The following is a 144,179-nucleotide window of genomic DNA, read 5'->3' as shown; positions in this document are numbered from 1 at the left end:
GCAAAATTGGGGGATTAAGGAGGGATTTGCCTTTCTACTTTTAGGTATTATTTGAATCTTTGTAATTAATGTATTAATCTTTTTATTGTGCTTCATTTTATTGTGATTTGCAGATATTGGGTTTTTAAATCAAACTTATTAGAGTGACATTGGTTAGTAAAATTGTATAGGTTTCAAATGTACAATTCTATAATATATCATCTATCTATTGCATTGTGTGTTCGCCACCCAAAGTCAATTCCTCTTCTATCACCAAATATTTAACTCCCTTACCCTCTTTTATATTAATTTTATGAAGAAAAAAATACATATGTTTATTGGTCTTTTGGGGGCATCTTTGAGGAGACCCCACTCTTTTATAAAGTGAAGCAGCATTTTTTTATGGATGCTTAGGTGTCTAAGGAGAAAATATAAATTCAGGCAGACTCTTGGTTGGATGAGAGAGACTTGAGTATTGGGGTTCAGCAATCCTCAGAGATAAAATTGAAGAGAATGAACACTAAGAGTTAAAGTATTTGAATGAAGCAACAAGGTTGCCAATGCTCATAAATATGTGGCTATTCACTTTATTATGTACAGCTACCGTGACTAATGCTCTTGACCCACAGGAGAACTAAAGAAGAGATAGATGTGATCTAATCTTTTAAAGATTGTCTAATTAATTAGAGAGTGAAGACCTGAACAATAGAGTAATCCCAAAGCAACCTAAAACCAAGTGAATGACAATGTAATATACACAGTTAACATTATTTCTAAAGGAATTCAAGACAGGAAAATATTCTGTGCGGGTCTGTTAGCTTAGCTAATCATGGTCATTATGCTTCTAAGAAAGGATCATTTGAAATCAACAATTCTCATTCAAACAATAAAGATAAATAAATCATACTTAATGTTTCCCAGAAAATTATAATTTTAATAATATTTATAGATAAAATACTATGGGAGAACGGAGGAATCAGTAATTAATTTCTCTGAAGACGTCGAAGAAGTGTCATAACATATGGAAAAGACCTCAAAAGATGAGAATTATTTTTTTATGAGGAGAATGGATAGATAAATATTCCAGACAAAAGCAGAAGAAATAGCACAAATATAGGAAGAGTATAGAATTGTGGGGCAGGTAGTTGATGAGTCTGGAAAGATTAAACTGTGCAGGTCTTAGAATGACATATTAAGACACTTAGACTTGATTCTGTAGACAAAGGTCATTAAAGGCCACAAAGCATGACAAGATCTGAAATTGTTACGTAAAAAAATTACAGTTTAGAAATTAAAACAACAGTTCTGCACTGCGCAGGCGCAGTCTTAGGGCAGAGGATGCGCGCGCAGCACTTTCGGCCATAGTGGAAGTTTCCTCTGGGCAATTAAAGTCGCTGTTAAGAAGGAATTTCCAGCGCAGTGAATCTGAGGGTCAGACTGTGGCCCCATAGAGTGTGATGACCTTCTGTCTAGACTATGGCAAAAGTATAATATCAAAGCAGTGTTCAAATTCTGCCATTACTGCGGAAAGCCTTTGCCTATAGAGGGGCATGAGAAGCCCGAGACCTTTGTCAGAGAGCTGTGTCACCCTTCCGAGACTCAGGGGGAGAGCTGAACGCCAGTTCAGAAATCTCTTCGAAGAAACAAACTCCGTCATCTCTCCCCCAACATCCCTTTTCTTAGACAGTGACAATGCTGTGTCTGAAGATACCTTGAGTTCCTGTGAGAGATACAAAGGGTCCTGGAGCCGACCCCCAACCCCCAAAAGCAGCCCGCAGAGGACCAGGCGAAGCCCTCAGACACGGAAGCGGAGCTGGGTGAACACTTTGCTTGAAGCCTTGCCCACAGGGACTATACTGATGGACAAGAGTGGGCAACACTGAGAGCTGGGATTCCTCCAGACCAGGAGAACCAGGACATTCTATATGAAGGTACATTATCCACAGGTGGGCAGGTGATGGGCTGGGCTGGGCCATCAGGAAGCCACTGCAAGGGGAGGGGCACCCCTTTCTGAGAATGGGAAGGAAAGCCACGTCCCAGATTCAGACCTGCTTCAAGGCAACTTTCTCTTCCACTGGGGACTCTAAACCTACCTACCTATGGGGGTTGGGCAGGAAGAGTAAATGATTGCAGTCATGTAATTGGGAATGGTGGGGACTGTGGCCAACTGGGGATCATGTGCCTTGTGTAAAAGGGCACTCTTTCAGTTCCACCTACTATTGTCATGTGGGAGTGCAGGCCCAGTGTGCCGGAATGATAAGGATGATGATTGTTGTAGCCACCCTGCAGAGATAGGATGGACAATCCCCTCCATCCCAACCCAAAATTTGGTTTGGATATAGGGACTGATGATGTCACACACACACACACACCAAGAAGAAATGAAATATTTATTGTCTGTGTAATTGAGGTCTCTGGTGAGAGCAGGTTTGAAATGCCTTGAGATAACCAGGCAAGGAGCCTGGCCTGGGTTTTTGCTGTGGTGTAGGGGTGGGGCTGGTGTGAGGGTTTCTGCACATGGGCCAGGACCTCATGTAGTTTGAATTTCTCACTTGCACCAAAGGAGGGAACACCCAGGCTTTCTTATCAGCTTGCCCATATGTGGGCAGGAGGAGAAGACGGAGGGCCGGGCTCAAAAATCCGTCAGAGTCAAACGTCAAAAACTGGAGTCAGACACTTCATTACAATAGAGAAAATAATAACTGTGCTGGGATTATTAGTATTAATCATATCTAAGATTTATTGAGTGCTTATTCGAGGCTTGGCCCTGTTCTAAGTGCTTTATGTGTGTATTTTTGCAATTTTTAAATTGAGATAAAATTCATATAACATAAAATTCATTATTTCAAGGTGTATAATTCAGTTGGGTTTTAGTATATTCACAATGTGCAGCCATCACTACTAATTCCAGAACATTTATATCACCCCAAAGGAAACACCATCATACCTATTAGCAGTCACTTCTTATTCCTACTTCTCCCCAGCCCCAGGCAACAACTAATCTACTTTCTGCCTGTATGGATTTGCCTGTTCTGGACATTTCATATAAACAGAATCATACAATAAAAACAAAAAAACTTCAACAGTTCAGATGGAAAGCCATAGAATAAGTTCATAACTTCTAAAACAGATGCTGTTGACATTTCAGACATGCCTATTTAATCATACCACCTATGATTATGACCAAAAGACATAATTTATGCATTCTTTGGTACCTTAAATCTTTTCCTATATAATGCTGAAAAATTATAGTTTTGTTCACAGTCATAGCTTTTTGCTAAATGTTGTACAAAAAAAGAAAATCCCCAAAGCACTAACAAAAATGAAACAAAAAGCGTAAGAATAAGAAATTCACAATTTTACTTAAAAGTTTTTGTTGGTTTCCCATTATTATTACTACTAATACTAACAATTGCTATTTACCTTTTTTGAGTGCCTGCTATCAGCCATATATATATATATATATATACATATATATATTATATATATATATATAATAAAGTAGTTTTTTATATGTTTGGATATATATATATATATATATATATAGCCATATAAAAAACTTTTATATATATATAATATGAATTAAAAAATGGTTTTTTATTCAGGAAAAAAACACTTAACAGGAGATTTATCCTCTTAACAAAATTTTAAGTATGCAGTATATTATTGTTGACTATAGGTGCAATGCTGTACGGCAGATCTCTAGAGCTTGTTTATCCTGCTTGACTAAAACTTATACCTGTTGATTAATAATTCCCCACTTCCCTTTTCCCCCAGCTCCTGCCAACTGCTATTCTGCTCTTTGATTCTATGATTTTTGACTATTTTATATACCTCATATAAGTAGAATCATGTAGTATTTGTCTTTCTGTGACTGGTTTATTACACTTAGTATCATGTCCTCAAAGTTCATTCATGTTGTATACTGTAGAATTTCCTTCTTTTTTGAAAGACTGAATAGTATTCTATTGTATGTATGTACCACAGTTTCTTTATTTATCTGTCTGATGGACATTTAGATGGTTTCCACATCTTGGCTATTGTGAATAGTACTGCAGTGAACATGAGAGTGCTAATATCTCTTTGAGATCCTGATTTCAATTCTTTTGGGGAAATACCTGGAAGTGGGATTGTTGGATCCTATGGTAGTTCTAATTTTTTAAGGAACTTCTATACTGTTTTCTATGGTGGGTACACTATTTTGCATTCCCACCAACCCTACAAGGGTTCCAGTTTCTCCACATCTTCACTAATACTGGTTATTTTTGTTTGTTTGTTTGTGTTTTTTGGATAATGGCCATCCTGAGAGGTGTGAGGTGATATCTCATCATGGTTTTGATTTACATTTCCCTGGTGATTAATGATGAACATTTTTTCAGGTACCTATTGGGTAATTGTGTATCTTCTTTGAAGAAATATCTATGCAAGCCCTTAGTCCATTTTTTAATTGAGTTATTAGTTTGTTTGTTTTTGTAGAAGTTCTTTATATATTTTGAATATTGACTTCTTATCAGAGAGATGGTTTGCAAATATTTTTCCCATCCTGTAGGTTGCTTTTTCACTCTGTTGATTGTTTGCTTTACTGTGTAGAAAGAAGCTTTTTAGTTTGATGTAGTCCCACTTTTGTTGTTGTTGTTGTTGTCTGTACTTTTGGTGTCCAATCATTGCCAAAGACCAATGTTGCGAAGTTTTTCCACTATGTTTTCTTCTAGGAGGTTTTCAGTTTTGGATCTTATGTTTGTCTTTAATCTACTTTGAGTTTAGTTTTTGTGTATGGTATGATAGGAATCTGATTTCATTCTTTTGCATGTGGATATCCCAACACCATTTGTTGAAGAATCTGCTCTTTCCCCATTGTGTATTCTTGACACCCTTGTCAAATATCAGTTGACCATATAGCATGGATTTGTTTGTGGGCTCTCTGTTCTGTTCCATTGGTGTGTATGTCTGTCTTTATGCTAGTAGTAGTACTGTATTTTATCATATGTTTTGAAATCAGGAAGTGTGATACCTTCAGTTTTTTTGGTCTTTCTCATGATTGATTTGGCTATTTGTGGTCTCTTTGGTTCCATATGAATTGTAGAATTGGTTTTTCAGTTTCTCTAAAAAATGCCATTGGGACTTTGAGAAGAATTGCTTTGAATCTATAGATGGTTATGCATATTATGGACATTTTAACAATATTAAGTTCATATTTTATTCTAAATGCTTTACCTATAATATTTAAACCATTTTTTAATTCTAATTTTTACTGTTTAAATAAACTGTTTTAGGGTTGATTAAGATTTATAGAAAAGTTGTAAAGATAGTACAGAAAGTTCCATATACCCTCTACTCGATTTCCCCTATTATTATTAACATTTTACATTAGTATTGTACGTTTGTCATAATTAGTGAATCTGTGTTATACATTATTATTAACCACAGTCTATACTTTATTTGAATTTCCTTAGTTTTTACCTAATTTCTTTATTCTGTTCTAGGACCCATCCAGGATACCATACCACCTTTAGTCATCACGTTTTCTTAGGCTCCTCTTGTTTGTGACAGTTTATAGTAGTATTCTTATTATATCATCACAGTAATTTCATGTGGTAGGACTATTATCTTTTTTTTTTCTTTTATTTTATAAATGAGCAAACTGAGGCTCTGGTTACACAGAAATGGAAGTCAACTCTGCAAATCTGGGCCAGAGCCCCCGCTCACAACCACTGCACTGAACTGCTGCTAATATATTGGATACTCAATAAAAGGTAAATGAATGCATAACTGCATATCTGGACCATGATATAAGGCAGCATGTGGTAAGTGCTTTAGAGCCCCCAAAGGTAAATGTTATTTCTGGCTTGTAGGCGTTTAGTAAAATTTGTGTAAATTTTCAACAGTGAGGTGAAGTTTGAGCTAGGCTCTGAGAATTGGGAGGAATAATTGTATAATACTTTTCAAAATGTTAGAATTGTCCTGATTCATTTTTATAACGTCTCCAAGGACAGATGAATGGTTTTTGTCCTGGAGTGAATGGCTTGAGGACAAAAAGTTTTGGGCCATGGTTTAATAAACTTTCGCTATCTAAGCAGAGTCATGTCATAGAATTTTATTTCCAAGAGGACAAAACATTTTTAAAATGTGTTTTTTTAAAAATATTTTTTAACTTATGAACATTTAGTCTCACAATTAGCTTGATCACATTTCTAAACTCTTTCCCAACCAATTGAAGATGAGGATGAGGTCAGTTTTGTTTGATTAATGCATCGTTCATTCTTTTACACCATTCTGTTACATAGAAAGTCATGGATAAGTATTTGTTGAATGAGTGAATGAATGAACCTAATTCAATCGAAAGAGATGTTTAAGATTTCTAGGTAATACTTTTGGAGGTGGAAGCAACACAGGGTTCCCCTTCTCAAAGAAAAACTGTTAGAGAATCCTAGCATCGTTTAAGACTTGTGCATGGTCAGACTCCCTGGGGTCTGTGAACAGAGTAGTTCTAGAGAGTCTTTGCCCTTTACTCTTCCTATAATACCTGCTTCCCCTAACTCTCTGAATTTTAAAAAATCATCCCTAGAATGTTCTAGGAATATGTTCTATTAATGTATACAAGTTTTCTAAAAAATAAGGGGCAGGTCTTAGAATATCAAGTTTATTTGAAATGAACTCTACTGAGAATTGTTTTAGAATGACAGCTAGCAGTTTTACTTTGTGTTAATTAACTATGTTCACATGGGGCAACAATTACGTGATTCATGATTGGTTTTATAAAGTAGTGACTGTCTAAAAAAACTGCATTTTGCCTCAGAGGAGAATGTGATACATATGTTATATATTTGATCTTTAGTGGTTTTGGGAAAATAACAGAATTTCCAAAATTGGAACATGGTACTTATATCAATGACAGGTCAGACTGAAAATCCATTCTTTGGAATTATGACCCGGCTTCCTGCTGCCATCCCTTTCCCCCAACTAATGTGATATGTTTAAAAAAGGAAACTAGCCAATTGAAAATGTCCTGGCAGATTAAATCTAACCTTGCAGGAACCTGGAAAACTGCCCTCTAGTGGAGCTTATTGAAATTTAGGCCTGAAGGATTCCAGTAGAGCTCTGTCTTAGGATCAAGGGTTGGATGAAATTCCATATTGGTTCTCAAATTTCTCTAAAGCAGTGATGAGAATGACAATTTAAAGTGTAAGGAGTAGAGGTCAAATGTCACCTGTAGAAGATACATTTATCATTTTATTCTTTTTGCTTATAAGCTCATGTTAGTAAGGCCTATGTTTTCAAGTAGTTATAAATGTGTAAAAAAGATGTTATAAGCCAAAATAAAATTAATGAAAGAAAAAGATGTAGGCAGAATAATTAAACCTATGAAGAATAGAGGCATGGTCATTTACTATGTGGTAACTGTTTTTGGTGTTGGCTTTTAACGATGATTTTGAGAAAAATGGCAACATCTTTAAATTTAAAATTAAAAAATTGTGTTTTCTCTATAACTATGTTCCTGTGTGGATAGCTTGGACATATTCAGATGATTCTGTGGGCTTATCCTGACAAGGCAGAAATATGTATTGGCAAAATGAGAGGAAAGCTTCAAGGTGAATGTGTAGGTGAGCAGTTATCTTTTACAGGGTTTGATTTGAGCACTGTTGACAGGATGGATGATACTAATGAGGGAGCACCAGAAATGATGATCTGCATTTTAAATATTCATTCTCTAGCCAACATTCCACCATTGGAGATGTGTATCTTCAGCTCTGCATACTCTAATCAACAGTTCTTTGTTAAAATCTAATACATTATCAATGAATCTTTTAAGTACTAACAAACACCCTAATGCAATCTTTCTCCATTGGCGGGCCATCTGCATGCATCACAATCACCTGGAGGGCCTGTTAAAATCGCTGATTCTGACCAGTTTGTACAGAATCTCTGGGTTGGGAGATGGTTGAGCCAGGGTGATTCTTACACCCAGTGAAATTGTAGAATCACAAATAAGTTGAGTGTCCTCTGAGAACAAAACTCTGTAGAATACAGAGTAGGCACCTGAGGAAGAGGAAAGCCAATGCCAGGATGAAGGAGAGAGCAGAGAAGGGGTGAATGGGAGATACCAAAGCTGAGCTTTGGCCTCTTCATGATTCTGCCCAGGGTCAGTCCCTAGAAGAATTAGTGTTGCTCTGTCAGTGGCTCTATGACTAATCTCCCTGATCAGGAAAATGGGAGACATGAAAACCTTCTTTTGGAGATGGCAGTACTAGCCCACAAGAATGCATGAAAAACAAAGAATTCTCAGAGATAAACTCCCTTAATTTAACCAAACCCCTAGGGGCAGTAGGCTTTTCATTTGTGCTGGCCCCAGTGACATGTGGTGCATATCCAGATATGTCCTGGGTCTTGTGATCACAGTCTTTCTTTTGAAAACAGTTGCTGACAATCTGTCACTCCTTTGTGTTAGAGCTCAGCCCGTTTGAAAATGCAGGGTATCAGCTGCTGTTGCTGTAGGTCCATTTCTGTTTTCCAGCAGGTGGGTGTGTCTATTTCTTTCCTTTCATCTCCATCCAGGCTTTCTTCTTTCAAGCACTTTCCGGTTTGTCAAGCCAAGTATGCCTGTCATGTTGGAACCCAGCCCTGGGACACTCACCAACTTCTCTTTGTGTTAGTATCTCCCTTGACTATGTTTCCATTCTTCCTTATCTTCCTAAAGCCTACCAGTCCATTCATATGGTCATCTATGTGTCCTAGTCTCTTTTTTGTGGATGCTCAAAAACTACTAGTTAACCTTGTAGTCTCACGTCTTCGGTGCTTTTGCTTTATCTAGACCTGCCTTGTGCTTTCCTTCTGGATCACCTTGTCTGTCCCTTCTCTCTTCTTTCCAGTATTTTCTGTATCAAGTCATACTAAGTGCTTCAATAGCTACCCTGAACTGAAATATTAGAGCTCAGTAGAAAGACAGTGGGTTTCAGACTCAGGCTAGGGTTGGAATCCTCTCTTTGCTACTTATTGGTAGCTCTGAAAACAATAATTCTGTCATAGAGTTGTGAAAATTTAATTAGATAATATAGAAATATGCCAAGCACAGCACCTAGAACAACAGATGTTCAATACATGGTAGCAAGTATTATTCATATTTTTGTATGAAAACTTTCCATACTGCTGTAGCCCACAGTGCCTTTTCTTCCACCGTATTTGTGTAGATTTTCTTGGGTTTGGGATTCCAAAAGAAGTGGGAGACTAGGATATACAGCCTTTACCCATGTGACCCAAGAGTAAATAGACTTGTGAGCAGGAGGAAGTGCTGTGATCTACAGACGTGCTACCCCATAGGCACAGGTTTCTCTCAGGACCAGGCTGCTGGTGGTCTTTGCCTGAGTGTTCTAGTGGTTCCCTCTTTAAGCACAAGCCATCCCCAGAGGAATCAGCTTTTTGGAAGGCACATGGTTTCCTCATATTCAGTTAAAGCCTTGGAGTTGCAATCGGACCAGCTCAGAACATCTTAGGTAAGCCAAACGCTGTGGGACCTGGAACCTCCACCGTGTTATGGGTGTTTTTGCTGTGTCCTGGCTCTGGTGCCAACACAATTTTCCAGTCTCCTGACAATCTGTTCCCATTGCTACTTGCTTCTGCTATTCTGCACAAGAATTTTCTAGATTGAGGAGCCCATAGAGAATGATGCCTTTGGCTTGTTAATCTCTGAGACCCCAGGGATGAGTTTTGCTGGTCTCCTCTTCCTTCCCCTTTGAACTTACATAGTACAACATGAACATAAACATCTTAAATCTGGGACTCTCTGATTGATTTCAGCCTCTGATTGGTTTCAGCCATAGTCTCTCACATATGTTCAGATATGTGAACCTAGGGGTTCTCAAATTGGTGCCATACCGGGGAGCCTTTCTATGAAATTCTGCTATGTCCTCCTCTGTCTACATTCTATTAAAAGTTACTGTTGAGAACCCCTTTAAGAATGTTGGGAAAGAGCCAGATTGATTTGAACTCTTTGATGGAATGAAAAAAATATTTCCTATTTTCCAGCTTTATTGAGATATGATTGACATATGACATTGTGTAAATTTAAGGTGTACAACATGATTATTTCATATATGTATATGTTGTGAAATGATTGCCACAATAAGGTTAGTTAACACCCCCGTTTCCTCACATTGTTACTTTTTTGTGTGTATGTGGTGAGAACATTTAAGATTTCCTCTCTTAGCAACTTTCAGGTATATGATACAGTAGCATTCTTAACTTATGCTGTATGTTAGAGCTCTAGAACTTACTCATCTTATAACTGGTAGTTTGTACCTTTTGACCAAACTCTCTCTTTCTCCCACCCAGCCCCGGCCCTTGGAAATCACCATTCTACTGTCTGTTTCTGTGAGTTCAGCTTTTTTAGATTCTGCATATAAGAGAGATCATATGGTATTTGTCCTTTTCTATCTGACTTATTTCACTTAGTATAGTGCCCTCAAGGTTCATCCATGTTGTTGCAAATGGCAGGATTTCCTTCTTTTTTGTGGCTTAATATTCTTTATCCATTTATCTTTTGATGGACACTTAGGTTGTTTCCATGTCTTGGCTATTGTGAATAATGCTGTAGCAAACATGGGAGTGCAGATATCTCTTCAAAATCCTTATTTCATTTCCTTTGGATATGTACCTAGAAGCAGGATTGCTGGATCATATAGTAATTCTATTTTTAATTTTTTGAGGAACCTCTATACTGTTATCCATAGTGGCTGCACCAATTTGCAGTCCCACACAAACACATTGCACAAGGGTGCCTTTTCCTTCACATCTTGCCAACACTTGATATCTCTTATCTTTTTGATGATAACCATTCTCCACAGGTGTGAGGTGATATCTTCTTATGGTTTTGATTTGCATTTGCCTGATTATTAGCGATGTTGAGCATCTTTTCATGTATTTTTTAGCCATTGTATGTCTTCTTTGGAAAAATAGCTGCCCATTTTTACAGGACTTATTATTTTTTTTGGTTATTGAGTTGTATGAGTTTCTTACATATTTTGGGTATTAACTCTATATTAGATGGTTTGCAAATATTTTCTCCAATTCCATAGTCTGCCTTTTCATTTTGTTGATTGTTTCTTTTCCTGTGCAGAAGCTTTTCCATTTGATGTAGTTTCACTTGTTGAAATAAACCTATACATACATAGTCAACTAATATTTGACAGTGGAGCCAACAATGCTCAGTGGCGTGAGGATAGTCTCTTTAATACACAATGTTGAGAAAGCTGGATAGTCATATGCAGAAGAATAAAATTGGATGCCTATTTTATACCACTCACAACAATTAACTCAAAATGGGTTAAAGACTTAAACATAAGACCCAAAACCATAAAATTCCTAAAGAAAACAAAGCTCTTTGACATTAGTCTTTGCAATGATACTTTGGATGTGATACCAAAAGCACAAGCAAAAAGAGCAAAAATAAGAAAAATATTTCTAAAACTCTTTAGTTATCTGCGAGAGTAGACAATATGGGCCTTGTCTGTCTACTCTTACTCCTCCCCCAAATATTCCAGTTAAGCAGATAAAAATATCTAAAGCCAATTAACCAACCAACCAACCAACCAACCAACAAATAAACAAACAAATCCAACCTCCCCCCAAAATTCCTAAAACTATCCTAAAGCCAAAAAGATACCCCCTTCTCTTCTACTCTCCCAGACTCTATTCACGCATTCTTGGACTAGCTTTTCCTTAACTTTCCCTTTACATAATTTTGCCCATCACCAGCAGCTCTGTCCTTGTGGTCCTGGCCACCTCTCAAACTCCGCCTTTCCTCAGGACCCTCAAAAACTTATTGTTTGTGCTTCATTTGATGCAGATTAATACTGTGTGTTTTTTTTTATTTTATTAGTAAGTTTGCACCTTCATGCTTCATGAAGGTGCAGCAGCTTGTTCCCCCTGTAGAAGGTAGCACGATTCTTTCCTAAGAAGCAGCTGCTCAATAAAAATACCTTGACTTCTTATTGATTTTTTTGCCTTAGTTATACTTCACAATTTTCCTACTTGCCAAGTCCTGTTTCTAGCCAACATGGGATTATGTCTGGCACCTGGGAACAAAGATGGCCTGGAGAACTCAAACCTAGAGATAATCCTATAAACTTCATTTAGAACAAAGGTTTAATTATCCCCCCTATCAACTGAGCCTTTTATCTGAGCTGAGTTGCAGTAAGCAACAAATTGGTGAGTTCCATGCTCTCTGCTTGCTTTGGCTACCGTGACTATCAGAAGGGACACAAGTCAGCGTGAGAGGAAAGCCCAGGATCTGCACAGCATAGGTGGGTTGTGTTTGGTTATGTTGGCCAAAGAGCAACGTGTGTTAAGTGAATCATTGAACAAGTGTTTGACCTTTCTCTGTGGGGAAACAAGCATCTGACAGTTTGTTTCACGATAGACTAGAGCTAGTCTGGGAATGACACTTACTTTCTAATGCCTGATTTTCCCTACTTATAAACCAGAAGGCTAACTGGTGCTGTCTTTGGAGTTGGAGATGGCCAAGTGCCAGTGGGGGGGGAATAGAAATAAGAAAGGGGGTGGGGACTTCCCAGTGTGGCCTTTTATTGCTGCCAAATGGGTGGACTCTTTCTCCTGGCCTCACTACCTCTCACTGCTTTGAGGGTCAACAGCCAGAGGAAGCTGGTGACCAGCAGTAAACCTGATGGCATGCCGAAAAGGTATCATTTCTACCTCCTGGAAACTTTTTGAATCCATCCATCTCTTTCCATCTTCACCACCATCTGCCTAGCTGTGGCTTTTTATTCAAAATATTTAATAACTAGCATGGCACAAGGCACTGACCTATCGGGATGGAACTGGTTATAAACAATCAGACTTGTCATACTGCTCAGACCTGCTCTTTGGAATCTAAGGTCCAATTGCCTCTGGTCTGGACCGTGTAAGGGCCTTCCTTCTAAGTGGATCCTTTAGTGCCCCGTAATCCACTGCACAATAGCCAAAGTGGTGTTTTTCAAGAGCAAATCTTGTTTGGTCCCCTTCCACCTCACTTAAAACCCTTCCAGGGCCCTCCTTAGCTCTTAAGATAAAGAGAACTTCCTTAACATAGCCTTTGAAGCCTTACATAATTTGTCCCCTATCTCCTTTTGATATAACTGATAGTCTATTTCCCACACTGAGCTGTAGGTTCCACAAGAGGAGGGACTATATTTGTTTTCCCCCCACAATTATTTCTCCAGTGACTACCTAGTATAGTGCCTGACAGAGAGTAGGAGCTCATTAGATACCCTTTGAATGAATAAATAAGTCATGAAACAACCCCAACTTTTCCAACATGTATATTCATATCTAGCCCTGGATTTTTATTATATATACATGTGAATGTGTTTTTAATCAACAGTTTCATAGAAGATACTTATTCATATTTCTTATATTGTTGAAGAGTCACAGTATTCTTTTGTGGTGGATGTTAGACATGTGGGAGCTATTCTAGGGTGTCCTCTTTGCCCTTCCCCTCCCCCACCACCCATGTCTAAATAGTTCTGTGGCACTAGAGTTCTATTTCCCAAATGATTCTCCCAATCGATTCCTCCTTTCCAGCTGCTGACTATGCTCTGGTTCAGTTCTCATCATTTTTTGAAGTTACTTCTAACCTGGTCTCCCTGCCTCTTTTTTACTTTCCCTCAGTCCATCTTCTGTTGAGCTGTTAGGGGAAATTTTCTAAAACCCAAACTTAGTCATATCATTCTCTTGCCATAAAATTCTTTAGGGTATCCCACAGGGGATCAAGTCTTAGTATAACATATTTTGGGACCTATCTACTCTTTGAGACCTTATTCATTAAATAAATAGTTACTGAACACCTATCACATGTATATACGAGGGGTTCTTTTGGAAATATGGTGAATGAGGTAGTATGTCTTTGCCCTTATTGAAAATACTGTCTAATATTGGATTCATCGTTTGGAACAAACATACAGAACTACTATTTGTGGGTACCAGAACCTGCCATACCCTCATATTTCTTTGCTATGACTGGGGTGCCCCTTCTACTCCTTACCTCTATCCACATTGACCTGATAAGCTTCTATATTTTTCAGAACTTAATTTAAGAACCATTTTTCTTGGAACACTTTGTCTGATCACGTCCTGTCCCCTAAGAAAGATTTACTGTTCTTTCATTGTCAATCCTCTATCAGAGTATTGGTTACACTCTTTATATTTCTTTGTCTTTCTTCACACTAGTCTATAAACTCCACATCAAATGATATTTTGTCTTAGCCATTATCATCTCTCCAGAGAATAGAAGGGTACATGTTAAGTGGTAAGCAGGCATTCAGTAATGTTTGTTGACTGAGAAAATGTTTTCTTGGAATGTCAGAGCCAAGAAGATATGGTATGTATTTAATTGGTCCTGTGCCCAACAGATTTTAAGATCTTAAGAAACCATAATTTGTTATAGTAATTTATTGATATATTTTAAAATTCAGTATATTTTAAAATGTAGGGATCCACTTAATTCAATATCCTTTGTTTAAGTGGAATCCAATTGTAAACTGACTCCTTATAAAGCTTCTGATCAACCATGACAATTAAATTGTATACTTTGAATGATACACAGACATTTATGACGAATCTCAGGAGTAAAAATTTCATTTGACCCTTTTCTGCTTTGATTTATCATGGACTTTGGCATAGTCTGGTAAGGTAAACATTGATATGATTCCCTCCTGGAATTTTCCAGACTTTCTTCCGATTGAATGATGGGGATAGATATTTTAGCAATTTATTCTCAAGCTAGGTCTCTCAGCCATCTCTTTTTCCCCAGGACACCTATTTTCATTTCCATCTCTTGGTTATCCTTAAGCATAAAGTTAACATTAACTACTTCTTCTTGTGAGAGCAGACCCTGGTTAGAGTTCTGTAGGGTTAGAGCTCTGTATATATACATTTTATATATATGTAATTTTTTCTTTTTTTAAGGTGGGCGCAACTCATAGTGGCCCATGCGGGGATTGAACTGGCAACCTTGGTGCTACCAGCACCACACTGTAACCAGCTGAGCTAACCGGCCACCCCACAAGTATTTATTAAGTACCTGCTCTGTGCCCAACTCTCCAGTAAGGTGCAATTATTTCTTTCTTAGTCGCCACTGTGTTTTCAATGCCTAATAAATGCTTGATGAATATTTTTTGAATGAATACATTTTTGGAAAATGCGCAGCCTGTTCCTGGAGGGATTGGGAAGAAGAGCAGGGAGAGAACTATCGATTATGCCCCTACTATTGCCAGGTCCTATGTTCCCACTTTTCGCACCTAATAAGTTTTGCAATAGCCCTTTGAGGTAGATGTGCTTATTTTATTTTCCATGCATCCTGTGTTTTCCCTGTTGCAGAGCTAAGGCATAAAATAGGAATCACATACTCAGTATCATTGTGTTCCTATCTCTGACTTAAGCTGCCTTTATTGTCAGACCTTAGCTCTTCCAAAGCCCCCTCAGTCATTATGGAAAATCTGGTGGGGTCCCCTATGGACTCAGGAAAATAGCCTTTGCATTTACCATTTCCCTTCCATTTCCACATTGTGTCTACCATGTTTTCACTTCTTGGGCCTGCTGCTGTGGATGTTTCTGCCTGCTTGCGTATGTCTCCTGGGGTTGGGCTGCACCATTCTCTGTGGCACTGGGGCTGCTGTACTGTAACATCATGACCTATTTTGTCCACAGATGCAGGTGTCACGGGTCTGTGACCAGGTTATCTTTATGAGAGAACAGAGCATGTGGAGGGAAGGGCTGATGGGGGCAAGGGGCTCATGTGATGTCTTGCGTGTGGGGTGGATGTCAGAGCATGGAAATTGCTGCAATGCTGCTGGGGGAGGGAAAGCAGCTGGAGCTTCAGGTTAGAGAGTCCACTGTCTGGTTCAATCCACCTGATAAAATCTGCTGTTAAGATAAACATTCCAACCCCATAGGAAGAGAGAGATAGAAGACGTTTGGGATCCGATGGGAAATAACCCTTGGTGAATAAGTGGTATGTCCTTCTTTGTAGAGACCAAGCAGGCTTTAACTAGGGGGAAGGCATGAGAAGAACAAAAAAGAAAATTAACCCGGGCCAGCCCGGTGGCTCAGGTGGTTGGAGCACCCAGGCTCCTAACACTGAGGTCACCAGTTCGATTCCCATGTGGGCCAGTGACCTGCACCCTCTACAGCTAAGATTGTGAACAACAGTAGGCTCATAATACCAGCATGGGCCAGGGAGCTGTTTCCTACACAACTAGACTGAGAAACAATGCCTTGAACCGGGGTTGGGGGAGGGGGGAGACGGATGAAGGGTGAAAAAAATTAACCTGGTAAATACTGTGTTAGCTTTTTCCTCTTTCTCCACCTTCAAAGGAGGAAGCTTCCTTTTTGCTTCTACAGTCCTCAGGGACTGGGATTTTGTTCTGGTTAGCGTCTGGGGTATACTGTTGGAAGGAGCGCCAACAGTCTATATTGATATCCAAGAGACAGGGCAGGGAGCTATTGAGGAAGAATAATAGATTGAGAGGTAAGGGGATACAGAGAAAAACAAAGCTGTAGTATGTATCGATTAGAATTTGACAGATAGAGAATATAAATGAGAGGGAGAGAGGAGTGATTACTGAGTAGCTGTTATAAAGACTTCAGAGACAATGATGGAAAATGAGGATCTTTGGCATATTTGCTATCCCTGAAAAACCTCAGTAAAAATTTAAGATATTTTAAAGTGTATCTTTGGGTTTTGGTCTTATGTTTCTGTTGGATACAGCACTGATCTAAGGCTGGCCATGAGAATGTTTCAGCTTTGTGTTAGCATCTTTGAGAGCCAAGATGAAGCCATGAAACCATTGGCAAACAGAGTGATGGGTTTTGAGCTGCAGACAATACGCGTTTCCAGAGAGAGACAAATCAGGAATCAATATGGGCTGTGGTTGTTGGTGAAGGTTTCAAAGAGCTTAATGAAGCATAGCTGGGAATCAGATCTCAAAAACTACATAGGATTTGAATAGATGGAGAGAAGGAAGGACATTTTAGCCAGTGGAAATATATCTAAGTAAAGGCTTAAGGTAGGAATGAACATTCTATCTTAGAGGGGTTAGGCAGGAGTTCAGTCTAAGGGGAAGAGAAAGAAGAGTGATGAGTAACAACTGGGAATTAGAATATATCGGTAACTGGGGTCAGGTGATGGAGGGCTTTAGAGGCTACACCAAGGATGCTGTATGTGATCTACAAAGGACAACAGATATGTTCTCTAGAGTGATGAAAACTAGGGTTTTAAAAAGAATCATCTGGAGGAAGTGATTGAAATGGAGGGAGCCTGGAGACTTTTTGTTGTAAATCCATGTGTGAGATTTTAGGATTTGGGCTTAGTGGAGAGGAAATGTTGAAAGGATGAACCTTAGGACTTATAACTGATTGGATATTCAGGACAGATGTGATATCAGATTCTAATTATTCTGGTCTAGATGAGATATTTTGGAGAATTGTGGTTTCATTCATTCATTTATCTATTTATCTTTTCACATATTCTGGAAATATTTATTAAGTATCTACTGTGTTCTCCATACTGGGATACAATGAACAAAACCATTGGCAACTCCTTGACCTTATGGAACTTACATTCACTAGAAGGAGAAACAGAGAAGTAAAAATACAAACAAGTAAAGCATGTAGCATATTAGCTGGTGATAAGTTTTTTGAAGAAACAAACAAGAAGGGGAATTATGAGTTGGGGTAGGTAAAGAAGTTACAATGATAAGTAATTGAAATGGGGCTTTGGAAAAGGAACTAGTTGTCAGGAAAAGATGGATTTGGACACATTAGTGGCTTTATTTTCTGAAAAATGTAGGCCAAGAATTCTCGTGGGATGTCAGGATTGGGAGTGTAGATTTGGGAGCTACCAGCATATAGCTGTAGTAATTGAAGCCTTTAACCTTGGAGGAACTCTTACAAAAGCAGGAAGATGAAAGCCTGAGGTGTCAAACCTAGAGGATGCTCATTTTTTAGGAGAATTCCTTGGTAAGAGGAAGAAGACCCAGGAGGGAGGAGCAGTATTCACATGTCACCAGGGTTAGAAAGAGAGGCAGGAAAGGAAGGGGACTTGCTTCTTAAGGATGTTTTTACTGTTCTTATGTAGATGATAAGTGACAGGTATAAGCTCATCAATATACACACAATCTTAATCATCCTAATATCTTAAGACAGTTTCTGTAGCTATCTGGAAGATTGCTGATGGAAAGGGCATTGAACTACTGTGTTGCCCAGAAATGGATAATCAAAGTAAGATTCATTTTTCTCTTAACACCAAAATGAACCATGAGAATGACAGTGCCCCAGTTAATGAACACCTTACGAGTGCTAAAGACTGTAGAAGTGTTTATTTCAAATTTAACCCATCCACTCACCCTCTGTAAAGCTGTTACAATATGTCTCTTTATTCCATAGCCCCTGATCTTGAAGTTTTATAATCTAGCATGAACAACACCAATGTGGCAGGGCATGAAGACTCTTTAGACAGGGAAAAAACAAAAGCAAATATAAAACATGAAATAAAAAGTAAATGAATAGGTGACTAATGCTGTGGTCTGAAGGGAATGGCTTACCAATTAGTCAATGATTTCCCATTATTTTACAAGGCAAAGTTACTAATCTTTTCCTATAAAGTCAAGGCTACTAATGTACCTGTGATTTGTTTCCTCTGCCTTAGAATATTTGCTTTTTAATTTAAAAGGTTACTGTGATAGAAAAATGAAGCAAAGTGTGCTCTAGGATGCTGAGGGATTGAATTATGAGTTTTAGTCTGTGAATTGTAAAAGATCCTCTGCTGACACTCCTGTGTGAACTTGCAGGCTTGTATTATACACAATAGTGACGCAACATCAGCACAGTTCTGGAGACTTTAAATGATTGTGACCTACATCTCACGTTATAGAAACTTAAATATTAATGATCTCTTGTAAAATCAGTATGTATTCAACTGTATGGAAATTTAATAAGAAAAAACAAATAATATTTAATATAGGTCAAAAGCCCCTCAGGCATTCATTTAAAAAATTAATTTACTACTTCTTTGTCATATTCATTAACTTGCATGGAAATTAAAATAATCTCAAGTGATGGCAGTGATTGCAACAAAGTTTATTTTAATAATATCTCATGAAATACTTAGAGGCTGAAAATATTTGTTTCTATCCTTGTATTATACAGACCATCTTTTGGTAATGGAAAGAAACTAGTGAGCATCTTTAGTTTTGATGCTCATGAATTATGACTCACCCCCAGTTTGGGAACCCAGAATGGCTGACTAGTATTATCCCTGACTTGTAAACTCAGGTTTTGCTATTGGAAGCAAATGCTTCCATTCCCACCTTTTCCTCTACTCTTTTCTCTCTAAAGTTCAGGACTGAAAGGGAGTAAATATTTTTATTTTTGCTTTTTCTATAGATAGTAAGCATACTATTACCATTCTTGAACTACTAATGACAGATATTTGAAGACAATATGATGTCATTTAATTTAGTTGCCTATTTTTTGTCAGACTAGATATTTCTGTTACTGAAGTTGATTCAGTTTTGTATTTCTTTGTTGTGAGAAAGGAATGCTTACTTTCTTAAACTATTTAAAAATATTAAAAAATTAACATATATCAACCCAACACCAGTCTCACTATAACATTTAAAGTAGCTTAAATATTGTTTTAGTTATGAAGTTCTATGCCCCTGTAATTGATAAATAGAGCAAAGGAAAGTCTAGGAAACAGTAGTTAAATTGATTTTCATAATCCTTCTTCCATAGGATCATCTGGAATGTATTATACACTTCTACCCTCTACCTTACCATAAAAATCTAAGGGGAAATAAATATTTTTACAGAAGTGAATCATTCTTATTTGAAGTTGGTGAAAGTGAGGGCACACTCATTTCTTTCTTTGTTTAAGTAATTCCAAATACTTTACTGCATGGTTTAGTCCGGTCAAATAAAAAGAGGAATTGGGACCCATATTCAAGAAAAGTATGTGTAGTGTACAATATCTGTGTTGCTATGTGCTTTGAAAGACTCAGAAAAAACTTTACATGTATTTCAACATGTCACATACGTTTACATGTTATTAACATCTTAAAACACTGGACACAAAATGAAATGTATAAAAGCCAATCTTATATCATGAGGAACAGAAAAGAGAAGAAGCAGACATTATAAACTTTCTTACATACTTTATACCCAAATTCTTTAAAAAATAAACTAGAATGTGGCTTGAAGCCATAAGTGTAAAATAGATTATAAATTAATTTGGAAGCAGGTGTTTCCATGGTTGTGGGAAAAACAATGCCAACTGAACATTTCCATAGCATTAAAAGAGCAGACTATGGTTATTCTTACAGCAGGCCAAAAAAGAGAAATAAGATCATAATGCTGGAACATATTTTTCACTTTCTGAAACAAAACCTGGAGCCATAAATGCTGCAGCTGGAAGAGTTTTGGAGGAGTTTTGATCTTGGTGGGCGAATTCAGCATTAACGTCTTTACTCAGACGCACAGCTTGTGGTAAAATCCATATCCACAAGGTATTTTCTATTCCCAACTGTGAAGTTTCTGTTCTTTTTTTTTTTTTCTTAAAAAGAAATAAACAAAGACCAAAAATTATTGTATTTGTTAAACTTCAATTTGTCATTTCTTGGAGCAAGTAAAGTTGCAAAACAAATTCTCAAGCTAGCCATACATCTAGTTACGGTATTATTATACTTTATACTCACTGGCACAGGATCCACTCCATTAGTGAGCTGCACTGAAGAGTGACAATTGTCTTTGCGTCCATGGGCAGTATTTTCCTCTGATAAGAGCTGTGTTTCCACTTGATCACGGATTCCATCTGCTAGTTTTCCAACACCTAATTCTAGCAATTCCCACCCCCCACCCTAGAAAAAGATCTCACACAGGATTCAGTTGTCATTTTATCACCTGGCCTTGGCTAAATGACATCTTTCTCACTCTACTCTCCATAGAACTTGGACATGTTATGGGATACATATATACAAATTAAAAAGAAGAAGCTACCTGGTTCTCCTGATAGTCACTTGCTTGATTATTAATGGTTGTCTCACATAGTACATTTGATTTCATAATTAAACTGTGCATACACATTTAATATAAAATATATATTTGATATATGCATATAACTACCACAGATGTAGTGAAATTAATACAACGGTTGCTTTTCTCATGTTTTAGTGGTAACTTTAATCTCTGCTTGTATTTTCAATAACTTAAAACTACTAGGCAAAAATAAATAAATGAATCACGTATCAAACAATTATTTCCCACCATCCTCCTTAAATTGAGTAATCATCTACTGAATTGCCTGGTTGTTTAGATTTGGTTGAATCATGGCATTGTTATTTCCACAAGAGAAGAACAGTTGAACATTAGTAACGTCATATGGCTCAACCTAATGGATTCAAGATCAATCACCAATCATGTATTTCCCTTAACTAAAAAAATTTGGACGAGGAATCTTTCCCCCATGCACTTCCATTTGAGGGACTCAGCTTTCTCCCACTAATTTACCATATGCCCTTGTTTCTTCTTCAAGGACCCAATTTCTCTGCCTTCATATTCTTTCATCTTTCTTCTATTGTTTCTGGAGAGAGAGAGAGAGAGAGAGAGAGAGAGAGAGAGAGAGAGAGGAGCAGAGAGAGAGAAAAGATGGAGAACAATGGGATGTGATCCTTCCCCATGAAACTGTCCCCAAATCCTCCTACAAGTTCTAAACTAAAAAAGTGTTTGGGTTTAAGTAGATTTTTTGCAGAAACCAATGAACAGACTAGGCTTCCTGACTGGATAGAGGTGTGGGAGCCCAAGGCAGCCAGTTCTGAGCACTCACGAGAAGCAGGAGGCCTCTCAGCCTTGCACAATCCTATAGGACGTTTTTTTGTTTTTTTTTTTTTTTTTTTTTTTTTTTTTAAGGAGGGCGCAACTCACAGTGGCCCATGGGGGGATCAAACCGGCAACCTTGGTGTTATCAGCACCACGCTCTAACCAACTGAGCTAACCAGCCACCCTAGAATGTGGTTTTGCCCAAGTTTAAACAGATCTCCAAGTTCTCTATTCAACATCTGTGTTTCATTTTGGGGCCCTGTCCAGTATCGTTTGAATTAAGACTCAGAGCTGAACGGCTGTATATTGACTTCCAAAAGATGGGGTATATTGTGTGGGGGGATTAGGGGTTTGTTGGATTGCCTAAAAATCTTGATGATTTTGGAAATTCCATTTAAATTTAGAGCAAAGTTGTGGAAACCATTCAGATATAGGCTTTTGGGGGAAAATGCACTGCTTAATATTGGCTGTTTCAGAAAGAAGCCAAGTATGTGCTGAATCATAAACAAGATGGGTGGTAAATTCTGTCAATGTAAGATATATGAGAACATATATAGGACTTCCTGTATGTGGTATGGTTTTGTTAATGGAGAGAAGAGACAATTTGTGGCAAATTCCTACCAGCAGGAAAAATCATTGCTTTTCGAGAAACTAAGGTCAGGAAATGGGCAAGAAGCCAGAGAGGTGAACTACCCAGCATCATGATCAAAACTGCTCGTATGTAAACACCTAACCCTTTCTTGTATGTGGATGAAGCCGTAGAGGGAGGAGCTGCAGAGGGCAGGGTGCCCATTAAACAATGTCTCTTCCAGGGTGGTCTCTGCTTCTGAGGGTGCAGAAAATATGGCACAAGGTTTCGACTGCAAGTTTTACTCCCTTCCGGGATCTCCCTTAAGCCTCGTGCTGTTGACTGTAGTGCTACATTCACAGACTTCTCTCTAGGTTCTTTGGAGACCTCTGCCGCCAGAGAAGGCCTTGTCTGGTTGGGAAGAGTGGGAGTGATCCCTAAATAAATGAAGAGGCGAAGCCAGAAGAGGATTCCAGCAGGATCTTCAGAGACTGGATTTCTCTAAGTCCATAGGAGAAGGATGGGGGAACTTGGAGCCATGGAGTGAAGAAGGTGTGTGATGTGCAGGGGAAGTGAGTGCCAACTAATCAACCTGCTTTATCTTCTTACCTTTTCTTTCAGGGGAGAAATTGGTAAAAGCTATAAAAGACTGCCAGTATTCTCCTTCTCACCTTCACTGAGGGATAATTTTCATAAGATGGAGAAAATTGTACTCACTAGAATTAGATGGGCACATGTCCTGTTTAGGAAAGTGCTTGGGGTATAGAATGAGATTCTAAGGCTATGGATGGAACTCTTTTGAGCTAGACAAACAAAGAGCTTTCTTACTTCTCGGTGGGAAGGAAAGGAGAGACTGGTACTGGTGGCCCCACCTGACTGATGGAAGGTCATGTGCTCTATGATGCAGTCTCTCTTCAGGACCGTGTAAATTTGTAATCAAGGGAATACATTCAACAAGGGCTTAGTGGGTTTTTGGCGGAAGCCGAGGATGAAGCTCTGTGTGTAATTATGGGAGCACATGCATGGCAGAGCATGAAGTCAGACAGAAGGATGAAAAACTTGGACCTCACCTGGAGTGTTCTGCACTCTCCCAGTTCGTATAATTGGCAGCTAAGTTTCACCATGTCTGTGATGGGTGTGTGTGTGTGTGTGTGGTCACCTAGCTGAGTAAAAGGAGTCATGTCTTCCTGGGAACTTTCCAGCCCCAGGACTCTGTATTCCCATGGCAGCACTTTACACACTGTATTGTAATTACAATCCTTCAGACTACTTTTCTCCCCCGACACAGACATTTCTAATCCACTGAGCTGTCACTGTTCTTTCATTCAAAGGTTCCCTTGTCTCTCTGTTTCCATAAGAAGGAAAATTCTTTCAAATAACTCGAACCTTGTCCCCATCAGATGGATCTAATAAGAACAAAAGAAAAAGGGAGGGGAGAAACCCCCTTGTGAATCGCACATGATACTGCCATACTCCTTTCTGCCTTCACATCTCTGTTTATCTTAGCCTCCTGCCTAAACGCTTTCCTTCCACCCAAATCTGACCCATCGTTTCAGGCCTCGCTAAAGGCACAGCTCCTCCTGAAGTTTTCTCGGATCCTTCCAGGTCTTGCTGCCCTCCTTTCTAGCACTGATCCTGTCTCACTAACTCCACCGCCTCTTCCTTGAGGATGAGGCATGTTTCACACTTCTGAAACCTCTGCAGTGCCTAGCACAACGCCGACTGTGTAGTAAGCATTCCATTGAAACAATTGTAAGGCTAGCTATGTGCAAATGTGGTCTACCGATTGAAAATGCAAGCCCCTAGAGGGTGGGCCTGGAGCTTGCAAGTGTTTTTTTACAGGGCTTCACACATTTTAGTTTGTTTGACTATATTGAACAATGAGGACCACGAGAGTACTAGAAATCTCATTGAAAGTCTCCATAGGATGCACGCCTGCTCTGATAATTTATGATAGATGGGAAACAGCAATGAGCTGTTCTGTAGGTGTACTCCCAGTGGCCAGGCATGACAGGAGAACAATTCTTACAGTTGTTATCTACTGAGAGTTTAACTGCTTTTCCTTTGTGCAAATATTTCTGTAAGCCTTCTGAAAGGACCCAACATCTTGGGTCTTTGAATTCATCCCAAATTGAATAATGAATTTTTATTACTAGAAAAGACACAAGAGCACAGTATAACTAGAAAATCAGCAACCATTGGTCCATAGTAAGACTGGAAAAATGGAATTAAGCCAGAGTCTCTTTACTCACTCAGAGAGCTCATACCTTCCTTAAAGCCTTGTGTTATTAATAATAATAATAAAATACTTTGTCAGCTACTTGGATCCAGACAGCATTCCAAGACCAACAGAAATGGTTTCAGGGAGCCAAGTCTTCAGGGTTTGCATAATTGCTAAACACTGTACTTCTCAACTTTCATAAGACAAACCCATCTTCAAAATTTATTTATGAGATGAATAATTGAGCCTGAAAATTTGATTCTGACATTTCCTGTCCCTATTGTGGACCTCTGAAGAGTTGTCTTAATCACGTTTTCAGTAGTGTCCAAGAATGACATTCTTTTGCCTCCTTTTAAGCAGAAACCACAGAAATTTTTTAGTGTAAGTGATCGCCTCGATTTTGGTAACCATTTCCTTTGGGGCATGTAATTGTGCCTCTTTCACTTGTGGAGTAGGTCCTACAGAAATGGAGGAATCACATCCTTCCCCCACACCATCAGTGCTATGGAAGATTTGACTTCATGAAGAGCCTTTATGTATCACAGACAAAGGATATTCTTTTTCATCCCTGTAAAAGTTATCTTGCCCAGGGAGTCACATAGAGAAGGGTTGGGTGAGGCAGGAATGAACTGACTCATTGATATATCTCTCATGAACTCTCTGGATTGCTTTGGAGGGATGAAATTGAGCAGTTGAATGATTGTCTAAATTCCGAGGCAGGGAACTGGCTTAAGAACAACAAACACAATTTGGGCCTGCATGAAATAGAGGGCTTTCTAGGGGATCAGAAAAAACCTGTTTTGCACAGGTGTTACTCTAATTGTGATCCAGAGCTATGGAGAATTTCACAGTGGGCTGCAGTTCCTGTACTGAGACCACAGCTGTTATAATTCAAGCCCCTCCCCTCCCTGTGTGGTGGTCTTGTATTGTTGCATAGGTCCATAATAGGGTGCACATAGAAAAATAAAACAGGGCATCAAGGCTCATGCCTGGTTCCAGTGAGTGGGGGTAGCTTTGCTTCCATAGTTTGATTTTGGTCTGTTTAATAGGCCTTTGGGGAGGCACTGAAAACTTCTTCAACTTGTTTTAGTGGTTACCAAGTGAAGATTGTACATGCTTTTATTTTAAATTAAAGTAGAAGGCAAAAACAGTAAAGGAAAAAACTGGTGTTTCAAAGACCGACACCCAGGTCAATAGGATATGTTTCTGTTAATGGGATTTTTTGGTATTATCATTCTTAAAGGGTGGTTTGGTTCTGAATGTTAATATGTCTTTTGAATACCAAATTTTATCTACTATATTTGGCTCTTGGGGTAGGAATAGAAAGCATCCATTCCTTTCCATTAATGAATTCACTTGATTATACGTGGGTAATTTAGTGGTCTGCTTTTAGACTGGTGGGTGGGGTTTCCCTGGCGGTTGTTGCCCTGTACAGTGTTGGCACAATATTATGAAACACAAGGCCCAGTGGAGTGGACCAGTTTTTAAGATTGCATGGTTGGTTTGCTGTACTTTCTGGGGTGAGGAAATAAGATACTTATCTCTGTAAATTTAAACTTTTAAAAAATATCAACAACAAATAACTTTTCCTTGGTTATTCAGAACTCCTTATTGCACTATCGGTGTCAGTTCTTTTTAATTTTGAAAATCTTGTCACCCTATCCTAGCTGACGTATCTCCAGTCTTACACTCTGTCTTAGGTATTCTTACCTCCTCAGCTTTCTACAGAGCTTTTCTTTTCTCACTCAGTTCCATATAACTTGCTTTATAGTCACTTTCACACATAGCTATATTTTAGTGCTTTTCCCTTCCTTTTCCCATAACACCTTATATATTTTATTGGTAAAGGGGCTGCAAAGTTTTCAAAGGTTAGGAACTGTTGTATGCTTATCTTTATTTCTTTATTAATTTGAACGTATTTATTAGCTCAAAGATTATTCCCCACCTCTTCTTTCACAGCCTTTGTTTCTTTTCTTACTATGCCCTCTTGCCATCCCACTGAGAGATATACTTTGTTAATAACTTCAGTGTGGTGGTCCCCAACCTGAGCTACATATTGGGATCACATGAAATGCTTAAGAAAATACTGATAACTGGGTCTCATCCCCAGGAATTCTAATTTAATTGGTCTGCAGTGTGGCCTGGACTTGGGTTTTATACAAAGCTCCCTAGGTGATTCTAATATCCAGCCAAGGTTGAGGGCTACTGCTCAAGTCCCCTATCAATTCCAATCACGAGTTCACTTGACTTTGCACTTCCTGCAAATGCATAGCACTTCAATCTTTGAAATGATGTTTACTTAAAAAGATGATGATGATCGTAATATAATAATAACTAACAGTTATTGAGCACTTCTTATATGCCAGGCATATTTAACAAAAATAATTAGAGGTAAATAGTACAACTCCCAATTTACAGATGAAGAAATTTAGACACAGAGAGGTTAAGTAAATTGTGCAAAGACACATAGCTAGTGAATGACAGCTGAGATTGATACCCAGGCAGGCTAACTCCAGAGGCAACACTCCCAATGACAACATTATGCTGTTGTCTATCACACCTTCTTTTTGGGACAGTGACTCCTGATTAATGTGGATTTCCAATTACCAGAAAAAAATTGCTAGCTGGTCACATAGCATCTTTCCTGTTGCCTCTATCTATACAGCTCTGCACTGAATGTATGAAGAAGAAATTTCTTCTAAAGAGAGAACAGACAGGTCAAAATATACAAGAAAATATGCCACAGCCGTGGAAACATCTAATCCAGTGTTTTAAACCACGGCACTATTGACCAGTAGCAAACACCTCCTCCAGTTTTGACAATCAAAAATGTTTCCAGATGTTGCCTGATGTCCCCTTGTTGAGAATCACCGCTGTAATCAAACAGCTTTCAAGCTAGTAATAGTAATGAAACTTAAAGTAATAAGATGTTTTGATTGATAGTGACAACTTTTTTCAAAACAAAGATATCATTATTTATTCAAATGAGTGTTTCTATCTAAGTTATCAACTTGGAAGACCACATTCTTATGCTAACAACACTGCTGTTGTCCAAAAATACTTTAACAATTGTCTTCAGATGATTTTTAAATGTTCCCAGCATAATAAATCATCCTTTAATGGTGAGTTTAATATTTAGAAAGCTCTAAAAGATATTTAGAGTCAAGTCTGGTGAGCAAGGTGTGCTGATAAAGATGAACTGTAGTTTTTGTAACTAACAATACGGTCCTTCTTGTGTGGCTCGTAAACTGTCTTTGACAGCCATTAAATAAGAAGAGTTCAAACTAATGTTCTGATTAGTGATACTCTTTATAGAAGTTTTCCCAGAATTTCTCCTCTGAAATACAACACTGTCTAACAATACTGTATAATGCTTAATTTTTGTTTGAAAAATAAATTTCATTTTCTAAACATCGCATATCATGCAGGTACTAAAAATTTTCATTGGTGAACAAGCTCCAGTACCAGAGAAAAGTGGGAACGCTTCCAAAAGGGAGTTAGTTTTGAAAGAAGGAAAAGCCAAGGATTGTATGAGAAAAGTTGGGGAAGCCATCCAGGTAGGGGCAGTCATTTGTGCAAAGCTTGTGAGTGGGAGGGAGTTAGTCATGAGTTAGGGATAGTGAGCAGGTGCACTTACCGAGATTGGAGAGTCTGAGTGTAGGACTGTAAGTCTCAATCCTGGCCACATATCAGCATCACCTGAGAAGTTTAAAAAAATGATAGCGGCTTGAATCCCACCCTGGACCTGTTAAGTAAGACTCTGGGGGTGGTGCCTTGAGCCTCTGTGTTTTGTTTTGAAAATCTTCACACGACGTCTTAATGCATGGACATGTTTGAGAATCAGAAAGACATAAACTTGGTTGAGTAAAAGGAGCCTGCAATCCATATATTCCATGACTCACCGAGCAACAGTGGGCCAGGTCAGGCTGCTGAGCAGGTGAGTAATAACCTCATGCAGTTCTGTAGATACCAAGATAATGATACTGATTTAATATCAGAGCATCCAAAAGATGTTAAATAACTTGTCCAAGTTCACCTAGCCAGTAAATGCAAAGCTAAGGCATCATTTCAAGTCTTTTTATTTCAGTTTGGTGTTTGTGCATGGGGCTGACCAGAGAAAGAATTAGGAAATTTGTTGGAGAGGAGGAGTAGGGGAGAGGTTAGAATAATATGGAAGGTATCAGTGCGTTGAAAGGGATTTAGGAAGCCAGGAGGGAAGAAAACTGAAAATTGAACACCCACCGTATGCCAGGCTATCTGATTTAATCTTCCCAATACCACAACAGGGCAGTCATGGTCCATGCAAGGGTACTGAGGCTCAGAGTGGTCAATAACTTGCCCAATGTCACACAGATAAAAAGTGAAATTTGGACCCACATCTAGCTCTGTCGGCTCTAGAGCTCATGCTCTTTTTACTACCCCATTTGGTCCCTTATCCTAGAGCAGTAGATCTTCACCAAGGACAATTCTGGCCCCCAGGGACATTTTGCAATGTCTGGAGACATTTGGGGTGTCACAATTGCTGGGTAGGTGGGGGCTGCTACTGGTATATGGTGGGTAGAGGCCAGATATGCTGCTCGGCAATGCACAAAACAGCCACAAAAAATTATCCAGCTCAAAAATGGCAATTGTGTTGAAGATGAGAAACCTTGACTCTGAAGCATGGTTGTAGCTCAAGAAGTTGGAAATGAAGGACAACTTTATGGGTAAGATGATGAAGTGGCTTCCAGCATTCACGTACAAGCACCCCTCATTTTATTGTTCTTTGCTTGATTGTGCTTCACAGGTGTTGCATATTTTACAAATTGGAGGCAAGACCCTCCACCAGCAAAAGAATTACGACTCGCTTTATTGCGATACTTGCTTTATTGTGGTGATCTGGAACCAAACCTGCAATATCTCTGAGGTGTGCCTGTATTAGTTAGGTGTTCACTTAAATTTAGATTTGTCTCATCTCCTTCTGCCTGAGAACTACTTGAGGCTGAGGTGTTGCTCACTACAATGTAATCTAGCAACTGAGTTTCTCATGCCTTAACCAACTACTTCTCTACACAAGCCCTCCTTCAAGACCCCGGATGGATTTACCACTTAGAGTAGCCTTTGTGCCAGTTTCTAACCACCTGTTAAGATGAGGAGGCTTTTTACCTCCCATTTTTTTCTTTCCTTTTTTTTTCTCTCTTGGTTTATTATTGTTATTTTTCTTTTTCTTTTCTTTTCTTTTTTTTTTTTTTTTTACGGCCCATTGAGTTCTTGGCACATCTGTTAGACATTTGCTCCAAGTTTCTCTTTTTGGGGTTTTTGTTTGAGGGAGGTGGATCCTTGTTTACTAGGACCCAAGTGGAAACGTCCAAGCCCAGAGGCCACAATAAGGCAGCCATTTTTTGTCACTTTCCACCTGGGCTGAATCTGAGCCAGAAGATAAGAAGGAAAACATATCCCATTATCAGGCCCGTAAGCCATCTACTCCCCTGATTTCTCCCACGGATATTCTTGTTCCAATGCCAGTAAGCCCACATATTCTGTTTGTGGTGGCTTGGAGCCAAAATCCAGGTGTGATATTCCAAAGCATTCTTGTAGAGGAGTTTTCAGCTGGTATTTTGTTTACCTGCATTTTTGGCCAGTCTCAATCCTTTGGGAGCCAAAAGGTTACAGAACTGTAACATCTCTGGCTCTTGCCATACCTGTCTATAAAATATGCATGAATACAGACTTTACACAATGTGTCTGTGGCCTTTGGTGACCCCTGTCTTGTCTTTATCTTTCTTCAGGAAATTCCAAGAGACTGTGGAAATACTCCCATCTAGCTACTGCTCATTGGAAATCTGGTACCCTCACAAAGTGCTCTGAGGTCCTTGGCAGGAAAAAAGGCACCCTGTAAAATCAAGGTATGTTGTTCTTGGGATTACTTCCTATTTTTTAGTAGAAGACTCTTCTCGAATGTTCATCTTAAGGCAGCCCTGGAGGAAAATCATAATAAATATACCAGTCATAAATGAGTTCTACCACTCTATCCATTCTAAGAAAAGACCTGAAAATAATCTAGACTTGGATTTTGGTGTTTTTGGCTTTGAGAATCACAGTCATTCCCCAAAACCTCCTCTTTGGCTTCTTTGGGGCCTTTGTGTTGTTGCTCTCCTCTTGGGGCTTGGATATGTGTGTTCTGGCTGGCTGTGTGACTTCCTGCTGTGCTCACCTCTGCTACTCTTCTCGGCCTAATCTCTGATGTCCGTCTGCCTTAGCCTCTGGTTTGCAGGGCAGTGGGTCAGGTAGAGGGCCACGGGTTAGTAGACAGAGACTTATGGCAGAGGGCCTGCAGGCAGGTTTTCTCCCTTTTGCTTTCATTGTGGACACATGGATGCTCTCAGTCTTATTTCTGTCATCTGCAAAATGGCGAGCATTCTCTCTGGCTTCTTCACCCTACTTCTGAATTAAGAGGACTTTGTCTTGCTCACCATTTCTAGGACAATGCCTGGTGCTTAGTAGTCACACAGTAAATATAGTTGACCCTCGAACAACGCAGGTTTGAACTGTGTGACTCCACTTGTATGCAGCCTTTTTAAAATAAATACTGTAAATGTATTTTTCTCTCTCAATAACATTTTCTCTAGCTTATGTTATTGTAAGAATACAGTATATAATATATATAACATACAAAATAGGTATTAATTGACTGTTTATGTTATTGATAGGGCTTCCAGTCAACAGTTGGCTACTGGCAGTTAAGTTTCTGGGGAGTCAAAAGTTATATAGATTTTCGACAGCTGGGGAGGTGTCAGTGCCCCTAACCCTGCATTGTTCAAAGGTTAACTGTATATGTTGAATTAATAAATACCCAACGAAGTCTCTAATTCTAAATGAATTTAAGGTACTGCTTTTTTAGTTGCACTTTAAACTAGTCTATTTTTAGTATACATAAGATGAAATAAAAAATTTTGACAATATTTCTGCCCTGACTTGTTCCTGGCCCTGGACCATGCAGCTATCGGAAAAGCACAAGGAATAAGATTATCATAGATTTTTCCATGTCAACAGTGAGGGGCCTTTCAGAGCACACAATGTTTTCTCCTTGGCAGAATTTTAGTGAAAAAATGCCTATTCCTATTTCTTATGTACTTTTTAAGGGAAAATCATTGTATAGAATCTTCATCTAGATTTCTTGCATCTCAGTTTTTAAGATTTGTATGAAGAAGAGAATGAGATTAGGACGTAAGCTCTTCCGAAGTCCACTGTGTTGTGCACTTCCTAGAGACTTTGAAGCAGGGAGAACCCCAGCCCTGGCTTACAGCTCAGGGAGAGTAAAAGCATCTATGTAGTCTATGCCTGTCTCCTGATTCCTAGGCATGCTGTGCACTTGTTTGTGTACACACATGTACATGCATACACATACACTGTCAAGACAGTGGCAGCTCATTGGATCGTTAGTCCTGTTGCTGGAAAAGTCAAATTTAAGTGTTTGCTTGTGTCTTTTGTTAAGATTTTCTGTTGCACAACTGTTGAATCTTAGATAACTAGAACTTTCATATGTTTTTGTTTAAATATTCAGTGGTAATTTTCCTTTTTTGAATAGCCCCATGATTAAAAATGGAAATGTTAGGATTTCTTCTGCCATTGGCAATCTGTCTGATCCTTTAGTTAAAAACCCCAGGACCATTTGAGACTTGGAATTTTTAGATTTGAGTTTGCAGATTTTACACTTTAGATTTTTAGAAAGGCAATCAGGTACATTTACTATGTTATATAATACCCTCATTTGGGTCTGGTCTTGCATCCACAGTCAATCAAGGTTTTGCAATGAAAGGCTTGATATTTATACTAAGGGGGATAAATGAAGACTATAAATAGCCTCATGGAAATTCAGGTCAGATTTTGCCACCAAATAAGTTCAAATCAATTCAGGTCTGGCCACCAAAAGAGTTTAGGGAAAAAACATTTTGGCTTTTAGAAACTTTTGGATAGCATTTGAATTACAGAAAAAAGATTGTAGACTGGTATTTAAAAAAACACAATTATTAATTAGCTTTCTTGTTGTGAATTCCGTTAAGAGAGAAACCTTGTTTTCTCCAGAGCTTTGCTTATGGAGGTCTGTGTAGCTTTCCTTGAGGTCCGTTTTCTTCCACGGAAAGCCTACAATGTTTCTGCTTATAGTCCTTTGAAAATCAGCTCAATGTATTTCGTGGTGCAGGCTGTTAAAATGGCTTGGATTCCACTAGAGGGCAGTTGGGCCTTATCTCAGTGGACTTTATGGTTACCAGGTCTGGTCCTGTCATAATTAGGTAGTTTTTGCCATTGACCACTACTCATTTCTGTTTTTATTCGGCACCTGTGTGTCCCTCTCGACATCACCCACACATGTGTATGTCAGTGATTCCCATGCTTACATTTCCAGCCTGTAGTATTCTTCTGAGCTCGTCCTTAGCATCTCTAGTTGGCTGTTTTAAAGACCATTCAATCTGGACATGTTGAAGATTGACCTCAGGAGCTTCCCTGCCTGTCCTTCACTCCCAGTTCTCTTCTTCCTATGCTCCTTGGCCCAGGCAAAGTCGCCAATATCTGTTTGCTTATGCAAACCTTAGAACCTAGGCGTCAGCCGCCACACTCCCCTTTTCCTACAGAATTCCTCATCAAATCCTGTTTCATTAATGTTTGCCAAATATCTCTAATGGTCTGTCTACTTTTCTCTGTCTCTACTCTTAGCTACCACATTCTTTAACTTGGCTACTAGCCACCTAACTGGTCTCCTTTCTCCAGGCCTCTACTTCTCCTGCTGCCAACTCGAGACTTTGCAATCAATCTCAGTTTCTGTCTACACACTTGTAAGTCCCGATTCACTATGAAATACTGTTTTGTAAACATGTGAAAGGCCAGTGCACCGAGGATGAAGGTAGCAAGACCCCATGTCCTAAGAGGGTGGTAGGAGATCATATGTACAAGTAGTCCTTATTTTGTATGGTTCCTTAGACGTAAGAAGTTCCTATGAGTTAGTTAAATAACACCAGTCCCCCAACAGCAGTCTGCCAAAAACACGGTTCAAAGTTTGGATCTCCATGTAGTCATTTCCTTAGGGAAGTCTTCCCCTCAGAGATCAGAACATCCGATAGACACTCGTAGCTCTACGTATCTTTTTTCAGTAGCGCTTACCATATTTGTTATTCTTTCTTTTTCCCTCCCTGCCTCCCTTCCTTTCCTTTCATAAATTAGCCTTATTGTTGCTGCCTTGCTCATTAGATTAAAGGTCAATGAGGTTATTATATCCCCAGCTTGTTACAGTGACTGTGAATTCTCAATTAATAATGGCTGAGTGAATGAACAGATAAATGAACAAAAACAGTTCCCGCCCCCATTTTTTTCGTAGCTACCAGAATCTCCCAAGGTGTTAGTTGAAAATAGGTTTTACACCTCAGCCATAGGGGAGGAGGAGAGAGATACTTGCATTTTAATAAGGAACTAAGAAAGACTGAAAGAAGGGAATTTTAGCAGAGTTTTACTTGCAGTAGAGCCTCAGTGTAATATTTATTGAATAAATGACAAATACCTGGTTCTAGAATTGATATGAAGGAGATATTTAAGGAGGCTGAGTCTTTTCAGTATCTTAAAAGCAATTATTTGAACAATTCAGGAAGACATATAAAAGAAAGTACAACAGCAGCAACAACAACAAATAACAAAAATCCCCACTCATAATCCATCACTCTTACTCCTTTCCTGTTTTCTTTTATTACTCAACAAATACATGAGTACATTCTTGTTTTAGATTCAAACTATACAGATGTTTAAAAAAATAAAGAATAAAAAATGAAAAACTCTTTCTACCCTTATTTCCATTCCCATCCCCAAGGAAACCACCATCAAATCATATGTGCATTTTTTCTGGAATCCTTTTATGCAGTCCATGGCTATATATGTACAATCACTCACATTAAAAAAAAAAAAAAGCAAAAACATGGAGGAGAGTGAAAAACCGCTGAGAAGGCATGAGGCTGGAAGCCACCACATGAGAGAAAGAAGTCAGTGCAAACATCTTGCTAGGATAGTTAAGGAAAAGAGGAATCACATATTTAGCTCAAAATTGTTTGATTTGTTCTAGTGCCCACATCCTCTGTGTCCAATCCCAGGCACTCTTCAATAAAGTCTACGAAGTCTGACAATTAAGTTCACGAATTCATCCTAGACAAAGTGCTACATACCTCATTGCTGAATATCACTACGGTCACCTTCCAAGTACTCCCCTTGGGAAGCTATGCACCGGGATGCCAGCACCTGCTCTATCCTTCAAAGCAATTTTGGAACTCTTTTTCTGGAATGGCCATCAGAGCTGTCATCAAAATGTCTTCCTTTCAATATTTTCTTTATCTTTGGGTAAAGAAAGAAGCCATTGGGGACAAGATCAGGTGATTAGGGAGGGTGTTCCAATACAGTTAATTGTTTCCTGGCTAAAAACTTCCTTGCAGACAGTGCCGTGAGAGCTGGTACATTGTCGTGATGCAAGAGCCATGAAATGTGGGTGAAAAGTTCAGGTCGTCTATCTTTCTCACGCAGCCTTTTCAGCACATCCAAATAATAAACTTGGTTAACTGTTTGTCCACTTGGTACAAATTCATAATGAATAATCCCTCTGATATCAAAAAAGGTTAGCAACATCATTGCAACAAGTTTGCGAACTTAATTGTCAGACTTCACATACAAAAAACAAGCAAGAATCCCAACAAATCAAACAAACAAACAAACAAACAAACAAAAAAAGCAAACTGAAATGGGATTATATCTTTCTTATTGTTCTTTAACTATGCTCTTCTCCTTAATGACACTCAGAAGTCTTTTAACATGAATAAGAAATTTACCTTTGACAAGAAATTGGATGTCACAGGGCTTCATAATGTGGATGGATTATCATTTATTTACTATTCCACTGTTATGGACATTAATGGACATATAATGGTTTCTCCATTTTTTTTCAGTTACAAACCATGCTTTATTGAACCTCCTAATTTTGCACATATTGAGTTTTTCTCCTGTGTGGATTCCTCAAAGTAGAATTCCTAGATCAAAGAATTTGCACATTTTACATTTTGATATGTTGTCAAATTGAATCAATTTATACTGTTTGAATGTGCTTGTTTTCACTTGTCAAGACCTAATATTTAAATGATTTAAATTAAAGTCTGATGGATGAAAAATATTTCATTATTGTTTTAGTTTGCAGTTCCCTGATATATCGTGTTGATGAGCATATTTTTACATGTTTAGTGGCTATATATGTTTTTTGGTCCTATCTTTTGCCCATTTTTTAAAACCTTTTTAATTTAGAAGAGCTCTTCATAGTCATTTGTTTAGTCTAGTCAACAAGCATTTCTCTACCACTTGCATTGTGTAGGCATGCTAGGTATTGGGATTTCAGAGAATACAATACACAATATACAATGAGTACCTTTCTAAATGCAGTAAGATATTACAATTGTCATGTTAAACTGCTAACTTAAGAATATTAGGTTGTGTGGTTGTTGCTTATCAGTCATCTCAGAGGGAGAAAAATTGAAAATGGCATAACATTTTATCTGTGTAGCAGCAAATTTACAACATTTTGAAAGTTGTTTATTATTTTTTAGCTTGCTGTTCTATCCTTAAATGTGACTTTTACATATTTAAGTCAGTAATGATTGCTTATGCTACTATTAGGTTGGTACAAAAGTAATTGTGGTTTAAAAGGTTAAAAATAATTGCAAAAACCGCAATTACTTTTGCACCAACCTAATAGTTCTGAAGGCTTTAGAACTAAGAATAAAGAGTCTTTGAGGTAATTTAGTGTTTCACTATAGAATGTTTTCATTTTTAATTGTATCTTTAATTGCAATGATGATCTCACTCAACTAGATCATTTGTCCTTTGACAGCTCCCATGACCTTCCACTGTAAACATTTAGGCTGAATACACACACAGACACAGCTGAGCCCAGTGGTATTATGAGAAAGGACTAGACAGGATGCTGGTGACTAGGATGTTCCTTAGATGAAGAGGACTCTGCAGCTGGGGAGGCCCACATTGATTAGATCTCTATTTGACAAAATAAAGCTGACTTACTACATCAGTGTTGCAGTTTATTAAGCATTGTAGAGACCTGAGTTAGGATAGTAAGTGCCTTACTTATGTCCAGGGAGAGGGTAAATGTTTGTGTATCTTTACGGAAAACTATAAAACTCACCTTATTTGTACAAAAGTTATGGACAGTTGATTCTCTTCTTCAAGTGGGAAGCAAGAGAGGTGGTTCAGACTTACTAAGTGAGCTCCCCATGGATTTAGGCTGGCAGAAAAATAGGTAGTTGTAGTTCTTTTTAAGCACAATCCCAGTTAAACAGACTTGGAAGGAGATATGGAATGAGCAGCATTATTGGTCTGGTCAGTGCAAGCTCTATAATTGCTAAGTAAGATCCCCCAAGGGGGGTGGGGGAGAGTGTCAGAAAATTATAAACCATGGAATATGATAGTACATGCAATAGCTTGTCAATTGTGAGACATAACTCACAGTGATATTTTTTTCTGTAGAAATATAAATTCCAACTACAGGCATCAAATTTCAGTTATAGGATGGGTTTATTAGCATCAATCTGGTTGGAAAGGAACTTACCTTGAAGCTCTGTTTGCCGGGCAAACACCTTGTTTTTGTTTTGTTTGTATGTGAGTTGGTCAGAAAGGCATCAATGTAGATTATGGGTCACTACAACACCACATATACCCTCAAGGAGATCCCATGGCACCATCACTGAACTTCACAAATGTTTTGTCAAGATAGACACTGAAAACAGATAAACTCTGACCGCCATCTTGTGGAAGGATCTACCATTATCAAGACAGATTGAGTGTGAGGTGGTGGTAGTGGAGGAGGGGCTGAGAGGGACATAACAGCCCTAGGCTTATATTTTTTCTCACCTGAGGATTCTGGTAGGGACTGTGGGAGAGATAAATCCTTCAGATACAAAATTTGTCACCTGACAGGAGAGCTATATTACCTGAGCCTGCAGAGAAAGTCTTCTCTTAATTTGATTTCGGTTTCTATAGCATGGAGGATCTGAAGTAGCTTTGAGGAGCATTTGTCATTCCTTATCTCCCTGTTTCCAGATCCCCTAGCTTGGGAAGGTATTTTTCTCACATTCTTCAGAGTTCAAAGAGCTTACTGAACAACAGACACTCAATATTTATTCTTTAATATTATTTCATTATATACCACACCAGAGCACATTTGTTTTTACAACATTTAATTAGATTTCCCGGAAATGGAAAAGCCATTTGCTTTTTCATGGATTTACTATCAGTCCGAAACCCAAGAACCTTTCCAATATTTTAATACAAACCAGTCATACTGATTTAAATTAAAAGAATGTGTTCAAAGTAGGAATAACACTGATAAAAGAGGCTTTTGATATGTCCTGGATAGCACCCAGCCTGACAGGATGACATTTTGGTGAAAGTGAATAAGACATGGTATCAAAGGGAGATTTTTCTTTCTTGAAATATTTAAAGCACAGTTTGCTTTTTACTTGGCAGAACAACAACAACAACAACAAAAGAAACCACGTGGCCATTTTTCACTTTGCAAAGCATTCTTTACAGATGCCTGTCTGGTTGTTCTTGGATGGCTTCAGGGCACTGACACCGCATTCATCTTTTGAAAGTTCTCCACCAGGTCCAAGTGGCTGTTGTTGATCCCAGCAATGAGTGAGGCACATTATGCCTTCCATCGGTTCAGCATTTTGTCTGTAATGTAGCGAGCTCAGGAACATATCTGGATGAAGTCTTTCACTGTATATAGAACTTTGCAGGACTATAGCATTCTCTGTTTCTAATGTAAATTTGGTAGCAATACCCAGTGCAATGCCTTAGACATAGTAGGAATTGAATGTTCCAAGACAGAAGGTTGTAGCTATTACCCGCAAATCCTAGAAAAGTATGGAAAGTCTTGCATAGATGGCTGCAACAGCCCCTTCAACAAAAATACGGCCCCCAATTCTGCTGTACTGCCATTTGGGGCTGGATAATTCTTTGTTGTGGGGGCTGTTGTGGGAGGTTTAGCAGGGTCCCTAGCCTCTACCCAGAGGACACGAGGAGCATTACCCCGCCCCCAAACAAAAATGTGCTCTGGGGGTCAAAAGTAACTCCCAGTTGCAAATTACTGCCTTAAACTGAGTGAGATAGTGTGGAACAGATCTGACTTCAGGTATTCGAGTCAGCAGTAGTAAATAATGAAATATGCTTTGAGCACCTTGGAAATACTCTTTTAATCAATAATACCTCCTCTGCCCACAGCATCCTCTAGGAAAGCTGACCATAAACATCTTAGCTGGGATAGTTACAGAAAGTTGAGAGCAAATGACTGAGCAATCAGCCAGGGAAATGGTTCATTTTTGATTTAAAGGAAAGGACAGTCACTCAGGAGTCATGCAGTCATGTGTAAAAAGCAGGTATTCAAGAGGTAATGTGATGTAATGGGGGAGGGGAAATGGAAATGAAATCAGGAGGCTTGCACTCTAATCCTGGCTCAGCTACTGACCAGCTAGCTGTGTCTCTCTCATAGGGGAAGTCTGTTCACTTGGCTGATCGATCGCAAGTGACCCATAAAGTTCTTTCTACTCCTCAAGTGTGAAGAAATTATGGATTTAGCTAATGAGTAGCTTATTATTACCTATTTTTACAGAGCAGGAGCAGGGCTTTGAAGGAATGCAATGCTGAAATCAGGAAGGTGGAGATTACGAGTATGGGGAGATAAGTAATGGGATTTGGGGGATGACAAAGTATCAGATGAGGATAATGGACTTTGTGCTTAAAGAAAATCAGAACGTACAAGGAAGACGCAAAACCCTTACAGTTTTGCTGGTGTGTGTGTGTGTGTGTGTGTGTGTGTGTGTGTGTGTGTGTGTAAAAGTTGGTGTGTGTGGGGGTGCTCAGTGGGCCACAGCTTCCCCATGGATCCTTAGGGAATAGGGTTTACTCAGGAGAACAGTTTTCTTGCCATATATGAAGACCACCATCATAGGTTACTACAGCAATGGGTGCTCTTGGTTATGTATGGAAGCTCTCACTGGAGCATTCAACTGTATTACCTGATTTTGCAGATATATACACATCAAAATAGTCCATAAATATTATGTTTTGTGGAAACCAGTGTCATGATTCATTGACTAAAAAATGTAAGATGGCCTGAGGAATTCTGATATTCAATAACATAGAAACTAGGGTAGGAAAAATCTGGCTGGAATTTGAATGTTTGAAGAGTTTTTCAGCCATTTTGGGTTTGATAAAAGAGCAAACTCATTTTATGAAGCAGTCTTACCCTTCCTTTCTAAACATGATGTGTATTTGAAAGGAAATTCAATCCATATGGTTTTGATTAATTTTACTTAAATCATCAAAATATTATTTCTTAAGAGTTGTTTGATGTCTAAGAAGTATTTAAGCCCTTTGAATAATTTAAAAAATATATATTTTTTCTCTTTAAAACAGGAAATCACTTTTTAAAGAGTTTAAATGGGTTTGGACACAAATGAGATTCAGACTTGAAATCCTGACCCGGTAAGATTAGGGAAAGTTTGAAACTTGCCAAAATAGACTCTCCCGTTCCTCCTTAAGTCACTACCTTCTGATATTATATTGTCAGCAGAAATACTTGGACATTGTCCAAGGAAGTAAAATATTTTGTTATAGTTTTCTCTTAGTCATAGGGTTCGTAACCTCAGTAAACTTGGACTCCCATCTCTCTCCTTTGCATTGGCCTTTGTGTTAGGTAAGTCACTAAGTTCTCTTTTTCAGTTGCCTTGTCCTCTTGATTTTCATTGTCTTCTTACCTTTCAGGCTTTTATCACCTTAACTAGATCACAGCATTTACCATCTAGCTGGTGCCTCCCTCTGTCTGGTCTCACCTGGCACCAATCAAATGTATGTTACTGCCTTTTAATCCTCACCCAAATCCTCACTAAATCTTCCCTAAAATTATCACTCTTCTACTAAAGAACCTTTAGTGGTTTCTAAAGCCCATGAATCCTTTAGTTTGCGTTCAGTGGTCTCTGCATTCACTGGCTCCATTGTACCCTGTCAAACATATCAGCCATTGCTGACCAGAGTGGCTTGGTTGCTTTGTGAGACCAACATGCAGATGTGGGTCTGAGATGCCCTTCTTCCTTTTCCTCCTATCTGTTAATGAGAGCCAACCCAAGTCTCACCTCTTTTCTGCTGACTCTTGCCTGTGCTATCACTCTCTCTTACACCACTCTCTCTTACGTCACTTGTCTCTATAAGTTAGTGTCTAATCTTATGTTGCTGCATAGAATTCTGCACTTCATAGAGGTCTATGTCTTGCCTACTTATCTGGACTAGAGACTTAGTTCCATAGCAGTGGTTTTCCAATGTACCCTGGACCCTAGCATCAGCATCATTTGAGAACTTGTTAGAACTACAAATTCTTAGGCCCCACCCCAGAGCTGCTGAAACAGAAATTCCAGGTGTGGGGGCCAGCACTCTGTATTTTAACGAGCCTTCCAGGCAATTCAGATGCACGTTCAAATTTGAGAACCATGTTGTGAAAGAAAAGACAAGTCTTATACTTCTTTGTGTCCTCTACCATGCCAGGACAAAGCTGAAATGTAGAAGATATTAAATTTCTAGATAACTTGAATTTTAAGTTAAGTTCTCAATGACATGCAAAGAAGAGAATGGAAACACTTTAAAAAAGTTTGTTATGAAATTTTAAGAAATTAAAAAGCTACTATTTCTTTCTGATTGCCATGGAGGATTAAATAGTTTGCAAGTTTATGAATAATCTTCTTAAGGAGAATTTCGTTTATTTTCTACTCCCTTTCTAAGTATTTTAGTGTTGTTCACAACTGAGTAATTAGATGATAAAATTCAACACAGTATGTTTCAATATTTTTAAAACTCTATATTTGTAGTTTATAGATGATTTTTTTCTTTGGAGGTTGTATGCTTGGTGGCCATATGTGAGCATGGAGAATCCTTTTTTTTTTTTTTTTTTTTTGGGTCTATTTCTCATTAAAATCCTTTATTATAGCTTATAACTCTCAGGTAAAGATGAATGTTGCTACAAAATTAAAAAATAGTGGTATACAGAAAAATCATTGCATATGTCTGTACACCAATAAGGGAAAAATAAATTTAATTGATTGTTTTTCAAGAAATATAAATGTTACATTCTTCTCTTCTCTACCTTTCTCAGTCAAATTGTATACATCACCATGGTTTATAGGCTTTGGCGCTAAGGTAGACCTTAACCCAGTCAAATTTTTTCTGTAATCCCCAAGAATGTTATACAGACCGTGATGAACCCTATAAAGTCCCTGGGTCTGGCAGGCCCGCCTATTGGGCAAGCCCACAGTTGCACTGAGCCAATCTGACAACATCTGTATACGTGAGCCCAAGCAGATGACAGAAGAGCCGAGGGGCTACCTGGATTTCTATTGGCAGCAACCTGTGAGTCTGGAGTTTGATTAGAGGCAAGAACAAGTTAGTCAGTATAGCATTGGAGAAAAAGTTTGTGCTTTAGAGACAGACGAATCTGAGTGTGAAGCCCCGCTTTCTATCTTTTACTAGTCATTGGCCTCCTATTTGCATTTCCTTTTGGAATGAGATCCTAATATCTGTCCTTCAGGATTGTTGAAAGAGGTATAGCTAATGTATGCGAAGTGCATGGACCAAACTGGATGCTCCGTAAATGCAGTTATTATTGTTAATCTCTGATAATTACTGTTTGTAATTCTTTTATTTTTAATTTCAAAGATATTACTTGAATGAAGTCATCTTTGTCTGGCTTTTTTAATTTCAGAGAGCTGGGCTTCTAATTGTTCTCTTCTAATAGTGACTGTGTTGCATTGATTTAAAGTGTATTGAACAATGTTTCTTTTGCTTTTCCTCTGCTCTTTTTTGGAAGCTGTACCTCTTAAATTTCTAGAAAGCAGGTAGGTAACTATATAGTACTGCGGTTATTCAGAAACTAAGTCTGTCTGGACCTTCCTACTTTTATTGAGTTAGTATTTATTGGGTACTTACTGTTGGCCAGACTTTGAGGGTACACAAGTGTGCACAGGGGTCAGAGTGTGGTCTCTTTGATTCCAGTCAATAGTCAGAAAGCTGAAGTAAAAACTTGTGACTACAAGTATTCTACTGTTCATATTGTCCCCTCCAAACTTGGACTTAAGAGTTGTGGGAGTAGGTAGGTGCCTACATGGTGAGATTTTCCAGGACTTAATGCAAGGACATTTTCCTCATTCGTTTGTAGTATACCTGATGTTCCCTACACTAGAGTTAGTGCTTAGTCAAGGCCTTCACTCTTATTCTCTGGTAAGGGAGAATGTGAGCTAGAAGTAATACTTTTCCCTGCAGCATTCTCTGAACACAATAACAAAAATTAACTTATCAGATCAGCAAAGCTACACTTAGTAAGGAATAGGAAACTAGAGGATAAATGCACTAAAGATTTGCTTTGGTTGGGAGGCCATCTGGAGAGGACGCCATGACAAGTGTAGGCAGGCCAGGGTGGAAGGCGTTGGACATTTAGGGTCTATGGTAACCTCTAAGATGGCCCCCAGTGATTCTCGCTTCTTGTTAGTAACACTCTTGTGTTGTCTCTACCATGTTGAACAAGGGTTACTCTTGTAACCAATAGGACATTGTGGAAATGACTCCCAAAGCTAGGTCACGAAACACATCAAGGCTTCTGCCTTACTCTTAAATCAACCATTCTGGGAAAGCCAGCTGCCATGTTGTGAGAACACTCAAGCAGCTCTATAGAGTTTCTTGTGGTGAGGAACTGAGGCCCTCTGCCAACAGTCAGCACTAATTCGCCAGCTATCGGAATGAATCATGTTGGAAGTGGATTCTGCAGCCCTAGTGAAGTCTGCAGAAGACTGTAAACCTCAGCTGACGTCTTGACTCTAATGTCAGGAGAGACCTGGAGACAGAACAACCCAGCTAAAACACATTTAAATTCCTGGCCCACAGAAACTTTGTGAGATAATAAATACTTACCATTCTAAGCCATTATTTTGGGGTAATTTGTTTAACAGCAATAGGTAACTAATACAGGACCCAGCATATGGAGCTAGATTCCTGGAAGAAAAGAGCAGATACTGAAAGGGAAGATCACCGAAGTCAAAGATTGACCCTTTCTTATACTTTGCAAAGGGTATATAGAGATGGGGCTGGGAATGGCAGTGGGAGAGAGGGAGAAAATGAATTTAGTACCCAATTCCCAGAGGACATGGAAGAAAGTAAAAAAGGCAAAGGGATGGATGCTAGTTTGGGAAGGACTCCTGAATATGAAAACTTGGAAATGAATCTACCAACACTATGTGAAGTTTTTGTTTGTTTGTTTTAAATTGGGGAATATTGGGGAACAGTGTGTTTCTCCAGGGCCCATCAGCTCCAAGTGGTTGTTCTTCAATCTAGTTGTAGAGGGCGCAGCTCAGCTCCAAGTCCAGTTGCCATTTTCAGTCTTTAGTTGCAAGGGGTGCAGCCCACCATCCCATTTGGGAATCGAACCGGCAACCCTGTTGTTGAGAGCTCGTGCTCTAACCAACTGAGCCATCAGGCCGCCCACTATGTGAAGTTTTGAAAATTGATTTTTCCTTGAGCAACCCTTGGATTTCATCAAACAATAGGATCATAGAAATATAGGTAAAAGAAGTCTCTGGAGATTCTTGAGACCTTTTATTGTCCCCACATATAAGGCTCTAGTTAATGCTACCAAAGACTATCTATTTCACCTTTTAAAAGTCAACATGCCAATGAAACTTGCAGTTTCCAAGTCTTGGCAAAAGGTTTCATTATTTGCTTAAACAAAAGGGGTTCTTTCTAAAATTATCTCTAACTACTCAGCTGTGAATCACTTTTGTACTTCCAGGAAGGACTTAAGTGACATATAAGCAAATTTGGTAAGAAGGCTTTGCATTAGAGATTAAAATTTTTCTTTTTCTTTCTTTTTTTTTTTTTTTTTTTTTTTTAACAAATTGCCTTCTCCACATAGTTTTATAACTGTCAGCATTTTATCTATTTTTATGTGGGGAAAAGGATGAGTTTCTTTGGAAAGGGGCAAGGCAGGAAATCAGTAATGATTCATACCACTTTTTCACATGCTTCTCTGACGAGGTTTAATCACAAATCTGGGTCCACTTGTATAACAAAAACATTAAAAGAGGGTGTTTTAAACTGCGTCTTTTTATTAATCATGTGTTTGGTCTTGTAAATAATACACGCAAGTACATCCCTGTTACGTCAGTTGGAAAACAGTGATTAACTAACTAAGTGTTTATCTAGGAGGCAAAAGTATCTTGCAATTTTCTATGTAATTCTTAAATAAGTATGTGTTTTCTCTTGTAGTTGATTTGATTTAGGCAAATATTTTATATTTTAGAATTCCTTTAATTGATTTTTAATTTTAATGATACTTTCTATCTTTCTTTACATTTAATGGCAATTTTTAGGACTTTAGAGGTAGTTTTCTATGCCACAATGCCTTTTGAAAGAAGGCACATTTATTTGAAAGATATATACTTTATTATTTCTAAGTCCCTTTGATATCACTGAAAATGGTTTTACTTTAGCTTTTCCTTCAGCCTAATTCCGTTTCTCCTTTGTTTCTACTGGGATGAGGTAATCCTGGGCTTGTAGAGTCTTTTGTGATGGAAATAACTATGACCACACAGACACAGTGTATGTAATATTTACTAGGAGTAAGGGAAAGAGAAATATCAATAGTGCTGCTCACCAAGCATTTGAAAATACTTAAGTCCTTCATTTCCAGAGAGAAAAAATGCTACTTAACATGTTCATTATTGATTTGGGTAGCTGAAACATAGTTTGTGCACATAAATTGTGAACCAAAATTGAATGGGAGGAGAGGAATGAAATTTAAAAATGAATTATGACAAATGAGTGAAATGGTCTGAGGTTAAGGCCAGATGTATTAACAATGCACTAATACAAGACATTCATAGGTGGAATAAGGAAGTTATATGTAGTTGAACAAGCTCAACAGATGAGTAGGGGAGTGTGTGAATACAGTACCTGGCTCAGTAATTGTAGCCTAGATTCTAGATCAGCGGTCAGGTACCTTTTTCTGTAAAGAATCAGATAGTAAATATTTTAAGCTTGAGCCCGTACGATCTCCCTCACAGCTGCTGAACTCTGCAGTTGTAGTAGAAAGCTGCCATAGACAACATGTAAATGAGTGGATGAGACTGTGTTTCAATAAAACTATTTAAAAAGACAGGCTGCAGACCAGATTTTGGGCTGCAGTTTGCCAGTTCTTATTCTACAGTTTATAATTTTTCTTATTTACTTGTTTGTAGACAATGCCTTCCATAATGTTTGAAGCAGCTTACAAGAATCTGTACAACACTCAGTGCTTAAAGTGCCTGTGGCAGAGTCAAGGCTCACAGGGACCTGCAGTGATTTTGTGGGTAGGAATGGAGTAGGCTCCAACTTGTACTACATAGAGTACATCTGTTTCTAGCAACAGGAAATCACTTAGATGCCCTTCATGTTGGTGTTGGTGAGAAACTTCAGGTCCAATAACCAGCATGTCTTTCAGTAATCATTCAGGAGAAATTATACTCACTTCTCATTTAACTTTATGCAAAAAAAAATACCAAAAAACAAAAAACAAAACACCCTCTTTTCAATGGACGCTCTTAGATGCCTTGAGATAGGAGGTGGGGCCCTTGACATGGAGAGAGGTGATAGGAAGGGAAATCTGCATCTATACTGAGATGTGACTAAACAGGGCTACCAGGCCCTCCCCCCGCCCAGGTGGAATGAGAAAAAAACACACTATGTAGGTATATGTCCCTTGATCCTATAATTTCGCTTGTAAGAATCTATCCTGGGGACGGCCGATGGCTCAGTTGGTTAGAGTGCAAGCTCTCAACAATAAGGTTGCCAGTTCAATTTCCACATGGGATGGTGAGCTGTGCTCCCTGCAACTAAAGATTGAAAATGGCAACTGAAGGACAATGACTTGGAGCTGATGGGCCCTGGAGAAACACACTGTTCCCCAGTATTCCCCAATAAAATAAAATTTAAAAAAGTAATAGTTTTTTTTTTTTTAAAGAATCTATCCTAAAATTTTTTTTGGAGAAGCTACTAAACATTTATGTATAGCATTTGAATATAGCTTCATTTATTAAGGCAAAAATTGGGAAGAAGTTAAATTATTCAACAGCAGGAGAATAAGCAAATACTTTATACTACATATGAGATGAAATAATGTATTGTCTTTTAAAATTGTTTTTGAAGACAACTTTATGACACACAAATGCTCAATATATAGTTGACACTTGAACAATGTGAGGATTAGGGGTGCTGATCCCTGTGCAGTAGAAAATCTGTGTATACCTACAGTTGGCCCTCTGTATCTGCTGATTCCTAAGCGCAAATGGAAAATATAGTTGACGCTTGAACAACATGTGTTTGAACTGCACAGGTGTATAAGTAGACCTGTACAGTTAAACCCATGTTGTTCAAGGGTCGACTGTAATTTTTTTTAAAAGATTTTATTGGGGAAGGGGAACAGGACTTTATTGGGGAACAGTGTGTACCTCCAGGATTTTTTCCAAGTCAAGTTGTCCTTTCAATTGTAGTTGTGGAGGGCGCAGCTCAGCTCCAGGTCCAGTTGCCATTGTTATTTGAAGGGGGCGCAGCCCACCATCCCTTGCGGGAGTTGAACTGCCAACCTTGTGGTTGAGAGCCCAGAACACGGAGCTCCAACCACCTGAGCCACCGGGCCGGCCCTCAACTGTAATTGTAAGTGATTATAGCAGAATATAATATGATCCTAATTTTGTTGAAAAAGATATAGCAAAAAGTGTAGAAGAAAATATACAATGGAGACTACTCCCTATCTACCAGTTTTTAAAGTCTTTTTCCTGGTATGCAGCCACACTACATTGCCAGCCTTCCTTGCAGTTGTGTGTGATCATGTGACTAAGGTCTCTCCAGTGGAGTATGAACATAAGTGATGTATTCTACTTCCAGGCTTGACTCATAAAAATCTCCCACACATTTTCCCTGCCCTTTTTTTTTTTTTTTTTACTACCTTCAGTTGACTGGAATGTCAACACTTGGGGCAACCTTGGGAGTCGCATGTTGAAAATGGCAGAGCGGCCATCAGCTTAGATTCATTAGTGATCATAAAGAGGTGAGTTCCCCTGCTGACCTGAGGACTTATCTGGACTTGTCACTTTAGGGAAGAAATACATGTCTATGGTGTTCAGCTACCATGGTGGTGCCTGACAGGAAAACAGATGTACATAAGTCCAGTGAAACGCCTGCTGGGGACTTCCAGAAACTTTTAGTTGGGGGCAGAGATGGTGTATTTTATAGGAACCCAAAGACTTCCATGAATATATAGGAGTATAGGAATATATAGTAAAATTTTAGTTATTGTTCAAGTTACCTCATTTGTATCTACATGTTGGTGTGGTCTGAGGAAACTTGGGCTACATGTATTTTTAAAATTTTACACTTAATCATATGTTGAATATCTAATTGGGAGAGTGGTGAAAAATACAAAGGTATACATGATAAAATGAGAAAATATACATAAATTTAAAAATATGGACCAGGGAAGGCATAAATTAGTATAGAAGGCAAAGACCCAATGAAGAAATGATACACATGAGCCACTGTGTCCCACAGAGTTTCTGAAAATTGGGTGTTAATTAACTCTGATTTTCCTATAACCAAAGTGATTAGTTAAATGATGAATATACGAGTTTCTTGTAGGCACAAATGTTACCTTTGGCAATTAGTTATGAAAGAAATTTCTCTGTGGATCTTCATATAGGAAACAATGTCCTCAGAAATATTCCTAAGAAGACAACAGAATGGGATTTCTAGAGCTGCCTCTAGATGAACTAAAAGGACACTGAGTCAAAACAAACCTTAGGGAAAGAAAATCAAAAGAGATAGGAAGAGGTGCAGCCGGACAGGAGGACATGGGAGATGATGGCCCCACTCGATGCAGAAATTAAACCTGTGTCTAGAGAAATGGTTGGAATATCTGCTCTTTAAGTAGTCCTGCATTAATATCCTTGCTCTTCCCGAGGCTTTTTTACAAGTTGGGCAACAGGTGATTTTTTTTTTTTTGGAGTTTTCCTAGAAACTGCTGCAAACGTCCATCTTTTTCCATTTGCCCACATGTCTGTCTTTAATAACTACTAAAAAATATTAGCTCTCCTTCTCTGTTGCCTTCTCAGTCTTGCAGGAATACCTCTTACTGACAGAACTTAACCCAGGACCATAGTTCAAAGGGATTCTGGGAAGTGAATTTCTGGGTTTCTCCCTTGTGATAGTAAGAATATAGGGGGAAGCTATGATGTTGAATGGATAACAGACCCTCTGGCACACTGTATAATGTTATGTGGCAGATCTCCAATACGATAAGTCAATAGACAAACAAACCAAATTGCCAACAATAGGTAATTATATTATTTTTTAAAAAATCACCTTAAAACAAAATTATACATAGAAATATTTGTATGTAAATGCAAAGGAAAAAAGATAAATACCAATCTGAGAATAGAAGTATGTAAGGGGGTAGGAGTGGGATTTTTGCAGGACCAAGAGAGGTTTGTACATTATCTACTTTATCTGAAATTTTAAAAAATATGTATTCTATAATTAGAAAGGAAAAATAAGTTATCCTGACATATCTAGTACCTTAACGTAATAAAGTAATTTCTATAATATGGTATTCTGTGACAGCGCTGAAGGCAGTGGATGGCAGAAAGCTTGAGTTCTAGTGTAATTTCTGCATTAGCACTATGTGGTAGGACTTTGGATAAGTGATTTTACGTTCCTAAGCCTGTTTCCCAGATGCCAAACAAAAGGACTGGGCTAGATGATTCCTAAGATTCCTCTCAGTATGATAGCCTATAATTCTAGGATTTGTTGTAAATAAATATTGGAAGCATAGCACAATTATAAGTATGAGGAAAAGACATTGAAATACTGGTGTCTGGGAAGCAATGGAACTGCCTGAGGCTACTGAGGATTCAGAAAATGGAATCTGGTGTTTCATTGCCTGGCAGTTGAAAGCAACTTTTGCATACGCTAAAGTTTACTGGTGTGTAGCTATCTTCCTACTATGAGATACTGGAAGTTACACACAGAAATTTGTCCTTATGTCTATGAACAGGGCTTATATTTAGCTGGTTTGCAACAAAATTGCTCTAAGGGTTATTATTTTTTTTTTTTTAATTAAATTTTATTGGGGTGACAATTGTTAGTAAAGTTACACAGATTTCAGATATACAATTCTGTAATACATCCTCTATAAATCACATTGTGTGTACACCACCACCCAGAGTCAGTTCTCCTTTCTAAGTGTTATTTTTGGAGGGCATCCTTGCTAATTGTTTGTGTCTATTCTGTATGGATTTTAAAATATTAATCCTAGCCATACATCATACTCATACATGTGAAGGGATGTAGTCCTTTCTTATTTCCGTTAGGAAGAACCTGGATGTGAAGTCTTGAGGTTTCACCACTCAGGGATCAAATTTTGCAAACACTCATATCACAGCTGAGGATCTACTCTCTTAGGGACTGAAAGACTGAAAGTGAAGGCGAATATCCTTCGAGTAAAAGTGGAACTGAACATCTTATTTATACAATCCAAGGAGAATAAATACATAAAGACCAAATAGCGGATCAGAAAAAAGTCTATTAGTAAAAGAGCATTTAGCAAAGTTAGATGTAATAACCTAAGTTTTCTGTTATTTGTTGTAACAATAATATACTTTCATATGGTTTCTTGGGTAGTATTATTAACTTTTGACGTTTGTTAGACATCATTTGTATCCTCAATACTGCATGCTATATAACAGTGTTTTAGAGCTACTGTTCTAAAAATTTCCAAGATAAACACTTAGAAAGATTGATAACACAGGCATAGAGGCCAAAAAGAATTTTGTATGTTCATGAATGGGAATAGTCAATATTGTTAAGATATTAGTTCTCCCAAAATTGATTTATAATGTCAAGTCCAGTTAAAATATCATCAGGCTTTCTTTTTTTTCCAGGACAAACTGATTATAAACTTTATATAAAAATGCAAAGGATCTAGAAAAATGAAAACAATTTTGAAAAAGAACAAAATTCAAAGACTTAACACTACTCAATTTCAAGACTTATGATAAAACTATAGTAACCGAGACAATGTAGTCCTGGTGTGAAGACTGACAAATAAATCAATAGAACCGAGTGGAAAATCCACAGTTAGACCCATGCATATATGGCCAATAGATTTTTAGAAGAGCTATGAAAGCAATCCAATGGGGAGAGAATGATCTTTTCAACAAATGGTGCTGGAGCAGTGGGATAGCTGTGTACAGAGAAATGAACCTCTATTTTGGTCTTACATCGTGTACAAGTATTAACTCAAAATGGATTGTAGACCTAGATATAAGAGCTAAAACTATAAAATTGCTAAATGAAAACGTGTGAGAAAATCTTAGAAACATTTCAGATGGTGAGCTTCCTGAGACAAGGGACCCATTTCATTATTCATGTATCTCTCTTCCGTTAGCACCTGGCACAGTGCCTGGCCATAGAAAGGATCCAATGGATGCTGGAACTCAAACCTAGATTTGTTCTCTTGTATTGCAGATACGTAGTGTGTTGCCTCAGGGTGGGGCTTCACTCTTTTCATGCTATACTGGTGGAGAAGGGGGAGCCCCATAGGCCTCAGCTCCCAGTGCGTAGTTCTCCTGATGCCCTTCCCCTTGGGGTTTGGCCATAGCACTTCTGAACTGAAATAATGGGGCTCCAATCTTGGCCCATAGTTTGCCATCTCCTCAGCTCTTAGTTGATCCTACTTTAGATCGGATCCAGTGATACGCTGCTGCCTGGCCACCCAGGCTGAGAGCCTGAGAAAACACAGCAAGCCAGAGTGCTGAGGTTTATCAGTGAGAGGGTGGCTCTAAAGGAGTTGTTCCAAAGGAGTATAGTGAAGGGCACTTAAATCAACATAAACAAGTCAAATATTTGTTTTTAAAGTATTCACAGGAAGGATGTGATGCTATTTTTATCAGAAGGGCAGACTTTCTTCGTTTCCTGGTGTCTGAATTAGAGGTCTGCAATTTATTTTGCTCATAATTTAGGAAGAAATACTATTTTGTCTTTCCTCCTTTTTAGTCTCACCATTGTGCTACCTATTTTCTAAGCGCTAGCATCTTGATTTAAAACTTTAGCTGATCTAGTCCATGGCAGAGTCAGTGCTGGATCTTAGTCCTCGTGGGGAACTAGTGTCATTTAGCAACAAAAGTCCTACTCCATTTGGAATATACTCATGCTAGAAGAAATGGTTGGAGATTAAAGAGGGTTGCCTTGGTCAGAAAAGCCGAAAGACCACATTTTGTACATCTATGAACTTCAGAGCCTTGCCCTCTTAGTAGAATTCTAAACTTCAGATCTTTTTTTCTTTGATATATTTTTATTCCTTTCCCTTGTGGTTGATACAGTGTTTCGTTTTATGGCAGCAGATGCGTTACTTCCAGGGATACCTTTCTTCCTTCATGGAGCACCAAGAGTACTGTTAGACAAGAAACCTTTATTTCGGGTCAAGATTTCTCTAGAACTAGAGGACTTCATCCAGAAGAGGGCATGCTCCAGGATGTAGAGTTATTCTGAACACCATCCTACCGTACCTTGGCACTTGTCTAATCCTACACCATACGCCCTAATGGTTATATATGACAAACATTTAAGCAAGAGCTATGGTAGTTATTAGGTTGTTATAGTTGAGGGATCCTTGGTAGCCAAGTAATTTATTTCCATTTCCAAAATGACTGCATCTATCTTCTTGGACATTGTATAAAAACTTATATTATTTTGGGGGTTAAATGAGCAAGATATTTTGAAACAAACTGGAGGTGTCTCTGTATGTTCATGGATACCACATATAAGTGAGCCCGTGTAGTTCAAAACTGTGCTATTCAAGGGTCAACTATATTTTCAATCTGTGGTTGGGGATCCATGAATACAGAGGGCCGACCATAGTTGTATGTGGACTTTTGACTCTGTGGGGGTCAGCGTCCCTAAACCCCAGGCTGTTAAAGGGTCAACTGTATATAGCTATATACATCCCACTTCTTTCCAGAGACTTTGTAAAAGTCCAACCATTTTTGCCTCCCCTCACTACCTGCTACACTAGATGATTTGAGAATAGCTGGCCCATGACTAGGGGATGGTCACTGAGGCAACAGCTGAAGAAACTTCTGGTTTACACTGTGGGAGTTTATGGTTTTCTACAAATTTTAGAGTAGTTACAAGAATAGCTAGCTTTTTATTTCAGGTATAGTGTCATTTTTTTGGTAACATCTCATTTTACAAAGAGTTTTAAACTGCTTTTCATCAAACCACATCCTAACAGTGGGTTGACATTTATTTCCCTTTATCGTCTGTGTGACATATGTAAAGTAGGCATATGAACAAAAAGTCATGCACGAGAAGGGTCTGAAATGTCCAAAAGTTGATGGGTATTTCTTCTATAGATTTTAAAGAACTAAGATTTTATACTGGTACCATGTTCTCTGCAATTGCTACAACATTGAGGCTTTCGTGTACGCTATCGTTCACAAATCATTGCTTAGAAAGCAGTGTGTGTTTGATAGACTCTAGTATGAGGTAGGGGCAATTCCACCTGAAGTTTTGATAGCTTCTGCGTGCACGACTTGTCTTCCATATTGGAGTTTTTACTTTGTCATAGTCTGCTTGGGCTGCTATAACAAAATACCATAGACCGAGCAACTTAAACAACAGACATTTATTTCTCACAGTTTTGAAGGCTGGGAGTCCAGATCAAGGCTGGCAGATTTGGTGCCTGGTGAGAGAACTTCTCCCTGGCTTTCAGAAGGCTGGCTTTTTGCTGTACCCTCACGTGAGAGGGAGGGAGGGAGGGAGAGAGAGAGAGAACTCGCTCTGGTCTCTTCCTCTTCTAAGGGCACTAATCCCATCATGATGGCTCCAACCTCATTCTCATGTCTTCATCTAAACCTAATTACTGTCCAAAGGCCCCATCTCCAAATACCACCACATTGGCTTTAGGACTTCAAAATATGAATTTTGGGGTGATGCAAACATTCAATTTATAGCACATCTCTTGCCCTTAATCGCATGTGGGGTCTTCCTATGACTTCACTGGACATAAGCATAAGAACCTGAATAAGATTTCAGTTGTACTCTTTATTATTGGTCCCCAGAAGTAGAGGGTCTTGTGGATTTGAATTCTTAGGAATTTGCTCTCAAGGGAAAGTTACATAATTGTGATTAAAATCTAGCATCTAGAGAGAGCTATGTTAAGCATTCCTCAGATTTATCGGGGATACTCTGAGTAGCACATGGGCAGGAGGAGTTTTTAAAAACTGTGTCAGGCTGGAAGGATTTTACCATTTACTTTTTGATATAAACAGATTTTATCCAGCACTTACCAACAACTTGACCTACATTTCACATGGTACAACAAAAAATTTCAGTGAAAAATAGAAACCAAGAGTGCTGAATTTAAAGCTAGAAATATTTAAGAGGGGGGTGTTTGTGGGAGGCACTTCTTTCTGTTTACCATCTTAACATGGATGCAGTACCAATGAAGGTCCTAGGATTTTATTTCAGCTCACATTTAAAATGTTCTGAATAAACGCCTGTGGTTTACTTTCACAATGTTTATAGAGCACAATTAAACAGTGTTCAATGTCTAGGGTTAACCTCAAAATATTATGTGTTTTACTGAAAGTAGAATGTAGTCTCCTGAGCAGGGCCGGACAGTAGGTGCATTTATTCTATGCTTGTTTATTCGAAGCTAGTTCCATTAACTCTATCGAAACTCTGTTCTTAGTTCAGTGATAACTACTTGCAGTGAATGCTATTTGTTGTCCTCTCGTCTTTCTGTTTTGGGTAGAAGACAGATATTGTCAGATACTTTGAAAGTCTTTCAGGAAAATAAGGAGCAAGCTTTCTTTTCCTTCCGATGATACAGCACACAGGGATGTAGGCTATGTTCCTCGGCCTGGTGTAGACCGTGATGACTTTTGGGCCTCTGGTCTGTTGCTCAGGGAACAACAGAGCTATGGAAATAAAAGGGCTAAGGGCGGCGGGGAGTTTCTCCAACCTTTCCTCAGAGTAGGAAGCAATTGTCTGTTGCCTGGTACTAGCTTTAAGACTGGAGGAGACCCTGCTTTCTCACAGAGATGTGAGCCTTTCTTCATAGGATTCAAATTCTATCATAATATTATCTGGTCAAAATCATAGAAAACCTTCTTTTATTCAAGCCATTTCTTGTTGATTAGGGACAGTTTCTCATTTTCCTTTACTTATTTATTTTTTTAGCCTTGACCTTCCTTTGAAATATATAGGGACTCTGTTTTGACTTTAGAACTAGAAAGTGGAGGAAGTGGAGACAGAGTAACAGAAGAACAAATTCCTAAATAACAGAGAAGAAACTTCCTTTTATAAAGCTGAATTTAAAACACTCTCCTGAACTTTTGGCTAGGGCATTTTTGGGCTGTCTAAATACATTTAACAGTCCACTTGCTATGAACAAAGTCACCAGTTTCATTTATGGATAAATCCATTTCCTCCCCTTATCATCAGGCCATGAGAGCTGTTGTAGCTTAGTTACTTAAAATCAATGCACAAAAACTATTTCTCATAAAATCTATTAGAAAAAATTGAAGAACCCATGGCTGACTAAACATCTCATTAGACTATAAGAATTTAGTTACATGTAATTGTACATGTAAATTTATATTTATAGTGTTAAATAAATATTGACCAACTCAAGTGCAAAGTCAATCCATCTTATAGAAATTGAAATCTTTTTTGGAGATGTTTTCAGATATATCTCAGAATTCTCTGCTTGGTAATTTTTACTTAAGTGCACGTGTGATGGTTAATTTTGTGTGTCAGTTTGACCGGGCTAAGGGATGCCCAGATAGCTGGTAAAACATTTCTGGTGTGTATGTGAGGGTGTTTTTGGAAGAGATTAGCATTTCAGTTGGTAGACTGAGTAAGAAGATCGCTTTCACCAATGTGGGCAGTTATCATCCAATCTATTGAGGGCCTCAATAGAACAAAAGACAGAGGAAGGGTGAATACTTCTGCTTATGCTGGGGTAGCCATGTTCTCCTGCCCTTAGACATTGGCTCTTCCGGTTACCAGGCCTTTGGACACAATCTGAATTACACCACTGGCTTTCCTGGTTCTTCAGCTTACAGATGACATATCGTGGACTTCTCAGCTTCCCTTATTGTGTGAGCCAATTCTTATGACTGCTCAATCCCTATCTATCTATCTATCTATCTATCTATCTATCTATCTATCTATCTATCTATCTATCTATCATGTATTGTTCTTATAGGTTTATTGAGTCTGTGTCTCAGGAGAACCCTAATACTGCATATAAGATATAAACAAAATTACTGAATCTTACCCTCATCTTAGTGATGAGCACTGGTTTATTCTTATTCCTCTTTTCCTGTAGGAACTGTGGGAACAGTGAAGTAAGACACACTCTGATTGTGATTTTAGAAATTCTTTATATGTTTATTAGAAATATATCTAATGAACCCAAAAGTTCAATACTAGGGCACTGGTAAAATAAATTAAGACTATTAATATAATATTACACTGTATAATGAACATTAAAAATGGTGTTGCAAATAAATACTGATACAGATATATATTCATAATATATTGTTAAACTTAAAACTCAAAAGCATATATAACTCATAAAGAGGTAAATGTACATGCATAAGAAAGCTCTAGGACAGCATTATTCTTCAGAAATACAATACAAGCCAGAAATGCAAGCCACATGTGTTGTTTAAAATTTTCTAGTAGCCACATACAAGTAGAAAGAAATAAGTGAAATTAATTTGAATAATGTATAAAGTCAATGTAACCAAGATGTTATTAAATGTTAACATAACTAACAAAATTATTAGTAAGATATTTTATATATTTTTATACTCGTTTTGAAATCCACTGAGTATTTTACCGTTAGAGTACATTTCCATTCAGACCAGATATATTTCACTTGCTCAGTAGCTCCGTGTGGCTAGTGGCTACCATATTGAATAATCTGAGCTAGAAGGATACGCATCAAAATATTAATGGAGGCTATCTATAGATGATAGAATTATGCATTCATCTTTTTGCTTACTTAAATTTTCTAGTTTTTTACAGTAAACATCTATTACTTTTATAGTAACTTAAAAAAAATCTATGTTAAAGTGTTTCATAAGGGGATTTTATATTCTGTGGTGAAACTTCCATTTGCTCATATGTCTAAGTCCTCTAGTGGAGGAAGATGTAGTCTGTGTTTTCAAGATAGCTGAAGTTTGTGAATGGAGACTCATATCAGTACTACAGGCAGTCAGGAGACTCTGTGTGTGTGTGTGTGTGTGTGTGTGAGAAGAGAGATGGTTTAGGAAGAACTTTCTGTGGACACTGGCACTCTCCTGAGTTGTGGAGGCATGGCTGCCTTGAGGCATGAGCACCATAGCCTTTCAGTGATCATAAATCCGAAGTGATATTCCTCAGTCTCGGGTAATTCCATTTTTCCTCACCAGAGTATTCTCACGTTTGTTAGCCCAGGATGACCTACTGGACGAAACACAAAATCTGGGCTAGATAGTTTTTGGGTTGAGTTGTAGAGGTTAAGCGTGAACATTTCAGAGCAGTTGGGGCCAGATTCCCATCAAAAGCAACCCCTTGGGAATTTGGAGTACTCATGTATTAGCCAAGTTGGGGTCTAGTTCAATATTCTTCTGAAATGACACACTGGAATTATTCTGTCAGAGGGAGCTATGGAATTTATTGCATCATGTGATCAGAAAGCCCTGAACTGTAAAAAATGGAACTGTTAGAATGCCAAATGGAATCATATGGCGATCAGTGACACTTTACATGCTATTGTCTTAGTGGCCATATAACAAACATTGTATTCATTGTACTTGGGGTAACTTGACTTGTCAGTGATGGTCTAAAATGCTGGACTACATTGTTTCTAATTTCTTTGGCTTTTACTATAGTAAAGTTAATCATGATACACTCATTTGGTGTTAATGCCAATGTCATAAATACTTTTTCAGATTTTTGTTTTACCCACAATTCATTGTTAATTTTTCAGGAGATTACCCGATGTCCCTAGGAGAGAGTTAAGGTAAACATGAACTGGTTCCCCAAGGTTATGATTACAGCAGTTTGAGTAATTTGACAAAGCCTCATGTGCCTTTAAGTATAAAGTACATCTGCACCAGACCACTGGAATTCCTTGGCGTTGTTTTTCCCGAGTAGAAGGCTTGAGTAGTGGGGTACTTAAGCCACTTAGTATTTCTCTTTTTGTTTTAAAAATAGAACATTCTTACAAAACAAGCCTCATCTCTGGTTTCTAAACCATAAAATTCTTAAGTGGGGGCTTTCAGGAAACCACTGTATTTCTGAATGAAATGTTGCAAAGTCCCATTGTCATTTTCAACTATTGCACTCTCTGCAGAACACCCTAATGGTCTGTTAGTAAAACTATTTCACTGAACATAGATACTGATACAAAATTAAGGAAAAAGGATATCATCCCTCTTTTTTATTTGAGCTACAGGAATTAATCGACATTGTTCAGGCCTTTTTTTTTTTTGACTTGATGGCACAGTATATATGACACACGATTGCTCTGTTTCCTGTTTTAGAAAGCAGACTATGTGAGGAAGAACACACTTGATAACATTATATGTAATGGAAACATTAGTCTCCCTTCACTACACGTATAGTCACAGAAAGTTTATAACCTGTCAAGCCTAGGACTTGGAAAGATAATCTAGTGAGCCTTGTTTACTAAAGATTTTGGAAATACTCCCTGTCAATTAGGGTAGGCCAATTGCTTTAACAAATAAACCCCAAAGTATATAATGGCTCAAATATAATATAAATGCATTTCTTGTCCATATACCAGTGCTGGATAGGGAAACAGGTAGGTAGTATCCCTTTTCCACACAATCATTCAAGAATCCAAATTAATGGCAGTCTTGCCAGCTTCAACATGTAGATACCACAGGGTTCCCCCTCTAGGGGAAAAGAGCAGAGAGCAAAATGCATAGAAGAATTTTATGGACCATAAATTTTATGGACGTGGCATGTAACATTTCCACTCACTTTTCATAGGCTAGGACTCATTTATATGGTCTCACTTAACTTCAAGGGAGACTGGGAAATGTAGTCCCTGGCTGGGCAATCACTTTTGAAACAATCTCTACACTACGGATGGGGAACCATGAATTTTAGGTGGACAGTTAGCTACCTCTGTCACAAGCTCTGTCCTTTTCCTTTTGAGAAAATTTAGTCAGATAAAAAATTAAAACTAGTGTTTAAAATGGAAAAACAAGAGAACAGATCATTGTCCCTAGAAATAGTCTTAATGATGATACCCTCACCACTGTCTCCACTGTCTCCATGAAACTTGTATAGAGATTAAAGAACAAAGGAAATGGAGGAAAGAAGGAGAGAAACACAGAGAAGAAGGAGAATAGAGGAAAAGAGAGAAGCGGAAAAGATAGAGAGGAGGACAGTGAAAAACATATGACGAGATGATGAGGAAAATAAAATTGTACCACATTGGATATGCTTGGGTATTAATAAGAATTAACAGCATTTTATGTCTCTTTCATTTTCCCTCTTAAGCCATAAGATGACTCCATACTTGTTACAAATTTGTGTGGCTGTAGCGAGGCTCTGGGTCTCCTTCACTACAGACATGTTCTAATACTGGTTTAGTCATTTTTGTACCATTACCGAATGAAAAGATAATGCATATGCAAAGGCCTTATAAAATACAAAGAATTATCCAATTGTAATTATGAGGGGTTTTAGCATTGGACCTAGAACATGTTTTTAAAAGATTGGATTGCTGGTTTAAATCAGAAAATTGCAATTTACTGATGGAAATTCCATTTACCAAATAATATATATTGATATATAAAACACATATAGGTGAGGGCATAAATCCTCATTGTGTAGCTTGATGGGTTATCACACAATGAATCTCAAAAAACGTAACATTACCAGCATCCAGACAATCCTCTTGTGCCTTTCCGACTCATTATCCTTTCCGTCTTCCCCAGAGATAATTTAATCTTTATATAAATGGAATTATACACTATGGATTTTTTCCCCTGTTAGATTAATTTATATTGTTGTGCGTGGCAGTAATTTGTTCATTTTTATTACTATATAGGGTTCTATTGTATGAACGTACAACAACGTATCTACTTTACTCTTTAAGGGCATTTTTATTGTTTCCAGTTTTGAGCTATTAGGAATAACACTGCTATGAAAATTCTTATACACATTCTTTTGTCTGCATATGTACAAATTTATGTTCAGTATTTAGAATAAATTTCTTAGAATGAAATTTCTATGTCATTGAGTAGGCATATATTCTTTTGGTAGATACAGCTAAACAGTTTCTCAAGGTGGTTTAACAATTCGCCTTCCCAGTGCAGTGTATTAGAGTTGCAGTTCCTCCACCTCCTAGTCTGCACTTATTATTGTTAGTCTTGTTACTTTTAGTCACTCTGATGGATATCTTGAACTTGAACGCCCTTTTATATGTTTATTAATCACTTGGGTATGCTCTCTTGTGACGTGCCTATTTATGTCTTTGTCAAATAAAAAAATTGTTTTTTTTTTTCTTATTACTTTGTAGGAACATGTCATCTATTCTGGATATGAATTCTGTGTCAGATGTCTATATTGTGCATATCTTCTCCCATTCTATGGCTTGCCTTTTCATTCTCTTAATGATGTCTTTAAATATACCAAAGTTACTAATTTCACCGTCATTTTCTTTAGGGAAAATGCTTTTCTTTTCTTTTTTTTTTTTTTGCGTAATGTTTAAGAAATCTTAAACTACTCTAAGAGTATACAGTATACTTTTTTTCTAGGACTTTTATTTCACCGCCTTTAATATGCATATATGCAATCCAATGGGAAGTGATGTTTTAATCTTGTATGAAGAAGGTTCACGAGTAATATATTTTTAGTCAACTGGACTAAATTGACCTAGCATTATATATCGAAAAGACCCTTCTTTCACCACTTGTAGTAATGCAGTGATGTCTTGCCCAGATTCCCATTTACTAAGCCAGAGCACCCATACATACCCTCAGATGCTATGAGTGTTTAACTGCTAACAGTTCAGGGCTACATGCATTCTCCAGAGAATTGGTCCTCTTCTAGTGGGAACCATCTCCTCTCGGCAGTTACATCCCCCACCCAGGAATATTCCACAGCCAGTGAATGACTAATGTGAGGGTACAAAAGTCTGGCTTTCTTGCCTCAAGAACAGTCTACCTATGTGGTTTATGCTTCTGAGCCACCTCTTGTGGATTAAACCATAGCTTGCTATCACTCAAGACTGTATCCTTGCTTGGCTCTTTCTCCTTTCCTGTTCTGCTCTAACCCCCCTATATAGAACTTTTTCCTGAATGAAGCATGTCTCAGGCTCTGCTGCTATGGGACTCAATACTGTCATTTCCAGAAGTGCTCCTAGGAAGCAGACTCTAAGAATGGGATCCCAATTTGAATCACTTTCTGGCAGTATATCAAAGTACCTCATCAGCAGTTCTGAATAATTTGTTATGATGTGCAGTCGAAATACAATTTCTGAGACTTGCATCTGTAGTAAATTGGGATGGATATAGTGAAAGAAGTTGCACTGGTTTGTATAATGTCTCAGATATTTGGAAGGTGGCAGAGAAAGAATAATTATAAGGACCATGAAATTGGGTGGCTACTGTTGATTGCAATTGAAAAGAGAAAAGCATAGGCTCAGGATAATCAATCACCAATTTAAAGCTAAGTGTGAGAGTTAGGGGGCTTCTTAGATAGCCTTCAATGTGACCTCACTTCCTGCTAGTGGAGTGAGATAGGTGGTCAGGCACAGAACCTAATTTTTAAGGGTGGCAGAACTTTGACCAAGTCTCCTATGCTAAAGATAAGTTCCTGATAGAGAAGGACTGAAACCCTAAGACCTGATACAAGGTTATCTTGGATAGATGAACTTGAGCATCCAGATTCCCTTGTGCTCTTTGGATTTCCAGAAGCGGCACCAACTCCCCATTTTAGGAAAACAGAATCTCTCTTTCTTGAAGACTCTGAGGCAGGTAGTAATATTATGTTGGTTCTGCTCAGAGTCTTCCCTCAGTTTGCCTCCTGACTGCTAGACCAGTATTAGGATTACATTTCATCATGAACCAGCTGAGCATGTGCTGGGCAAACTAATGGAGGGAGGAGAGATTATATGAGTATGTTAAAATGATGTCAGGACCTAATTTTCAAGTTGTGATGGGAATTAGAAGATTATTCCGGGCTGGCCCGGTGGCTCAGGTGGTTTGAACGCCATGCTCCTAATACTAGGTCGCTGGTTCAATTCCCACATGGGCCAGTGAGCTGTGTCCTCTACAGCTAAGATTGTGGACAACAGCTCTCCCTGGAGCTGGGCTGCCGTGAGCAGCTGGAGGTTGGTGTGGGTTGCCGTGGTTTGCTGAGTGCTACTGCGGGCTGCTGTGTGCTGCCATGGGCTATTGTGAGTGGCCCGTGGCCAGTGTGAATGGCCGGCACCTATTGTGAGCAGCCGGCACCCATCGTGAGTGGCTGACAGCTGCCGTGACCTGCTGTGAGCGGCCGACCAATGACTGGCGACCGACTGCCTCTGCCTGGGGGAGTGCAAGGCTCATAATACCAGCATGGGCCAGGGAGCTGTGTCCTACACAACTAGACTGAGGAACAATGGCTTGAACCAGAGGGGGGAGGTGGAAGAAAGGGGGGAAAAAAAGATTATTCCTGGGAGTAGTTCCTGAGGATATTGGATCAAGGGTGGAGAAGTAATATGTAAACTGTATGAAGGGCAATTTTTCAGCATGAGGCTATTGTTCCGTGATGCAGAATTTAACATATAAACTCTAGCATGTTAGACATTAAAGTATCATAGACAACTGGGAGAGAAATATATTTAATAATAAACTGCTGGACTGCTCTTGGAACCTTATGGAAAATTATGGGTCTCATTAAAACTGCCATGGCAGACAGTGGAGGATGGGATCAAAAAGTTCAGAGATTCTATATCCACAAATTTGATAACTTAGATGAAACTGACCAATTTCTTAAAAGTAACAATCTACCAAAACTCACCCAAAGAAAAATAGCTAATCTGAATAAGCCTATATATGTTAAAGAAATTGAATCAACAATTAATAACCTTACAAAAGAGAAAGTGTCTAATACTCAGCTGATTTCACTGGTGAATTCTGTCAAATATTTGAGGAAGAAATGATACCAATTCTCTACAATGTCTTCCAGAAAATAGGAGCGGAGAGAACATTTCCTAACTCATGCTATGAGTCCAGCATTATCTAATACCAAAACCAGGTATTCATTATAAGAAAACAGAACTATAGACCAATATCTGAATGGGGATTCAAATACTTTCAACAAGCTACTAACAAATTGAGTCAAAGAATTGTAGACTACAACAAAGTGGGATTTGTTCCAGGTATGCAAGGATGGTTCAACATTTGAAAATCAATTAATGTAATTCACTTCAACAAGCTAAAGTAGAAAAATTACATGGTCATATCAATAGATGCAGAAAATTCATTTGACAAATATCCAATACTCATTCATGATAAAAACTCTCAGAAAACTCAAAATGGAGGGAAAATTCTTCAACTTGATACAGAACATCTACAAAGTATTAACTTACAGTTAATACTTAATGATGAAAAACTGGATACTTTTCTTCTAAGATTGGGAACAAGGCAAGAATGTCACCCCTCACTATTATTTAATAGGACTGAAAGTCCTAGCTAATGCAGTAAGATAGTAAAACAAACAAACAAACAAATAAATTGTTTACAGATTTGGAGGGAAGAAACAAAATTATCTTTTTTCACAGATGATATGGTTGCCTATACACAAAATCCCAAAGGATTGATAATAAATACTCTTGGAATTAGTAGATAAGTAAAGCAAGGTCTTAGGATACAAGATTAATATACAAGAATTAATTGCTTTTCTATATGTCAGTAATGAGCAATTTGAATTTGAGATTAAAAACATCATTTATATTATAATAAAAATTTAATGTTTAGCTATAAATCTAACAAGATATGTACAAGATCTAGTGGAGGAAAAATACAAAACTCTGCTGAAACAAATCAAACAGGATCTAAGTAAATGTAGAACTATTCCATGTTCATGGATAGGAAGACTCAGTATTGTAAAGAAGTCATTTCTTCCAAACCTATTCTGTAGATTTAATGCATCCCACTCAAGATCCCAACAAGTTATCTTACGCATTACATCTGGGATCTTCCAATCTTCTAAATAAGTTTTTTTTTTTAACTTGCAGAATGTGACAAACCAATCTAATTGTTTTACAAATGTGTAAAACAATCTCTGAAGGGGTTGGGTGTAAACAGTGCTGACCTGAGTAACTTTGGAAATGAGTACGTGTAGTCTGCAAAAGGAATTGTAGGAAGGCATTTTACTCTAGTTGATAAATTGTTTCTCATGGGTATAAGTTTACAATTCTGAAACTATTATGTATGTATACTGGAATTGGACAATTAAGTAAATAGGTGGCAGATGGTGGGAGCAAGGTGTGTCACTCTGGAAGGCTATAGGTAAGCAAAGGGTGGAGGCAAGAATAATTCTTGGGGAAATGGCCTAGAGTTGGAGACATTAGTGTGAAGTCACATTTAGCTTAATATAGCTACAGATGGTTACATCTAGATATATTTATAGATATGTGTATATTCACACAAGTTAGTATATATATATGTATATTTTCTTGCTTTGTCAGTTGTGAGGTCCTAGAAGCAATGACATCTCAGTAGTAATGAGCACATGTGTCACCCAGATGTTGGTTTCTAATATCATTGTCCAGTAAAAGGAACCAGGATGCCTTGTAGAAATGGCTGGCTCTAGCGCAGAGGCAATAAATATGGGAGATAAGGCTGAAGTATCTTGTAGTGCTAGAAAGTAAGGAAGTTCTCAAGGACACCCCCAAAACTCCACAATGATAAGGGTATGTGATAAACGTGTCAAAGGGACGTAAGAACAAACTGAAAGAGTAGCTAAAACTGGAATAATTTGGGCAGCAAAATAAAGTTGCAATGGATTATAACACAAAGTATAAAATGAATATCAATGGGTCTATATTGTCACAAACAAATAATTGAATAAATAAATAAATGGAAGAGACAAATCGCCCGGGCAGAAAAATCCCAAGTAATTTATGTAGATACTTCCCTCGAGGAGATGGAGGGTAACTTCTCACTCTTTAGGTGTGGGCTGCATATAATGACTTTCTTCCAAAAGTGTGATAGGCAAAGGGGGAAAAGAGTACCTAGTGAAGAATCCTGACAAACACTACCTCAGGCAAGTGATCAGGATTAACATCTATAGTGAAAGTCACGTTGATAATATGTACCCTGAATATGATGTGATGAGAAAGGCACTTTGCCTCAGTGGTTTTCGTCCCCAAACCCATAACATGAGACAGAAACATCAGGCAAAACTCCATTGACAAACATTCAATAAAATACCTTACACGTGCCCTTCAAAACTATCAAGGTAACCAAAGCCAAAGTCTTAGAAACCGTCTATAGACCTTAGCTAATGATAATATATCAATATAGTTCAATAATTATTACAACTGTAGCATACAGTTATAAAATGTTAATAGGGAAAACTGGGTATGGGGTAATTGAGAACTAGCTGTCCAGCTTCACATTATTTTTCTGTAAATCTAGAACTGTTCTAAAAATAAAAAGTTTTTAAAAATAAAACACCCTGAAATCTCCTTGGTTAGAATTTCTTTAGTGACATTTTAACATTGAATAAATTAAATCCCTAGTCTTCAGAAGGTGACAAGGTTAATGGGCTAACCACTCTAATAAAAAGGCAGAGATTACCAGGATGAATTTAAAAACAACCTCGCACACTTTAAATATAAATACTAGATAAGTTGGGAAAGTTAGTGGACAGAAAAAGATACGCCATGCAAACAGTGAAAAGAAGGCTTGATTGACTATATTAATATCAAATAAAATAAACTTAGAAACAAGGACTATAACCAACCTAACTAGTATAATTAGCTAGGACTTCCAGTACTATGCTGAATAGGAGTGCAGAAAGAGGACACCCTGCCTTGTTCCTGATCTTAAGAAGAAAGCATCCAGTTTCTCACAAATAAGTATGTTAGCTTTAGTTTTTTTGTAGATGTTCTTAATCAAGTTGAGGAAGTTCCTCCTGTATTTCTAGTTTTTTGAGGGTTTTTATTATGGACTTTTTGTCAAATGCTTTTTCTGTCACAATTGATGATTGTTTGATTTTTCAACTTTAACCTGTTGATGTGGAGGTACATTGATTTTGTTTGTTTGTTTGTTTTTGAGTATTTAATCAGTCTTGCATATTTAAAATAAATCCCTATTGGTTGTGTCATGTAATTCTTGTTATACATTGTTACATTTGACTTGATAATATTTTGTTGAGGATTTTTATATCAATGTTCATGAGAGATATTGGTCTGTAGCTTTCCTTGTAATGTCTTTATCTAGTTTTGGTATTAGGGTAAATATTGGCGTTATAGAATGAGTCAAGAAGTGTTCCCTCTGCTTCTACTTTTTGAAAGTAATTGAGAAGAATTGGTATCACTTCTTCCTTAAATGTTTGGTAGAATTCACCAATAAAACAATTTTAGCCTGGGGTGTTTTCTTTTTTTGGAAGTTTATTAATTACTTCAATTTAGTAGATACAGGGATATTCAAGTTATCTATTTCTCCTTGTGTAAATATTGGTAGTTTGTATCTTTCAAGGAATTGGTCAATTTCATCAAATTTATGGGCATAGAATTGTTTGTAGTATTCCTTTCTTACCCTCTTAATATCCATGGGATTAGTAATGATGACCCCTACTTCATTTCTGATATTGGTTATTTTTGTGTTTTCTCTGTGTTCTTTGTTAGCCTGGCTATAGGTTTGTCAATTTTATTCATCTTCTTAAAGAACCAGCCTTTGGTTTTATTTTATTGTTTTCAATTTCATTGACTTATTCTCTTTTATTACGTCTTTTCTTTTGTTTGATTTAGCTTAAATTATTCTTTCCTGCCTGAAATCTATGTAATTTTACTAACAATTGTCACCCCAATAAATTGAAAAAAAAATATTCTTTCCCTAGTTTCTTAAGGGGATGCTTAAGTTTTAGATTTTTTTTCTTTTTATAGGATTTAATGCTATAGATTTTTTTCTAAGCACTGCTATTGTTAATCCCCCAAATTTTGAAAAGTTGTGTTTTTTATTTCCATTCGGTTCAATATTTTTAATTTCTCTTGAGATTTCTTCTTTAAGCCATGTGTTATTTAGAAGTATGTTGTCCAGTTTCCAAATATTTTGGTATTTTCCAGCTATCTTTCTGTTACTGATTTCTACTTTGTAAATTATAGTCTGAGAACATACTTTGTATGATTTTTATTCTTTTTAACATGTTAAGGTATATTTAATAGCTCAGAATGTGGTGTATCTTGGTGAACGTTGCATGTGAGCTTGAAAAAAATGTATTTTGCTGTTGTTGGATGGAGTGTTCAGTTTTAATGTCAATTAGATCCAGCTGATTGATGGTGCTGTTGAGTTCAACTATGTCCTTACTGATTTTCTGCCTGCTGGATCTATCAGTTACTGACAGAAGGTATTAAAGTCTCCAACTATAACAGTGGATTTGTTGATTTTCTCCTTGCTGCCCTATCAGTTTTTGCTGCACGTATTTTGACACACTGTTGTTAGGTTATACATGTGTAGGATTGTTATGTCTTCTTGGAGAATTGACCACTTTTTATTATGTAATGCCCATCTTTATTCCTGATAATCTTCCTTGTTCTGAAATCAGCTTTGTCTGAAGTAAATACAGCTATGCCAGCTTGCTTTGTTAGTATGGTATGTCTTTCTTCATCCCTTTACTCTTCACCTGTCTGAGTCTTTATATTTGTATTGGATTTTGTGTGACAGCATATAGCTAGTTAGGTCTTGGTTTTTAAAATGAATCTACTTTGACAATTGTAGTATTTTAATTGGTGTATGATACCTTTCACAAAGTGACTGTTGATAAATGTGAATTAATATCTACTGTTTGAGCTGTTTTCTATTGGTTGAATTTGTTCTTTGTTTTCCCCCACCCCCTGATTTTGATTGATAATTTTATATGATTTTCTTTTATTTCTTTTAGTAAATCAGTTATACTTCTTTTTTTAAAAAAATTAGTTGTTGCCCTAGAGTTTATTTTATATATATGTGTATGTATATTTATGGTTTCTATGCCCTTATTTATACTTGCTACGACTTGGTGAAGTTCTCACTAAGTTTCTTGAGCATTTTTATGACCACTGTTTTGAATTCTGTCTCTAGTAGGTTGCTTGCTTCCATTTGGTTTAGTTATTTTTCTGGATTTTTCTCCCATTCTTTCATTTGGGATGCATTTCTTTGTTTCTTCATTTGAGCTGCCTCTCGGTTCTTATTTCTATGTATGAGGTACATCTGCTATGTCTCCCAGTCTTTGCCTGGTGGCCTTATGTAGTAGATGTCCTGTGTGGCTCAGTTGTACAGTCTCCCTGAGCTGGGTGCTCTAGGAGTGTCCCTGTGTGGGTTGTGTGTGCCTTCCTGTTTTAGTTGAGCCTTGATTGCTATTGGCATGTCACAGGGTGGGATAGATCCCCAGGCTTTTGGGGTTTGGCCATGTCCACAGCTTATGCACTGCTGTGTGGGGAGCTTACCACGTGGAGTGGAATTTGCCCCAGCGGGCCTGGTGCCTGTTGAAACCATTCTTTGTGTGTGTTGCTTGTGAGGGTAATTGGATGGTGCTCTGCTATGGTATGAAGCCAACCTCCAAGTATGTTGGTTCTGGGTCCTCTGGGGAGGGGCTCTGATGCAGGCCCAGGTCACCCACTGCCTGTGACCAGCCCGGGACTACCTGGTAGGAGCTATAAAGCTGTTGTTTGCTGCCTGTGCTAACCTTGGAGGCTCGTGGGAGAGGCCTTACTGTGAACCAAGGTAGGCTGCCACCAGTATCAGGCCTGGGGTAACTCCACAAAAAGCCAGGAAACCTGGAAGCCTGCTGGCTTCCTTCAGGTTTAGCTGCAGATAAATTCTTGTGTGGTATGCATGTTGGGTGAGGCAGGGTCTTACTAGAGTGGGAAGAGTTGTGGTTACCAGTTTAATGTAGATTCTGGCTTGTGCCAATGCCGAGCCTGGAGAGACTCAGCAAAGGTCTTAGAGCACACCGAGGCCAGTTGCTACCCATCTGGGGCCTGCTGGACTCTGATACAGTTTTCCAAGAAAGAGAGCAATGTGGGTGGGGCTGGCTGCTCAGGAGGAAGTGCCTCTGGCAGTGTGAGTGTTGGGTGGGGTGGGGTCCCAGCTGAGTCAGCAGGGCAGAGCAACGGAGCTCACCAGGTCAATCAAACTCAGATTTGACCTTGGGGGGTGGGCTCAACACAGGCAAGATGGCACCCATCTGCTGGCTGCACGGAAGTAGGACCCCTCACAGGGAAAATGTTGACTGTCCTATAGTTCTCCCTCCAAAGCCACACACCTCAGTCTGCCCCCCTGTATGTCTCTGAGGCCCCCCTGAGTCACTGTCCTTCCGCCAGAGCTCAAGGTGAGTGCCTGGGAGGGAGTGAGTCTGTGCATGGGCTGTTTAAGAGCATCTCTAGGTTTCCTGCAGCCTTCTGTCCTACCCGAATGGTTGGAATTCCCACTGTTTTTCATAGCCAGATGTTGTGGGGGCTCTTCCTGGCACTAGTACTGCGGGCTGGGGCGCCTAGTGTGAGGGGTTGGGATCCTTTCCTCCTTTGGGGGAACCTCTATGGACGAGATATTCCTCCTGATTATCAACTGCCACATGGGGGTTTGGGGCCTGTTTCTTGTCTCTGCCCCCCTACTATTCTTCCCGTAGCTTCTTATTTATATTTTTAGTTATAGGACTCCTCTTTGGCTAGACTTCAGATTGTTCTCTATGTTGATTGTTTTATAATTTAGTTTTAATTTTAATGTGTTCTCAGAAGGATGCAGGCACAGTGTTTAACTACTTTGCCATCTTGGATCTCTCATCTTAATTGATTTTTAAGTGTTGAGCCAGCCTTGAATATTTGGGATAAATCTCACTTGTTTGTGGTGTATAGTTCTTCAATTTCACTAACACTTTTCTCTACTACCTTTATTCTATTGTTAAGCCAATCCTGTGTATTTTTATTTTAGATATTGTATTTTTTCGGTTCTAGAATTTCTATTTTGTTTCTTTTTATAGTGTCTATTTATCTTCTGAAATTTTGTATCCTTTCATTAATTTGGAGTATATTTTTCTTTACCTTATTGAGCGTTGTTCAAACAGTGGCTTTATATTACTTGTTTGATATTTCCAATATTAGTTTCAGCTCAGGGTTGTCTCCTATTTATTGTCTTCTTACTTGAGAATAGGTCAAATTTCTCTAGTTCTTCATATATCAAGTGAGTTTTGGACTATATCCCGGAAACCGTGAATGTTATGTTGTGTGTACCTCTGAATTCTGTTATATTTCTCCAAAGATTATTCATATTTCCATGTTAATAGGCAATTTACTTGGTTAGATACAAACTTTTTCTTTCCTGTGGTATGTGGTAGGTTAAATTTGAGTTTCATTTTTTTTTTAGCTTCAGCTGCAATTTGCTTTGAGTCTGCCATGTGCATGCATGATTCAGAGGTCAGTCAAAGACTTGGGCAGAGTTTATACACAGAATTTGGGGTACCTCTTCTCTCAGTCTCTTCTTTCCAGGGTTTCCCCTTCACTTTCCAGTGGCTTTGGTTGCTTTCGCTCTGTCCTCTGGTTCTTTAGGCAAGAAAGATAGAGGGTTTTCTAACAAAGTTTTAGCCACCCTGTAACATGTCATGACAGTAGCTGCTATCAAAAGAAAACCTTTTCAAAAATCAAAATTGTGAAGACTCACCCTGCACTGTTCTTCTCTTTTAAATTCCAACACCACTCTAGTATCTACCCAATCTTAACTGTGTAGAGCCTTGAGGTAGTTGTTTTTTGTAATTTCCAGAATTTATATTTGTTAGGAATGTATCCTTCCTTACTGGAAACAGAACATGCTCAGCCTTTGGCTTTTACTGCAAGAGCCTCTAGTCTGTACCACAGCCCAGTGACTTCCAAAGAAAACAATACTTAATTTTTGAAATCCTAGTACCTCACCAATAAAAAGAAATCTTAAATGAATTGAGACAGGTAAAATGTTAGGCAGCAAGTAAATATTGATTTTATTTTCCCCATATCTCCTTCTGTTTTTTCATAGAGAGTTTAAATTTCTAATCCTGGATTGTCCATGTTCAAAACCCAGACTGAAACCATAATTTCTGGCAGCATTTCTCTAGAGTAGAGACTGTAACTTTTTACATTTTACTCCATGTTGGTGAGAACTAAACACCATCAGATAGTGGGCATAAGACAAGAGGAAGTTATCTTAATCTTAGTAAAGCGAGTAACTTAAAATTGAACAGGAAACATCTCTTTTCTTATAAATCCTTGGCTGTTCTTAACACTCTCTCAGTATCAGGCAATTTTGATAGGTCATCCCTTCAACCAGGACTCCTACGTGTTGCAGTGCGCATTTTCCTTCAGTTTTTCTCCAGCTAGTTCACTGACCTTTCAAAAGTTTTATTCGTATTACATGCAGAAGAGTTAATTATAATCTTGTCTCATGCCCAGTTAATACTCTGAAAGCTCATCCCCCCCCCAATAAAATGGCCATCAAATATTGGTTTAATCGAGCATAGCTCTCGCCCAGTGAGGAATACTGTGAACAACTCTTTTTTTTTTTTAAATTAAAGTTTATTGGGGTGACAATGGTTAGTTAAGTTATATAGGTTTCAAGTGTACAATTCTGCAGTACATCATCTGTATCTCACATTGTGTGTTCACCACCCAGAGTGTGACCAACTCTTAAGCAAGGAATTTTGTTGCCGTTATTGTTGTTTTTAAAATTTCCATCACATTTACTGTACTAGGGAATGAAAATCATGTATATAGCCTCACAAGATCTTATTTGCAATTCTGAAATCCAAAAAGCTCTGAAAACTGGAAGTTTTTTTTGAAAGTTTGGTACAGATTCATTTGGCTGCAGACCTAACTGCAACTAATGTGAGGCTTTTTATAGTCTTTCATTGTCAATTTAGTATAAGCATTCATACATGTCACTGCAGAAATATTGATGTGCTTGATTATGGGGTGCTGCTCCAGATTCCAGGGTTGGTGTTTCATAATATATGTCATTATACAATGTATTATCACTCTAAAATTTGAAAAGTTCTGAATTCTAAAAAACATCTTGTCCTAAAAGTTTTGGATGAGAGATTGCCTTCTATTATGAAAAATATGCTTTAGAACATATTAATGTTTTATACTTTATATTGGAAAATTATATTCCATAAAAGAAGTTATTTACAGATTTATTTATTGAGTTAACTAAAAAACTCACAACAAATTAAATTCAACACAATGAAATTAAACTAACATTAATTCATATTTAAATGACAAGAAAAGCAGCAATTGAAAAACCATAGCCTACTCTTCAACAACATATGCTGGTTGCCCAAACTGCATGGATTCTAACTTTCTTTACATCTTTAAGCACAACACGAACCTTTCAACATTTCCAACAATTGAATTATAGCCAGACTTGATAGAAGGTCCTCAGAAAGCCATAAGCATGAGCTAATGTTAACTATGAGTATAAGATGTTAGTAGCCTTTTTCACCTTTTTCAGGGGAAGGTAAGAAAAAAGGAAAAAAATGTTAGTAGCCTTTAATTAGCCATTTTGCTAGTTATAAAGTAATACCCCCAGTCATAAGATATGTAGAAATGGCAGTCAAAAGAATTTATCGTCGCATTCTTGAAACAGGATTTTCATTTTTTTGGTTAATTCTTCATGCACTAGGATTATCTGATAGCCAGGAACCATACTATAAAAGTCATTGATCTGGAATCATGGTTATCATGTTGAAGGGGTGGTAGTATTTGATGGTGAAATTGAGGAAGGATGGTAAGAATAAATTTTTCCAACATAATGCAGTCATTATAGGTATCAAAGTAGGTGTGAACAATGAGATGTCCACTTTGTGAACATTTATGGAATTAACATTAACAAACAACTCTCTGTAATTATGCTTTGATTTGGTTCACAAGACCCACAAAATCACTCCATTTTCCCACTATCTTGTCACAATTGTAGATGGAGACGGTTCCAGAAGGTGAATTACATTGTAGCAACAAGGACAGGTCAGAAATCTTGAGTTGCAGGTCAGAAATCTTGAGTTGTTTTGGGTGAATGGACCCATGGTTAGAACTTTGTAACTTTCTATTGTAAAATAAGCCTAATCGGTTTTTTAAGCAATATTTAAAATTTTTTTCAATTATAGTTGACATAATATTATGTTAGTTTCAGGTGTATAACACAGTGATTAGACATTTATGTAAGTTACGATGTGATCACTCCAATAAATCTAGTACCCATCTGACACCACACATAGTTATTATAATATTATCAACTATATTCCCTATGCTGTAATTTACATCCTCATGACTATTTTGTAACTACTAATTTGTATCTCTTAATCCCTTCCCCTGCTTCACTCATCCTCACAACCCCTCCGATCTGGCAACCATCAAAATGTTCTCTGTAACTGTGAGTTTGTTTCTGTTTAGTTTGGTCATTTATTTCGTTTTTTAGATTCCACGTATAAATGAAATCATATGGTATTTGTCTTTGTCTGACTTATTTCACTTAGCATTATACCCTCTAGGTCCATCCATTTTGTTGCAGATGGCAAAATTTCATTATTTTTTATGAGTAATATTTCATTGTATATATGTACTACTGCTTTATCCATTCATCTATTTTTTTTAAAAACTTTTATTTATTTTAAGTGTGTTTTTCCAGGACCTATCAGCTCCAAGTCAAGTTGTTTCAATCTAGTTGTGGAGGGCACAGCTCACAGTGATCCATGTGGGGATTGAACCGGCAACATTGTTGTTAAGAGCACTGTGCTCTAACCAACTGAGCTAACTGGCTGCCCCCCATTCATCTATTGATGGACACACCTAGGTTGCTTCCATAGTTTGGCTATTGTAAATAATTCTGCAATGAACATATGGATGCATATATCTTTTTGAATTAGTGTTTTGGGTTTCTTGAGATAAATACCCAGAAGTGGAATTACCGGGTCCTTCTTTGTCTCTTGTTATAGCCTTTGTTTTAAGGTCTATTTTGCCTAGTATAAGTATTGCTAGCCCAGCTTTTTTGTTTGTTTGTTTCGTTTTCATGAAATATGTTTTTCCATCCTTTTAACTTTGTGTCTGTCTTTCAATCTGAAATTAGTCTCTTGTAGGAAGCATATATAAAGGTCTTGTTTTCTTATCCATTCAGCCACCATATGTCTTTTGATTGGAGCATTTAATCCATTTACATTTAAAGTAATTGTTGATAGATTTGTAGTTATTGTCATTTCATTATTCATATTTTTTATCGTTTTTTTTCTTGTTAAAGCAGTCCCTTTGACAATTTTTGTTATACTGGTTTTGGTGATGAACTCCTTTAGTTTTTCCTTGTCTGGGAAGCTCTTTATCTGTCTTTTGATTCTAAATGATAGCTTTGTTGGGTAGAATAATCTTGGTTGTAGGTCCTAGCGTTTCCTCACTTTGAATATTTTGTGCCAATCCCTTCTGGCCTGCAGTTTCTGTTGAGAAATCAACTGATATTTTTATGGGAGCTCCCTTGTAGGTAACGACTGCTTTTCTCTTGCTGCTTTTAGGGTTCTCTATTTGCATTGAGAAAAACTTTGGCATTTTAATTATGCTGTGTTTTGGTGTGGGCCTCTTTGGGATCATCTTATTCTGGACTCTGCACTTCCTGGGCTTTTATGTCTGTTTTCTTCATCAGGTTAAGGAAGTTTTCCATCATTATTTCTTCAAATAGGTTTCCAATTCCTTGCTCTTTCTGTTCTCCTTCTGGTAGCCCTATGATGTGAATGTTGTTACACTTAATGTTGTCCCAGAGTCCCCTTAAATTCTCCACATTTTTGGGGGTTCTCTGTTATTTTTCTGTTCCGATTGGGTGTTTTCTGTTACTTTATCTTGCAAATCTCTGATTTAATCCTCTCCTTCATCTATTCTATTGTTGATTCCCTCTAATGTGTTCTTAATTCAGTTATTGTAGTCTTCATTTCTTACTAGTTTTTATGTTTTCTATCTCCATTTTTATGTTTCCTTTCTCTTTGTTGATGTTCTCACTGAAATCATTAACCATCCTCATAACCAGTGTTCTGAACTCTGAATCTGGTAGATTGCTTGTCTCCATTTTGTTTAGTTCTTTTCTGGAGCTTTGTTCTGATCTCGCATTTGGGACGTTTCTTTGTCTCCCCATTTTGTCTGCCTCCCTGTGTTTGTTTCTATGTACTAGGTAGAACTGCTATGTCTCCTCATCTTTGTAGAGTGGCCTTATGGAGTAGGTGTCCTGTGGGGCCCAGTGGCACAGTCTCCCTGGACATCTGAGTAGGGTACTCAAGGTGTGTCTCTTGTATGGATTGTGTGTGCCGTCCTGTTGTAGTTGAGCCTTGATTGCTGTTGGCACATCACTGGGGGGTGGGGGTGGGATTTGATCCTCAGGCTGATTGGTTTTGAAGATTGGCCATGACTACAGTGGAGGAGCTGTTGTATAGGGGCTGAGACTGTAAAGCAGGATTCACTTTAGCATGGTGGGGTGCCTGCCAACACTGCCCTTTAGGTGTGTCATTTGTGGAGGTGGTTGGGTGGTGCTTAGATGTGGTCTGAAGCTGGTCACGAGGTGTGTTGGTTCTGGGGCCTTTTGGGAGAGGCTCTGGTGCAGGCCAGGATCAGCTACTGCTGGTGCCTGTCTGGGAATACTTGGTATGAGCTATAAAGTTAACTGTATATGGTTGCCACTTGTGCTGGGATTGGAGGTGCCTTGGAGAGGCTAAGCTGTGAACTGAGGCTGGCTGCTGCTAGTGCTGGGTTGGGCTGCTTAGGAAGATGTATGGGGCAAGATGAGGCCACATGCTGCTTGTTTGGGGTTTGTGAACCTTTGAGAGATTTTAGGAAAGTCCATAGCATGTGCCAAGATAGCCTGTTTGTATAGAAATGGCACTGCAAGTTCCTTGAGTTGGCCCACAGGTGGGTGGAGTGGGGTCTCAGGGGATCACCAGGGCAGGGCTAATAGTGTTAGCTAGACTGATGGAGACTCAGATATGGCGCTTTCCTATGTGTACAGGCTGGGTGGTAGGAAGGCTCAACAAAGGAACTGCCTGAACTTCTGTCTGAGTGAAAGCTGCCCATCCAGTTCTTGCCCTGAAGCCAGACAGTTGATTTCCTCCCTGTTTAGTGCCTTTTGAGCTCCTTCCCCAGTGCTGGAGCTCAGAGTGAGTGAGTCTGTCAGCGAATAAGTTTGTGTGTGGGCTCTTTAAGAGGAATGCCTGGGACTCCAGCCACCCTCCATCTCACTCAGCCAAAATCTCCACTGGTTTTCACAGCCAGAAATTGTGGGGACTTCTTTTTCCAGCACTGTAACCCTGACCTGGAGAGACTGGTATGGGGCTGGGACCCCATGCTCCTCAGGAGGGGGGAACCTCCACAGCCGAGATATCCCTCCTGGTTTTTTTCACCTCCACACGTGGGTGTAGGACCAGCTTGTTCTGTGTTTCCGCCCTTCCCACCAGTCTGGAGGTGGCATCTTCTGTATATTTTCAGTGATAGGACTTATGTTCAACTAGACTTCAGGCTATTCTCAATGATGGTTGTTCTGTAGTTTAGGTGTACTTTTGAGGTGGTCATGGGAGGAAGCAAGTAAAGCATTTACCTACTCTGCCATCTTGACTGGAAGTCCTGCCTGATGGGTTTTTTTATTTTGAGGATTAGGGAGAAGAGAATTTTAATCCAAATAAAATTTTCAGTGAAGTTGTACAATTACCATTTAAATCTCTGAGATTAAAATTGTATTGATCCATCTTTGGGGCCCTGACTTAAATCACCATTGCTTTTGGTTAGATGTATATATTTTTATTGTTTTTCTTGGTTTTCTTTTTCATTGTGTTGGTTTAAAGAACCATGCAAGGCTTGATCTTTCATTATTTTCCTGGTTACTCTGTAGAGTTTCTTTCCTTAGATATTTATAAGGCTGGCTTCTTTTTATTTAGGCCCTACTTTAAATATCACCATCACTCTCCTTCTCCTGATTCTGCCCTTGTTTTATTTTCATTATAGCACTTCTTTTTAATACAACTATGTAAAATGTTTATTTCTAGTCTCTCTTCATACCCTTCCCCATGTAGGCTCTAGGAGGGCAGTGAACTTGTGTTACTTTCTACTGAACTGCTAGTCCAAGAACAGTGCCTAACACAGAACAGGTACTTAATAAATATTTGTTGAATAAATGAATTAATGTTTGAATGAACAGATCAGAGTCAAAGTGCAGGAAAATTACAAGTATTTGCAATGGGAGAAAATACGAGATCCACTGTCAATTAACTATACCTTGGATATTTCAAATGCTCAGTATACACTTGTAACGTGGAATGTTCACATTTTAGCTTAAAGGCTTTAAAACTGGGAATCAATAATGAAAATATTGCCCTTCAACAGTCTCAAAAATTGCCGTGATTCTTTAAAATGCTTACCTCTAATAGAACACAACTAAAACTGGCAGTCAGCGCATTAGCATGGCAGAGACATGAAGATCAGTGATTACCAAGGCTGGCAAAGTCTTTATGAATTTCCACTTTCTTCTGATTCCTCACCACGGAAGTCTGGATAAAGTTGAACTGTGTTCTTGCTGAGTCCAGCCAAGGCTAGGCTGATATTCTGTGGGTTAGAACAAGTCAAGTGAAAATCAAGAAGTGAATATTTTTTAGTTTAAAGGGTAAATTTGAGCTTCACAGAATAAAAATGGTAGTATATTTGATAAATAATGGAGTTGAGTAGGAAATAAAACCATGTCAGGAACAGAGTAAAGTGGTTCCAGAAAATTGTTATAAGAGTCCGTGACTTGTTTCTTTTGCTCACTAAACTATATGATGCATGGGGAGATTGAGCTGGTATGAAGGAACAGATTTGAATAAGGCATATAGATAGATACATATTGGAAAAAACACAAAACTTGTCCTCTAGCCATTAAAATATACAATCTGAGGAAATGATATAACTTCTTTCAATATCAGTTTCCATATCCATTATATGCAAATATATGCTTTAAACTGTGTGTGTGTGTGCGCATGTGTGTACATGCTTGTGCGTGTGTGTGTATGTGTGAAAATTAAGCAAAATTAAGACAACAAGCTACATTATCTGGTGTCTAGAGGATTTGTTAAGTTTGTTGAAATCTCTTCTTGTGAATGCTAGATCAATATTTCAGGTCTATTCACCGTTTGAAAAGCCATAAATTTGGAATATAGCCGAGAGTATTGAGATAGCAATCTTCTTAGGGATTATCATTATTCAAACATGCATTGAGCACCAGTTTGCCAAAAGTGCCATTCTAAGTGCTCATGACTGGAAGATAAAAGAAATACAATCTAATAGAGAAATCAAGATGTATATAATGCTGTCATTAAAAATATGTCTTCCAGCTATAACATTGTAAATAAGTACAATTTAAAGTAGAAAGTGACCAGTACAAAAAGAGAAGATAAGGTGCCATAGGCATTAGAAGACAAAGAGAGAACTTTCATTTGAGCCTAGCTATGAGACACAGGGAAGGCAAAATGGAGAATAGAATGTAAATGACATTTACTTTATAAATCCATGTGGAACAGGAATATTCTAAACGACACTTCTTCACATATATTTTTTTCTGATGTTTCACTTTGACATTTCAAAATTTCAAGTTTCATGTAGTCTTATAATGAATATTTTTTTTTCTTTTTTTAAAAATAATTTTTGCCATTTTTGCCATCTATACTATACCTATTAAACCTATGAAGATTAATCAGGAGATCTAGGTGAGCCCAGAAGAGTCCTAACAGTAGACTAAATTGTGAGTGGCTTCAGTGCTTCTGATAGAAATTGTGATACTGTCACACTTGAGAACTAGTTTCTCAGCAACATAAACAGTTGGCTTCGGGAACATCTTGTTCTGAAGCAAATGCTCAAAGTATCTTGATTTAAGTGAATTTATTTAGAAAGTGAGTGGGGTTGAATCTTATGCAAGTGTTTGATTAAGTTTGACATTTTTTTGTGAGAGGGAGACTTAGTAAAAGGTAAGGCTGCAATTGACAGAGAAGTTCAGAGGAGGGATTTAGGGGGAAAAAAAACGAACATGGAAACCATCTGAAAGTAAAAGTTAGTGAAGTCATGGAAACTGTTAACCTTTGGAAGACAATTCCAAATTCTGTTCAGGAAAAAGTCATGTACAACTCAACTACCTCTCTGGGATTTGAATCCCCTATTACTTAGTTCCTTTCAGCTCCCCACAATTATTGTTTACTATCCAAAAATCTTCTTGGACTGAAAAATTACCAAAGTCCTAAATCTGACTTCCTATAATTAAAACATGTACCATCATTTACATGGAAAAGTTATATTGTACAAAAATTGAATTACTTGCCAGAAGGGAGGCATATCTGAATTGCTGAGAAGTTCAAACTTTAGATGTGAAGAAAGGCATCATTATTTTCAAAGACACAGAATACTTTGAATTACCTGCAACAAAGCTTTGTCAAGGCAAGAGAAGGCCTGCTGTGTTTTGTTGAATCGATAAGATGGCATTTGAAATAACACATTAATTGTTTATATACAAATGGATGCTGTCACATAGTGCATGAAAACAGTTTGTTCTCTTAAGTAGGTCAAGCATTCCCCCCTGAAACCTTGTTTACATCAGAGAGATTTAACTAACATAAGTTGCTTTCTTTACAAATACTGCAAAGGAAGTCCAAGTCAGAGATCACAAATTCCAAATTAATGGAGTTCAAATTAATGAGAGGGTGTTGCCTTTTACTTATGTATTAAAGTTTATAATATTTTATTGTTCTCAATCAGTTAGTAATCTGAATTTATCCTCTGGTTGACAACAATTTAACTGAATATCTGGAATGATTTATTGAAAAAACTTCAGATGATGTAATATGGATGCAAGATTCTGTATCACCCTCCCCCCCATCCACATTCTCCCATATTTTAAAGACATGAACACTCAGCTGTGAGATGAAATGGGCAGAGGTGCCATATTCAAGTCACCACTGTATTCTCTTTGACATACTTGCCTCCATATGCTTGAGCTTACACAAACGGCCAAAAATGGGAGCAAGAAGCCAACATTGAAGTTCCTTTATAAATATTCTTTTATCCTCACTTCACCTCTGTGAAAGACCTTAAAAATTACCTTAAGTAATGCCAGCCATGCTCTTTGCAATCTCTTTCCCCAAGGATACTTGTCACAAAACAGGTCTGTAGTGCATGCTGTCTTCCTTGGAAATTTTCCCTTGAGTTTTTTTCTTTTCTTTTCTCATCCCTGCCTAAATCCTGATGGGATGAATCCTCATTGCCAGGCTTAGCAGAAGCCAAACTGTAATCTCCCTTCTAGTACAACACATACAATAACATATTGTAACTTTGAGCCAGAACTTGAACCTTCTTGATTTATTAAAAAAAAGAAAAAGAAAAGAAAATTGTTGACTTAAAGGGGAACTAGAACTTTATTTTCAGACCAGAGAATAAAATGAAATCAATCCCTTCAGTTTTTCTTTTCTTTGCTTCTTTTTTGTGTGCTTCATTATTAAAAAAACCACTTTATGTGTGAAACAAAACCCATGTACAAATGACTGAAATAAATGGACCAAGATTTATCCTCTTTCTTCCCCTTTTCACCCAAGGAATTGTTTCTGAGAGATCTGAAGACTAAAACACGATTCCCTAAAATAACCAGCTAGCAATTCTGCAAAGAGGAAACCAAAATAAATACATCTTCTTAGAAGTCAGTTATGATTTCCCTTCTGACTTTTTTTTCCCTTTTGCTTACATGTCCTTAACCCCTATCATTCTCTGTCCCCATTCTACCTCCTTTGGGGAAGAGCCAAGGATCTAGGAAAAAAGACTTGCCTGGTAAGGCATCTGGTCTCCCCCTTCCTTGGCAGCTGATGTTGCTACTTGAGATATTTCTCATGCAGATAACTTCAGGAGACTGGTGAATTAATGTCTTAAGATGACATTGATCCATAAGAGATCCCTAAATAATTGCTGCTAATAGACTCAGTTTTCTGGTAGATTAAATATAGTCTTAGAAATAAATTACACCTGAATTTGAAGAGAACAATTCAAAGTTGACCTGATTTCCTTTGGTTTCTTTTCAAAGGAATGAACTGTTTACTTCCAAGAAAGTTTATATTTTTCTTACATTAATGCACATATAGGTTATACTTGCTGTTTAGCTATGAGGAATGTCCCGTTTGCCGTGATGTTCATGGCCAATGGACAAATTAAGCCCTTTGTTTAATTATCCTCTAACTGTAAATTTAGAAGGACTAATGTCTCCATAATAGAATGATCTTACTTTCTAATTTCACGTCACAAGGGATTTAGTCTAGCAAGACCTTTGAGGCTTGTAATCTTAGTAAGTTTTTCTGTTACTCTGCTGATCTATATCTTTCTTCCTTTTGAGACCAGTGATGTCTGATCACTGGTTCATAAGATCAGGTTCTAATTCTTGCATCTAACTCCACTTCAGACTTGTCGTTATTTCTCTACATAAACTGGGTAACACAGTGTACATTATTGAAGGTGGAAAAATTGAGAAGAAATTTGCTTCTGGTCAAGCCCATGATACTTCTCTCTCAGAGGACTTTTACAGGTAGGTTTATTTATGAGTTCAGATTTTAGATAATAAGCCTTAATAAGAGATCAAGAAGTTCAACTTTTCTTTTTGGTCTTTGGATTGAAATTTCAGAAATAAACACTTTATTCTTTCTCCTGAATATTTCCAGTTTTTCCCCTGTAACCTGTTGTTTGAAGTCTTAGTCACTGTGGAGGAGGGCATTTTAAAATAAATCTTTTATTTTAGAATAGTTTTAGATTTACGGAAGAGTTGCAAAAATATTACCGAGTTCCTTATACCTGGCACCCACCTGCCCCTATTGTTAACATTACTATGGTATAATAATCACAACTAATGAATCAATATTGGGACACTATTATTAACTAAAGTTCATACTTGGCAGTTTTGAGGAATATTGGTCAGGAATATTGGAATATTTTGTACAACGTCCCTCAGTTTGGATTTGTCTGATGTTTTCTTCTTGACTAGCTGGAGTTATGAGTTTTGGGGAGGAAAACCAGAGAGATAAAGTACTGTTTTCAACACATCATATCATGGATACATTCTATTAAAATCAGTTATCACTGATGATGTGAACCTGGCTGAGGTAGTGCTTGTCAAGTTTCTCTACTTTAAAATTACTCTTTATTCCTCCTTATAAAACCGCACTGTTTTGGAAACCACTATGTACATCCTACACTTAAGGGCTAGGGAATTAGGCTCCACCTCCTGGAGAGTAGAATATCTACATAAATTGTTTGAAATTCTTCTATATGAGAGATTTGTCTATTTGTTACTTATTTAATATCATTATGGACTCATGGATATTTGTTTTATGCTTTCAGTTTTAATCCAATACTACTTTAGTTTTTTTGCCCAAATTGTTCCAGTTTTGGCTAAGAGGTACTGTTTAACCAGTTGGCTCCTATGTCCCTTTGACATGCCACCATCATTGTGGGTTTTTGTTTTCTGAGCACTTCCTTACTTTCTGATATTGCAAGATGCTCTAGGCTTATCTTGTATATTCCCTGCTCCAACCCTAGAATCATCCTTTTCACCAAAGAGCTCTGGTTCTTTTTATGGAGAATGGTATTAGAAACTATGATTTTCATGCTGAGTGGTGGAGTGCACTTTTGACATTTTATTTCAGAAGCTGACCCAGAAGGACTTGGGCAAGGTGGGATTGAGCCACCCCAGTTAATGTAATCTTTATTACTGAATAATTTGATTTTAATGTCTATTTTGAATTTTTTGGAAAAAATTAAAAACTCAGTATCTAGGGAGGAAAGCTCCTGCATCCAAAAATTCACAGCAGGTATATGCCACATATCCTTTCTGAATGATGGCAATGGATTTTTTTTTTTTTTTTAAACTTTAGTGTTTTTTTTAAAAAGATTTTATTGGGGAAGGGGCACAGGACTTTATTGGGGAACAGTGTGTACTTCCAGGACTTTTTTCCAAGTCAAGTTGTTGTCCTTTCGTCTTAGTTGTGGAGGGCACAGATCAGCTCCAGGTCCAGTTGCCGTTGCTAGTTGCAGGGAGCGCAGCCCAGCATCCCTTGCGGGAGTCGAGGAATCGAACTGGCAACCATATGGTTGAGAGGATGCGCTCCAACCAACTGAGCATCCGGGAGGCAGCTTAGCTCAAGGTGCCCTGTTCAATCTTAGTTGCAGGGGGCGGAGCCCAACCTCCCTTGCGGGACTCTAGGAGTTGAACCAGCAACCTTGTGGTTGAGAGCCCACTGGCCCATGTGGGAATCGAACCGGCAGCCTTCAGAGTTAGGAGCATGGAGCTCCAACCGCCTGAGCCACCGGGCCGGCCCCAATGGGTACTTTTTTGATTGATGCAACATATGTACCTTGATAAAATCTCTTTCATCAGTTAACAGCTATAGTAAATTAATAATTTATCACTAATGAATTATGTTTTCTGTGATGAGGAGCTGGTGTAATTGTTTGCACATATGTAAATAGGAGCTTTAAAAATATTTTAATAGATGCTTCAGGTTCAAAATTAAGCATGGAAAGTAATGAAATAGACTTCTGTCTATCCCAACCTGGCTTATGAAATAAGACTTTTCAGATACTGTTCCCTCTTTCCTTGACAAAGGTAACTATGATCTTGAATTTTTATGCATAGTTTTTTATATTTTACTTACTTTGCATGCATCCTTAAACATTATGTATTATTGTTTTGTATACTTTTAACTTTATGTAAATGGTTACATACCATATACAGTTTCACCCTTTTTTTCTACTTAACTATGTATTTTTGATATTTTCCCATGTTGTGTTAGTTTATTAATTTTCATTGCTGTAATTCAATCGTAGGAAAATAGTATTTTTTTTCCCAATAATTCTCTTGTTGGTGGTGGTCATTAAGATTGTTTCTAATTTTTTTATTTATTAATACAAACACTGGTGTAACGAAGACAAGTACGTTCTTTTGATGGGTTGAAGGTTTTTCATTTGTAGACGTAGCTCTGCTGCCCACACCCCAGCTCTGTTGTAGATACAGCTCTGACTTATCCACCGAAGGTTGTTCTGTTACCCAGGACAACCTTGGGGAAAAAATTCTTATTTTGAATTAGCATACCAAAATATTTCCTCATTGTTGATATCATAAACATATGTACAGTGTTGATAATGCATTGCTGATTTCATCTCTACATTATTCTGATGTAAGTAGTCTTATTTAATGAGATCCTCAGTATTGATAATTTTTGTTTGTCATTGATTCAAATATGGAGATAAAATTGTGGTCAAGTCACAATCCTGACATTCAACTGCTTATCTTATTGTATGGTTTTTCAAGCTGCCAATCGAAAGCCACTAGTTTGTCGTAAAATCATATTTGTAGGACACACACACACATACACACACACACAGTATATACAGAGGGTGCCAAAAAATATATACACATTTTAAGAAAGGAAAACTGTATTAAAATTATAATACTCGATATATACCAAACAACAAAAGATGAATACAAGTCATGTTTGACTTGTGCAATTAATTACAAATGGTGCTCAAAGTGGTTACCATCAGCATGCAGACACTTCTGATTACGGTGAACTACTGCTTGAGCAACGTTGACCAAAGTGTCCACTTGTATACATTTTTTTGGCACCCCCGGTATATGTACATGCCCGCACATGTATTTACAGTTTTTCCTCATTAATTGTGGATTGCATATCTGTGAATTCACTTACTCCCTAAAACTTATTTGTATCTTCAAAACCAATACTAATGCTGCTTTTGCAGACATGCAGAGAGCACCAAAAGATTTGAATTTGCCAATGCCATCTGAGAATGAACTTGGCAATAGTCTACCTTTATACTCTACCTTTTCATTTCAGCTCTCCTACTGTAAACAAGTGCCCTTTTGCAGTTATTTACTGCCATGTTTGTTTGTTTGTTTTTCATTTTTGTTGGTAATTTCGATGTTTCAAATGGTCCCCAAGTGTAATTCTGAAGTGCTGTCTAGTGTTCCTGAGTGCAAGAAGGCTGTGGTGTGTCCTATGGAGAAAATACGTGTTAGATGAGCTTTGTTCAGGCATGAGTCCTAGTCTGTCTGCCATGAGTTTAATGTTAATGAATCAACAATATATGTTCAATTAGATGTCTTTTAACACAAACATACATAAAATAAGGTTATACATTGATCAGTTGATGAAAATATTGTGAGTAGAGCCAAAAAGGAATGTAACTTTGTATTTCCCCCGGAAGCAATGCTTAATGTTCACTGATTCAGTGTTCCTGGGGACTTTACAGGACACTTTGTGGAATCGACTATGTATATAATAGAAAATATCAGAATGTATTTTCCATTGTGAGGAAAGGTCCTATCATGTTAGATTTTATTTCAGGTATATATGTATGTATGTGAATACGTATGTCTATGTGTTCTGAGTAATTATATAAAATGTGTTTCTTACTCTTGATCATGGTAGAAATGTTTCAAAGCCAGTGATCTGTGATCGTTTTGGATGATAGTATTTAAGTATTCCAGGACTAACGATTGTGTATATCCCTGAAACTAATCTAGAGGTCAACTAGGTTGACCTGTATAAATCAGTCAACAAAAAATATATATTGCAAGGTTCTAAATAATTTTCTGTAAATAATTGCTGCCTTTTCAAGAGATTGAACAAAATGATTAAATCTCTCAACAGTCCGCAATGCAGCTAAATTTCCTTAGGACCTTCAGTAACTCAGGCTAGTACATGTTAAAGCTGCTAAATTTCTAAGGTGTCAGGGTCACCTCAGGATTTCACTGCATGTCTGTTCTGCTCCAAGTCAAAGGGACATATAATTCTCCTGGGAGGGGGAGCTTGGAAGATTCTTTCCACTTGATTTCTTGTGCATGAGTACAACCCTGGGGAAAACACAATCAGGGAAAAGAGAATGGGAAGATTATACGAGCTCCTTAGAGAACAGTCTACTTGATGTTGATAATTGGCAGTGCACTGGTGAGGTTGTTAGTGAGTGTTTGGAGCATATCAAATGTTATTCATTTCAACACTTGGAGTCAATAAAACTTAAATTATGCCAACATTCTTTGGATCTCATCATTGAACCTCGTGTTTCCTTATTATCTCCTCTTTAATATCCAATACGAATATCCATTAAGAGAGGTTTTGTTGTACACCACTGCAATAGAAAGAAAGTCTAATGTCTTTAGATTGCTTTAATAAAGACTGAAAAATAATCTCTAAAACTGGCATTGTAGATGTAATGGAAACAAATATGACTTGAAATTTGTATTTGATCAGTTGCATCCTCTTGCATCATCTAGACTTGCTTTATTTATAATGTGTTTCAGCCCATCAGAAAAGCAAAGCCAAAATATTAACAATGCAAGCTTTTGAAGGCCTGTTTCATTGCATTATATTGTATCATCTTTGGCTTCATCTTTAAAGTTCAGTTTTTGTGTTTCTTCTTAGGTAGAAAATTCTTTCCCTGAAGGGATGTCATTCACACTGTCAGAGAGTAGGTGCTAAGGGATGCGATAGACCGTTTCTAAGTTATATTAAACAGTTTTATTGCCTTTCTGCTGGAATTCCTGCACCTCCCCTGGTGTTGATTGGCTCTTGATGGGCTTTGGCTCTTAACTGGTCTCCACTAAGATGGAACAGTCCCTTTTCGTGCTATTTTAACATTAGATTATAGTCTATAAAGTCCTTGCAGTCTAATAAAAACTAATTGAGCTTCTCTTAAAACCAATTTTCTCACTGGAAGGTTCCAAGTGATTTCTATAGACTTACAATGGGGTTCCCCCAAGTTCTTTTGGGAGGTAAAACTTTGTAAGTCAGTGGTCCTTGTTAAAGGTTGTATTTTTCAAGCAGGTGCCTACCATTCTAAAGAATTGTGGTTAGAGTAAAGAATAATTTTGAAATTCTCATTCTTAACAATTCCTGCCGGCTGCCTTGCTTACCAGATGGTATAAATGTGTTGCTGTGTCACTGTTGTACATTGACTCAGCTAGACTCTGACCTTGGATTTACCTCAAAGCACTCAAGCCAAAGGAAATAGTTAAGTAGGAGCTAGAGTAAACAAAATAGTCCCACAGGCCTTATATGTTTACTATAATCACCTGCTCCAATGGAGGCACTGTTAATGGAAGTAGGAATTCTTTCTGCATTAATAAAAAAGGACATTTCTGATGATATCTAATAGCAAAAGTAATTTTGACTAGGAACGGTGGTTGCCTCAGGCAGAAAACTGGGTAAAGTGGCTAGGGTAAAGGGGAGGGAGGAGGAAGAAGGGAGACTTGAAAACCCTATTGGACTTTGTCTAATGTACATGTATTATCTATTCAAAAATAGAAAATATGAAAAAAGGTAAATATAAATAAAGACAAAAAGAAGGGAAAGGACATGAGTAATTCTGCCCAATTACTTTGAGTAAAAAGCAAGCATAAGCATACTGGTTTTTAGGAGAACAGTTTTGTTGTTATTGTGGTTTGGCTTCTGACATGTTTGCAGCTTTTCGGCACCTAAGGTAAACCTTAAAGGTAATCCTTGGATGAACTTTTTTGCAGATACAATTTCAAGCAAGACCTTACTTTTCTTCACATGCAATATCAAGGCATGTGACATTTTGTATTTCAGGTTTCATTTGAGCACTTACAGAATCAGAGTCAGAAGGGATGCTAAAGACCATCATTTACAATTACTATATATCTTTTCTCCTTTCTTTTTTTTACAAGAGAAAGGTGATGCTGAGGGGTTACACTAAAAAGCATTCAAGGTTACACAGGCTGCCAGAGCTGGGTGTGATGCCAAGTCTGTTTCTTCAAGACAGTCACATCTGGTGACTTAAATAGTGGATAGTATGCATGACTTAGCTGGTGAATGCAGGCATACTTAACAGCAGAATTTGGTGTCAGTGTCAGGACAGCCTGAAGACTATTGATAAAGTATTTTAAGTTAAAAAAATGTAATAATAAAGAAAATTACACCAAGGGAGGGACAACATAAAATACAGTTGTATTTCATTTTCCCACTGGAGTGAAAATTTGTATGGGCAATGACAGATTTTGTACAGCAATGAACATCTTTACAATCTTGCACCCAGTGTGAGAATTACTAGTTAGTAGGCTAGAGGGCCTGCTCTCCCAAGACCTCCAAGGAGCAGGCTACTAGGGAAATCCTGTATTAGAATGGGATTTGAGGTATAAACATCCAAACGTTCTTATGAGAATAGGTCAAGCAATATGTGAGAGAAGGGAACTGTTACTCTGAAGTAGATGCCAGTTCTTAAGAAACAGGAGTCCTAACAGCAAGGGGCGTATACGACTCGAAGGGGGACTCTCGCCATTGGAGTTGTACTGGGTTTTGCTGAAGGATGGGGCTGTGATCTGGAACAGAAGTGAGGTGTCTGGTCTGTTTTTACCTGTAATTTGCAAGAGTCTCTGCAGTCATCTTCCTGATCCTGTGCTTTGTCACTGCAACCCATCTGCATGTGGCTGCCAGAATACACTTCAGAAAATGCACTGCTTTGGTCAGTCTTTAAGTCCTTTAATCGCTCTCAGTGCCTGTGAATGAGGCTTGCAAAGGCCTTCACAAGTCGGTCCCTGTCAACATCCCATCCCCATTGCCCATTTGCCAGTGAGGCTGTGAGTCCTAGCCTCTCTGAACTGCTTGCAATGCCTTGACTGTACTGTGGTCTGTCATGTCTCTGAAACCTGGTACCTGCAATTGGAAGAGGCCGCTCCTGCTTTTTTCTTTTAATCCATTTTTTGCTTGGGTTTGATATTTCAGTTCAAGTGCCGTTTCATTTATTATTTATTCATCAAGCATTATTGCCACTGAGGATCTAAAATTGAGTAAATCATGGTCTGTGCTCTGGAGGAACTTTCAGTCTGTGGGAGATAGATATGAAAAAGTTAAATGAGCTATTACAGACCTATGCACAGATTACAGTAAGCTATAAAAAGGGACAGAAATATTTTTTGATCCCTCCAGGCTGTCAAAGGTCTCCATTCAGTGCTCATAAAGTTGCTAAACCACTAAACTTGTCATACACACATGTCATTTGAATCCTAATCATTGGCTCATTTTCTCCTCGAGTAGGAACTACTTCCATAATTTCTAAATCTCCAGCCCCTTCTGCATTGTTGGCCTGTGGTAGGTAGCCCAAGACTGTTTTCTTTCTAAGTAAATAAATGTAGGAGTAATTTCACCCAGGAAGTGTTGGAACCCTGGGTAATCCAGCCCATGGTAGGGAGCTGGACCAAAAGGTCAGGCCCAGAATCTGTGGCATAGCAGGCCAAGCCCACCCATGAAGGACCAAATAATGAAGGACAAAAATTCAAGAGTCTTCCAGAGAAAGCCATTCTGCAGAAAAGAGAATGGAGCAGATGCCAGAAACAAGAAACCCTCAGGGCAGGAAAGAAGGGGAGGAAGAGAGGTGCCGGTTTAGTCTATCGAGAGTAGGAGAGCCAGTCCCAGCTAACCCAGCTGAACTTTATTTCTGGGAGAGCTCTGTGTTCTCAACAAGATGTCCTGTTTCCCTTCCTTCACACCTTCCTCACTCTTTTATTTATTTTAATTTTTAGTGAGCTTACTTAGGTTTTTGTTTCATGCAACCCTAAGACATGCTATTAATGCACTGAGATTTTTAGAAAAGCACAGGGAAAAATAATCAGCACATTAATTCATGAACTGGTGAGGACACTTTTCCCTATTGACTATATTTCAATCAGCTGTCATATGTTTATATTTTAAAAATATTTGTGGATAGATCAAACAATTGTGAAGAATTTGTTAGTCTTGTTATCTGAAAATAAAAATGACCTGGACTACTATAGTCAAGATAAGGAATGAAATGAATCAATTATTTGTATTATTTGACTAGTTGGCATTATTTGTTGATTTGTTTTGGTTTAAATGACCCAAAAGAGTGTTCCAGAGTATCTCCCAGAAAACCTAAGTGCTGAATCCACATGGGTAGGAACATCCAATTTTCTGTAATTATCTAGCCATAGTAGTAAATGTCAATATGACCCAAGAACAGTTGGGGAAAATTTGAGTGCAAATTGTAAGAAGAAAGCATCCTGTTATAATAACAAGGACAGATATATAAGAATATTAATAAAAACCAGAAATTGCTGATATTCCTGAAGAAAAGGAGCAAGTTTTGACTATTATCTTGGAATTCAGGTTTAATATTGACAAACATAGATTCATCTATCATGCAAAACTTTTCTAATTATTCAAAGCTAAAAGAAATATGTGGTGATGTTCCAAAGACTTCTAAATTTTTATAAGTATATATGAGAAATAAATCTGTTTTTCCTAGTTTTATGGAAACATAGACATACATTCTATGCTTAATTGCAGCAACTTCATATCTTATGTTCTAGTCCATCTCATTCTCAACTGTGTTCTTTTGTCTTTATGTTAATGGTTTATTATAGATGTGTCATTTATTTTAATCCATCCACAAATTATTTTAAGAAGGAATCAGAGGCTTGAATACTGAGTAGAGGAAATTTCTACTCAGTATTGACAAACCTGTGTGGCTGTATTGACAAACCTCTCACAATTTGTATTTGATAGGGTCAGAATTGAACTTCCTATCACACAAAGCAGACAGAGATGCCCTTCTATGTCAGGACACGAAGCTGTTCCCAGGGGGCAGTAGACTTTTGTTGTTCCTTCTGGGTCCAAGACCTGACTTGGAATTTTCAAGCAGTGCACAATCTCAAATTTTGGGCAACAGAAAAGACTGTGACTGGCTTTATTTATTATATGAGGATATTAATGATTATAGACCTCTATTGAAAATATATACTTTCATGATTAGTAACTAATGTCTCAAGAAGTAGTTTATATATTCCTGCTTACAGAGGAGGAAAGCCAGGCCAAGAAAAACCTTAGAGCTTTTAAAATCGTATTCTTTGGATTTCAATTAGCTTATTAATTATTTACTCATTGCTTCCAAATTGATGTGCTTAAAGTCACTAACACTGGTTGAAATTCACTTGGTAAATTGGTATGTTGTTGGGTGGAATCTAAAGAAGAAAAGTGGCAGTGATTTGTGAGATCTGGGAAGAGAGTGTACCATTGGCCAGTACTTCGTTCTTCCTTGGTCTTCCACGTTCCTTTGGTGGCAGATGATTTCAGTGAGGTCTGCATTCGCAAACATTCATTGCTTTTTGGCTTGAAGATTCTCCTTTTCACAAAGCTTACTGAATTTTTTTTGTTTTTTTTTTGCCCTCTTTTAGAAAGGGATGTGTACTATTTTTTTCCCCCTCAGAAGAAACTAATAATACATTTAATTGTGTGAGCCTTCAACTGAGAATTACATCATTTAAAATTGAGGGATACCACATATCTACGTTGAGTGTTTTCTGTGATCCAAGTCATGTTCTTTCCATGTTGATTTTCATATGAGTGCTCAAGTTAAGGAAGGGAAGAAGGTTAAAAATGTCCTAGCAGTTTTGAAAAAATGACTCAAACTATTAAAAAAAGATAGACATTTTCAGCAAGTGGCTATTTGATACTATAGTTATTATTAATTGTTTTAATTGGTATAATAATTTTTGAAGCTATTTTAAAAGCATAATTATTATATAGATATATATGATAACATATTTGTGAATGAAATAACATAATGTCTGAGGTTTGCTTTGACATTTGACGGAAGGGAGAAATAGATGGGAATATGGATCCACTAAGATTAACAATGAGTTGATAATTGTTGAAGCTGTGTCCTGTGTTTATGGAAGTTTGTTATTAATTCTGTCTACATTTTTTTTAACATTTAAAACTTTCTATAATAAAAAGCTAAAAAAAATTAAGTCGGAGTTTTGTAATGCTTTATAGATAATGCATGGATCTTCTCCTTGCTGTCAAGTTAGGCCTTGGACCTAGTAACTGTAGGGTTGAACAGAGAGAGGAACAAGATCAGGCTCAAAGGTGGTTATTGGAGGATGTATACTTTTTTTGTGTAACTATGTGTTTGGTCATATACTCATATCTATATAGGTCAGTGATTAAGTGAAAAATTTGAAATACTTATCAAGGCTTATTAATGTAGACACTGTTTTTAGATTAATACACTGAATTACTCATGCTTCTTATCTCTTTTATTAGTTCTGTGCAACTAATGTCATAGCACTTGAGATGTGGAAGTATCTTAGTTGTCATATTTATTAGCTATTTCATTAACACATTTGCAGGTAAACATTCTTACTTTTGCTTAATCACTAAAAAAAGTTTTAAGAAAGATTGAATAACTTTTCTAACATTCATTGAATTAGTAGCACAGGCAAAAAATAAGAACTTGTTAGTGATTATTTTTAGCTCTCAGTTTACCAATCTTGATGTTATCCGAACATTCCCGTGAGATTTAGTCACAATTTTTGTTTTTTTACTATAACAAAATCAAATACTTTAAAACTTAGGCATCATGGAACAAGTTCAGATAATGAAGTGCCAACTGGATTTTGGCTCCATTCTTTGCATATTTGTCATCAGCAGTCAAAAGTAATAGGAAAGAAATTAGGCAGATAAAAGCAATTTGGTTTCACAGGAACGGAATTGACGCTGCACAGTCAGTGCTGTGGAATTCTGAGTTCTGCAACTACAACTGCCACTACCATCCTCTGTAATCAGTTTCAGCAGATCCATGGGGTTGAGTTAACATCCCGCAATCCTCTAGTACAGTGAGACCAAACATTTTTGCCTTAGGTCTACAATGTTTAGTCATAGCTCATGTTTATTCTTTTTACGTTCTGAAACTATTATACATGGCCTGTCATTGAATTACTTTCAATTAGTGTTTCCTTGTTGAGTTTTGCCAGGAAGCATGCCCAATCTTTTGACCAACTAATATGGTATTAGGAGGCATTTTGGAGAGTGCTGTACTTCTTTTTTATCACAATGTTTTCAAAGTCAAAGTTTTAACCAGATTCTCTTTGTCTGCCTCTCTAATCTCACTGAGTTTAGTAAAAGGTGATTCTGTTTTATGGTAATCTTTCTGTTCAACATAACCACCACGTATACCATTTTTTTAGAATTTAGTTGGAGCAACTTTCTTCCCCCAATTTCTTAGACATGATTAAGCAGAGAGCATTTTGTAGCTATTTGTGTGGACTTGAAGGGCACTCACAATTTCTGTTAAGGAAGAGTTACTTCTTAGCCTAATAGATGTGAAACATGTATACTACACTTGAGATCTCCATAGGCTAGAATGAGGAGCCCCAAAATGATGGCCCAGTCAACAGTTGTTATCTTTCTAGGTGTGGGTTATCTTTCTAGGTGTATTTATTTTATTCTGTTTCTGCCTAATTCATCCTTTCAGCATCAAATTGATAAAAGATTCCATAGGGATAGTCTTTTTTGATATGTGGGTAGATTTGGGGCCAGGGAACAAACAAAATCCGCAGATTATTTTTGTTTAGACCACTTTCTCCACTATGTTTACACCACTTTCTGTAAGCTATGCAATTGCTCTGGAAGCCAGTCAGTTTGCTGGTGACAGCATTGCCAAAGTCATGGACAAATAGCATTTCTGTGCCTTTTCCTGAATCCAGATGACTGGTTTCGAAATTGGGGAGTTTCTTCCATCTTTAGTGAATGAGCTTAAGGAAAAAGGAAAAGTATTATAATAATGACACACCACAGTCACATGTTCTTCTCTAGCCACTGAAGAGCACATTGTAATAACGGAGGTATTAATTTTTGTTTGTCACACCATGAAACAGATACAATAATGATCAGGATTCTAAATGGCATATTCTACTCTGGTAAGTAAATTAGTCTGCAAGCATCAATGCTTAAAGAAGCACAAAAGGGAAAAAAGCAAGAACAGAAAATTTCAAAATGTGCCTAAGATCACGTAGACAATTACTTCCGAGTGCAGTCGTTCTCCATTTGCCCTTTAACAGACTGAGTTGCTCTTTCAGGTGTTCATTGGAATAGCTAAATAGCAGGTCCTCTGCAGCATGGATCCAAGTGACAGTGACCAATATCCTTCACTGCTGATGTTACTATTAAAAGTCAGCTCCAACCACAAAAATATACCCCAGTAGGGTATCGGCAGTAAGAGAAATCCAAGAACTGCCATCTTCTGTTCCAAAGCTGTTCTTGTAGAATAAGTTGGGTCTTTTTGACTTGAAAGGATCAATGCAATTCCTAACTTCCTATTGAACAATTCATTTGCTGAATGATAAAGTTGGTTCAGAAAAACCTGGTTGCTGTCTATATAGCTTTCACCCAAATGAGGAAAAAACGAGAATAACCTTTGATCTAGGTGCCCAAACACATTAAGTTATTCATGGGAGTTCTCAGCAGTCACTATGGGAGATTAAAAACAAAAACCAAAGGCCACTGTTTGCATAGTTTTGACCAAGCATTGAAAAGTATGATGTGAAATGCTTATTAACTACCTTACTGACACATATTAACATTCTTATTAATATTAACCATCTTGGTTCAATAAACTTGTGCCACAAAGAAATATGGCATCTGTGGAGCATTTAAGCTCAGTAATTGGGTCGCAAAAATACTAAACAGAGACCAAAACTCCCTGGAAATGTTTACTTTTATTTAAAAACAGAATTCTCAAGTGCCTCTCTGCTTTCTGATTTCATCCAGGACAAGAATGAAAATACTGAAATGTGGCAGGATTTCTAAGAGAATGAAAGCCAAGAAACACTGAAAACACAGTCTTGAGATTTCCGGTTTAATTTCCAGGACAAAGAGATTCATTGTCGCTTTATATCATCTCTGCTACATAGATACCTGGGTCAACAAAAGCTGTCGACCTCTGTGGGGTCACACAGTACCCCACTTTGGCTCTGATTTTGCATTGCTCTTCACAGTAGTGTGCTGGGATGAGGCCACCTCTCTTTACCACATTGGCTCCTAATCATTCCCAAAGGAAGAACTGGAAAATATTTGAGATTTTTCTTCTATACTTTCACATTAGTTTGTTCTCAGAGCACTTCTCATTTGTGTTTTGAGCAATATTTTGGGTAAAGAAGTATGGAAGAAACCTTTAACTACTTTTCCCCTCAAAGAGCAGTATCATATTTTTGTTAGTATAGCGCTTTGTTTTGTTTTGCTTTGCTTTGACCATGGCTTCTGTAAAAATTTGTCAGCCTTTTTCTTTGAATTTAAGGACCCAGTTCAAGGGAATAAAAACAAACACCAAAGCATAACTTTTTCATATTATGAATTTAGTTACTTTTCATGATCAATCTTTTTATGGTATCATTCAACTCATCATTGTATACCTATTATATGTAACACCAAAGAATGGATCAGTTTTGTGAATTGATGACAAAATCCAGTCATACTCTGGGTTTCACTTAGCACTATTTTTTATAAATGCTATTTCTTTTTCTTATAATCTTATTTTGTTCTTGTGCTCAAATGTGGGAATAAGTTAAGAAAGGCAAGCATTTGTTAGCAGCCAATGCTCTCATATCACCTTGGCATACGCAATCTCATGAAATAAGACAAAGAAGGAAGTACAAAGGGAAACAGAGGTTATTAAATTTGGTTAAGGGATGGCACTTGGTTCTCTGCTGTCCTGATTTGTTTTGGGCCAGAATGCTTTGAGCAGGTGACCCTGCCTTCCTTCCTTCTCTGACTCTGGAATTTGTGTCTGGCTATGTTCTGGCATATCACTATACTTGTGATACTGTAGTATATCTTTCATATCCATTTCTTTTTCACATTCTCATAGCCACCACCCTATCCCAGCTTTTAGCATCTTATACTTTAGAAATCAGCCACAGCCTCCTAGCTGGAAATGTAGCTAAATAATGGCAAACTCAGGTGACTGTCCATGAGAACAGTAGGATTAAGCTGGGAACAAGCTGACCTGAGAGGGTGGGCTCAGTACTTAAAACTCCTTTGGGGGTCAGTTTACTGTCCATTGGACTTCCACCTTTGACCACCACTGCTGACTTGCTCTGTATTCTTGTTTTTACTACCTGCATCACTGTCTCTTACCAGATTTCCTCCAGTGACGCAGCCACTAAACTGAAAGCTCCTGGTTTTATTCCTGTTTGGCATGTAGGAATGACTTGTTTTTCATGTTCCATTCTGACCTCTATCCTTGGTTTTGGTTCTCCATTTATACTTTCTAGTCTCCTTCTGCCCTGCATCTACTTCAAACAACCAGCACTTTACAACATGGTACTTCAGTTTTCCATGATTAACTATGACAAGTATGGAAGAGTATGGCTCAACTTGATACCCAGGTTTCAGCTACCAAGGAAATTGTTCTAGTGATTTGTCTTCTATGTACAATGTGTGTTCTCTTTTCAGAGATACTCACCAATTATGTTTTTATACATGCAAATTGGTCTCCATTGGAAGGGAAGGTGAATGGGATTATTTTTATCTGGTGAATTATCATAATGGAATGGTGGGGAGGGTGTTTCTAGATAGATAGGAAGAATCTGCCAGATTGCATGGTACTTTTTCAGTGCACTGGCCTTTTACGTTCTGGTACAATCCATTTTAAAGAGATAAAGGCAGCTCATACCACACCAATGCTATATTGTCATCCACTCCATGACCTTGCCTCCTTTATTTTTGTGTTTTCTGACTGATCGCTGAAGGAAGCGTTTTATACAATTTGTCGCATCTTGAACTTTGGCTTTTTCACTAGCCTCTTTTCTTCTCTGTGCTTTCTTGGTGTTATGATCTGCTCTTAGTTTCATACTAATCTTTATTTTTTTCTTCTGGTTATCTTTTGATACAGCCATGGACATGTGTCCTTTAGACACAAATCACCAAAATCGCCTTGCTTTTAATTTTGCCCTATTCCAGCGTGGCCCTTGATCTTTTACTTATCTCCCAGTTTTGACCCATCTGCTCTTCTTGGATGTATTTGCTAATCTTGCTTTCTGGAGCTCTGGCAACCTTCACGGTTGAATCTCATTCCTTTGGCTCTTTTCAACCTTAGGCATATGAGATGGGATTTTCTTTTGCCCTGTCCCTAGCTCTTGAGATTACAAAATTTGATATGGTTTACACTTCTGGCTCAGAGGACCTCGATCCTTGAGTAAGAGTCTGCTGACATGAAATGCTGATTACTGTTCATTTCCCTCTTCAAATGTATTCTTCACCCTTCTCTGCCCAGTACTGTTTCCCCAGAGTTCTTTTTCTTTTTTTAAAGATTTTATTGGGGAAGGGCAACAGGACTTTATTGGGGAACAGTGTGTACTTCCAGGCCTTTTTTCCAAGGAAAGTTGTCCTTTCAATCTTAGTTGTGGAGGGTGCCATTCAGCTTCAAGTTGTTGTCCTTTCAGTCTTAGTTGTGGAGGGTACAGCTCAGCTCCAGGTCCAGTTGCCGTTTCTAGTTGCAGGGGGCACAGCCCACCATCCCTCGCGGGAGTTGAACCGGCAACCTAGTGATTAAGAGGATGCACTCCAACCAATTGAGCCATCTGGGAGCTCAGTGGCAGCTCAACTCAAGGTGTCATGTTCAATCTTAGTTGCAGGGGACGGAGCCCACCATCCCTTGCGGGACTCGAGGAGTTGAACCAGCAACCTTGTGGTTGAGAGCCCACTGGCCCATGTGGGAATCGAACCAGCAGCCTTCGGAGTTAGGAGCATGGAGCTCTAACCGCCTAAGCCACCAGGCTGGCCCCCAGAGTTCTTCTTTTTCTTTTATTAAATTAAAGTTTATTGACAATTGGTGACAATTGTTCGTAAAGTTACATAGATTTCAGGTGTACAATTCTGTAATACATTATCTATATCTTACATTGTGTGTTCACCACCCAGAGTCAATTCTCTTTCCATCACCATATATTAGACCCCATTTACCCTCGTCTAGAGCCCCCCCTCCCCTTATCCTCTGGTAACCCCTAAACTATTGTCTATGTCTATGAGTTTTTGTTCCTTCATTTGTTTGTCTTGTTCTTTTGTTGTTTTCAGTTTTATATACCACATATCAGTGAAATCATATGGTTCTCTGCTTTTTCTGTCTGATTTATTTCTCTTAGTGTTATAATTGCCTGAGTTCTTTATAGACGGTATCACCCAAGCTCTCTCACCTCTGGCTTCCATCTGAGTTCAGCAATCTGGAGATTAGCAGGCAGAAGATAAAGGAAGGTGGAGTTTTTGTCTCCTGGCTGCTCTTTACCTGGCTTAAGCTTTGGCTATCTTCCTTTACCAATACTCACAGCTATTTCAGTTAGGTGGCCCTGCTCTTATGGCTGTGGCTCTCACTAGGTAACATGACCCTCTTTTTCTTCTCATCAAGTGTAGAGGAGCTAAAAGCTTTCCACGTAGTTAGTCCTTGCATGTTCACCATCCCTCACTGATAGCCTCAATCTGGACCACACTTTTGTAAATAGTTGCATCATTAAACTTTCTTCAATTAATCCTTTGATTGTACCATCTTTTTCTTGCAGAATCACTGACCAATATATAAGTGTTGAGACGTAATAGGTCTTTATGAATGTGGCCGCCCTTTGGGGGATAGTGATGTGAAGGTCATGGTATATGTCTCAGAGTTATAACGTATTAGGCAGATGGAAAAACAAGTATTTTGAGGAGAGGATTGCTTGAGGAATATAGAGTTCAGATTTTCTCTCTGAGGGGAAGAAATATTATGATGGGTACACTTGGATAGCTTTCTACTCTTCTGCTAAGTTAGTACTTTGTAGACTAAGCACTGTAATAGGTAATAGAATGGACATAGGGAAGGTTAGAGTAGAAGTTGAAGCGTGTGTGCCTGACTCAACCAGTCTACCCAGAAGAGACTTGGACTGCTTTCCTCCTTTGGTGGTAATGAATGTCTACCATACTGGAGTCAATTTATGAATTAAGTGTAAAAGTGCATAACTTTGGGGATTGGCTCTCCTTTTCTTCCTAAGGCAGAAAAAGAGAAGTAAGCAAAGCTTCATTAGTACCTCAGATGGGGATCGGTCAGAGCATTTTAGCTGAATAGCACGTGGAGGGTATAACAGTCATTTTTGGTGGTGCTCTAGACTTTAGTGACTGTTTTATAAGCTGAGCAGGAGGAGGTGCCTGTGGGCATGCATCTAGTGAAGAGTAAGCACAAAGGATGCTGGGACTTTCTGCAAGAGCTGTGAGGCTATAGGAACCACAGAAAAAGTGGGACCAATAAGAAGCCAAATCACCCTGATGTGTACTCACTTTCTAGGGAGGCCTTCCATAGTGGCAGTTGTGCCACAAAGCTCTTTTCAATCCAATTGTGGGTTACTAAATTATCACCTTAATCCACTGGGCTACAACCCTAACATCTCTGTATTTTTAAAGCTCATCAGATTGTAGGAAGTTTGGGGTATGCAATCACTGCATGCAGACTTTGGTATTTTTGCTCAAAAACATCAAACTACATAGCCAAGTTTAAGTGGAATGTTTAGGAATTTTCTCGTAAATGACTCTGTGCCAACAGCTAAATGGGGTCATTCTGGACCAAAGTTAATTTTCTGGGGCCTGTTCAGCCAATCGGAATTGGCTTCCTATTGCAGACCGAAGTTAACAGATTGTGGGCTTTCAGACGAGGGACTATCATTTGCAGAATGAAATGGAGTCGTATTCAGGGAAATCATGAAATCCCTTGTGTTTTAGCTGGGATTAAAAAGGAAGAGTATAGAACAATATATGTTTAACTTCTTTTTGGCACCGAGTGGTGAAATACTGATTGAAAATTAGACAGTGTTAAAAATAGAAGTTCAGTGTTCTAAAATTTTAGGTTCCAGAGAAAAATTAGTAACAGTAAATGTTCATTTTTTGACCTGTGCCAATTGAAATGGCTGGTGATCCGGACCCAGTTCACCAGATTTCTGCTCTGTGTTCATTGGGCAGAGGTGGTTTCAGACAAACCTCTCTGTCTTTGCCCTGAATTAAATCTCTACTCTTATGTTTCTCCACTTCTATCTTACTCAATAAAGAACCACACAACCCACACTCATAGTGAACAAAGCTATTATTTAATGGAATCTTTCCACTGTGAAACCAAATTATTTTAATTGGCTTAAAATAATACTAAATGCTGAAAGCCAAGTACGCGACCTCTGGCCCTGCTGGTGTTTAAGATATCATACTCTTCATACTTTCTGGTGAGAGTCTCAGGCCCGTCTCTGAAGAAGGGCCAAATGTAAATAAATTCATAGTGTTTAGATCAGGGGTTTGCCAATGTATATTATGTCTCATATAAGCCCTTATTATATAACTTCCTTCTTTGGGTTTTACAGAGTTTTTGTTTGTTGACATTCAGGGTGTGTCTAAAAAGTATATTTTTGATTTATCCTACTCACCTAGGCAGAGTGCCCTGGACATTAGGGGATCTTGTTTATACTTCGTAGTTTATTTTTTGTGGTTGTATAGTTCCTACATTTTGTTCATGTGCCCTTGGACTTCTTAGGAAAAGCTCGACAGCTCATTTTTATAAATCAATAAATAAGTAAGTAATACACCAAGGATCAAAGGCCACAGCAGCAGTACCACAGAGAGATTTATATTGTCCTAGGCACTTATGTCCTTATAATGATGATTTCCTTGGACCAAAGGCCTAACACATTTTTCATTGAAACTATTAGATTCCATACAAGATCAACAATTACAAACACTCTAGTGAAGATAATTAAAATTCATCAGGCTTCTTTTACAGGCTTCAGAGATTAGTATTCTCATGTCTTCCTCTTTGGCCTGACTTCTATCTGTACTTCAGAATTCCCTTGTTTGACTTCCAAAAGCTACTCTGTTAATACCTCTTAAACCCAGAGGCATAATTGAGGAAGAATGAAACTTAGAATTTTCGAATCTTTAATGAGCCTCCCAGGAGCCAGGTCCAGCTTAGGAATTCCATCCAGGAGCAGGCATGCCTATCACTCGACATGCTCCAGGTCAAACTTGAAAACATTCCTTCCAAGAGGGGATTTTATCTCTCATGAATCCACCATGTTTCCTTTGGGAAGAAAGAGAGCTTGAGAGGGATTCTCCGAAGGAGCTGTAATCTAGAATGTTCCCTCTGCGTATGTGAATGTTCATCTCCCGTTTAGCACTGGGCCTGGCACAGAGGACTCGTATATAATTTGTCAGATCCATGAATGAATAAATATAATTTTTAAAAGCAGTTAAAAACCCCAATAATTTAGTATGTAGTCTTAAATCTCTTAACTTAAACATATCACCTACATTTCAAAGCAAAACAAAAGGATATTTTATGAATAAAGGAAAGTAAAACACAGGGAGATGGAAAACAAAGGAGAGGCAAAGGGGAAGAGAGAAGATTATAACAGTTTATTCTGATCACTTGATTGAATATTTTGATATGCTAGTATGTTTCGCTATGTCTGTTAAGTTGTCTTGTTTTGGCTTTTTCGTCTTTTTTTGTGTGTGTGGTAAATAGTACTGGACAGGACTTAAGCAAAATTGTGGTCATTGAAATTTGTTCTAAAAGCTTTTTCATAACCTTCTCCTTCATTATTTTTTTTCCAAGTAATTAGAATAATAACATTAACAGCAATAAAAATAGCCGCCCGTTTTGAAGCCTCACTCTGTGCTAGGCCTGCGCCTAGGAGCGCTGTACGCATAACCGCCCTGCGTCCTCCTGACTGCCCTGCACAGCAGATGTCTTGATTGTCCTCATTCTACCCCTGAGGACATTGGGAGGTTTAAGGGAGATAAACCTCTCTGCCCAAGGTCACACAGCATGGATGTGGCAGATTTGAACCCAGGCAGTCTCTCCACATCCTCTTCCTGGGTGCTTTGTCCTCAATGCATCCTCCAGGGGCCCACACCCCCCATCAAGTGCTGCTCTGGCTGTGAAGCCTCAGGGCTCCTACTCCTTATCTGGATGGGCTTTCCTAATCTCACATCCTTCAAACCTTGTTTATCTTGTGACTTTAGAGGCTAGCTCTGAGGAATAAATCCTTGCTAATGGATTAAGAGCTGATAATGAGTTAATTTGTTGTCATTCCAAGGAAATTCATATATATGTAACAGAGGCTCCCTGAAGGGTGTGTTTGCCCAAAGGAGTGACTATAATATTGAGAAGTTCAGACAGTCGCAGGTCTTTGGGGAGGGGCACCAGGTTGGTCCAGGCTGACTTTTCAGTGCCCTTCACATCACACTTAAAAAGCAGATGCCTTTTTTTGGCATTTGCCTTGGGAAGATGTGACGAGGGGCAAAGTGTTGCATGTTTCTTCATTATTTATAAGTAATTCTAGTCGGGCTCATTCATATGTATGTACTCACTTCCCCTTTTGGCTATGAGAGTACCAGGGAAGTTTTGGCTTGTATCCTTTGGGGTCTCTAGGGAAAGAGGGCAGTTTGACACTGGAAAAGAGACTGCATTGCTCTTTTTGATTGACATTTGTGCTGACACAGCAAACAAACAAGCTTCTCTGTGTGTGTGTGTGTGTGTGTGCTCAATCAATTCAAAATTCTTCCTTTACTGACATTATTTATTATGTATGTGATGGAGAAAAACAGGAGTGAGAGGAGAGAGTGATAGAAGAGAGGGGGGAAGAGATAGAGATAGAAAGATGGAACAAGAGAGATGGAACAAGAGAGATGGAGAGAGAGAGAGAGAGAGAGAGAGAGAGAGAGAGAGAGAAGGACACTCCTGGGTTTAATTTGGAACTGAGTTTACATCTGTGCCTTTATAGGAGATATATTGGAAATAAAAAGTTCAATCTTGAATTAACTGTTTCAACTTTAACTGGATATGTAGTCCAGTCATCACGAGGGAAGGTCAGAATAAAATCACTAATGGTGGAAAGAGCAATGGTCTTTGGGCCAGAAGGCCTGTGTTTGTGGACCTACCTGCTGTATCCGAGCTGTGAATACTTGGGTAACTTAACTCACCTCTCTGATTCTCATCTAAGGAAGTATGGACATGCTGTAATGCTATGATTCAATGATACAAACCTTTGCCACTTGTAAACCTTTGCTCCAAGGGTCTCAGCAGCTGTCTTAGTTTGAGTTTCCAAGAAGCCGGCCCTGAGACAAAGATTCCTGTGCCGGTGATTTTTAAAGGAAGTGTCACAGGGAAGATGAGTAAATGAATGGGAAACAGGATAGGAGGAATGTGAGGCCAAGCAAAGATCCATCTCAGGCAAAGTCCTGCAGAATGTCCATCAGCCTTACCTGCAAGGGAGCTCTGGAGTGTTAGTGCCTCGGCGTTGTCATGACAGGAGACAGTTGAGTTGGGTTTCCCTGTCACTTGGTAAGGGCCACCTTATCTCCCCTGTTCCCTTCCCAGTTCCCTGAACTTCTGGTTTCTTCCAGACACTAATGCAAAGGGACTCTAAATAGCCTGAAAAGAGTGGGTGCTGGCTGTTGGAAGTGAAAGCATATCTAAAGGGGAATGGTGCACAAAGATGGTGGGAAGAGGTCTGGGTGGTGCATCATACTGCTCCATTCTGCCCTACATTGTGAAAACGGCCAAATTTGTCACATGGTTAAGTTACTGTCAACATGCAGTTTACATGGGGAGAAAAATAGTAATTAAGACTTAGAAAGCAGGGGGTGGCTGGTTAGCTTAGTTAGTTAGAACGTGGTGCTCTTGGCACCAAGGTTGCCGGTTCGATCCCCGCATCGGCCACTGTGAGCTGCGCCCCCTTAAGGAAAATAAATAAATAAATAAATAATAAGAAAATGCTTATTTAAAAAACAAACAAACAAACAAAAAGACTTAGAAAGCAGCCACTCTCTTTCCAGGACTTACAGGTGAGGCAAATGCCATTGTCAAACCAAACCAATTCTAATCCTCAAATTTGATTGCTAGTCAAGTTTCAGGAGGTATGGGAAATGCATGAATAATAATCTGTTACAGTGTAGAACGCTGATTCCCTCTTAGGTTAGTATAACATTTTCCGTATAAAGCAGAAACAGACTTAGGGCAAAAGTTGTCTGCTCTTTCTATGTGGTGTCCAGAATCTTATAAGTGAGAACATTCTAAAAAGTAATCACATGTAGGGTAAAAACAAACTAATAAAGTAACTGGGGGAATCTATGCCTATGCAAATACTCTTAAAAGCAAAGATATTTATGTTCAGTTTTTATGCAATGGTTTTAGTGTCTCCTCAGACATACTTATTTTTTTAATGAGTTACTCATTTTCTTTCAAAACACCTACATACTTAAAATGTTTTCCTTATGAATCAATTTTTTATTTGACAGAAGTAAAGATACTTGTGCCCATAAAAAATGCCATGTGTTTTTGAAGTGTTAGAAAAAACAGCTCTTTGGCACTAAACAAAGCTGAAGCAGGAACGTAGGAGAGCAGCTGCAGAATGACAGAAAAAAATGTAAGCTAATGAGACATGTGAGAGAATGTATAATTTAATGTGGGGCTTGAAGCAAATGGCGGGAGGAGGAACATAAATGAGAAACAGTTAAAAATAGTGACTAAAATGACTTTAAGTCCAATAAAACATAAAATGAATCAATTAGTGCTTAAATGTTGGTGGAGCCATGATGCTGTAAAAGAATCTGGAAAAGGCTGACAGATTTTTAGTCTATGAATTTAAATTCATAGGACCAACAATTTCTCTCCCTAGAGAGATATATCTGCTGTTTTTTTCTTATACTAGGTGACAAAATGACTTCCTTCTTTTCCACTTTCTGAGATATGAATCAATCTGTTCTAAAAGCCTCAGTTTTCAGTTTTCTGAAAACATTCCATAAGATGTAGGTAAAATGTGTTCAAGTTTTAGAAAATTCTTGTAACTCCCACTAAACTGTGGCTATGTCTGCATATGGATATTAGCGGTGCTTCTCCTTTGCTGACCAGAGCGGGCTCATCCTGTCAGGTTGCTGGGATTCCGGGGGATGATGGCCAGTAGTAGCATGTGGCCCTCTTGCGATGGGTCTGTTTACCTCTTCTTGGTTTTTAATTATTGTCCATGAGCCCTGTGTGTTAGATCCTATAACAGTAACATCCGGAGTCTTTGCAATGAGTGCTTATTTCATGGGAAGTTTGGGAAAGTTTTTACGACCCTGGAAGCTTATAAGAATATCTATCTGTCTTCCTCGAATAGATTACGTGAAGCTTATGTTCATGAAGGAGAGGCCTGAACAACGTCTAGAAACTATTCTTGTTTCTAGGAAAATAGTATGTTCTCCATAATAAGCACTCAGTCAGTGCTGACTGAATACATGAAGGGATAAAAGAGCTTGAAAATGAGGTTCATCGGTTATGCCAACAAAATGACATTTCCAAAATGATCTTAGACATTTGGGACAATAAGAAATCTTTTATTTTAAACTGAAGTTCAGTCTAACAAATGTCTTTCTTACTCTTAGTTTTTTTACATTTTCAAAATTCTGACCATCGATTTATCTCATAATAGATGTGTGCTTCTAATGGGTTAATTTTCCAGTTTTTCCCCAGTATTCCTCCAAATTGATGGTATGTGGAACAATCAACTTCACACTGAGGAAGCATGGTTGATAACCTGTTTCTGTGGAAGAGCATTGAAACTTTTGCCATATTATCTCATTCACTGCAAGAATATATTTTGTGGAGAAATCTGCACCACAATTTTGTGACTGGCATTGGTCTTCAACTCCTACCGATTTATATTAAGGCAGTGTTTCCAAAATGTGGTCTGTGAACCCACTGCCTCAGAATCACCTTGAATGCTTGTTAAAACTCAGATTCTTGGACTCTAAAACAAACTGATGAAATAGAATTCTAGCGCTTGGGCTCTGAAATCGCAGTTTTCCAAGCTCCCAAGGTAAGTTTTGTGAAGAGTTGAGTACTGCTGGTTTAAAGGGTGGAGTTTACTCCAGGCAAAACTGCAGTAGGCTTTGTCTTCAGTGATGTTGGCTACTCCTGCACGTTCTTCCCCTGCCTACGGCACCTCTGGTGTTAGTTCAGTTCCCCCAAATGTATTTTAAAATGAATTTACACTAATGCACTAAGTCAATGACTCGATTTACTATTCATCCTGGCCTGTGTATTTTAAAAATAGGACTGCTGAGGATGGTAAGGTGAGCCTACAAGTAACCAGCTTTTGAACGTGGACTTTTATCCCCTTTAACAAAGGATTTATTTGAGGGGGAGCAGACACCTTCCCGCAATGCAATCTACAACATCATTCACCTACTCTCCAGGTGGCCTTTCTTGAGTCACTTAGTGTAAGGTCTCTGGCAGCAGGAGTCTGAATGGGGATGAGGCAAAACTAACAGCAGTCTTGTTTCCCAGTGTCCCTTTAAAAGTTTTTAATTAGGGAAAATTCCTCCCCTGCCCTCGATGAAAATTTGTAGTTCCGTGACATTTTTGGTCCTTTAAAGTTAAAAAATGCATTCTCAATGGAATCACTTACATTGTTTAGTTTCATGTAACAATCAAAACTTTGAACTTGATTTAAAACTAAATCTTCCCTTTTCCCCAGCTAGGCTTTGCTTTGGGCTGTCTGCTCACCATGGCCTTTCTCCTCTTTCCCCACATTTGGTATTTCTCCTCCTCTCCTAGTGTGATAACTAGTATTTCTTATCCTGCCAGGACTTAACTATGGGCTAAATCCTGGAGGAGTAAGAGGGATAGGAATGTTCTTACTTGATTGGTACAATCTTAGGAAGGTTTGACATCCAGAACTACAGAAACTACCACTGAGCGCATTGATTGCATGTCTGGTGTTATGAGTGGCACGTTTTCCTGAAGTTGGCCTATCCCTTTTTCTTACTTTTCCTACGTCCTTTTCCCCCTGCCTCCATATTTTCTTTTTCTGTCTTGTTACTTTGTTGGATCACTCCACACAGATTGCTTACCCAAAATACTTTAAATGACTTCAGTTAAAATCAAATCACCCTTCCTTTTGTGTCAACACGCATGTCTCTTTTTCCTCAACAAATCCTGGAATGCAGGCAGATTACAGGACAGCTGCAACCGTTCCTTTGCCTTGGACTAGCTAGCTGGTATTTCAGCTATCTATTGCTGTGTAACAAACAAGTCACACAGTGGGTTAAAATAACAAGGTCTTATTATTTCTAATAGTTCTTTGAGTTGACTGAGTAGTTTCTCTGCCTGTTTTGCCTGGACTTACTCATGAGCTGCATTCAGCTGGAGGCTCAGTTAGGCTGAAAGACACAAGATGGCCTCATTCATACATCTGACAGTTGATGCTGGCCATTGCCTGGGATACCTCTTTTTCTACCTTCTGCGTGGCATTCTCAGTACAGTGGCCGAAGAAACAATAGTAGAAGTTGCAAGGCCTCTTAAGGCTTTGGTGTTTAAGTCCCATAATGTCACTGTTTTCACACTTTAGTGGTCAAAGCAAGTCCAAAGGCAAAGTTCAGATTCGAGAGATATGGAAATAGATTCTATGTCTTGATGGAGGAAATGATGAAATCACAATGCAAAAGAACTTAAGTATCATTATGAAAGGAATTTGTGGTCCTATTTTGTAATCTACCGCACAATGTTTTAGAGTTTTCTGGATACATGTCAAATACCAGTAAGACATGCCTTACGTGAGGCTTAAGCCCTTCCTGACAATCCCATTCCCTTTGCCAGTGATTTGTTTAGAGTGCCATGTGACCCAGTTCTGGCTAATTACATGTAAGATGAAGTCTGCTTGTGATTTCCAAGAGTTCTAAAAAAAGCCTCTTCCCTCTTCCCCTCTTTTCTTAGTTTAGATGATATCTGGAGCTCAGGCAGTTATCTCATGACTATGAGGTGACAAGCTTAAGCCAATTCACTGAAAAGGTTGGATTGGAAGAAGGTCCTGGCTGAGCCACTGAGTTAACCTGGAAATTCTAGGATTCTTATTATGTGAAAGAGATAAATATCTATTATTTTGTTATAGATAGTTAAATATTTTACTTGCTGCCGAAAGCATCCTAATTGATATAATGGCTATTAAGTGTATGTAGGGAAGGAGTTAGTACCCAATTTTTTCAGATGGAACTAAAACAAATAAAATAAGATCGAAAAAGTTAAATAAATTGACTAAGCTAGGCCCTTGATTGTAGATAGGTGCCTAGACTCTGAGCTCTAACTTCCAGGATACATCTTTAATCAGCATATATTTATTGAGCACCTACTAAATGCAAATTGCTAGAACGTACCTTCCCCATCTTTGACCCTGAATAACTGAGGAGGCAGCCTGTTGTGGGGAGAACAACGTGGCAAAGTAAAAAGAACACAGTCATTGGATCCACAGACAGGCCCTTTTCTGCCACTTAATCACCATATGATTTGGGTCAAGTCTCTTTCCTCCTCTGAGCCAAACTTCCACAGCTATCAAGTACAGTTGTGCTGACCTAGCAAGGTTTTGACAAGGATTATATGCAACATTAAGTAAGATAAAGTCTGTGAATCACGTCTCAAGATTGTGTCCAAACTAGGCTTTTTAAGAAGTCAGCAAAGTGATTGGGTTGGGGTTGGTTTCCCAAAGGTCGATGAAGGAGGACAGAATTCCTCTGAAAGCAATTTGTAGTCTTTGGAGCAAGAAGACAAGCCCAACCGAGTTCATCTGGGAAATCTTTATCCCAAGAGCACGCCCAGGGACCCAAGGAGTCCCAGTTGGTGGTAAGAATTGTAGATGTGGATGAAGCTCCCGGAAAATGGCTGCAAACAACCTCAGGGTGTCCCTAGCCTGCCTCTTTTGCTACTGAGTTCTGGATGTGTGGATATATCTACTGCGTGTAAAAAGCTGGCAAGGCAGATGTGGACTTTTTAAATGTGTACAGGATGCTTTGAACTGAGAAACTCAGCAAGCTTTCTCTTGGAACTGATTCAAATGTCAGAAAATCCTTCTTCCTCCTCCTCCCCATTGTTAGGGTGGGAAGAAGCTACACATCTTTTTGGAAGCGTCTTTACTGGGAAGTAGAGTATATTCTGGGAATCAAGGAGGTTGAAATAGGCTTCATCCCCAGGTAGGACAGAGTTGGCCTTTGGATGGGAGGGCACTGTGTCAGTCTGCAAAGAACTGACCCAGGGGATTGGGGTGGAGCCTTGGGTGGCAACCATTAGTGGGAATCTGTAAGCTTGGCCTCCCTAAAGACATATTTTGAGAAACAGATACACAAGCAGGAGGTTTATTAGCGGTGTTCTCAGGAACACATCTGTAAAAGAGTGAAGAAAGCAGGACTGGTAAGTAGGAAATAAACTACAGAACAATGGCAACAAAGGCTTCAGCCAATCCACGCAGTGCTCTGGGGCTGGGAGTGCCCTTGAGAAAAGGGAGCCTTTCTTTGATAAGCATTGGATGCAGGCTGTCCTAGGAGGGGTTATAACCTTGGGTGAGGCAGCTTCCTTTGGCCTAGTGCAATTCCCAGAGAGGGACAATAGCTCTGAGCCATTGGCATCTGACACTCCCTTCAGCTAGAAGAATGAATGCATTAGTCTTGACGGGGAGGTCTGGGTGGTACAGCGGAGCATTCACTGTAAAATCCAACTCTGTCTCCTGCTAACCAATGTGACCCAATACAAGGGCTTCATAAGTACTCTCAGCCCAGTCAGCCTTAAGCCGTACAAATCTTGGATGGCTGTTGATTAAAAAAAAAAGATGCTCACAATGTTTTTGTGTGTTAGTTCCTGTGTACTCGGCCTGCCTGTCAGTACTAGTGTCTCCTACTATTTTAGGAAGTGATTCTGCCCTCGCCCTGGTTTTAAGGCGCCCTCCTAACCCCCGGCCAGCCTCCCACCAAAGAGAAAAGTCAGAACTCGACAGTAAGCATGCTATAACCATGATTTGTTCCCATACACAGAGTTCTCATTTAGGGGCAAATGTCCATAGATATCAGTCAGTCAAATATGGGGATATTCCACCTTATCCTACCTGTAATCAGGCAGAAATTTGTCACTACTTGGGAGACCCCACTCCTTACAAGAAAGTAAAGAACCTCCACCCTTTATGTGATCTCGAGGGACATTTACAAAATGGCCAAAATTCTATTACATTATCTTAAAAAAGTGTGTATTGGAAGCCTCAAGTCAAATTCTTTCCCTCTTTTCCAACTGTCAAAATAATAAGTGCAACATATAATACAGTTGGTCTGTTAGATTGGTATTAATGTTATTTTGATGTTAGGACCTGAGATAAACTTAACGAATGACTGCTATGTATCCTATATCAAATACTTTTTGTGTATTTTTTCTTTTAATCCAGGTACCAGCTCTGTCACACTCTATTATACCCCCATTTTATATGATGCGATTGAAATATAGAGGTGAGGTGATTGGTTCCAGCTCACGCAGCCAGTACGTGGCAGAATTGTTGGAGCCCAGGTCTTTGAATGTCAGAGCTTGAGAACTTCCCTTCTACAGGATACTGACGCTATCCCCAAGAGGCTAATGAGCAGGGCATGAAAAAATATCCTGAGATCTAGAAAGTCGAATGCTATTATACTTAAGGAAATTAAAAGATAAGGAAATAAACTTAAGGTTTTTTTTTTTTGTTGTTTTTTTGTTTTTAAGTGTGTAGGATTGGCATTTAAAGCTCATTTATCCATCAGGCACTTTGCTTTTCCAACATAGTTAGATATCTTGGGTGATTGTTTCATGCAGACACTCCATCTGAGGCAGATTAGACAGAGTTCGAACAGTAAACCTTTAAATCAAGAAAGTTTACTCCAAATGTTCTCAACATCGCCCAAAGCCAGAAAAGTTCACAGCTCTACATTAAAATGTTAGAAAAAGATCACATTGCAGCAGCTGCTTATGTGGATTACCTAGTCTAGCCATTCTGCTAAGACTTAAAAAAACCTGTCTGAGTTGTAGGAAGGAAAAAAAAAAGCAAGCCTCTAAAATATCAAGTTAGTGCTTGTTGGTAGAGCTGTGATTTCCCATTTGTTGCCCCAGAAGATTCAGGTGTATCTGAAATAAAGTCAAGATGTTTTTCCAGACCCCAGGGCAGTGCAAGGTTTCCTTTCTATGCTTCCCCCCCCACTGTGTCCTATTCTGTTTCCAGAACCATCGCTTCCCTTGATTTTTTAAAAAATCCTTGAATGTTTCACAGTTGATACAGAGCACAATAGGAAATCTCAGTCCCTTCTTACAGCCATTTTATACAACTTCCTTTAATATTTTACAAAAATATAAGTTCACGTGGTACCCTGCTTTCTACCGATGTCTTCTGTGAAAAAGCCAGTGATGCTATTACTGTGTGTGCCCACTGCTGACCCTTTTGAGATTTAATGTTCCTTAACATCGACTAAGTTTTTATTTTCAAACCATCAAAATGTGGTCTATAAAGTATGGTATGAGCTCCATTTTATAGAACAGGAAACTGAAGTGCAGTCTTGGGAAAGCTCTTATAATGAGAGTAGGACTGCGGAGGGGCCTTCAGTTAGAACATTAATATCTCTTCCTGAGCTCCTTAAATTTCCGTTTCTCTTCATAGTGCTACTTTCAACAGCATTGATTTTTTTCTTTTCCTTGTTACTGTGGCTATGGTTGGGGGTTAATCACAATAAGAAAAATGATGAAAGTAGATCCTACAATAGAATATTTCTTTGTGAGGTGCTGTTAAAGACCTGATTTCTGACATCATAAATTCAGTTTCAGTATAATCATCTAGACTCAGAGGTGGAAATGATATTTTCGGGGTTCAGAGATTTGCTGAGAGGGGAGAGTGTTAGAGAGCAAGAGTTCTGGCCCCCTGCTTCAACCTTTTTACTGTGGGGAACAAAGTAAAACTTAAATTGTCAATCTAGTTTGAGGATGTTTATGAAAAGTTATGAAATATTACCTGTAAAGCATCTGTGAACCTGAAACAGAGAGATCATATTTCTCATCTTGTTGCTTGTAATTTCAGAGTGTTTAGGCTTCTGTTGTGAAATGTTTTCTCGATATGAAATCCCAGGGTTCCTCATGCATGGAGAGGAGTGGCATAAAAATATACACAACTGATGTCACTTCAAGAAACGCCAATGAAATTCATGGTGTTCTTCCTGGAAGGTAAACAGACTAAAAAGAATAAATATGGTAGATCTCTTGGTTTACCCTTTACAAAGTTTATTGGTTAAGATTTTGTTTGGCCACTTGTAACCTCCACTTAAATACAGTGGCTAACCAAACGTGGGCTGAGTTTTAAGACTTAGCAGGGGGTATGGAGGTAATCATTCCAGTGTCAGCGTTCAAGGATGTCATCAAGGAACCAGGATTTTATTTTGGTTTTGTTTTTTTGTTCTGCCATTCTTAATATACCGTGTTTCCTCAAAAATAAGACCTAGCTGGACCATCAGCTCTAATGCGTCTTTTGGAGCAAAAATTAGTATAAGACCTGGTCTTATTTTAATATAAGACCTGGTATAATATAATATAATATAATATAATATAATATAATATAATATATAATAAAATAGTATTAATATAATATAGTACTGGTCTTATATAAATTTTTGCTCCAAAAGACTCATTAGAGCTGATGGCCCGGCTAGGTCTTATTTTCAGGAAACACGGTATGGCTTTCATTCTCATGGGTTCCACTTCTATTTTGTGATTTTGATTTGATGGGTGTGAAAAACTATGGCCTGCAGGACAAATCTGGCCTATTTTTGTAAATAAAGGTTTTATTATAACACAGCCACACCCATTCCCTTATCTATTGTCTGTACCTATGGCTGCTTTTGTGAGTAGTTGTAATAGAAACCCTATGTTCCACAAAGCCCAAAGTATTTACTATCTGGGCCTCTATAGAAAAAGTTCAGGGAAATCTTGGAATTTAAGATTTTGACTGAATCAACTCAAATAATTCTCATGTCAATTTTCAGGGTTCCACTCTTTCCCAAATAGGACCTTGACCTTGGTAGAACAGTCTTGCTGAGGTGAGGCTGGGTTTGATTCTTAGACTTTTCTGCCCTTTGGCTGCAAGAGGTGAGAATCTCTTTATATGCCAAAATGCCCTCTCTTTTGGGTTTCACCTATATTGGTGATTAATCACCCTCAGTCTTCCATTATCTTTCTCCAGTGCATCAATGGCCTGCCTCATGCCCCAGCAATCCAATTTCAAAGTCCTTATAATATTTTTTTTTTCATGCACCTCTCAAATGTCTGCGATATTGTATATGACAGTGCATTTCCTTCTCCCAATATCCTGACCCAGTCCATACGCAGGGCTGGTTTCATGGGTTTGCAGCCTACGGAGCTGCATAAGCTCCTGTGCTTACAGGGGTCCCAGGCTTGATTTAATGCTATGCCATCACCACCTTCAAAGCCTTAATAATTTTATCTTTGCACTGTGCTTTGTAATTGAAGTCCGGTGGGACAATGGAGCATGTGTATAAACAGTAAGACAGCCGCAATATGTATGCCCATCATTCTTTGCCATTCCAGTAGCACAAAGCCTTTACCATGTTTGGTGAATACAGAATTCTCCCAGGGTGTGTGGGAGCTCAGGAAGATGCAAAGCAAGTAGAAGACAAGCATTTTAAGTGTGCAGCTGAGTAAGGGGTGGAGACTGGAATGATAGAAGGAAAGAGAAAGGCAGGACACAGTTTCATTTCTTTCCAGTTCTTCCTTCCTCATCAGTAAGCCAAAGATAGTGTTGGTAGAATGTGCGTGTATCAAGAAGTGAAATGAAAACAGTTGAGTTGCTTATGTGCAGTATTTTTGTTGTTTTGCTAAAAACAAAATATGTATGCATGTGTGTAAGCTAGTAAATATGAATTGTGTCATTTTAGTGATTCTGTATATGAGTTAAATCTTATATTTGCATTTAAAACCGATATTGCACACTATAAAGATGAATGGTAAGACTCATGCTAATAATTTAAAATTTTGATCGACAGTAGTAGACAGCAAATAAAAACCCCATGAAAAGTCAGGTACTGCAGAAGAAAGGAAAAAGCTTTATATATTTTTTTGAACAAGGGGCCCCACATTTTAATTTTGCATTGGCTCCTGCATATGGCTTCCTTACCCACTGCGAAGTTTTTCATAACTGCATTGCATGCTAACAGCAATCAGTACACCTCCCACTAGTCTTCAGCTGGTTAGGGATCCAGCTTCAAAAATCTCATTTTGGAGTCTGGTTCCCAGGACAGCATCTGGGAGTGGTCTTAGATTTGGTTTTCAAGGGGAAGATATCTGAGGTGGAGATGTGCTTATGGGTATACGCTTGTATGATCTCAAGAATGTCTGTGAGGTTGAGGGAAGCAGGACATCGGAGGGAAAAGGTACATTGTAATGCAATTGCTCCAGAAGCTGCCAATGGTACTGGGAGTTCTAGATCTGAGATGGCACTTCAGAGTTATTCCAATTGAGGCAAGGGGCCTGGGCTCTTCTACCTTCACAGTGATCAGCCACTGGACGCAGGCTGCACCCTGGAAGGGGGTTATTCTCCTTCAGCTGAGGACACTTCCTGGAGAAGCGCTTGGTTGGCAACCCTGGCAGCTAACACTCGCAGCTGCTGGGGAGTAAGCGCCTCAGTCCTGCCGAGTTCTGGGCAGCAAAGCACATGTGGTGTCCCCTGAACAAGGCTCATGCAATAACCCAAAACAAGAAGGCATCGACAGATTCCAAAAGAAGCAAAAGCTTTCAATCTTCTCATTTTTAGAAATTCAGACAGTGTAGAGCAGAAAAGAAAAATGCTGCTGTCAGATGCACCATACACTTGAATGGGTTAACTATGATTATTAAAATAGAGTCAGGCAATGTCAGTTTTAGTACAAGAATACTGTACTAAATAAAAAAGTACTGTGGTACTTAAAAATAATTCCCACCCTCCCTACTTTTTGTTCCAGTGATTTAGGCTCAAAGCCTCGTCAATCCAGAATTTTAGCTCCTGGAGAAATGTGGAAGCCAGCATACTCTTACTTTCTTAAAAATTTTTTTTTCAGTAACAGTTTACATACAATATTATATTAGTTTCAGGTACAATATTAGTACAGAGTAGTGGTTAGACATTTATATGATTTACAAAGTGATCTCCCCCGATAACTCTAGTACCAACCTGGCACTATACATAACTAGTACGATATTATTGACTATATTCCCTTTGCTGTACTTTACATCCCTGTGACTATTTTTATAACACATCTGACTGCATATACTCTTTCTCAAAAGTGTTACCCTTGTCACTCTGATACAACAGGAAACAAGTTAAACGCATCAACTGCATAAGACAAGCGTTAGGGCTCACAATCCAAATGTTACAAAACTGTCTGCAGCATATAATGCAGGCTTAGAATTAAAATGCTTCCCTTATGATTGATGAGATTACATATGGGATGGGCTGAGATGGCATGCGAATGTGTTTGTGTGCATGTGTGTGGGTATGTTGGTTGGGGGTAGATTGTAGGGGACACACCTTACAAGTTTGAACTGCGTAAGCCCAAAGAAATCATACTTGGCCTAGGTCCCACGGTACAAGTTTGTACTGCACCATGAAAGACGATGCTTGGTCCTGTGTGTGACACCTGGTGTAGAGGCTGAAAGGAAGGCATGCCTTGTCAGGGATTTTCCCAAATGCTTTCTGATTTCTCCACCATTGTCAGAAACTCCTTTTAGACATACAAATCATGTATACCTGCATTGCCAGGGCACCATTCGTTTTGGGAAGAGCCTGCTAATTGTTCTTTCTCATTGGTGTAATCCTGGTTAAGGGAAATATTGGCAAGAAATCAACTTTTTTCCTCCACACAATCAAGAACTCTGTATTTCTTGGTTCAAAGGAAAAAAATCAGATTGTTTGGACATTGGACAAAGTAACCAAGGTTATAGCAAGAGCCAGGCTCTCTCTCTCTGTTGGCCTTACTATCCTGCCTAGGGTGGTAGGGTCAGAAGAGGTCAAACTCTCAGCAAAATGGAGGAAATCTCAAAGCCACTGCCCCAAATAGGAGACATAGGCAGAACTTCTCAGGCCCCTTTGATTTTGCTTCTCCTGCTCCAGCTATGGGCAGGGGGTTGGGGGTGATGGAGAATGATATTTAATCAATTTTGATAAAGGAAGACAGTACCACTCATTTTGGACCTTGAGGGTGGTTGGTTCAATATAGTTAGGTAGAGCATGAATTTCCACTAAATCAACTTGAAATAGAGGAAAACTGTTTCACGTAAGGAGAGATGCTGGTACATTATTGCTGCAGAGCAGATTGTCCATCAGGGTGTTCACAGGAAGACAGCGCCACGGACTGTCTCCCTGGAGCTCATGTGCATCTTCATTGCCACAGAAACAAAATTCTGACTGAAGAGATAGAAAATTCTAGTAAAAGTGGGACAGATCTCATGAATGCCTTCTTGACAAGGCGTTTGTCCACTGTCCTTTTCCCTCATTGTGTACTGTCCCCCCCCCACCTAGTTTTTCTAGCACCTAGGAAACAAAAATGTCATAGCATTCAAGATATCTTCTCTTTTCACAAAACAATAATCACATTGTAAACCCCCATGAATGAGTGTCTTGCTGGTCTTTTATTAATGCCGCTGGTATTTGTCTAGCCTTAGAGAAGCTTTTGGCGCAATGTCCTACTCATATTTTTGGGCTCTAGCTCGCTAGAGTTGTCAGGACAAGTAAAACATTTTCCCTTCAGCATTCATTACAAGAAAAAAAAATCCCATTGTATTTCTTAAAAGTGACTTGTGACTCATCTCCTTTTTTGGGCTAGAGTTATAGTTTAAGATTTGGTCAATGGTGTATTTTTTGGTTGTGAAAATTCATGCAAATGTTTAGAGGCTGAGAGATGCTGAAATTGGTATGCTTTATTCATTCATTTGCCCCACCCACAGGATGCTGAGGAACTGTATAGAAATGTTTTCAGGAACAAATCTTGTGAGTTCTTAGTATAACTCCCTAATTTAAGACTGACTCGGGATTCCAGGTGAAATTCATATTGAGTGAAAGGAGCAAATTGCCACATTAGTTCTGACTTATTTTGACTAAGATTTTTTTCAAAAATAAAAATAGTTATATTGTTTCTTTAAATTAGTAGGTAAATGTTTAGGTGCTTACATTTTTAAAATTTATTATCTTTACAAGCAGGAAAAAACCAGTCGTGCATGCTATCACAAATATTTCAGAAAAGTCAGTGACATATAAGGAAGAAAACATAAATATTCATAATCTCAGCATCCAGGGACAATTAGCATTAAGATAGTGGTTTATAGCTTTATAGTCAATTTTTCTATTTATGTAGACACAGATACATTTTGCCAACATGGAACTATATGGCACATATTGGTTTCGAGCTTGCTTTTTTTTTATTCATCAATAAATGAATCACATCATTTCCCATCGTTTTTAGAAAGCATAAACTTGTGAAGTGTATCCCTCTTTAGACTGCTTGCTGTGGCAAAAGTTGAAACATTTTCATAGCAAATGAATTGTCCTTCATTTTGTTAGCACTTTGATGCAAAGACTGGATAGGCAGGAGGAAATAACTTAAATTTTTTGCTTTAAACTTCTTGATTAATTATATTGAAAGAAAATTTCTGGGGGCAGAGTGTTTTTGATTGTCATATAGTCAAACAAAATGACCAAGAGTTGTAAAAAGACCTCTAAGGAAATTATAGTTTGTGGATTTCCTGGGGACCTGCTGGGCCATTTTAGGAAAGAAATGGATGTATTTCTCCACAAACATTAGTCTGGACCTTCTATCTGTCAGAAGAGCATATGAAATACAGCTGTGAACCACTTTTTTTTGGGGGGGGGTGGGTGGAGTGCCAAGAGTCGAACTCCATAATATTCTTCACTCCCAGATTTTTTTTCTTTCATTTTTATTTCTAACAGTGTATAGAAACAAAATCAAATTAAGGCCAGGAATAGGGGTGGGGAGATTCTAAGTACATTATGTTTGAAAGTACCTACCTTTTGTAGACAAGGTCAACATTCTTTTTAGTGAAAATGTAGTTTTATTTCCCCCTTACATCACATGTTGCTTATATAAACAAAAGGAGATTACACAGTGAAACTAGAATCCAATAAAAAGTTACCTGTTTGGGGTTTTGTTAAAAACCACAGTCGGCCAAACTTGTCAAGTACTGCCAAAGGTGAGAAATCTAAACTGGTTGAAATTTAGCTGTGTTTCCTGAGCCTGAACTTGATTATTGAGTGAGTACCTGGACTGAGTCACGACGTGACCGCGCACCAGAGCTGGCAGGGCGTGCCTTCTGCGGTGTAACTGCACATGCCCACGTGACCTCCCAAGTTCATACAAATGGGATGCCTCTTCGTTTTATCATCCTTACCTCCCACGTATCTGAAATGAAGCCTATAACCCAGAGAGGATAAAACTCCTGGGAAAATAGTTGAAAGACTTTGAAATTACCAGCAGTCCTGCCTTATGCTGTCACATGACTCTGAAAGCCTTTAGCTGGTAGAACCAGAGGGCTGGAAATGATGGAAACAGGTCATTTAGTTCATTGTCCTGCCCAAGGCAGAACCATACATGTACCACTGATGGCTTTACTTCTTGTTAAAATGGTGTTTTTTTAAAAAAACATGACCCCCTCCTCCCTTTTTTTCAGTAATTACTAACTTGTGTTTACTTTTGTTTTAGTCACAGTAACTTTGTCTCACAAAGTTTTGCAGAATGAAAAAGAGGTACTGGATACTGAGTGATTTGGTTTCTCATAGAATTAATTTGTACTGTCTATGAAATTAAGGTCAAAAGGATCTAATAGGATAATAATAAGTTAAGGTAGTTGTACGCACACACACACCATCATCATCGTCATCGTCATCATCATCATTAGCATATTGTCACAGACATATTTTCAAAAACCAGTTTCCCAGTAATTAAGTTAGAGTTTGGGAAAAAGTGTATGAAAATCTCCTGGAGCACTTTACCACATCCAAAACTTTTGCCCAACATTCAATTGTGAAAAGAATTAAATTTTACATTTTTCTCATTCATAAAAACATCCAATTGTATAAGAAACAAGTGGAATTCATAAGAAATGTTGAAGCTTTCTGAAGTTGAATTCATAGCATTAAAAACAGACCTTTCGGGCCGGCCGGGTGGCTCAGGTGGTTGGAGCGCCATGCTCCTAATGTCGAGGTCACTGGTTCGATTCCCACATGGGTGGATGAGCTGTGCCCTCTACAGCTAAGATCTAAGATTTGAACAACAGCTCTCCCTGGAGCTGGGCTGCTGTGAGTAGCTGGAGGTTGGTGTGAGCTGCCATGAGCTGCCATGAATTGCCATGAGCGGACTGATGACCGGCTACTGACTACCTCAGCGGGGGCGGGGGGGGGGGGAGTGCAAGGCTCATAATACCAGCATGGGCCACGGAGCTGTGTCCTACACAACTAGACTGAGAAACAATGGCTTGAACTGGAGTGGAGGGGAGGGGCAGGAAAAGGGGGGAAAAAAGACTTTCATGTTTTGCTTCTTCTATTTTTGCCTCTAAAACATATTTTTAACAAAAAGTCTCATGCGAAACAATGCCAGATTTTCTGGTCACTTGGAATGAACTATAGACCAAAATAAACTCACATATAAACATTACGCATAAGATTACAGAGGATTTGGGAATTGAGACACAGGTACATAAAGAGTTACATAGCAAGTTAAAAGTTAACACAAGACTGTTGTAGATAGTGTATAATGAATTGCTGGATAGGTAATAGACAATTTTTTTTGAAGCCAAAGGTGGAAAAAGATCAATCACATCATCTCTATTATAAAAGAGAGTGAGAAAAGATCATCTTTAGGGCCCCCTTATAATTGAATACTACTCACCCATTCACAGTCAGTGTGATGTCGCATGACTGGATTCAGGGAAGTTGTATTTCTCTTTTTGGTACTAGCGAGAGAAACGTAAAGAAAAAGTTCCTTCTTAAGGATTTCATTGCCTTTATTGTTGGTTTTTATCGTCTTTCTATGGGGGACAGATATGTAAAGATAGAAAGAATAGTACAGAATTTATCTTGACACTATGCCTTTACATATTGCCAATCATGAAGCCTGTGTCAGTAAAAATAAATTCAAAGTTTTCAACTCCCTTTGGTGGTCGCCATCTTGGCCCACTCGGTAGCTCCTACCTTTGCTCTTTATTCCCTGTTTCATCAGTGCTCAAATATCTCCCTTGCTCTAACCTTTTTGGATTTGTCTCCTGTTTCTGACCATGTGCTTGCCCTTGAACTTCGTAGCAACTTTGACTTTCCAAGTTTTAACCCTGAGCAGCCTCTAGGGCACATTTGCCATTGGCTTTTGGCTTTTCTGGATATTGAACCCTCTGTCTTGCTGTCAAATCCTCCCCAATCTCAGCATGTAGGGACCGTGTTCGGATTGTTTCTTGAAGGATGAACGGAATCCACATAAGACAAAGTAGAAGAGCATTCCAAAGCAAGGCAATAGTGTATTCAAAGATAAAAAAGGTGTGAAAGAGTTTGACACATTCACTGTGCTGCGATGATATATTCAGATATTAAATCATTTCCAGTGGGGCTTCTGTGGCTCCATATGCAATTTGGTAAGTTGAATCTTGGTAGAACCTACACAGGGGTCTCTGCATTTGATCTAGTGCCTAGGTATCCATAGGCTGATCTTTAGGGATATTATGTTAATACCACAAGTCCATTGTTTTCCACTGTTGGCACTTTGAACAAGAGCACTCACTTCAAAGTCTGCTGTAGGTCACTCATGATCTTTTGAGATGTTTTCTAGTTCACCTGCCACCTTTACCACATCTCCACAGAGCAAGGCCTTCAATTTTCAGGCTACTTCTAACGGGTTATCTTGAAAGAGCTGTAGGTGTTCATGTGCTGCTTCACCTCTATCTTCCATGCAAATTAATGCTAAGTTTTATGGTCACTTGGAATGACCTGAAGACCAAACTAAACTCACATGCTGACAATGTGCACAGGAATATTATGGTTGTACTTGGGAGATATTTCTTTAGTACAAAATATCGCCCAATATTTAATGCCTGCTTTCAGAACCACTGATTCACGTAGCTTCTCAGGGCAAATTTATAGCAACTTAATCCACACCTGTTCTTTAAACAATACTTTTTCTTGTTGTAAGAGAGCACCCCACCTCCTACTTCCAAGACCAGTTGCTGAATGATCCCCAAATACATAACACACTAGAGAAATCTTAACAGATCCTTCAAAACACTCTGTATTCTCTAAAGAAGAGATTAAAGGCTACAACCAAAATGCAATATATGCCAGGGGAAGCGAGGTGTCCACATCAAAGTAGAAACTTAAAATCCTAGAGTAAGAAATGATTGTAAGAACCAGGGATATTATGACTGGGGAAGTGAAGGGATATGATAATTGTCTTCAAATATTTGAACATTTTCATCTGAATGAAGGACTAGACTCATCCTGCAAGTTCTCCAGGGATAGAAATAGATCCAACATGGAAGACATAAGGAAACAGATTTCAGTTCAGTATGAGCAAGAAATGTCTAGTAAATAGTACTGCAAAAACAGTAAACAAGTGACATTGGGAGCTCCCTGTCACTGACATTATAGTAAATGCTGGATTCACACTTGAAGGGAAGTGAAAAGAGTTTGGGGAGCATCTTTTCTATAAGAGCATAGGACTACTCTAAAGCAATCTGCCACAGATTTATGCTTACCTTACTCATTTAAAACAAATCTTTGAGTGTTTATTATACTCCTGGCATAGTGTGAGCTTCTAGGAATACAGAAATGAATGAGTCATAATTCCTGACTTCAAGAAACTTTCAATCTAGTGAGAGAAACACATAATAATTGAGACAGACATACAAACAAATGAAGGCAGCGTCATCGAATTGGAACTGATGTTTTTATTATCTCTGCCCCACTGGGAACTAAGCTTCTCAGAGGCAGATACATTGTTTGTTTTGCTCACCATTGTATCTCCAGCACCTAATATAGTATCTGGCATGGACTAGGCACTCAATGAATTTTTGTTGGCTGAATTTGTTAAATAATATAAGTGAATATTCTGATTGTGATTAACCTAGTGGGGTACTAAGGAGGGACTGTTTAATGTTATCTGACAGGATGGGAAGTGTTCAGAGAGGAGATGATTCTCCTTCATCTCTAACCTCTGAGCAGGAGTGTGATCTGACATGGAAGAGAAGCTTACCGTCAAGGAGACATGGCATCTAATCTTGTTCAAGGGCAAGTATATGAAACTGCATTGTACCTGCTGAGATGATTAGCATTTTCACATTGTTGGAGCATATAATTTGGGCAGTGAGTAGTAGGAGACAAGTCAGAAAAGGCTGTAGGAGATTGAATGATGAAGCACGTTTTCATGTATTAAAGACATTTAATGAATAGAGTAACATGATCATATTTTCTTTTAAGGAAGAAAACTCTGGTAGCAGTGCAGAGGGGATGGAAGAGTAGATTGAGTAAAACCAAAGTGGAGATCCAGGAGCCTACTGCGATCATCCAGGAAAGAGACAAGGACTATCTAGAAGAGGGCAGTGGCAGTGAAGACAAAGGGATGGAGATAAACTTGAAAGAAATATTTAAGGGACATAATTTATGGGACTTCGTGACTGATGGGATATAGATGTGGAGGTGGGTGGGGCTGGTAAAGTAGTTATAGCAAGGAATGAAAGACCAACATCCATGGTATTGAGTTTTGGCAACGTAAGAAATATATATGGAAATACAGGAGATGGAGGATTTTGGGACTTACGGCTTATTGAGCAGAGAGAGCCCTAGAGGGCCTCATAGTGGCCACTTGCTTTTGTAGAATAATGGTCTGAGCAGAGAGCGTGTATTGCAAATCTACGTATACCAAGGTGAAGTGAGTGAACAAAGTGACCAAAGGAGAGTGTGTAACGAGAAAGGAGGAAAGTATGCGAGGAACATAAATGTTGAGGCAGGCGAAGCTTCCATCAACGAGGATGTGGCACCAGTATGAGCCTCGGTGGTTAGCAAGGGCCATCACTAGAATTTGGCATTGAAACATACTAACTTTCCCCCCCAATATACATAAGCTTTTTTGGCTCTTTATTGGCAGCTAGTCTGGTCTACTGAGAATGGTTCTGGACAATATCCAGAAACAAATTTAGTGCCTGAGGAGGAACATTGTGAAATCAGTAAGAAATCAACTGTGCTGATCCAAATGAGCAAAATAGTTGTTGGGTTGGTGGGTACTCCAAGCAAAAATGTTTAAAGGAACCTGAAAATTCTACTTCTCACTTGACTGAAGGTCAGTTACATTTCATTTTTGTTGAGTCTTGGATCCCAATTGGGTGGAACTGCTGCTCGCTGCAAGGCAGCCCCCTCCTTTCCTTTGACACTGCTCTTGTTTTACCATGAACACTGAGTGACCTCAAACACATTTTTTCTTCTTCTAAAATTGTAGGAACAAGTGACTTGAAAAAAAAATGAAACTCATGAGAGAGCTATCTCTCTTGGCTCCTGAAAAGGCTGCTTCTTAATTGCCCCAAGAAAGATGAAGTGATGTTACTGACCCCATTTCTCAGGAATGATAAATGGATCGCTTCAGCAATAAATACAAGAATAGATACTGGCTAAGACTCAGAACTTTATTTTTGCCTTATATGTTTATCATGGATTCAACCAATTAAAAGCTGAACCAAACTAGAGCTCAAGACATCACTTTTTCAATATTGCAAGGATTTCAAATGTAAAATCACTAAAGACATCATACGCACTTTGAACATCTCTTCCCCTCCCCAAGTTCCATGTAAATAGAGTATGTTTTTTGCATTGCACCATTAACTGAGCTAGGTTATCAATTTTTCTCCTGAACAAAGTTTGGAGGCTTTCCTCACAATTTCCTTATAATATAATTACAGTATTTTGAAGGAAATAAGTCACCAGGAAATATTTTTTAAAATTACTGACAACGATATCTGCTTAATTTTAGAGGGAATCAGGTTTAGAGCTTAAGGGACAAAAATGACAGAACTGTATCTCTTTATTTGGTTATCTACAGAGAGAGGTGCCTCTACTCTTTGCAAAAGACAAACAAAATCCTTCATCTCTTAAAAAAAAAAAAAAATCAAGTGTGTAGACAGAGTCCCAGAGAGCAGTTTCCAGCCTCTCGACCTCAAGTGGAAAGGTGCTGGCTCGGTTATTAAATGGGCATCAGCTGTAATCAGATGGCCATCCGCTGTGGCTGGATGGCCATCAGCTGTTACTGCCTAGCCATTAGCCACTGATATAACTGCCATGGCTGCGTTGGTTGGTTAGTTGGCAGAGAAGCAGACGGCGGATTGCACACAGTGTGGAGCCTGCTTCCTGTATCTCCAACCCAGCTGCTAGAGAGACTATAGTGGTATGACTCCCCTATCTATGGCTCCGTGGGTGTTCCTTTTTGGCCTCATTATGTCCTGAGTTCTTATGTGGGGAGCGGGACCAGAGACCCTGCATGACATCAAGTAAAAGTTCTTTATGGGAGGTATGATGGTAGAAAGGCCCAGGAATTTATTTTATTTATGTGTTGATTTATACCTCACATTCCCCCCCGCCCCCCAAATGATTTAAGGCCGCCAAGAGAATGTGACTGAAAGATTCAAAAGGTTTGTTATAGAAAGGATGAAAGTACGTTACTTAGCAGTCATGGTTCTGAACTAGATATGAACTTTTTTTAATGGAATAATTTGAAGGACAACTTTCTCTTTTTGTCCTCGCTCTCTCTTTATCTACTTTGGTATTTATTTAACAATGTTTATTCTATTCTTTGCCCAGTTTTAAGCACTGGGGACCAAAGAAGGTATAAGATTGAAATGGGCCTTCAGCATTGTATGTGGGAGATGAGTTGAGTGGTCATCACTTTGCTGAGAAATTGCATAAATTATTATTTATGATTAAAGAGAAAGTTGTGCTCATACTCATCAGATGTTTAATTGTTTCACTTGACTAGCATTTCCCCAAACTTGGTTAATCAACAAATCATCAGAGACACCTGTGAAATATGAAGATTCTCAGGACTCATCCTTGGACCTTTAATCCAGTGAGGATGGGACTCTCTAGTTTTAACAAGGAGCTAGGTGATTTGGACACTTAGCAAAGTATAAACAACATGGTACAAGAGTATGAACTCTGCCTGGGCAGGGACCATGGCTTGTTCACCTCAGTGTTTAGTGCTTGGTATAGTGCTGGGCACATAAGAGGTACTCAATAAATGTTTGTTAAACAGAATAGTAGACATCTCTACAAATAGCCCTCTGGAAGGACTCACTTCTTGTTATATTTCCACCTAACTTCATTGCTATCTGTACTTTTCCTCTCCGGATGCTTTTCCTGCATGATATAAACACTCCTCTCTGCTTACCATGTCTTAACATCCTCATGTCATTTGGATTAATAGCATCAGTTTGAACAGAAAATTAATTACCTAGCAGGATATTACTCAGTGTCTTTTGGCCTTCACCCGGATGTTCTCTATGTAGCAAATCTGTGTCTACAGAGCTGGGTGTAGATCAGTGTTAATATTATAACCTGCGTTTATGCAATAGCTTTCTCTCAGGACTAAAATCCTTTTTCAGGCATTATTTAGCAAGTACAATCTATTCATCCTACTGTAGGTGTGTATGTTGTCTTAAGGATGCCTGACACATGAGTCTAGGTGATTGGACCACCAAGAATTTAGTGGCAGTGATCCTTCCACCTGGTTGCTGGGCCTCCGGGTGCCTGAAAAAGGTGTGTCCCAACAAGCAAAGGCATCTCACCCTCAGACAAGCAATAGTTTGACACTTAGTTTATAACTAGGTGTTACCTTAGCTGGAGGGGTAAAACAGGGCTGGGGCAGGCCAAGGGAGGAGTGTCTTGGCAGAGAGGATATGGTCGATGGAACCTGGATCTCAGATGGGAGGACAGGACAGGAAGACTCTGACCCAACAGGTCAGAAATGACAACTGGTTGAAAATGAAATTGAAGATTGGCATGCTGAAGAGATTTCCCCAAGGTCACTGACTAGTTGACCCAACCATGGATAAAACTGAACTTTGACCTAAAATTCAGTCACCAGACCACATCCTGTAGAGGGAATACTCAGCATCCTCAAAGGTCTAGTCAGTGAACTTGGCTGGGTTGTGATTTGATACATCTCTGTGTTGTCTGGACAGAGCTAATCAAAAGTTTGTCCTCTGAGAAGTTTTTTTTTCTTTCTTTTCCTATTGAGCCCTTGATTCTAGGAGAAAAATTCCTGAGGTTATTTATACTATTGCCTCTGAGAACACATGTGGAGGAGCATGTCTTAGTCAAGATAAATTTTCATAGACAAATTTCCATAGACAGTTATCAAGCACTGAGTCTTATCCTGACAAGGCATGTATTTCTATAGTATTGGTTAGTAGCTGATACCAGCTAGCATCAGATAATATTACATCAAATTTCTTTTCATTTGTGGTTTGACTTTTGCATATTCTGAGAAGACAAGTATGAATCACAGGTATTCAGCTATCTAACAGGTTCTCAGTATTTGCCAGTCTCTGTAGTAACTTGAAAATTTCCCGGTTGGCTTATAGCCAGTGGGCCCTCTAGGCAATATAAGGTGCTTATGGAAACCTAGTGTGCTGATTACTTCTGGGATCTTTGAACCCCAGGGATGGTTAATGTTTTGCATAGTAAAGAATACTAATGAGATAGACGGCTGGTCTCCAACCAACCTCTCCCCCTCCCCCCCAAGAAGCTCTAGCCTTAACCCAGATGTAAATCTTAGTACTTTTTTTTTTTTTTTTTTTTAATTGAACTCACTAACCCCCTATTAAGGCTGTGGCTGATGGAGTGAGAATTAGTTTTTTCAAAGAGTTTATAATTTTCCCTCCAGAAACAGAAACATAATGGCATAATCATTGAAGAGGATTTTTCTACAATGGAAAGTCTTATTTTCAGTACAAGGAGTGAGTCAAACTCTACATATAACAAAGAGTGACAATCTCATCTATCATTTTTGACTCATTTTGTGATACTGTACAAGCTTTTTTACTCCTCCCCCGATCTCTGATGAACCTTAGGAAAAGCCTATTATGGAGTCCAGTGAAGCTACATTTTTAAAATATCTTCTGAGAACAGAGAATTTATTCTTTATCACAACTCTCTAAGATAGATATTTTCATTGACATTTTACCACAAAAACTAAGCCTGAGAGAGGTTAAATAATTTTCCAAGATCACACAGTTATCAAGAAGTAGTGGTAGGACTTGAATTAGTGTCTGCCTAATTTCAGAACCAAGCAGCCCAATGGTAATGGGGAGTTGGGGAAACAGATGAGGGGTTGAAAGACTGTAGTTCTTGGCTTGGCTTTACAACTAAGTGGCAACTGAATGTGTGGACTTATGAAATTTTATTCTTGCCAGTATCTGCCCCCATCTGAACACTGCTTTCATTTTATTCCACAGATACATTTGTGAGGGTCTTGTTGACAGCTCTGGCACCAAATTTTCAACCACAATGAGAGACCCAAAGACGTCAAGGAAAACTCAAAGCAGCCATATTCAGTTACAGACGACAAAGACTAAGAGGTCAACACAGAGGACACTCTGAAAGTGAATGTTTAGGTAAATGCCGATCTGGCCTTGATTTTGTCTCCTGAACTCCTATGTTCAGTGGTTGGGTATAGTTCTGAGGGTTGTTCTGTCTCTCTAAAGCCTTTAGAAAATTTCCAGGCCCTGCCTCAGTGGAGTAAAACAGTAGTTAATTTAAGGACTGTCAAGGATTCCTTTTAAGCTTTTCTAAACTATTAAGTATTCTGGGATCTAGTGTCAATTGCTCTAAAAATTTAAGATTCCACTTTTGAAGAAACATATGATTCGAAAATATAAACTTTATAAAAACTAAATCAGAGAAGTCACTGTATAAGTTAGCCTCTCTGAATAAAAGAATAATTTCTATTTTTCATTTTATTTGTGATATTCTCTAGTACATCCAAAACAGGATTTAATTTTCAAATATTTGTTTTTCACACAGTTTTAACAGGCCATATCTGTCTTCTGCAGCATCCCACAGTGGTCTGTTAAAAGATTTATGTGTTTGTCTTGGATCTCCAATTAGCTAGCTGTGTGTTCTTGAGCAAGTCACCTCACCTTTTACATGGTCATTATTTGTAAATAAGAGATTGAGGTCTTTGAAATTTTATGGTCTCTGACAGGTCTTAAATTCTGTGATCTTATGGAATACTGTTTGGTTGTTTTTTTGTTTTGTTTTGTTTTTTTAAAGAAAATCCCCAAACTAATAGTTTCCTTATAGAATTATAATTTATCATACATAAAATTACTACTAATAATTCCTTGCTGTTTCCTAGAATGCTATGGTTGAATGCATTAGTTATTGGGAAGAGCTAAGGAAATATCACTTTACATATACCTTTTTATTTAAGGGGAAAAGTGTGTGGTTCCAAGTATTTTATGAAGAATAAAGTGCTGTGCTTGTCTGTTAAGCTGTTTAACACACACAAAGAGATGAGGAGGATAAACTTTATAAAAACTTTACGGGCTGTGGGAGGCTGGAAGTAACTTCAATTTTATTCAGAAATGAACATTTTATTTCCCAGTATTTCAGTGTTGGAATTGTAATCATGTCTTTGTTCTCCTCTTCTTTTTCTTCTGGCCAAATAAGCAGACATGTTGTTTTACATAGCAAGGGTGTTGATGGTGTCTGAAAAGAAAACAATCTGATTTTTGAGCAGATTGTTTTTTATGGGTCAGCACTTTTGTGACTATAACAGACCGTGACTGATTAAGACAAATGGTTGTTGGATGACATGAAGGAAGGAGAGGTTCCTTTAGTGAGCGACTAGAGAGGGTAATAATTCTGGGTTTTGAGAGCTGCCAGGAGTCTCCAGCCATTGAGCACACATTCTAGCTATGGACACGGAAGCTTGGCAAAATCAGGTCTCATTTGGAAAACCTTCTTATACTGGGACACGTCAGATTTCCAGTTGAAAAGAATGAATACTGATGATACCCTAATTAAAGACAACTCTGATGAGACATGATAACTAAATGCAACGCATAATGTTGGATTGAATTATGGACTGAAAAAAATCTGTATAAAGAATGTCACTAGGACAAATGGCAAAATGGGATTGTGGGCTGTGGATTAGAAAATAATTTATAAATTTCCTGATTTTATTTATTATACCGTGGTTATGTCAGAGAGTTCTTAGGAAATACACACGGAAATATTTAGGAGGAAAAGGGCATAACGTATGAAACTTATTCTTAATGGATTCATAAAAAATTATATACACACATAGAGATAGTAACTGATAAAGTGACTTGGCTTGCAAATATTTTGTAAGTTTGAAAATAAAAAGTTATCCCCCCACCAAAAAATAAGTAAATAAAAATAAAAGATGGCTTGATTTTGCAGAATTGGGGAAAAATGTTAATAAGTTTATTACATTTCCTTTGGCCAGGACCAGCAAGCTGGTGAACTTCTAAATTAGAAATTCAAGGATTTAGCTGAAAATAAAAGCCTTAAGCTTATTGGTACCATGAAACCGTAAGCCTTGCCCTCTCTTCTTACTCAACATCACAACCTGTTCTTTTGTATCATTATTCTTTGTCCTGAATCAGTCTGGGTAAGAGCTTGAGTTAATCAGTTCCACTCTTTCAGAAAGTCTTTCTAATACCTTGACCTAAGTCAGAAGAAATATGTGTAAAATATCCCCAGGAACTGGGGGAAGATTTCAGTATTTTTCAAGTTAGTGGGCCTTTTTTGCTGTAAGTCAAGGACCACAGATTATATTTCACTTGTCTCCCACCACAGCTTAGTTTCTTCTCCCTTTTTTCACTGTAAAGGGAAAAAACCCAAATCCGGCTTTTGTGAAGCTGTGTGTGTGTGTGTGTGTGTGTGTGTGTGTGTGTGTATGTGTGTGTGTGTGTACGCATGCAATTTCAGCCACCTCAATTACCAGGAACAATACTGCACAATTAATACTGCACAGCAATCTGTTGCCCCTCCTAAGGGTCAAATTAAAATTGACACATCTAATCGTGTTTTCCCTAAAACTCGTGAGTTGCAGGAGGAAGGGCATCGGTGGGCTAATAGGAGGAGGACAACAGAGTAGGGTCTTTTTATTTGAATGGGAGTATTTGTTTTTAAATGTGGAGTTTCATTGCTCCTGGAGCAGGAACACATAATGCTGGAGATGCCAGTCTCGTATTTGCAATTCTCACCCAAAGAACTACCTTTGATCTCATCTGGAGTTCATATTCTGGGAGTCTTGGGGAATAAAAGTCTTTTTTTTGCTACTTCATGGCTGTAAAAGCATGTCTGATTTGGGGACTTCATATAAGCTGCCTGTGAAGTACAGGCTGCTTTGAAGGAATCTGGTCAGCTGTAACATTCCTGGAGAAGCAGGATGTTCAGAGAATTCTTCTTCGAAATAAAGATCCACATCACAGTTGTGAGGCTAAGGGGGTTAGAAGGATACTTTCGCCTTCAGGGTGTCCCATCTCAGCCTGTAGGTACTAGTCTGGGCAGGTAACTAGTCTGAGCAAGCTACGCTTTAGTTGACACCTTCAGGATGAACAGACAGGGAGAAACTTGTAGTCATTTTTCTTGGCAGAATCCACAACCCAGCCCAAGTTAATTATGTCTGAGAAGAAGAATAGTGTCTGGGCACCTGCAATTTCCAATTTGGTACCTCATTTTCCAGTGCCAAGTATTCTATCAAGCCATTCACATGTAGCTTCACAAAGTCCCTTCCTGGTTTCACATCAGACAATGGGAACACTGAGTTTAGAAACTTCTATATAATTGTCACTGTTTACTGAGAACTTCATATGTGCCAGAACTGATTAAGTGCTGTACGTGCATCCTGTCATTTAATCTTCATAACAACCCTGTGAAGGAGGTATTATTATTGCTCCCACTTAGTAGTTGAGAAAACTGGAGCTTAGAGAATATTTTGCCCCAAATCATATGGGTAAATAATGTGGAACTGGTGCTTGAAATCAATCTGACAGACTGAGAGACAAAGATTTGTATGAAGTTCTATCTACAAATAAATACATTTTCTTTTAACGTTCCTATGAATAAGTAGGTGGACATTATTGGTTCTGATTTCATAGACAGACCTAACTTAGGGGTATTTGTCCAGAACTATAGATTTGTTAGAGCAAAACCCAGAACTGCTATTCTCTGTACTATTTAAATCAGTTCCTTTTACCACGAATAGATGTTACTAGCAATGTGTTGTCTTTGCAAAGGCTCTGACTTAAGGATTAGGAAAGGCTGAGAAAAGTACATTGGAAAATATATAATTTGCTTCTCTACTAACTCCTTCCCAACAAACCATACATGTGCAAGGCTCATCTAAAACAAAAAATAAAACAAGACAAGAAAGCAAACAAAAACCACCTCTCTCAACCCTGCATCCTCCTCTATCTGTAGTTTTATTTGTCTTTTTCTATTAGCAGTCAAGTTTCTTAGAAAAAAGTAAATAATTACAGTTTCTTTTTCTTTTGACATCTTGTCCATTCTTAAAGCTATTGCAATCTGTCTCTTACATCTCTCCACTGCACTAAACATCTCTGGAAAGGTTATTAATTTACCCAATATCAAATTCAATGGATCCTCCTCCCTGTCAACACTTTATTATAGAATTTTCAATCATTCATAAGAGTTGAAAAAGCTATACAGTGACTATGTGTAGATCTAACACCTAAATTCTACAATTAATATTTTACTATATTTTCTTTATCTATTTATTCTTGTATCCATTAATCCATCCAATTCAAAGAAAGTTGAAAACATCAATATATGAAGACTTCAGCCCTAAGCACTTCAGTATGTATGTTATTAACTAGTGTTCAATGCATTCTTTTTTAATATTCTTTCCTGACTTGAATTTGGCATGGTATCTTGTCCATTCTCAATGCCGAAACTCTCAAATTCAGCCTTAACCTCTCCTGACTCTGGTATTCAATTGCGTAGTGAACAGTCAGGTATCAGAGTCTTCTTATAATTTCATTTTCCTTGTCACTGTTTCTTTTTTACCTCTATGGCCTTTCCCTTTCAATATATTTTCTGTTCCTTTTTCTTCTACCCATTCCTTAAACGTTGGAGTGTTTGCTCTTTCTGATTTTTGCTGTAATTCTTTCATATCTCTGTCACTTTCCTGTACCTTAGGTTTGGTTCCCCAAGAAACAGATATAAGATGGAGGTTTGCATGTAGGACATTTACCAGGGAGTGTTCTTCAAAACAACACAGTGAAGGAAGCAGGATGCCATTATTATAGAGGCCACAGCCGACCCCAAGAAGAGCCCTGGAGTTTGGATAGCTCTTCAGAACTGTTCCAAATCAAGGCAAGATGGTTAGGCCTTTCACCCTTACATGAAACAGTGATTAGACATCCACTGTCCACCTTGGGCCTTCTTGCTGAAGCCTCTGTGGTATTATGCTAAACTAAAACCCAGACTTCGGGAAATCACTGCTACAAATTATTATGTACTATGGCTTACCCTGGTTAGAGACTGCGCTATCTCTGAGAATTATTGTTTGCTCAAGGAAAACTGTGTGTGTGTGTGTGTGTGTGTGTATCCAAAGTTACCAATGAGAAACTAAGGAATTCAAGAAGAATCAGGTGAGGAGGACATATCTTTGTCACTTTCTAGCAGAGAGGGCGTGAGGTGTGCCTAGACTGGGAACTGGAGCTGTCACATATGGCAGACTACAAAACTCCAGCTGTTACCTTTCATCTCATAACCAAACTACCACTGTCCTGTTTAAATGCTCTGTCTTCCCCAATTATTTTATGAGATGAGCTCACACTCTTGAATTTTATATTTTACTCCCTCTCATTTTTCTCCTTACTGATTTTTTGTCTACTTGTTCTATCAGTTATTGAGAGAGGATATGTTGAAATCTCTAGTTGTAATTGTGGGTTGTCCAGTTCCTCTTTTAAGTTCTATTGCTTTATGTATTTTCAAATATTGTGTTTGAGATATTTATATATTTATGATTATTATGTCTTCTTGATTCTCTTATCATTTTAAATGTCCCTCTTTATCCTTGATAATAAGTCTTGTTCTGAAGTTTACTTTCTCTGATATGAATAGAACCACTTTTGCTTTCCTATGCTTAGTGTTTGCATAGTACCTGAGTCTTTTATTTAAATTTAGTTTCTTGGAAACAGTATATCATTGGTTTTTGCCTTATTATATAGTCTGATAATCTCTGTCTTTTAATTGGAATGTTTAGGCCATTTACATTTAATATGATTATATAGCTTTGTTAAAATTTATCATCTTGCTATTTGTTTCTATTTATCCTATATCTCCTTTGTTTCTTTTTTCCTCTTGCTGTCTTTTGGATGAATTGAGTATTTTGTATGATTGCATTTTCTTTACTGTTGGTTTATTGGTAATAACTTTGTTTCAATTTTTGGCAGTTACTGTTGGATTTATAGCACACATCTTTAACTTATTATAGTTTACCTTTAAATAATATTATATCACTTCATATTTAGTGCAAGAATCTTACAAAAATATTTATTTTCACCTTCTATCCTTTGTGGAATTTTATATATATATAACCTCACAAAACAAAGCTGTTATTATTGCTTTAAACAGTTCTTTATTTTTTCAAAGAGATTTGAAAAAGTTCATTGTATTTACTCACACATGTACTATTCCTGGTGCTCTTTATTCCTTTGTGTAAATCCAAATTTCCATCTGGTGTCATTTTCCTTCTGCCTGAAGAACTTCCTGTAAGTGCAGCTCTGTTGGTGATGAATTCTCTCAGCTTTTGTTTGTTCCAACAATCTTTATTTTGCCTTCATTTTTGAAAAATATTTTCACTGGATGTAGAATTCTACGTTGACAGTTATTTTATTTCATCACTTTAAAGATGTCATATCATGAAAAGCAAGCCTTGGAGTTTAGTGTTACACAGCCTGCATCACCATCTGTGGCAATCCTGTGTTCCAATCTAGCCACACTTCAGGGGCCTCTCTGCTCGTGTGTGATAGAGATATGTCCTCCTTCACCAATTCTTGAATCCTTCTAGTTTCCCCCTGGCAACTTTGGATGGAGCACGTATACACGCACACACACACACACACACACACACACACACACACAGACATGTTTCCTTGATCAAATCATAATTCTTAGAGACAGTGCAGTCTAATTCCCTATTAAAGCAGACAAAGATTTTCCTCAAATCAGTGTTATCTGCGTACAGCAGTTTACTTAATCATGCAGAGAACATTCAATTCCCAGTTTCTGCTGTTTGGATTCCATATTGTATCTAGCCTTGCGCAAGATACTGTATTAATAGTATGAATAGATAACAGGGTTATCTTCTTATAACATCCTCTTTTGTTTATACAAAGAAGTGGCAAAAATTTTGAAATGATAGTTTTTCCTTATATTGGGCCTCGTCGAGTTCTTAATCTGCTCCCGATTGAAGGAAATGTGGCTGTGTGTTTGTTTTTCTTAACTTTCATTTACGCTGTACAATATCATTCCCCTTCCCTTAAAGATAGGACTGATAATTTTCTCCTTTGGAATCTTATTGTATCCTTGAGATCAAGCATAACACCTATAGCACTTCACTGCATTTGTTTATTTGCACGTTACGTTTTATTCTATATACTTTAGAAGAGAAAAATCTGTACTTTTGTTCCCAGAACATTGCAAAATGAATGAGACATATCTTCTAAGACATGTTTGTTGATTGATTGAATGAAAGAATGAATGAAGTCCTACATAATTATTTTGGTGCTATTGCCTGAATCTTGATATTAATCAAGGATGTGAGATGATCAGTATTGTTCAGTTTTGATTTTAGCACTAGCAGCATGATTTCTTAATTTGCATAGCCAGTTTATTTTATGAAGTCAATTTGAAGATTTCAGCAAGGAGTATGTTTGGTGAAATAAACCTGTGATCTCTTGCACAATCTTTTAGTGTAATAAAAAAACTTGGAGAAATCAGTTAGTAGTTGCTTTTTGAGGATGTCTGCTGTTAAAAAAAAAAAAAAGAAAGGTCTAGTAGAAACTGGATGGAGAAATAATTTGAAGTGGTTAAATTCTTTAATGCATGAGACCAAGCCATGACATAAAAATATATAAAAAGGGCTTGGAAACCTGGCAATTGTGTAGATCCTGTGAGAACTCAGACCTATTCATTTATACCTCTCCCGACTGGCACCAGAGGGGTCAGGAAATTAAGCAGAAGAGTCTCTATTATCTCCTTTTTTTTTTATTATTGCTTGGAGTCCAAGTGGAATGCTTTGGCAGAACCCTAGAGACCAATAGTTTGTCCAATCTAAATATATTGAAAGTTACCCTTAGGAATGAACAGTAGCCCTCTGATTCTTGATCAGTCCACAGAAAATTTAATTTGTTTATTTTATAAGCTGGTCAAATATCCATCCATAATTTCCAGAGTTAACATCAAAGAAGCAACACAAAAGGACTCATGTATATGAAACTATTTGGAAAAGAAAAAGGAAACAGAACATCGCTGTATGCATGGTACTGATGGACTCCTGGGAGGACATTTATTGGAGGTAAACGGGGATGTTCAAAATTTTGTGTAATTTAGTTTGAGAGCTATTTGTACTGAGAGAACCTTGGCAAGGAGTACGAATTATGGACTCAGACTTAACATTGTTTTTCAAAGAATGAACAGTCTTGCATGTTAAGAGGACAACAGAATTAACACTATTCTGCTCACTTTTTGGGTCACATCTGTGCTGCAGATTTGGCTCTTAGTTGAGTGGTTGCATTTCATAGTCCTGGGTCCAGGAAAACACGGTCATGAATTATTATGATTATAAGTGCACACGTGTGCTGAAACACAAGCATAGATGCCCTTACATGTACCTCCTCATTAATGGTGCTACAATTTTAGCATGAGCTAGATCTTGTGGATTGTTATTTACATGTTTGTTTTTTCTTCCAACAAGTGACTGAAATTAAGAACTTATTTGTGAACTGGTTGTAGCTAGAACCATAAACTTGGAAACTTTTAGGACAGTGTATATTTTAATTTCATGACCCTAACTTTGGTGTGTGTGCTTTGGTTTGTTATATTTTAGTGCTATGTGCAAATTGTATTTACTGTATTTACTGTAGTTCTGGGACATGTGCAGCTGATAGACTTCTTCAAATATTATTTATTGTGCAGTAGTGGTCTTTTTAGCATATGACGTAAGTAAGATCTTAGCCTTCAACTGAGAGGTCGCAGGGATGGTTCTCAGTGTGTCCTGTCTTGGAGCCTTGCAGTTTTGCTCCCATCAGACTACATTTGCAATTATGGATCTTCAAGATGGAGCATAGCTCATGTCCAAATTGGAATTATTCTTTCAATTTTAAAACATTTAACATCCAGAAATCAAGTTCCTCTCACATCTGTTTCTAAGAGACTGAATAACATGGCCTTGACCTTGAAAATTTTGCATGGTGATTTAATACTGTTCTTTGGAGTTAGAGAACTTGCTTTGTGAGTTGGTGCTACTACTTATAAGTACTCTCTTTTTTTTATTAGTGACATGTGGCTATTAATGACATCTAAATCATGCGGTTAGTTTGAAGCGCGTGTAAAGTACCTTTCACAGTGCTTGGTGCCTGGTATGCACTCAATAAATATAGGCTATCCTTATTATGATTAAAATAATTATTAGTATAGTTCTACTATAAGAAGGGCTTAACCAATATCTATCATCTATTTACTCTCTGAGAAAGTGATCAGCTACCAGCAAATGTCTAGCTTCATGGAAGATCAGGTAAATGTAAATTGCAATGTTATGTGCATCACAGACATAGAGAAAAGAGCCAGATATGGCTGTAAATTTCACTAGGGCTTTATTTTTTAAAAAGCATAATGATATGAGAAAGCTAAGTCAAATAAAGAGCATTATGAAATCAGCACTATTTTAATATCACATGAACAATTACATGGGATTATCCTAGAGTGATTTCCAGTTGACTTACTCTATAACTCAAACCAGTACATTTTGTACACACATATGCAAGCATACACTTGTACGTGAGCATGTAACATCATTGATTTAGGAACAAAGACTCCCTGAGGGAGTTTCAAAAACTATGCTTTGTCCCAGAGTGTTATTCTATATTTTACGTCCACTTCTGAGTCAGCAGAAATGTGCGTAGAATCATATAAAGTCTGATAACTCCCCTGCTAGCCCATGAAGCCACATATGGGGGTGGTGTGAATTACTTATTCTATCCTAGGTCTGGAACATGTCATTACCACAAAATTCATTCCCTATGTAATCATCAGGGCCGATGGTAATATAAGAACAGTTGGGGCATGAAACCACAGTAGATTTTCAGAATTGTCTAGCATATGGTGGATCAGACACAGATGTCTTACCTTCTGCTATCTGGGGAAGCAATATTGTGCTGCAGGCTGGGCAACAGGCCACAGACTTGAGGGCTGAAAATTCTAACCTGTGGTGTGATCTGCACCTAGTCACTTGATTTCTTTATATGTAGATGAGTATATACTCAGAGGCCTATCTATATGGTTGCAAATAGTCTTCAGAAGAAGCATTAAAACAAACAAGGGAGCCTCCTTTGAAAGTCCTCGGATTGTAAGGGCCAAATCAACAAACCATTTGAGTAAGGAGCAAAGGCTATCCAGTCCCACTTTGCCTACCAAAATGTTGTGGGAGGATGATGATAAACCAGCTGTTCAACTGTTTGTATACCACGGAGTGGAATTACTGTAGACTTATATAGTTGGTATAGATCCTGTGGTCCCTTTCTGTGGCTCTCAGTTTGCTCAGGGCATTGAGGGACAATGAGAGCCAGCATAATATAATGGTAAAGAATTTGGGCTTCAGAGACAGATGGTCAAGCATTTGAATCCCAGTTCTGCCATTTACTCTTGCCTGACCCCTGACCTTGGGCAAGTCTCTTAACCTGTTTCAAACTGTCTGCTCATCCATAAAATGGGAAAAATAATTGGACTTAACCTCATAGTGTGCTTATGTGGATCATAGGAAATCCTTGTTATATTGCTTAGTTCATAGCTGTTGATAAATGTAAGGTGATGCTATTGTTATGCATGCAAATGGGTGAGGTACAGGTAGTTCCACTGTAGACTATAAAATTAGAGCTCAGACTTCATAGGTAACTAATTCCAAGGGGATTGTGAGGATTATCTGCCAGCACTCCATGAGCCCAGGAAAACAGAGTGAGATTTGGAGGATAGTGGATGATTAGTTAATGTCAGCATTATAAGGCATTATGGGAAATCTCCAATCCTGAAACAGTTTAATTGTATTTATTCCCAAAGGTTGCTGCGAAATGTAAAATGAGATAGGGTCTACAAAGTGCCAATAACAGTGCTTGGTATGTAGTAGGCACTCGAGGACAACGTTTTTCATTCTTTTGTTTCTTGGGTGTAAGTGCCTTGGACATGTAGCTTAGGTTTGTCTCAGGGTAGTTGGGGCCACTGTAGGAGCTGGCTTTATCTCAGGAATTCACAGTAGGTACCCAGGTCCACGGTGGAGTCTACCTGAAGGACTCCTATGATATTGTATTGGTTATAAGACCAATAGGGAGAGAGATCCTATGAGACAGAGGCAGTATGATATATGAAAAAGAGTCTAAGGAAAATGACTCAGAAGTGTTGTGTTCTAATCTTTGTTCCATGACTTACTGGTCTTGTGACCTAAGTGTTTTACTGATAACCCCCTAAATTTTGTTTTTTTTTGTCATTAAGATGGGGGAACTATTTTATGTTGTAGAATCTACGGTGATAGTATAAAAACCAAATGTGAACATGTGGTGTAATGGAAGTACTTTGAAGATGGCAAAGCATGGAAATAAATGGAAATTGAGAAGTTAAGTATGTTGGAATCAACCTGGAGCCTCTCAAGTAGGACAAAGCTAGGTCTTGATCAAGTTGTCTGATCTGGTTGAGGATAATGTCAAACTCAGTTTTGTTCCTCCTGAAACCTCTGACTGCACTTCTCATATGGATCTAAGCTTTAGAAGGCAACTCAGCTCAAATACCATCTCTTCCATTAACTATCCTCCAATCCTCTGCCCCATCCCATCAACGATGGAGATAATTGCTACGTAAGATCTCTAAACATCTCTAATCCCTTATCCATATTAGCATTGTTCAATAGACATATAATATGAGCCACATATGTAATTTTACATTTTTCTGGTAGTCATATTAAAATGTTAAGAAGAAACAGGTTTGAGTAATTTTAATATTTTATTTAATTTTAATCTTTTAATATTTTATTTCTGCTATATTATAATTTAAACATATAATAAATATAAACATTTTTAATGAGGTATTTTACATTGTTTTTTGTTTCATACTGTCTTTGAAATCCAGTGTGTACTTTACATTTTCTGCACATCTCAATTTGGACAAGCCAAATTTCAAGTACTCGATGGCTATACGTGGCTAATATCTGCCATACGGTCAGCACAGGGTCTACCTTTCATGTGGCATTGAGGTATATTTATGTAAATGCTACAGATGTGTTATTAGAGACTTCTTGAGGACAGGATCCCTGTATGATTTGTCTGTTTCCTTCACAATGCACAGTACTTCATCTTGCATGTAATAGGTACTCAGTGCATTGAATAAATTAATATGTTAACAAAGGAACAAACAAATGGATGAGCAAAAGAAATGGAAACCCTGAAGAGCCAGTTTTTTAATTTGGGAAATATGACTTTAATCGATATAGACATATGATCTCTTAGCATTGGGCTTCTATCTCTCAGTACAGCCAGTATTTACTGAGTATCTGCATATTATAAGTAAGGCGTGTGCTGAGTGCTGCAGCATACATCTTGCTCTGAATGACCTTAGTTGCAGTAGTCCCCTAAATTAGGGATAAATTACAGTGTTCTGTGTACCAGCTTTGAAAAGGAAGACATAATTCATCATGCTGTTCAGTAATCTAGGATCTTGCACACCTAAATAGTGAAATGTATTTGTCCAGAAATTTGCCATTTTAACTATGCCAAGCAATTCTCATAAAAGCTGTGTTTTTTCCCATATCCTGTCCTTGTAGAGGCGAACAAAATGAAGGAGTATTTTAAATTCACATTACTAGCTTGCAATAAGTTATCCCTGAGGAACTTAATATTATTTTATGCTTCGGGGAAAAAAAAAATCAACACTAAGCGCTATAAATGTATCAAGAGCTAATCTAATTCAATGGTGTGGGCATGTAAATTCCCTGGGGGAGTTTCAAAATCCATGTTCTAGCCCGAAATACTTGGTATGTCTTTGGACTTGTAGTCAGTAAAATATGTTTACTTGTCTCATGCCTTTCCTGAGTTGGGAGTTCTTTGAGAGGGAGGAGTATCTATATATCCATCCATCCATCCATCCATCCACTTACCTACCTATCTAGCATCTGTCCATCTATCTATTTAGTTATGCACCTAGCGCAATTCCTGGGATATACTCGGAGTTCAACAAACGTCTGTTGAGTGAATTTTGCAAAATAAAATCTATGATGATTTTCATTTGTGATTCATTACCTGTGTCCTCTGATATTAGTAATCTGCATTTGCGAGATGAGGAGAAAATGTGAATGACCAGGATTGTGCATTCCAAATACCCTTATTCATGACTAACCATATTCACAGATTTGTGGTGTACCTTCCTATAATGATTTTTATTTCCTCACACCTTTTCCCCTTCCTATGACTCACGTTGTTACAACCCTTACATATTAATCATTTCAAAACCACAGTGCTTTGAATCATTGATGGGTCTTGGGTTACAATGAAATACATTCACAAGAAAATGAGAGCACTTCTAGGAAACATCTTAGAGCCACCTGGCTCTTTTGATAAGGTTTCAGGCTACTAACTTGAGTCCATCTAGAGGAAAGTACTAGAATCCATCTTTAATATTTCTGTGGGGAACTGAGAAGTGCAAGAGTGGTTATAAATACTGGCAGAGTTTCTCAAGGCTATAGTGTAAGTGCAAATGTACTGTCTTTTAAACTTATTTCAATCACTTTATGCTTTGTATAATTAAAGGGTATAGTACTGGTATACGAGTGAGAAATGGGTTTTTACATAGCAACTCTTTAGTGGACATCAAACTGGTTTTCTTTTCCTGCTCCAGGTTTATTGCCTGTCATGAGACACTGAACTTCTGTGGTTTGTTTCTAGACATAGAACTTGGTTATCAAAGCCTCTTTGGCTAGAAGTCTTTTAATCTTCCTATCTAACCATCTTAACATAGGTTATGTTTGTTTTCATAAACATACTAATAAAAGATTTGAAGCAGTTTGGGCTCTGTGAGAGAAATATGCTGATTGAATAACTGAATGATTACTGGAAGCCTCTGAAGTGAGTGTTTTACTGGTTGTGAAATCAAAGGCTGTTTAATCTCTGTTGATGTTTAAGTGTCACGATGTACTGCCTACAGACAGGTTACACATTGAGTTGACCTCGAATTTTAAGGCACTCTACATCTTTATGGGTTATTACTCACCATTAGTATCTCAGCACTTTCATTTTTCACAGTTAAAGAGAATTTGCTTTTAATTTTTCTTTTAAAGATACATAATACATGAGCCAATTCTTTGGAAACGTTTTCAATTTCTTCTGGGATTATAAACCTCTACAGGATCTCAACTTCCTCTTGAGCCAATTTGGTAAAATAGCATATTTTGCCAGAGTATTGAAAATTGGAACTCATAGCTTATAATCAAAACCAACATTATCATCCCACATGCTCTCATCCAAACCGTTCTGTGGGTCTAGTCCTTCTCTGCCCCGGCCTCATTTTTCCTCTACTCACTCTTAGAAATCTTTGCCCTTTGAGTTACAAGAGCAGCTTCATTTTAAAATGAATATGTCATGCCTGCTGTAATAATTAGAAGACAAACAAGAACTGGGCCTGGGTCCAAATTAAAGCTGGGTTTCTTCCTAACTTAGGCCTCCGTTAGCCAGCCTGCAGGGCTTAGGGAGGCTGGTATCTTCTCTAGTTCCCCTGACTTGTCCCTCTTCCTCTGCTCTCTTTTCCCTGTCTGGTTTTGGCTTCTGCAGAATGGAAGAAAGTTGGGGGAAGGAGAGTCCTGCTTGAAGGACACAGGGACAGTCTGGCACTGAGTTGCTCTGGTTGAGGGAGTTGTTTAAATCAAACTCTTGGCTCTGGGGGTGCTTTGTGGGCTTTCTAGAGAAGTCACTGCAGGGTCCCCTGGTGCACCTCTCTTGACTCAGGCAGAATGTCACTTTCAGCTGGTCACACAACCTCTTAAATCTGTTTCTTTTCCTGGCAGATGCTCTCTCGGGTGGTGGTGTGAGTTGAATTGTATCCCCCCAAAAGATACATTGAAGTCCCAACCCCTGACCTTGTGAATGTGACCTTATTTGGAAATAAGATCTTTGCAAGTGTAATTCACTTAAGATGAGTTCATTAGGGCGGATCCTAATCTAATATGACTGGTGTCCTTGTAAGAGGAGAACACAGACACACAGGGAGAAAGAACATCATGTGACGACAGAGGCAGAAATCAGAGAGATGCAACTGCTAAGTGCAGAGGCGCCAGGGATCAACAACCACCACCAGGAGCTAGGAAGAGGCAAGGAGGGATTTTACCTGTGACTCAGAGGGAGCACGGGCCTGGTGACACCTTGATTTCATACTGCCAGCCTCCAGAACTGGGAGGGAATACATTTCTGTGTGTCGTACTTTGTCACAGCAGCTCTAAGAAACTAATACAGACAGGATCCCTTTTGAGGTGACCCTGTTATGACATTCCCACTGTGGGTTTCCCATTTGGTTTCCAGGAATTATGCATCTTTAACCTACCATTGGCAAGAAAGCAGTAAGTTCCCAGCTTAGCACCTCAAGTCTGTTTTCAAGGATGAGTCAGGTAGCCGTCCCCTGTGTGTCGTGGACAGCAAGGGACACATTTTCCCCCATGTGGGCAGGAGAAGGAAGTGACTCAACACCCTTAATTTTCAACCACCTCAACTCTTTCATAGCCTCTCCTTAGTATTAGGCTGCAGATAAAAAACGTTGTGGGAACTACACAGGTCCTTTAGCACCTCACTTTGGAGATTGGGAGTATTTGCACCTGTTCTTTTAGTTTCTGCTTTTTTTCTGCCAATACTGAAACAGTAATGACCCATTTTATCATTCTGATTTAAGTCTAAATTAATTTCTGCTAGATTTTCAAGTTTATTGATATTAAGTTGGACAGTGTTTCTTCAATACATATATGATGAGCATCATTGATAAGCAGAAAAACAAATTTAAACCACAGTGAAATGCCATTTTTTGTTTTTGCTAATCAGATTGGCAAAAAAATAAATAAAAATGAGTGAAAATACTAAGAGATGATGAGAATGTGGGAAACTATAATAGTTCATTGATGAAAGGACTATAGATTGATATAGTCTAATATTCTAGATTGGTACAAACTTTAAAATTTTTGGCTATTTCTATTAATATTATTATTATTAATCTAAAATCTAAATAACTTATAACCTTAGAGGACCAGGATCTCACTGCTAGGAATTGATCCCCTAGAAATAATATATGGACTATTTAAAGACATCCTTTCTTTCAGCAGATGTTTCTGACTGCTTAGTAAATGTCAGGCATATTTTATGATCTTGAAATACACCAGTGAACAAAACAAAAATCTTACTCTTGTGGAACATATATTTTCATAAAGTGAATCTCAAAAACCTAAGCACTTAGTTTTTAACTCTTCTCAATTTTCTTTTTTTTTTTTTAAAGTTATTTTTTTCAGTTACAGTAGACATTCAGTATTATTTTACATTAGTTTCAGGTGCACAACAAAGCAGTTAGACATTTATATAATTTATGCAGTGATCCCCTCGATTAGTCTAGTAACCCCCTGGCACTATCCATAGTTGTTGCAACATTATTGACTATATTCCTTATGCTGTACTTTACATCCCCGTTACTATTTTGTAATTACCAATTTGTATTTCTTATTCCCTTCACCTTTTTCACCAAGACCTCCAATCCCCATCCCCTCTGGCAACCATCAGTGTGTTCTCTGCATCTATATGTCTGTTTCGGTTTTGTTTATTCATTTATTCTGTTCTTTAGATTCCAAATATAAGTGAGAGCATATGTATTTGTCTTTCTCTGTCTGACTTATTTCACTTAGCATAATACCCTCTCTGCCCCTCCATGTTGTCGCAAATGCTAAGATTTCATTCTTTTTTATGGCTGAGTAAGATTCCACTGTATATATGTACCACAATTACTTTATTCAGTTGCCTATTGATGGGCACCTAGATTGCTACCATATCTTGCCTATTGTAAATAATGCTGCAGTGAACATAGGGGTGCATAT

At 38.2% G+C, this 144,179-nt stretch overlaps 1 long non-coding RNA gene across 1 annotated transcript; it reads left to right on the top strand.

Moving 5' to 3' along the window:
• The first annotated feature begins 30,399 nt into the window (after positions 1-30,399).
• Positions 30,400-135,360, top strand: LOC148758475 (uncharacterized). Its single transcript, XR_016020535.1, has 3 exons — positions 30,400-30,514; positions 127,258-127,416; positions 135,260-135,360. It is a non-coding gene; the product is annotated as an uncharacterized LOC148758475 (long non-coding RNA).
• The last annotated feature ends 8,819 nt before the right edge of the window (positions 135,361-144,179 follow it).

Source organism: Rhinolophus sinicus, chromosome 3, assembly GCF_057876585.1.
Source record: "Rhinolophus sinicus isolate RSI-liver-muscle chromosome 3, RSI-T2T, whole genome shotgun sequence".
In the NCBI taxonomy this organism is placed as follows: Eukaryota; Metazoa; Chordata; class Mammalia; order Chiroptera; family Rhinolophidae; genus Rhinolophus; species Rhinolophus sinicus.
Note: the sequence above shows the minus strand (reverse complement) of the source record. Positions and strands in the feature narration are given on the sequence as shown.